At 39.9% G+C, this 142,671-nt stretch overlaps 7 protein-coding genes and 2 long non-coding RNA genes across 15 annotated transcripts; 5 read left to right on the plus strand and 4 right to left on the minus strand.

Moving 5' to 3' along the window:
• The first annotated feature begins 36,970 nt into the window (after positions 1 to 36,970).
• On the plus strand, positions 36,971 to 42,960 carry fgf7 (fibroblast growth factor 7). Its single transcript, XM_004543502.6, has 4 exons — positions 36,971 to 37,254; positions 37,545 to 38,145; positions 41,261 to 41,367; positions 41,495 to 42,960. Exons 2-4 carry the CDS (start codon positions 37,860 to 37,862, stop codon positions 41,702 to 41,704), a joined length of 603 nt encoding a protein of 200 aa, XP_004543559.1. The 5' UTR covers positions 36,971 to 37,254; positions 37,545 to 37,859; the 3' UTR covers positions 41,705 to 42,960.
• A 5,946-nt stretch (positions 42,961 to 48,906) lies between these two features.
• dtwd1 (DTW motif tRNA-uridine aminocarboxypropyltransferase 1) lies at positions 48,907 to 53,803 on the plus strand. 2 transcript variants are annotated; one of them, XM_004543506.5, is made up of 5 exons: positions 48,907 to 49,017; positions 50,708 to 51,009; positions 51,187 to 51,324; positions 52,892 to 53,168; positions 53,291 to 53,803. In XM_004543506.5, exons 2-5 carry the CDS (start codon positions 50,710 to 50,712, stop codon positions 53,518 to 53,520), a joined length of 945 nt encoding a protein of 314 aa, XP_004543563.1. In that variant the 5' UTR covers positions 48,907 to 49,017; positions 50,708 to 50,709; the 3' UTR covers positions 53,521 to 53,803. The 2 variants fall into 2 exon arrangements, with proteins under 2 accessions (XP_004543563.1, XP_076740524.1); XM_076884409.1 differs by lacking the exon at positions 48,907 to 49,017 and adding an exon at positions 49,114 to 49,567.
• nnt2 (nicotinamide nucleotide transhydrogenase 2) lies at positions 53,676 to 71,252 on the minus strand. Of its 2 annotated transcripts, none has more exons than XM_004543505.6 (22): positions 71,028 to 71,252; positions 70,187 to 70,353; positions 69,238 to 69,467; positions 68,716 to 68,915; positions 68,546 to 68,633; positions 68,315 to 68,403; positions 68,041 to 68,228; positions 67,349 to 67,482; positions 67,030 to 67,221; positions 66,369 to 66,519; positions 63,539 to 63,700; positions 63,337 to 63,447; positions 63,082 to 63,227; positions 60,534 to 60,729; positions 59,582 to 59,815; positions 58,896 to 59,056; positions 58,544 to 58,723; positions 58,306 to 58,465; positions 54,809 to 54,890; positions 54,551 to 54,669; positions 54,104 to 54,219; positions 53,676 to 54,003 (listed from the first exon to the last, which is right to left on the minus strand). In XM_004543505.6, exons 2-22 carry the CDS (start codon positions 70,314 to 70,316, stop codon positions 53,857 to 53,859), a joined length of 3,216 nt encoding a protein of 1,071 aa, XP_004543562.2. In that variant the 5' UTR covers positions 70,317 to 70,353; positions 71,028 to 71,252; the 3' UTR covers positions 53,676 to 53,856. The 2 variants fall into 2 exon arrangements, with proteins under 2 accessions (XP_004543562.2, XP_004543561.2); XM_004543504.6 differs by lacking the exon at positions 71,028 to 71,252 and adding an exon at positions 70,451 to 70,637.
• A 1,515-nt stretch (positions 71,253 to 72,767) lies between these two features.
• On the plus strand, positions 72,768 to 77,249 carry afg2b (AAA ATPase AFG2B). Of its 2 annotated transcripts, XM_004543508.5 has the most exons (11): positions 72,768 to 72,924; positions 73,113 to 73,713; positions 73,844 to 74,029; positions 74,150 to 74,434; positions 74,674 to 74,859; positions 75,130 to 75,288; positions 75,392 to 75,601; positions 75,700 to 75,927; positions 76,497 to 76,631; positions 76,786 to 76,911; positions 77,029 to 77,249. In XM_004543508.5, the coding sequence occupies exons 2-11, from the start codon at positions 73,120 to 73,122 to the stop codon at positions 77,164 to 77,166; spliced, it is 2,247 nt and encodes a 748-aa protein (XP_004543565.2). In that variant the 5' UTR covers positions 72,768 to 72,924; positions 73,113 to 73,119; the 3' UTR covers positions 77,167 to 77,249. The 2 variants fall into 2 exon arrangements, with proteins under 2 accessions (XP_004543565.2, XP_004543566.2); XM_004543509.6 differs by lacking the exon at positions 72,768 to 72,924 and having other exon boundaries at positions 73,032 to 73,713.
• Positions 77,250 to 77,490: 241 nt separating this feature from the next.
• On the plus strand, positions 77,491 to 78,941 carry coxfa4l3 (cytochrome c oxidase associated subunit FA4L3). Its single transcript, XM_004543507.4, has 4 exons — positions 77,491 to 77,710; positions 77,818 to 77,906; positions 78,061 to 78,121; positions 78,430 to 78,941. Exons 1-4 carry the CDS (start codon positions 77,672 to 77,674, stop codon positions 78,496 to 78,498), a joined length of 258 nt encoding a protein of 85 aa, XP_004543564.1. The 5' UTR covers positions 77,491 to 77,671; the 3' UTR covers positions 78,499 to 78,941.
• A 5,668-nt stretch (positions 78,942 to 84,609) lies between these two features.
• slc30a4 (solute carrier family 30 member 4) lies at positions 84,610 to 94,392 on the minus strand. 4 transcript variants are annotated; one of them, XM_004543514.2, is made up of 8 exons: positions 94,253 to 94,392; positions 92,984 to 93,493; positions 92,213 to 92,359; positions 90,188 to 90,341; positions 89,820 to 90,045; positions 89,291 to 89,396; positions 89,042 to 89,176; positions 84,610 to 85,821 (listed from the first exon to the last, which is right to left on the minus strand). In XM_004543514.2, exons 2-8 carry the CDS (start codon positions 93,375 to 93,377, stop codon positions 85,667 to 85,669), a joined length of 1,317 nt encoding a protein of 438 aa, XP_004543571.1. In that variant the 5' UTR covers positions 93,378 to 93,493; positions 94,253 to 94,392; the 3' UTR covers positions 84,610 to 85,666. The 4 variants fall into 4 exon arrangements, with proteins under 4 accessions (XP_004543571.1, XP_076740569.1, XP_004543568.1 ...); XM_076884454.1 differs by lacking the exon at positions 94,253 to 94,392 and adding an exon at positions 93,923 to 94,052; XM_004543511.6 differs by lacking the exon at positions 94,253 to 94,392 and adding an exon at positions 93,822 to 93,977.
• On the plus strand, positions 94,339 to 98,362 carry bloc1s6 (biogenesis of lysosomal organelles complex-1, subunit 6, pallidin). The gene is made up of 5 exons (XM_004543510.4): positions 94,339 to 94,431; positions 95,722 to 95,881; positions 96,610 to 96,697; positions 96,799 to 96,885; positions 96,989 to 98,362. Exons 1-5 carry the CDS (start codon positions 94,368 to 94,370, stop codon positions 97,106 to 97,108), a joined length of 519 nt encoding a protein of 172 aa, XP_004543567.1. The 5' UTR covers positions 94,339 to 94,367; the 3' UTR covers positions 97,109 to 98,362.
• A 23,973-nt stretch (positions 98,363 to 122,335) lies between these two features.
• On the minus strand, positions 122,336 to 124,447 carry LOC112433707 (uncharacterized). The gene is made up of 3 exons (XR_003023656.2): positions 123,916 to 124,447; positions 123,696 to 123,799; positions 122,336 to 123,591 (listed from the first exon to the last, which is right to left on the minus strand). It is a non-coding gene; the product is annotated as an uncharacterized LOC112433707 (long non-coding RNA).
• An 8,388-nt stretch (positions 124,448 to 132,835) lies between these two features.
• LOC112435226 (uncharacterized) lies at positions 132,836 to 135,095 on the minus strand. Its single transcript, XR_003024485.2, has 2 exons — positions 133,905 to 135,095; positions 132,836 to 133,476 (listed from the first exon to the last, which is right to left on the minus strand). It is a non-coding gene; the product is annotated as an uncharacterized LOC112435226 (long non-coding RNA).
• Between the last annotated feature and the right edge of the window lie 7,576 nt (positions 135,096 to 142,671).

Consider the following 142,671-nt stretch of genomic DNA (forward strand, 5'->3'; position numbering starts at 1 on the left):
GCATGAAGACAACAATCCTGCCAATGACATCTGTGAGTATCAAATGAAGGTTCACGTGTTTGGCAACAGCCCCTCACCATCCGTAGCTATATACGGCCTTCGATGTGCAGCAGCTCATGGTGAAGAGGAATTCGGATCAGATGCACGACGCTTCATTGAGAGGGAGTTCTACGTTGATGATGCGCTTATGTCAAGGCCCACAGCCAGTGAATCTATTGATCTAATGAAGAGAGCACAGGAAATGCTTGCCACATCTAACCTTCGCCTGCATAAAATAGCATCAAACAGCTCTGAGGTTCTTGATGCGTTTTCTCCAGATGACCGTGCAAAGGGGCTTAAAGAGCTAAATCTGGAGACTGATGTGACACCTACACAGCGAAGTCTTGGTCTGATATGGGACCTAAAGAAAGACGCCTTTACCTTTCGAGTAGCAGAGACAGTGAAGCCCTTTACAAAGAGAGGTGTCTTAGCTACAATCAGTGGTCTTTTTGATCCCTTAGGATTTGCTTCACCGGTTACAATCCAGGGAAAGATGCTGCTGAGAGAACTTTCAAGTGAGGCCCTAGACTGGGACACTCCACTGCCTAGAGAAAGGGAGGCCGAGTGGGATACATGGAAAGAATCTCTTGTCGATCTCAAGAATGTACATATTCCAAGGACCTACGCTTCTGCTACGATGTCAACAGCAATCAGAAAAGAGTTACACATCTTTTCAGATGCCTCCACTAAAGCCATTGCAGCAGTTGCTTTCCTAAAGACCACTGGCGAAAATCAGAACCATCAGGTGGGCTTCGTTCTAGGGAAAGCAAAATTGGCCCCACAATCTGCTCATACAATTCCAAGACTGGAATTGGGAGCTGCTGTTTTAGCTGCAGAGCTTGCTGAAGTCATCACAAGTGAGCTGGACCTAAATCTTGAGGCAGTTGAATTCTACACAGACAGTCGTGTGGTTTTAGGCTATATAAGCAACCAGACGAAGAGGTTCTATGTATATGTTGGCAACAGGGTGCAGCGAATCAGGAGGATTTCAGGACCAAAACAATGGCACTATGTCCCTACGAGCTCTAACCCTGCTGACATAGGCACACGCTCGGTGCCTGCCGCCATGCTTGGTGACAGTGCCTGGCTTAAAGGACCTGCCTTCTTGTTACAAGCTAGTGTTACAAGAGAAGCTGAAACCTATGACCTTGTGGACCCCGAGTTGGATGATGAAATACGCAGCTTTGTCACTCACACGAGTAATGATGGGTCTCTGCTTGGATCGCAAAGGTTCAGACGTTTTTCCTCTTTGAAGAAACTCCTCAAGGCCCTTAGTTTGCTCATTCATATTGCAAAGGTCTTCAAGAGCAAAGATGAAGGTCCCTCTTGCAGTTCATGGCATCATTGCAAACAGTCTCACACAGCAGAGGAACTGACAAAGGCTGAGATTGTCGTCATCAAAAGTGTGCAGAAGGAAATGTTTGAGGAGGAACTTGCCTGTATTGCTAATGGTAAAGACATACCAAAACACAGCTCTTTACAAAAACTCAGTCCCTACTGTGATGATCAAGGACTCTTGAGGATAGGTGGAAGGCTCAAACACGCCAACATCGACTACAAGGAGAAACATCCTCTCATTATTCCAGGTGGTAGCCATGTTGCCAAGTTGATAGTAGAACACCATCACCAGCGAGTAATGCATCAGGGACGGGTGTTCACAGAAGGTGCAGTCCGTACTGCTGGATATTGGATTACAGGAGCAAGGAGGCTAATCAAACAGATTATCCACAACTGTATCACCTGCAACAGACTTAGGAAGAAAGCAACTGAGCAAAGAATGGCAGATCTGCCTTCTGATCGTATCAGCACCGAACCTCCTTTCACCTTCGTGGGTTTGGATGTATTTGGCCCTTGGTCTGTGGTCACAAGGCGCACAAGAGGAGGCCAGGCAAATAGCAGAAGGTGGGCTGTTCTTTTTACGTGTCTTAGCACACGTGCTGTGCACATTGAACTGATTGAGTCGATGGACGCATCAAGTTTCATCAATTCCCTGCGTCGATTCTTCAGTTTGAGAGGGCCTGTTAAGCAGATTCGATCCGATTGTGGGACTAATTTCGTTGGTGCTTGCCGGGAGCTAGGTTTCACACTGACAGATCCCGACGTGTCAAGCATTAAAACATACCTGGGAGAAGAGGGATGCACCTGGATCTTTAATCCACCTCACTCTTCTCATATGGGAGGAAGCTGGGAACGTATGATAGGATTGTCCCGACGTATCCTGGATGCAATGCTTCTCCAAACCCCGCACTCTCACTTGACACATGAGGTGCTTTCTACTCTAATGGCAGAGGTAACAGCCATCATTAATGCTAGACCTTTGTCTCCTATCACAACAGATCCTGACACACCCTTCCTGTTGACACCTTCCATGCTTCTCACTCAGAAGGTGTGCACTCCTCTTCCCCCTCCGGGAAGTTTTATTGAGAAGGATCTCCATCGACAGCAGTGGAGGCAAGTTCAACACCTTGCAAACACATTTTGGACCAGATGGAAACGGGAGTACTTAGGGACACTGCAAAGCCGGAACAAGTGGCAACGTAACCATGCAAACCTCAAGGTGGGAGATTTGGTGCTCATCAAAGATGCACAAGCGAGGCGCAATGAATGGCCAATGGGACTTGTCAACCAGATCTTCCCGGATAAGGATGGCAGGGTCAGGAAGATTGAAGTGAGGGTCTCAAGAAATGGAACTATTAATACTTACCTGAGACCTGTGTCAGAGACAGTGTTATTGATGTTCCCAAAGGACTGAGAAGTATGTGTGTCATGATGGTAAACATTGTATTCAGATATAATCTGTAAAATCTTGCAGTTTATGATGTTTCAGTTGGTTCATAATGGTATTTTACAATACCAGACGGGGAGTGTTATGGCATGCATAGGTTCTTTCTCTTCAGCACCCTCTGCTGGTCATAGTGGAAATACTCACCAGCTTTTATTTTGGTGGGGTTTTTCTGTGTTCCTGTGGGTAGAGGAAACAGGAAGCTGGTCGCTTGTTAGCCTGCAGAATATGTTGTTGCTCTTTAAAACGTTTCTGCCTTGGAGAGTTATTGCTTGTGAGTATTAATGTACAACATGTTTACAAGTTTATTTGGTGCATTTCTATTACATAGATTTGTTTAGAAACCAGTTATTTCATGTGCTATGTTTATCTTTGAGGAAGCTAAACTCGCTAAGTTGTATTGTGATCAATACTGAGTCGCTGTTGATTACACATACTATATAACAGTATAGTTCATATCCTAGAAGTGTGTGTAAAGAGGAAAAGACATCTTGTGACATTTACTTTGTGTTTGTTTTTAGTTTTACGGGAAGAAAAGGATGTCAATCATTGAACTACTGACAAAGTAAAAAGCCTTAAACTTACTTCCGCCTCCAATGTTCATTGAAACCGTTAGCTGTCTGTCAAGTTGGACAAAGGGACGCACAATAAGGACAGAACATAGGTTCTAACGGTATTTATGTTTGGACAGTTCATATTTATGTTTGTGTACAGCTACTGCCTGTTAGTGCCTACTTGCTAGTTAGTACATTGTTGTTTTGATGTAAATAGTGTCAGCCGTGTTGCACAACCTCCCCAGAGATGGATGATCCACTATGATCTTCCATTTCCCAGACTTGATGAGATCACTGCTTACATAAGATAAGAACCAGCAGCAGAGGTGACACACATGGCTGTCAACACTGGAGCTGCTGCAGTGAATCAAGCAAATGTTAACTCAGAAATAATACCAGTCATCACAGACTACTGTTAATGGAGACATTTAACAGCAAGCAAAGCCACATCAAACTCTCATTTGTTTTTCTCTTATGCTTCTGTGAAGGCAGTGTGCATATAAGCTACCACAGATGACGGTGTGGTTAACAACAGCTAGGCAATCCAATAAGGTGGGAAATGATAAAGACAAATAGTAGTTCAGCATGGAGCCCTTTTCTTGGTGTGATACAAGCCCTGCTGACCCTGAAAAGCAGAGAAAAAGCCGAAAGTTTGCGCAAGGCTGGAGCTGTACTGAGTGTTAGGGGGTGGGCGTTAGGCTGGAGGTACTTTTTAGGATGTTATGGCCAGTGCTGCATCAGAGGATATTTTGCGTGCAGACATTTTTATGAACTTAGACTCAGTTGCCAAAATGTTTCATATTTATGAGAGCAAGATTCGTGCTAAGTACAATAAAACAAATGTCATTGTACATATCACGCTGTTTTATTGATTTAAATTGGGCATATGGCTCAGCTTTAGCCATGACTGGAGCAAAGGCTGGTCAGTGTTTCCCCTGATTGTAGACTCCGGTGCTTAACCTTACCCCAAGAGTAAACAGGTTTACTTGTGCATAGTATATAGCCCAATACAGTAAATCGATATCATTCACATAGTTGTCTACATGTAAACTGTCTATGTTAGGCTGAGGTCTGCTAACCACATATTTACACAGAAGCAACAGGCTATAGCAAAGCTATTGCTTTCAAACTATTATGGAAATGAATACATGTGACTGAACCTGTGAGGTTTCAGCCCGAGAAAGATAAATATGTTTCATTTCTTTGACTGTGTTTTCTTTTCTTTTCTTTTTCACTGTTAAGTTAAGTGACCCACTGAAAGAAGGGTCAAGAACCTCCGTGTGTAGCCTAATATAGAAATCCAGAGTTTTACAATCTGTAAAGAGTTAGGAGGCGGCGGAGAAGAGGGTTTACAAATGGTTCTGGGCACATTTCCTGCACAGGCGGGAATTCCATCCCACTTCACCAATCTGGAGATGTTTACTTGCAAAATGTGGAAGCATGATGCAGTGCTTATGTGTCAGTTTCAGAGTGTGAGTGTGCGTGCGCACAAGTGGGGGTGCGTGTGTGTGTGTGTGGTCAAAGGAGACCCTCAGCTCTCGTGACTCTGGCTGGGGGTAGAAGCAGGGGGTGGGGAAGATGCTATCAGGCCCTGATTTCTGTGGTTTTGATGACATCCAGATAATAGCAGAAACACACACATACACACACACACACACACAACAGATGCACAAGAACAAGCATCTCGTCTGCTTCGAACTTGCCACCACTGGCCTCTCACGCACACTTACGCACACACACAGAAACACAGACGCATACACCAAAGCTTGAAAATTACAGCTTAGCATGCAAGCGCTGAGCAGATGGGTTGCCTAATGACTATTGTGTATAGTGCAGAGGGAGTGTGCTGCTTTCCCATTACACGTCCCCCTTACAACCCCAAAGCATAGGTCTGGCTTTCATTTAGTTTATGTCTGAACTGGCACTAGCATGACACATGCAAGTTGCAGGTGGTCAGGCTATGAAGAAAAAAATGAAAACATATTCTCTGCACTTGCTTTTTGCTTTTATCACTTGTCAAAGTTTTTTTTTTAAATATATATGGCCAAAACAATATAGCACAGTATATTTTGTTTATTTTTATACCTGTTTGCTCTTTGCAGGATAATGTGATAAAAAATATAATAGTGACTTTATAAAACAACAAGCCTCTGTGAAGATGAGGCTTTAAATGACATCAGTATGTTAGCGTGAGAGTCAGAGGTAGACTGCTAAGGATCTGTCGTGATTGCTATCAAGGGTTGATTACTTTAAGATGATCTCATTTAATGATCTAATATTTTAAAAGATATCGCCCTACTCTCGTTATTATGAGGAGATTGTTTCTTCTAAAAATCAACCTGGTCTCATTTCTTTTTCCCCTGAGTATGCGCGAATATTATCAAAATGTTTTTCAGAGAAGATCAGAGAATTTTACCAACTGAAACTGGAAACATTGTGAAATAATCTATTATCAGGGCTAAAACAAAGCGACAACATGAAATTTGCAGTGATTATGTTGAACTCTAAGATTTCCTTTTTGATTACAGTCTTGTGTTATAATAACAGCCTTGTCCAAAAATATTCTGCTTTACTGTTTTTTCCATGTCTTAGATATAAAAAGAAATATTATCAGAGCTAAAAGCTGTGCTAATATGATCAATTTGTTTGGCTAATACATTTGGCCAGTCAAGGGTGCAGGATGTCACAATGGTGCCTTAGTGCTGTCACTTCACATGAAGAATACATATATATATATATATATATATATATATATATATATATATATATATATATATATATATATATATATATATATATATATATATACAGTGGGGCAAAAAAGTATTTAGTCAGCCACCGATTGTGCAAGTTCCCCCACTTAAAATGATGACAGAGGTCAGTAATTTGCACCAGAGGTACACTTCAACTGTGAGAGACAGAATGTGAAAAAAAAATCCATGAATCCACATGGTAGGATTTGTAAAGAATTTATTCGTAAATCAGGGTGGAAAATAAGTATTTGGTCAATAACAAAAATACAACTCAATACTTTGTAACATAGCCTTTGTTGGCAATAACAGAGGTCAAACGTTTACTATAGGTCTTTACCAGGTTTGCACACACAGTAGCTGGTATTTTGGCCCATTCCTCCATGCAGATCTTCTCGAGAGCAGTGATGTTTTGGGGCTGTCGCCGAGCAACACGGACTTACAACTCCCGCCACAGATTTTCTATGGGGTTGAGGTCTGGAGACTGGCTAGGCCACTCCAGGACTTTCAAATGCTTCTTACGGAGCCACTCCTTTGTTGCCCGGGCGGTGTGTTTTGGATCATTGTCATGTTGGAAGACCCAGCCTCGTTTCATCTTCAAAGTTCTCACTGATGGAAGGAGGTTTTGGCTCAAAATCTCACGATACATGGCCCCATTCATTCTGTCCTTAACACAGATCAGTCGTCCTGTCCCCTTGGCAGAAAAACAGCCCCATAGCATGATGTTTCCACCCCCATGCTTCACAGTAGGTATGGTGTTCTTGGGATGCAACTCAGTATTCTTCTTCCTCCAAACACGACGAGTTGAGTTTATACCAAAAAGTTCTACTTTGGTTTCATCTGACCACATGACATTCTCCCAATCCTCTGCTGTATCATCCATGTGCTCTCTGGCAAACTTCAGACGGGCCTGGACATGCACTGGCTTCAGCAGCGGAACACGTCTGGCACTGCGGGATTTGATTCCCTGCCGTTGTAGTGTGTTACTGATGGTGACCTTTGTTACTTTGGTCCCAGCTCTCTGCAGGTCATTCACCAGGTCCCCCCGTGTGGTTCTGGGATCTTTGCTCACCGTTCTCATGATCATTTTGACCCCACGGGATGAGATCTTGCGTGGAGCCCCAGATCGAGGGAGATTATCAGTGGTCTTGTATGTCTTCCATTTTCTGATGATTGCTCCCACAGTTGATTTTTTCACACCAAGCTGCTTGCCTATTGTAGATTCACTCTTCCCAGTCTGGTGCAGGTCTACAATACTTTTCCTGGTGTCCTTCGAAAGCTCTTTGGTCTTGGCCATGGTGGAGTTTGGAGTCTGACTGTTTGAGGCTGTGGACAGGTGTCTTTTATACAGATGATGAGTTCAAACAGGTGCCATTCATATAGGTAACGAGTGGGGAACAGAAAAGCTTCTTACAGAAGACGTTACAGGTCTGTGAGAGCCAGAGATTTTCCTTGTTTGAGGTGACCAAATACTTATTTTCCACCCTAATTTACGAATAAATTCTTTACAAATCCTACCATGTGGATTCATGGATTTTTTTTTCACATTCTGTCTCTCACAGTTGAAGTGTACCTCTGGTGCAAATTACTGACCTCTGTCATCATTTTAAGTGGGTGAACGTGCACAATCGGTGGCTGACTAAATACTTTTTTGCCCCACTGTACATACATACATATATATATATATTTACATATATATATGTATTAGGGGTGCAACGATATTCGTATCGATACTGAACCGTTCGATACAGTGCTTTCGGTTCGGTACGCATATGTATCGAACAATACAAAATTTGTAATTTATTTTATCAACTTTCCTTCTGACGATGGTGTCTGTGTTGAGCGCTCAGTGAATCTGCGTTCGACTACTCCGCCTAGGCTGCACTGTCGAGCGCAGGGCAAGCTAGCGAGACAGAAGTTAAGCTCTCCTTGCAACATGGACCTCCCCCACCCTCATTCAGATCTGGCGTTTGGAATTATTTTGGTTTTCATGTGACGTATGACCCTGAAGGTAAGCGAGTCATGGACTAAAGTAAAACAGTATGTTGGATGTGCCACGCAATGCTCAATTACATGGGTGGGAACTAGTGTGTTAGCGAAGTTAGCTCGTTAAAATGTTGGCCGTCTAGCCCCATGCACGGGGCGATCGGCGGTAGCTCGTTAACGGAGATTTGCCGTGTTGTGGCGTTAAGGTCATTTCAACGAGATTAACCTGAAAGCACTAGTGGGAACACAACGAATATGACTGCACATTTACTCCGACATCATCTTAGTGCAAAGACAAGTGGAAGCAGACAAAAACAACAAGCACGCATGCTACAAACTTTACCCGAGTCATTTAGACAGCACATGATTCTCCTTATGGGGACCTGATATGTTTAATATGCTGCTGAGAATATAGCCCAGAAGAAGCGTATAGTATAGCTTTTATTTTGGAAAGAGACATTTCTCTGTAATAAACTCTCTTTTCCAAAGATGAGTGATTCCTCAATCAGATACAGGGCTTGCAATATCGCTAGCCCGACGTCCCGGGGCTAGCGATTTTTCCAGTCGGGCTACCAAAATCTATCTCTGCCCTACCCGTCGGGCTATTGTAGGAAAATATATGTCAATGCTTTTGCATTCTTTCGGAAATGTAGCTGGGTAATTATGTCATTGGCATCGGTGAGCCACTGTCAATATGTGACATATTGAAATCGCGTTTGAATTTGCGCTTGTTTTTTGCTTTCACTTTGCTATCGCGCGAACTGTGTATAGAGAGCGACAGCACTGATTGGTGAGTGATGATAATTTGTGCACCAATTCCTCTGACATCGTCTTATTAATCGTTAGCTTAATATGCAAACATGACAAGTGAAATCTCCCGCAGCAAGCTTAAATATGTGAGAGGTTGATCGCGCAGAGAATCGCTGAGCTTATGTGAGTGCGTGTGTAAAAGCAGCAGGATATATATTTCAGTTCTGCTGAGCCAAATAAGACAGGTCAGGGTGAAGAAGTGACAGCCAAAGAAAAGCTTACCACAAAACGGAGAAGTTATGACAAATCAGACTATAAGGCAAAAAGAAAGTGCAGCTTTATGGTTTCATGGACAAAAGAATTTCTGTGGCTGCAATATGATGAGCTATATAACCGGGGCTGCACATAAGTGGTCCGCAGGTGCGCATTCGCTGTCAAAATAAAAAACACGCACAAGGGTTAGGGTTAAATTTAAAACTGTACTTTTGAGTTAAAATATATATTTATAATTTTAATAAATGGCAAATTAAAAAGGCATGAACATTTTTTTTGTATCGAAATTTTGTGTATCGCTGCACCCCTAATATGTATGTATGTATGTATGTATGTATGTATATATATATATATATATATATATATATATATATATATATATATATATATATATATATATATATATATATATATATGTTTGGAAGAGCTCAGTTTCAGTCCTATCTTTCAGGAGAGTTTATATTTGAATGGACAGATACTAGTGTTACAAGCGGGGCTGAGTGCAGCCCACCTAAATGGCCCTATTGCTTGCCCAAAGAAAAACATTTGTTTTTGTTAAAAATAATGTATAAACTTTCCCTCCAGATGTGAGTTAGGTGTTGCCTTTTTAATTTTTCCCATGTACTTTTATTGAAGGGCAAAAGTGACTGAAAAACCTACAACATCAGCACTTCTGAAAAACGCTTCTAGTGTCACATTTATTATAGAAATCACTCTTATACTCGATGATTGATTCCATCTACCTTTTAGTGCAGCTACTGTGATGGCACTGCACAAATTGGAGTATTTAGAGAGAGCCTATGTCTCTGCCAGTGTATTAACTGTGTGCTGTGTAACTCTTAAAACGAATAAACACATAGCACTTCAGTCTTGTGTTCAGCCTGTAGAAACCATCCTATAGCTACTACATTGCTGCCAAATAAATGAATCTCAGTTTGCTCAGGTTTTTATTTATTATATTTTTTCCTCAAACAGTAATAAACTAATAATCACCTGATCTAACCACCCAGCCCAACAGCAGGCCAGAACTAGCCTTGCTAATCCACACAGAAAATGTACTTCTCTAGGAAAATAGATTATATCTGTGACAACATGTTTTTTATCATGATCACACTTTAGGTAAAATGACTGGAACAGAGAAGTGATACTTTCTCAGAATGGATCTCTATAATTCATAATTATCATTTGTAACAACTGTGATCATTTTCATGTTATATTAAATTATAAAAAGCAAAGTGATTGAGCTGACTGACAAAGTTTCAGTGACACTGATCTCTTTGCCTCACACACCATTTATAATGCACATAAAAGGAGCAAACCAGACCTATATTTATGAATAGCACCTTTTAAAGGGCATCAGTCAGCAGCTTGCTCAGAGCTATATGACAGAGCGATTGATGCTGCCTTTATGTGCCCAAGTTTTCCTTATGCATGTTCAGTGGATGCGTGTGGAAGAGACAATGGGGGTGAAAGGTCTGTCTGCATCTTTGTCTATACCTAATCTCCTGTTGCACGCAAAAGGCGGTGTATAAGACAACCACGAAGTAACTTCAGATGGACAAACAGCCGCTCTGAATTACATCACTTGGGGAGGATGCCTTTGTTTCTGTGAAACCAAACACATCCTCGTGAATGACATGGCAAGGTGCCTGTACTTGAGATGTCTTTGCAGGGAGGCGTGCCGATCATCTATTAGTCTCAATTTCTCCCCTTCTCGCACGATAGCTCATCCATGATACCTCCCTTAATTTTCCTCTCTCCCACCTCCAGCCTCAGCACTCGGTTTCTCAGCGAGGCACAGCTCTGTGATATCCTATACAGTCTGCACTTTTGACCAACTGTCCTGGATAATGGTTTTCAGATTCTTCAAGGTGGCCTGAATTAGTGCCAGAGCTGAAATTGGAAAGCAAACACAAGTCCACCACCCTCTGTTCCTACTTAGCTCCAATGTAAGCTGATTATTCAGGTTCTGTCATGCTTTTCCATGTGAGTCTCACATCCCTCAGTGACTGCACAGACAGAGCGTGAGTTTGTTTTTTTGTTTTTTACTGTCCACCTTTATGTAATGCAATCAGATATCAAGGCACAGCGAATTAGATTCCTGCAAAGGGTCATGGCTCGAAAAACAAACATGCTTGTGAAACCTCAACATGTACAGTATGAGCCAGCTATGTACGATGAGCTGCTGCAGGTTGTCTGTGAGTCAGTACACGCAATGCTCTCCACAGTCTCACACACATTAAACAAGCCCTCCTAGCTTCCCACATGGCCTTGGTGTGTGGTTCCTCCTGACCACACAGCTATGTTTACTTTACCGGCCTCCCTTGTTCTAGTCTTACAATTGTTGTGGTTTTTTGATCTGCCCAACACTTCTTTAGCAATCCACAGTTTTGCCACAGTGTTACTACTGGACAACTACAAAAGTGAAATTAAATATTATAGTGTCGGGCTCGTATCTTTCATTGCTTTGGAATTTTCTATGTAAACTGGCAATGACTTAATAAGATCAATGACACATCGTTTCTGTGAGGTCCTGGTGGGCAGACAGTAGACGGATTATTTTCTATGAATTTATACTGTGTTTAATGTGTGATATGAAACTTTTATGGAATTACGGCCGATATGATATTAAAAAACAATCAGTGGGTGGCGATTGCATTTTTTTCTTTTGGTAATTTTTTATGTTTTTTGCTGTTGTAAACTGACTGCAGAGACTAACTGGTTGCCCAGTGGTTGAGAAAGCAACACTCTCAACTTCTGGTCAACCCATTTATGAATGCAACCAGACTGTTGTTGTCAACAAGTTGTTATCAATCTGATTCAGCCTTGCTGATTCTCACAAACACATTGCATGTAATTGCCAACTTGACCCTGCTGAATCGTAGATTGATATCAGACTTCCTCCGTCTTATTGCCATTTTATCGCTTTCTTCACACAACAGGGAACTGACTGTGAGTGGTCACAGACCTGGTCGCAAAAACGACCTTTTATTAAAAAGGAGCAAAATGAGATACATACGTCTTGGGACTGTGGGAGGAAATTATTAACACACCATACATCATGACTGAGCTGACAGTGGCACTTGTAGTCACCAGAGCACGGTGGCCCTGAAAGGCCAAATCAAGATATTCTAGGTAAGTGTGTTTTAATCTCATGATTAAATGGATGGATGGATTTTTAGCCTAACAGTTAGGCTAACAAACTCAACTCTTTTCTCAAAAAAGCAATAGATCCTCCACTTCTTTTAAGTGTCTCCAAGCACAAGTCTTAGCATATTTTGGTTCCTGCAACTGGTCCGTCAGGTTATTGTCTCCACAGAAACCCTACACTTGTGCTTTTTTTTCTATTTCTTTTTTCCTATTTCCGTTGTGTTTTGTGTGCTTTTACAGGGTTTTTCTTATTGCTGGTGTTTTCTTAAGTTGCAGTCTGTTTGGCCTCTTAGGGCCAGTGTACCAGAGAGTGGAGCGCTAATGCTAAAAGATAATGATAATATGGCACCATTAATTTAATACACTTTGTTCAGTGTGAGGATTTGGTGGTAAATGTTTGTTGCTGACACAATAAAGAGTCTCAGTTATTTTCCACCTGTCAAGGTGATTTTACACATCCCGTCAACGTACACCAGCATACTATACTACGTGCATTATTTTGCTCTTCAAGCTTCACTCTGCCCTTTTTAAAGAGGCCCTTTCAGAGCACTGTTTGCACTGTTTATGCAGATCACAACTGCACAACCACATACAGGGATATGGCAAGCCACACTGTCTGTTTCAAGCACACGCAAACCACTACAGTGAACTGGACTCAACAGCCAGCTTTCCTAAACCTTTGCAGATTGTTGAAACATCCCTGTAATCTTCTCTGCTGCGGCCCTTGAGCTACACTACTCTGTGGTACAGATGAGTGGTGTGACCACATATAAGTCACACAACAGAAACTATATTGATGACCTCTGAGACTCGTTTATGCATGCATTCCATGTTATGATAATGTATCGAGAGAGGAAACTGGGAAGTTTTCACTCCCCACAATGGGAAATAGTGTGTTAAATTGGTAAGTAAGGGGTTGGAGACAGAGTATGGGTCTGTTTGCTTGCACATAATTTGTTATTATGAAGTGTATTCTAACATAATCCTTATAAATATAATGTAAAAATCTGCAATTTTGTAAAAAACAAAACAAACAAAAACAGGAAAAAAGAGTGCACTGCATGGTTAACCAATATGCACTGCATGGTTAAGTAAGTGGATTCCCTCTCTGCTTGCTTGCCACCCGTGTAATGTCTTTGTTGCAAAAATAGTTTCTCGTGTGATCCCCCCCCACACACACCACATCGCCCCAAGCTCACTTCCCAACCACACAAACGCCACCCTGCACCTCAGCTTACCCCAGCTACATAGGTGTGAGATGTGTGTTATAGTGATGAGAGCAGGGCAGGCGCTCTTGCAATCTTAGGAGGTGATGAGGCCAGTAAATCTCCACTGAGGGGTGGTCTCTAAGGCTGCCCCAGCCTTGGCAGGACCCCTGGGTCCAAATTGAAAGCAGACATGTTTGGAGTTCATTCTCTGAGTTACTACTGTTCAATTGTGATTTACAAGAGTGTGTGAGATATGGAAATCTCTCACGCAACTCAAGATATGGGCTGAGTAAAAGCACATTGTGAAACAGGCTCCCCTCCACCCTGTGGGAAGGAGTAATCTGTAAACTCATGCTATCCCTCCATTTGGCCAAGACTGTTTATTCAGTTTTTTTCATCCTTTCAGCCAGTCATGTTCTCAAATTGGGACACAATCTCCTCTTTGGCTAATGGAAAAAGCATGCCAGCAAGAAGGGAAATTCAAGCTTTTCTAATAGGGGTGCAAGGTTGAAATCATTGTGGGGGGGTGGGTGGGGGATTCAGTGAAGGGGAGCAAAGCTAAACTACAGTACTCTGAAAAATCTTCTCTCGTAATCAATTCTTACACTAAGAAAACATTCAATCCAAGTCCAAGAGAGCATCTTGTGGATGTCTGCAGGCGACTGAAATGTTCTGGCCTGGACAGCGCAGAGTCTCACAGCAAGACCAAGAGGGCACTAATCAGGTTGGCAGAGGGCATGTTTGATGATGTGGAGAAAAGTGAGGAAGAAGATCAAGTAAAACAGTTTTATAAAGACATTGTTGTATACATCCAGAGACTAAGCAAAGGGGAGAGACAGTCAGAAAGGGAACCCCAAGGCATAGAGTCTATGCAAAAGAAAGATCTTGAGGACACCACATGTGCTACTCCAACACATATTGCAGATTACTCACCCAGAGCCCGACCAGAGGCGATGCGAACTCTTCAAGAGGTAACACTGAAGAGGGAGTTTAAAATCTGTGGGCAGATTGGAGAGCATGGGCAGAAGGATAAGCTATCCTATCTCAGCTTGATTCGCCAGATTGAGAATGGAAGTGAAAAAGGGCACTCGGAGACTGAAATAGTGGAAGCAGTAATTAGGGCCATTAGTCCAGGAACGCCCCTAAGAGACATGTTGGAGATTAAACGTAGGTTAACACTTAGCAAACTGCTCACCATATTAAAGGGACACTATAGGGTAGACAGCCCCACTGAGCTTTACCATCAGCTCCTCAGTATCTCCCAAGAGCCCAAAGAAACTGCCTTAAACTTTGTATTTCGTGCCATTGAACTTAAAGAGAAGTTGTTATGGAAAGCGGCAAATGAGGAGACAGATGAACTGTATAGCAGAGCCACCATTCAGCGCAAATTTCTCCGCTCCATTGCAACTGGGCTGCTCAGTCACTCTATCAAGTATCAGCTACTGTCCCACCTAAACAACATAACCATAACAGATGAAGAACTGATTGAGAAAGTCAATGAAGCTTCAAAGCTAGAGAATGAAACATTTGAGAAACAGAAAAGGTCCACTGCAGCCAAGGTTCCCAAGGTCCAAGAACTCCAAACAGGATACCAAACAGCCCTGACATCTGCTCAGAGCCCCTCAAAAACCAGAGAATCCCCCACTACAGTGCCCATGACAACAGTGAAAAATAAAGAGACTAAGGCAGACACGCAGCAGATTATAGAAGAACTACGTAAAGAGATGAAACAAATGTTTATGGCTCCTATGGAAACCAGTCATGGCACCAAAGCAACGAGAAAAAGGCTGTAAAAAGTGCAAAGAAGAGGGGAAAGGAGAGAACTGCCTGCAAGTGCTTCAAATGTGGGCGAGAGGGCCACTACTCCCGTGGATGCCGAGCACTGAGACTGTCATCGGGAAACGGGGAGGGACTACTGAGACGGGACCAGCAGTAGCCCAAAGCCCATGGTCCCATAATGACCAGCAAAGCCCACCAACATCCTCCAAAGAAACTGCAGCTAGTGTCCCATCAGTGGTAACTGAGGTTCACTATCTACCTCCTCAACAAAAGTCACGGTTAGTAAGCCTGGTGGGAAACAGATGTACTGTGAACTGTTTTATGGACAATCACCCAGCCAAGGTGTTATGGGATTCAGGGGCACAGTCCAGCATAGTAAATGAAAACTGGCGGCAAAACCACCTCGCCGACACAGTCGTCAGAACCAACAGAGACCAAAGTCATGGGACCCACCAGTGGATCTCCAGCATCTGGATGAAAATCAGCGAGCGGCTGCGAGGAAGATGTTGCGAGAGGAATGTGAGGCATTTGCATATGACAGTGACGATGTTGGCTGCTTACCATCCCTGAGGATGCATATAAGCCTCCATGACACAAATCCTGTGAAAAAGACTTACATGTCCATCCCAAAACCCCTGCACAATGAAGTGAAAGAGTATTTGCAAGACCTGCTTAACAAAGGCTGGATCACACCATCACGGTCCCCCTACTCATCACCTGTGGTGTGTGTCCGCAAGAAAGACGGCACCCTCCGCCTTTGTTGTGACTTTAGGGAGCTCTATTGCAAGTCAGTCCCAGACCACCATCCAATACCAAGGATCCAAGACATGTTGGATGCGCTGGGCAGGAGCTCCTGGTTTTCCGTGTTAGACCAGGGTAAGGCGTACCACCAGGATTTCTTGTATGAAGAAAGCCGTCCCTTAACCACCTTCATCACACCCTGGGGGCTCTGTCAGTGGGTACGCATTCCCTTTGGTCTGAGCTCCGCACCCGCTGAGTTCCAGAGGAGCATGGAACACTGCATGGCAGGCCTCAGAGATACTATCAGCCTCCCACACCTGGACGACAACCCTGTACACAGCAGCAGCTTTGATGAACACTTGGAACATATCCGCCTTGTCCTCCAGCGTTACAGAGAGCATGGTGTTAAGCTGGTGTTAAAGAAATGTGAACTATTCAGGCGAAGTGTCAAGTTTCTGGGAAAGCTGGTAACAGGTGAAGGCTACACAATGAACCCGGCAGAGATGGCTTTAAAGGAAAAGACACCTGCAACCGTCAGAGAGGTACGTGAAATGCTTGGTTTCCTCTCTTATTACAGGCCGTTCATCCCCAACTTCTCCCGTGTAGCCCTCCATCTTCTGAGAATTCTGCTCTAGTCTCAGCCGACAAGTCCAAAAAGGAGGTGAAGTAAAGTAAAGGGCACATACCATCACGGGCACCCATTGAGTGGACAACCTCTCACCAAGAGACATTGAACCAGCTTGTAGATGCACTTACAAGACCCCCCATTCTCGGGTACCCCGACTTCACAGAGCCTTTTGTGTTACATTGTGATGCATCACAGGTTGGGCTAGGTGCTGTTTTGTATCAGCGGCAGCAAGGCAAGATGAGAGTCATAACATATGGCTCCCGCACCCTGAGTCCAGCAGAGAAAAAGTACCACCTGCACTCTGGCAAATTAGAGCTTTTGGCTATGAAGTGGGCGATTTGTGAACGTCCGGGATTATCTGTACCATGCCCCATCATTCGTGGTGTACACTGATAATAACCCACTAACATATGTGCTCACTACTGCAAAGCTTAACGCCACAGGTCACAGATGGGTCGTGGAGCTGGCCAGCTACAACTTCACCATCCGCTAACATCCAGGCAAGACCAACGCAGATGCTGATGGGCTGTTGTGAATGCCGCTGGACATTGACAGCTACATGAAGAGCTGTACAGCTGAAGTTGGACAGGAAGCCATAAGCGCATCAATGGAGTCTGTAACGGTCGAGGAGAGAGACCCTTGCCAAGGCATTGGAGTTATCCAGGTGAGTGCTCTGAAGTTAATCAAAGATTCTGACACTACTCGGTCTTTTACACCAGACCAGATTCGCAGAGCCCAGGAAGCAGATGAAGTTCTGGCAAGAGTGCTCTGGTATAAGTCGCTGGGTAGAAGACTGAGTAGAACTGAGGTGAAGTCAGAGCATCCTGCAGTAGCTGCACTACTCAAGCAGTGGTTGAAGCTTCACGTCGACCAAAATGGTGTCTTGCGTCGCCAAACATCACGCCGAGAGCAGCTACTGGTCCCTAAAGCCTATCGTCCCCTGGTTTTTAAAGAACTCCACCAAGACATGGGCCACTTAGGGGTGGAAAGGACGCTCGACCTAGTTCGAGACAGGTTCTACTGGCTGCAGATGGCAAAGGAGGTTGAACACTTTGTTACAGAAGAATGTGAGTGTCTTAAGAAGAAGAAACCGAGTAAGCAGACCCGTGCACCTCTGTCCCCGATCCAGTCCACTTATCCATTCCAGCTGGTGTCCATAGACTTCCTTCACCTGGAAAAGTGTAAGCAGGGCTACGAGTATAAACTTGTTGTCATGGATCACTTCACGAGGTTTGCCCAAGCATATGCAACGAAGAACAAAGCAGCTAAAACAGTCGCTGGCAAGCGCTTCAATGACTTTGCACGCAAGTTCAGGCTTCCCGACCAGACTACACCACAACATGGGCAAGGAGTTTGAAAACAAACTCATGGCAAGATTGAAAGAACTCTCTGGTATCCAAGGCTCCCACACGACACCCTACCACCCGCAGGGTAACGGACAGGTGAAGAGATTCAACCGCACCCTGCTCTCCATGTTGCGGACCCTGGAGGACAAGGAGAAGGATAATTGGAAAGAGTCGCTAGCTAAAGTCGTCCACGTGTACAACTGTACGAAGAATGAGGCTACGCCCCATATTACCTCATCTTCAGACGTGCCCCACGACTTGCTCTTCGACCTGAAAAGGGATGAAGCTCATGTGGACTATGATGAATATGTTAGCTGCTGGAAAAAGAGAATGCAGGAGGCGTACACAGTGGCTTCTCAAACTGCTACCAAGGAAGCTGCTCGAGGCAAAGCATAGTACAACAAGAAAGTTAAAGGGAGAGATCTTCAGCCTGGGGATAGAGTGCTCCTCCGAAATCTCACTCCTCGAGGTGGACCCACAAAGATCCAGTCCTTTTGGGAGAACCAAGTCTACAAAGTGAAGGAGAGGAAAGCAGATGACAGTCCAGTGCATCTGATCCACCCTGAAAATGGCCAAGGCAGAGATAAAGTGGTGCACAGAAATCTCCTACTGCCCTGTGACTTCCTACCACTTGAGAAGCCATCAACACAGACTGTTCAGCCCATAAAAGGCTCTCCAACTGTGACAAGGAAAAAGTTCAGACCTTCGTGTAGACAGCTGCAGCCAGGGAATGGCAACACATCAGATGATGACGACAGTGGCACCTACCAGTGGTACCTTAGGCCGGTTCCAGGGAGACGACAGAGGCAGACTCCGCTTAACCCTTTGGCAGAGTCCTTCCAGCCTCATCTGAGACTCCACTGTCAAGAATAGGATGTGCCACTACAGAGCGAAGAGGATTTGCCACTACAAAGTGAAGAGACTGTGCCTGGGCAGATCCAAGGCCCTGACCCTGACATTGACAGGCCATTGAGTGGTGATGCTATGACTGACATTCTAGCTGCAACTGGTGGTGAGACTGACTCTGTGAGGCAACGACCTCAAAGACAAAGACAGCAACCAACTGTACTGAGCTATGACACTTTAGGTCAGCCAACTTTGGTTCAGAGAAACTGTACAGTGACTACTGCTCAAGTTATTGACTGTAATAGCTTCTGGAGACCATGGGCTGTGGGAGTGTGTTAAAGCTATGGTTGAATGGATGATGCACACAGAAATGTCAGGAGACATTTAATTTTGTGGGGGAGAGTGTGGCACTATGTTAAAGACAGAGACATGAAAATAGTAGTCCCCCATTTTATTTTATACTCAGAGACACTTTCTTTTAGTAAGGCCACTGCAATGTCAGTTTACAGAGGGCGCTCAGTCTCGTACGCATCGGTAGCTGACGCTACACTAGAAGAAGTAGTGTGAAGAGGCAGCCTACGGCCTGGGCCTACAGAGGCAGCCTACGAAGAGAACTGATTGTTATATTTTTATGTTTTTACAGGTAAGCTGGGTGGTTGATAATATAAAACAGAGGTTCTAAACGTGACAGACAGCAGTGGCGATTAATGATAAATGTCTTGTTTGTGCCGAATGTTAAGCTAGAGAGCTAATTTCCAAGTTGGTCCAGTTGTTAGCCTGTACCAATCCAAGTATTAGACTGTACCAAAACTCTGTGAGCTCGGTGCAGGTATTTTTGGGTTAAAGCCACAAGATATATATTTTGCACAATAAGAGAAAATGTGAATTGCTTTATGTTTAGTTCATGAAGAGTGAATGCTGTAGAAATATGTTAAGAAAAACATTTATTTGAAAGAGATCTAGTTTAATAAATACACTTAAGAAGACAGGTTCATAAATAGATTAAAACAGTAGTGAAAACAATATAAAACACTAATCAGAGTTCACTATGTTATTCATTATTTACGATTTACACCTACAGGCCAGTGGACACTCTTTCAAGGATGAGTATGTACACATCCTGGACAGGGAGGAACGCTGGTTTGAGCGCGGAGTCAAGGAGGCCATTTACGTGAAAAGGGAAAGTCCATCTCTGAATCGAGGAGGGGGCCTAAGGGTACATCTTTCGCCATCTTACAATGTTGTGATTGCAGCCATTCCCCAACTCTCTGTGAATGGTACTCATGGCCATTGATCAGTGGTCTTTGATCAGTGGGTTTTGGTCAGTGGTTGTTGATCAATGGTCATAAGAATTTGCATAATTAAGATTAAGGAACTGACCTCCCAGCCCATTGTTCCTTCAGTGGGCTGGTTTCAGTCATTATGCAAATGTACTGTTTATAAGATTGGGGAAAACTGCAGTCAGCTGAGACTGAAGAAGTCACTTAGTGACGAAACGTTTCTCCCACAAAACGCTACAGATGAACAGAACCAACTTTTGGAGATTTACTTTCCTGGATGATTGAGAATGCATCAAGATGTTTGTTTGTTTGGTTTTTTCCTGCTTTTTGGTTTTGACTTTCTTTTTGTTGTCTTTATTGTCTGTGTTCCTCTGTCCCGCTGTTAGTGAATGTGTAAAAAAATTTGAAACTTGCATAAATAAGTACTTTAAAAAACTTGACTTTATCTGAGTATTAGGTGCAGTTTGTATGAAAAATTGGAAGAAAGCAGCATCTGAAAAGTTCATTTGCTTTATTTTTTTTTAAAGTTTTGCTAAAAAACATTAATTGTTTTCAGTATGGATGCTTTGTTACTAAGCAGAATGGCGGCTTAGAAAATGTTTCAACTGCGTTTTTTACGACTGATTTCCTACAACAGATGTCACAAGTAAACAGAAACATATGTCACCCTTGTAGGTTTCTCAGTTTTGTTTTGTTCACACAGACAACAGCAACACACCTTTGGTTATACACCAGGCCACTTCAGAACATAACTGTTCACAAAAGTTATTTCCTCTGGCCGATTGCCTGGCCTTTTGCATGCGTGCAACCTCACATGGGTCTTTGTAGGGTACACAAACACACATCTACAAACACAACACGCACCAGGCTTTCTTCTCCTAGGCAACACCTGCTTTCCACACGAATAACTCATGTTGATCCAGCGCTCCTCCCCTCATGGCAAGTCTCAACTTCTCAGGTGATGGTGGACTTAAATGAAACACTAAGAAACACTGACCTCTAACCTTGCTAGAAAAAGTTCAGGCAATAACCATTAGCATTCATTGCAAGGTCAAAGTCAAAAAATAAAAAGAAGTAGATGTGAATATAAATAACAGGAAAAGCCAGTTCAGTGCCATAAAATGGTTTATCACCTAAACACGTAGCAAACCCAAGGCACGTCAGGCTTGAGGCAGACAGAGAAACTTCCTGGCAAGTTCACTCCATCAGGAATTCATAGGGCAATGTGTTTGTTCTACATCCAATATCAGCTCCTGTTCTCCAGCTCTGCTGTGCTTCTCACACCTCCAACATTAAAAAGACATCCATCCTCAGACAAAGAGGGAATGGAAGAGGCACTGTTATCATAAACCCACAGACAGCAGTGCTTTACTTGTCAAAAATGAAACCACATAGATACGTCACATGAAAATAGACAAGCCTCACACGCACAGACATGCACACACAGGTTCACTTGCATCACTCTGAACAGATGGTCTGGTTAGACAAATATCCACGATGGATGACTAGCTTGCAAACAAACGTGTCGATACCACAGAGGTTGTGTTTAGTGCTGAAAGCAATAGATGTAAACTCGATAAAAATATATTTGTTTCCCTCCATGTTTTGAGAAATTCTTGCATGTAAACTCCTAGTTGTGTGTTTGTGAGTGCGCATGTGTGCAAGCATTCGTGGATCCATGAACTTGTGAGCCTTTTGTAATGAGGGTTATGAAAATAAAACACAAAATACTGACTCTCATTAACTTCTGTCATAACACATGACACAGACATTCCTCTCAGAAGCCAATGAACAGTTGAGTGACTCAGTGTTTTGGTTATGGCCCCACTAAAGCCGGTAGCTATGAGAAGATTAAGGAGGACTTCAGATGGATCCAAAACAAGCTCTGCTACAGAAGGAATTTGATTTGGCCTTTCACTCAAGGGAGACTAATTCTGATCATAAGCCCTTTTTGTCTGCTTATTATTTTCACTAATTACCAAGGCTAATACAAAAGTGACAGAGAGTTGATTAGGGCCCGTGAGCCTTGATTGGTGCCTGTGAGTCTTGATTGTTGCCTGTGAGTCTTGATTGTTGCCTGTGAGTCTTGTGGGCAGCTGAAGGTGTCCTCATTTTACTGCCTGCCTTGCTGGCCTCTCCAGCTGTCTCCAAATCAAACTATAACTCATGTGCTCAACACATGTGATTCACTTGCTATTCTTATTTTTTTATTTAGAGGATTTGACTTTTCTCTTTTTTTAATGATTGCACACACTTACATTTAGTATTTTAATTAAAAAACAGTGAACACTGCATTGGCAGACGATGAACCAATTTATGTCACATTTTACAGTAACAACTCTGCAGTAAATATATTTAATTTACTGTAGAGTATAGTTAATGTTCTGCAGTAAAGCAAATCTGCAGTAAAGATGGGTTTTAATGATACTGTAGCTACAATCAAATATTTATACCCTACTTGTGGTAATGAGCTAACAACGGTCATTCTGTAGTTTTGTTTGGCATATAATCCATTACATACAACAGTATCATTTTCGCAACTACAACTACTGTCTGTGTAGGTTCTCACTCATCCAGGTCAAAGTACGTCTTTCATTTCTTCTCCTAGAACTTCTGCTAGAACTGAAGAAGCTTCTTTGATGAGAATTAAAACATCTTCAAACACTTAAAGAAGTCCATTCTTTTCAAGGTCTTGAAACAACATTTACTATTGTCTGTGAAGGTTTTCAGTCATCCAGGTCATTGTGGTCTAAGGAGCTTGGAAAGAAAACCGTCTGGACTTCTTTAAGACATTTCACCTCTCATCCGCAAAGCTTCTTCAGTTTTAAGAGCTACTGGTGGAGAGTCCCTATGGGAGTGTCCCCAAGAGGGTCATGGGCCCCCTATTGATCCTCTACCTAATCACAGGAGCCAAGGTGTGAAAATGGGTGTAGGTCACAGTCAGCCAAGGTTTCAGGTGAAGCTATTGTGAAACCTAGCCCCACCTATCATGTGATTTACTGAGGTCAAATGGCCCAGGATGTGAGTGGGCATTAAGGCGTTTGCGAGGGGTTTCAAAACTTGATTATAGATGGCTTATGACTGTCTGCCATCAAAGATGGCCATTCACAGTGGAGATAGATGGCTTCTTTCACTTCTCTTTCAAACCATCTGTCATCTCTGTCCTGTCCTAAACTATTTACTATTACTACTTGCCATCCATGCTCTCTATAGGTCTCTCTTCTTTGGCTGTTTTTCACTCCTTTTCAGTCCAGTCCAAAGAACTGTTAGCCAAAAACCTGGCATGTCTCAGCATGGTGTGAGAACAACATAACGTAAGTATTTTTTTTTATTTCACCCCTAGTCATAAACAGAAATATTTTTATTATGCTCAGTAAGTAGGGGTGAAAGAAAAGATATCACAGCAAGGCATGAGAGAGGGTTATTAAACAAATTAAAAAAGCCCCATGGTCAGGCTATGACTTGGTCTTTGAATATGTCATGGAATTTGCCCTTGAACATTTTAGAGTTTGTTTGTTTGCTTGTTTTAGTTGGTTTTTTTTCAATGAAGAATTTACTTAAGCAATAAAATTACAGTGCACTTTAAAATACATTTAAAGAAGATGAACCCCAGAAATTTGGCCAAAAATCATGCCAACATCTGACAGAGGACCTGAGAGTTGATCCAAGTCCTTTCAAGCTCATTAGAATAAGATAAGATAAGATAAGATAAAGCAAAGTAGACTGGGCAGGAATAAAGAAGAAATAAGGAATAAAGAAATAGATTCAGCATACCTAAGAAAAACAATAATATGCAAAAAATAGTATACACTATACAAACTAGAAGAAATATCATCTAGATAATTTAGATATAATTATATCTACATATATGTGTAAGCATGTGTGTGTATATATGATACAATAGTACAGAATGTTAGTACCAGCAGAATGGAATATTTCACAGTGCAGTGGTTGGATGTTAAGAGCAGCAGGTATTAAATATTGCAACCTAAACTATGTACAGACCCCAGTGTGCACACATGTGGTGTGTTTTCACATGTGTACATTACTGCTGTTGTACATTGTTGAGTCTGACAGCAGCTGAAATCGCTCCTTCTCACATTTTGGGTGCAGCAGCCTGTCACTGAAGGAGCTGCACAGTGCTGCAGGGTGACCTGCATGAGGTGAAAGGTGTTATCTAACAGTGATGACAGCTTATCCATCATTTTCCTGTCACTGACTAACTCCACTATGTTAAGAGGGCGTCCCAGAACAGAGCTGGCCTTCTTGATCAGCCTATTCAGCTTCTTCCTGTCCCCAGTGCAGATACTGTTTCGTATTGTTAGTCCAGTCCAGTTTATTGATCAGGTGAACACCCAGGTACTTAAATGAGTCCACTATCTCAATGTCCATTCCCTGGATGTTCACCGGTATAGGTGGAGGATGTTTCAAAGTCCACCACCAGCTCCTTGGTTTTCCCACTGTTGATCTGGAGGTGATTCTGCAGGCACCACCTGACGAAGTCCTCAGTCAGTTCTCTGACTAACCCTAACCCTGGCATCCCCATTGGCGATGAGGCCAACAATTGCTGAGTTGTCAGAGAACTTTGGAAGCAGTTAGCAGATTTACAGGAGAAATCTGTGGTGTTTATGGTGAATAGAAATGGAGCCCAGTCTGTTCCCTATGTGGGGCCTGTACTGCAGATGACCCGGTCAGACACACAGCTCTGGATCCTCATATACTGGGGGCAGTTGGTAAGATAGTCTAGGATCCATGTGGTGAGGTGATTGCCAACACCTGTGTACTCCAACTTGTCTCTCAGGATTGTGGGTATGAATTTCACAAGCTCGGTTTTTGCCTTTTTATGCTATATTTCTATACGTGTTTATACATGTTTCAAAAAAATCCCTTGCACATGTTTCCCATTTTACAGCAAAATGTAAGGAAATGAGGGTTGGCTCAAGTACTTTGTATAACTGTCCAGTAAAAATACTGATTAATATACAGGTAGAGATTAATGACAAGACCAGTATTGCGTGATTGTATGACACTGTCTATGGGCCAAGTCTCAGGAACACACTATCCAAATAACTTTGCCCTGTATTGCAAGTTAAATGTTAAAAACAGTTATCAGTCCACCTAATTCCAGTCAACCAAGAGGGGAAACACACACTGTATAGGTTACAGATAAGAGTCGGGCAAACCCTGGTGAACGAGCCCTATAAAAACAACACTGTAAGAGGTCTATCCCACCAAGGCACCAGTACACCAACCCTGATTCTTGCCAGGTCTATTACGTGCACTGTTTAAGGGAAGCTCTAAGCATGTGATTGTTTTCATAAAGTTAATATGTGTGGTGTATTTGAACCTAATAATAAACTGTTATTATCACTGCACCCTGCTGTTTGAAACCCCTCACATACATTTTATAATGAGGCTAACATATAAAGCACTTTACCTAAATCAGCCGTGGCATTTTATTATCACATTTATCCTGTTTTAAAAACAGGCTGTGTAAGGGTGTTAGCACTTTATTATTATTGTAAAGCAACCTACACAACCATCCAGATACATGGTAAAGAACCATGGTAATGGCCATGAGGTGAGGAAAAGAGGACAGCTAGAGTAAAGCAGAGGTTCTGATTAACAATGAAACATCATGTGGAAGCATTTTGTGTCAAAGAGGAAAGCAACTGTAGTTCTTAAAATGGTCGTGACAGCAATTTTCTAGAGTACACACAGTTATCTGACATCTTAATTCAGATAATTATTTAATTAGGGTGCTCCACTGATAACACATGACTGCTGGTAGTAATTATCATCATAATTTATTTGGACAGTCTCATTCTAATGCTACAGTTTCCATCAAGTCATGATATCTCTGAAATAAATCTACAAACTAAGACACAGCAATGGCTTATATGGTTCTTATATTGTGTTAAAGTCATATAAATTAAATATATAATCACATCTCAAGAGCATGAAGTTGTAAAAGAAGTGTTTAAATAAAACAGTTTTACTAACAGTGATTGTTAGTCAATTTTTCTCATTAAAAACTGTTTAAAAAAATCAAATCTCTTTATATAAAGGTTTAAATTTTCTAGTTAAGTTTACTATACAGTCCTGTGAAAAAACGAGTACACCCCATGATTTAATGTGTTTTAGCTTTTAGCTGAACCACTTTTAACAGCAATAACTTAAAGTAATAGTATTCTGTATGCCTAAATTAGTCTCCAACATCCTTGTGGAGGAATTTTGGTGCACGCTTCAGTATAATGTTGCTTTAGCTCATTGAGGTTTGCGCACATTTATTCATGCAAAGCTCTCTCAAGGCCCCAACACAACATTTTAATTAGGCTGATATGTGTACTTTGACTGGGTCATCGTAACACCTTGATTCTTTTCTTTTTCAGTTATTCTGTTTTAGATTTGCTGCTCCCTTCATTGTCCTGTTGTGCAGACTCAGTTTAGGCCAAGCTTTATCTGCTCAATTCTAGAATACTTGTATTCTGGTATATATGGTTGACTCAGTGACTACAAGGTGCTCAGGTCCTGTGTCTTTTTCTAATTTAATGAACTTTAAAATTTTACAACGCGAATTTAGGCCTGTAAACTCTGATGTGCAGCTCTTGCACTGCACGGTCCTTGAGCTTGCTGTGAATTTTGTGGAATGTCCACTCCTGGAATGATTATGGGATTTTATAATCATAACCGAATGCTCCAGATGAGCAGACTCCCAAAACGTCCACTTTTTGGGTCAGGTTAGTTAACCAAGATTAAGTTAGCATGGTCAGTTTCAAGTTTGTCACACTGTGAGACAAAAATGACCAACATTACCCGCATGACATTACCTTGGCCTAGGTGGCCAAAGAGAGAACAACATAATGCAGGTAGATTTTCTAAGTTCATTCCTAGTCATAAATTTTTTTTAAAAATATATATCAATAAGGGAAAAAAGAAAAGGAATCAAAAGAAAAGGAATCAAAGCAAGTCACAAGAGAGGGATATTGAAAGCTGAAAACAATCTAGTGGTCAGACTTTGACTTGTTCTTTGAAAATGGCATGGAATTTACCATTGAGCATTTTAGAGTTTGTTGTTTTTTCTCAGCATTTTTCCCCCATAAACAATTTACTTAAGCAACAACTGTACCGTGAATGTTACAAGCAATGTTACTTCATGACCACACAGCTATTTTACCTACCACGAATTGGCTGTGGTGAGAAAAAAAGCATCAAAAAGAAAAAAACACATGATCAAAGTATTGTTAAAAAAATTACCTTTTACCACCCATTGTGTTGTCAGAGAAACCTACTGTGTATACTGTAAAACGTTTCATCAATATGATACAATAACAGTTACTTTGTTATGCTTTGAGAGACATTTTGGTGCACTTGTCCCATCAGAGACTGCAAGTTTTATCCTATAATTTTAAAAAAAAGTCTAAAGGGTGGGCCATTTATATGGATACACCGTAATAACATGGGAATGGTTGGTGATATTAAAGTCCTGTTTGTGGCACATTAGTATATGTGAGGGGGCAAACTCCTCAAGATGGGTGATGACCATGGTGGCCATTTAGAAGTCAGCCATCTTGGATACAACTTTTGTTTTTTATATAGGAAGAGGGCCATGTGACACATCAAACTTATTGGTAATGTCACAAGAAAAACAATGGTGTGCTTGGTTTCAACGTAACTTTATTCTTTCATGAGTTATTTACAAGTTTCTGACCACTTATAAAATGTGTTCAATGTGCTGCCCATTGTGTTGGATTGTCAATGCAACCTTCTTCTCCAACTCTTCACACACTGATAGCAACACCGCAGGAGAAATGCCAGCACAGGCATCCAGTATCCGTAGTTTCAGGTGCTGCACATCTCGTATCTTCACACCATAGACAATTGCCTTCAGATGACCCCAAAGATAAAAGTCTAAGGGGGTCAGATCGGGAGACCTTGGGGGCCATTCAACTGGCCCCCGATGACCAATCCACTTTCCAGGAAACTGTTCATCTAGGAATGCTCAGACATATCACTCATGGGAAGGGTCGGCGCTATAAAAATGATGGTCTTGCCAAAAATAAACTATTTATTTTCAATGATCCCAAATAAGCCATCACAAGATTGGTTCAGATCTCTAGACTCGTATATTTCTAAATTCCTTTGGAAAGATAAACCCCCACGTATCAGCTTAAAAACACTACAAAGGGCCAAGGATAAAGGAGGATTAGATCTGCCTAACTTTAATCACTATTTTTTAGCCAACAGGCTTCAGTTCATCTCTAGATGGTTTAAACACACCCTCTTAGATGAACCTTGGATAGATGTAGAACAGGCACTATGTAATAACCTAGAAATTTCAGACCTACCATTTATCAGCTCAAACATCAAACGACATGAATGCTTTAAAAGCATCAATATTAGCTCTTCTCTGACAGCATGGTGGGAGTTTCTAAAAATGACAGTCTTCATTAATCCCATGCAAACGTACACCTATCTGGAACAATCCGGACATATTACAAAACAATAATATGATAAATTTTCCAGATTGGAGTTGCAAAGGAATTAAATACTTGGAACATATGTGGGAAGGAACAGACTTTATTTCGTTTGACAGACTAGTTACACAATATGGGATCAACAAGAAACGATTTTTGGAATATCAACAAATTAAATCCATAGTAAAAAAGAAATATAATCCCAGTGAAGCTGAATTACAAATACCACCAAGTGTGGTACAATTTTTTAGTCTAAAACCCCCCAAATTATTGTCTAAAATATACAGAACACTTTCTAAAATAGATGAATCAATATCCCTTCCTATTACAAAATGGGAAGCAGATTTATCAATCAACTTAGACCCAATCCTTTGGTCTCAGATATGCTTAAAAACCTTTCAATGGATCAGAAATCCCAGTTTGCAATTAATACAATACAAAATAATACACAGAGTGCACTATACTGGTCATAGGATGTTCAAGATGGGCTATACGCCTTCCAACAACTGCTCACACTGCACAGCAAATACACCGGACAATTACATCCACGCTCTTTGGTTCTGTCCACCAGTTCAGAAATTTTGGCGTGAGATATGTGAAGACTTATCAAAGTGTCTGAAATGTAACATTCCAGCCTCCCCTTTAGTATGCTTGCTGGGCAACTTGGATGAGGTCACTGCAGAAATAAAAACAGCCCACGTTGTTTTTACGGCCCTATGCATTGCCAAGAAAATGGTCCTCATTAACTGGAAAAAGTGCAGGGGACCTCTGGTGCATCGGCCCTACTAGGGGGCTCTCTAACTGGTGGGGAGGTTGTTATATCTTTGCAGGTGGTCTCCTCACTACAGGAGCTCACTCTGCAGGTGGGGGGAGAGATATGGGAGAGGTGGAGAATGAACTCAACCTGGGTGTCTATTGTCTTGTGTAGTTTGGAAGATGATTGGATGATGGGGTGGGTGCAGTTTTCTCTGGGGTGGAGTCGGGTGGGCTGCCCCGGACTCTGTGGGGCTGGGCGGTGCTGCTGCTGTGGGTCCCGGTCCAGATGGGCCTGGGCCCCCTTGCCCTGGTGGGTTCCAGAGTGTGGGGGTGCCTACTGGGGTCAGCAGGGGAGCTGGTCCCAGGGAGGGGCCGCTTGCCCCTCCCTTTCTTCCCTCCCCATCCTCAGCTGCCTCCCTATTCCTGCTCTACCACACCCACCGACACACGCAGGGCTTGGGGTGCAGGTATGTCACCAGGGTGCAGGGGAGGGACTCCCCCTCTGTCCCCTTCTGGCCACCTGTGCCTCAATTTTATTCTGCAACCTAGACATCCACATTACTCACACTCTCACATAACACATATAGGGCCTTGGGGGTGCGCACGTTTTACAGCATCCAGAGGATGGTCGGTGTAGTCCAACCCACCTCTGGCGCTGGTGCCCTACCCTCATTTTTAAATGCATTTAGACACTAAGGGTTTTCGGGAGGAGCCGTGCTGCTCCCTGAGAGGAAGCTAGTACCATGCTCTCCTGAGTTTTAAATGCACTTTAGAACAGCACACAGCAACACTACATATGAGCGGGCGTAGGGATGTTTGAGGTCTTCACTCACCCTGATTCTGTTAGCCGTCAGGGCTGGGGGGCTGGGAGGAGGTGCTGGCCGTCAGACTGGGGTCTGGGATGCGGGGCCTCCCTGCTACTGCAGATAAGGAGGTGGTCCGCTTGCCTCCACCCCAGAGAGAAGGGTTACATCTCCTGGGTCTAGGTGCGGCTTGCCCCTCTAAGGGCGGGGGTACCTGGACCTGGGATATGGGTATGTTTGGGGAGTGCGACTGTCTGTGCAGTGTCTATTTGTGTCTGTCTACACGTTGGGTGAGTGCCGAGTATTTGGTTGTGCATATGGGGTGGGAATGCACGTCTGTGTCCGCGTGTGCCTGTTCGTCTGTGTCTATATGTCAGGTTGGGTCTTAGACTCAACCTCTCTGGGTACATCTCAGGCCCTCTAAAGTACGGAGGCCTATCTCCCCTCACCACACTCCCTGCCGGTGGCTGATGCCCTCAGACGTTGGTGTGTTGGTGGTCCTTGTCGTCTGGGGCTGGGCACTCATGTATGTACCGGCTCACTCCTGGTGGCCTATTGGCGGGGCTGGGTGCCTGTGGCCCGGCTGGGCTCCTCCCGGGGGGTGGGATGCCCTCAGACCTCTGGCCTCTGGGCCTGAAGCTCGGTCCTCTCTGGCACAGCTGGCTGCCCCCCCCCCCCCCTTTGGTGGTCCTCCTCGGGTCCTTGTACTCTGGGGCCTCTGGATATCTGGGGCCTGGATCTCCTCCATACCTGCTTCATACCCTGGTGGACGGGGCTATGGCTCCCCACACTCCCTAGCAGATCGTTACATGGAGAAACCTTTGGAATACAAGCATGCTGATCCACACAGGTATGCACACAGGTGTACACACGGGTATTCACACGGGTGTTCACAGACGCGGACTACACCTTTCTTGGCTGCTGCCTCAAAGCACATTGTGCGCTGTCTATCTTGCCTGCTGCACAATATCGTTTATTATTTAGTATCTACTGATATCTACTGCTAGCTAGTTTATTGTGATGGTGCTGTTTTTTTTATTATGTTGCTCTTTGTTGTTTGCTTTCTCTTCTGTTTTTTTTTCTCCATACAGGTGATCCAGGTGTTTTGTTTGTTTTTCTTTTCTTTTTTTTTCTTTCTTCCATAAAGAGGGAAACACATCATCATGTAGCAATTTCAAATATCCAGTGGCCTTGAGGTTTCCATTGATGAAGAATGGACCCACTATCGTTGTATCCCATATACCACACCAAACCATCACTTTTGTTGTTCCAACAGTCTTGGAGGGATCCATCCAATGTGGGTTAGTGTCAGACCAATAGCGCTGGTTTTGTTTGTTAACTTCACCATTCACATAAAAGTTTGCCTCATCACTGAACAAAATCTTCTGGGTGAACTGAGGATCCTGTTCCAATTTTTGTTTTGCCTACTCTGCAAATTCTGTGCATCGATCTGGGTCATCCTCGCTGAGATGCTGCAGTAGCTGGAGTTTGTAAGGGTACCATTTGTTAGTAGCTAATATCTGCCGAAGGGATGTTCGACTAATGCCACTCTCCAGTGACATGCGGCGAGTACTACGCTGTGGGCTCTTGCTGAATGAAGCTAGGACAGCCACTAATGTTTCTTCATTAATGACAGTTTTCTTGCGTCCACATTTTGGCAAATCCAACACTGAACCAGTTTCACGAAACTTAGCAAGCAGTTGGAGCATGGGAGATGGGTGGTCTCGTAGGGTGTCTTGCATTGAAATCTGCTGCAATGACCCGGTTACTGCGTTCACCAGATATCAACACAATTTCGATCCGCTCCTCACATGTTAACCTCTTCGACATGTCAATGGCTATGAACCAAGAGAAACTTGTAAATAACTCATGAAAGAATAAAGTTACGTTGAAACCAAGCACACCATTGTTTTTCTTGTGACGTTACCAATAAGTTTGATGTGTCACATGGCCCTCTTCCTATATAAAAAACAAAAGTTGTATCCAAGATGGCCGACTTCTAAATGGCCACCATGGTCATCACCCATCTTGAGGAGTTTGCCCCCTCACATATACTAATGTGCCACAAACAGGACTTTAATATCACCAACCATTCCCATGTTATTATGGTGTATCCATATAAATGGCCCACCCTGTACATTAAAGGAAAATGGCGATGTCACCATCTTTAGGGAACAAGAGGTCACTGAACAGTAATGAAATTATATGAATCATCTACTATTGTTTTTTGCAAATCTCAGCTTAAATATTGGAAAATGTGGCTTGAGAGTGCTCTTTGCCACAAGTAGCAAAGCAGGAGATGAGAGTATGACATTGCATGAGAGATAACAGGGCTCATGTTCTCGTAAAATACATGGAAATTAGTAAACAGCTACTGAAAAAAATTACAAGGTCCAAAACTGACATATTTATAACACTAAAAACATCTGGTATCTTTTCTTCATGCATTCATGCTTCAAATTATAAATGTGAACTTAATTAGAGGTTATGTAAACTGTCCACTGTTTTGACTCAGGAACTAAAACCTGCTCGTTTTAAACCTCTTTCTCCTACAAAGCTACTAAGATAGGGCATATTTTTATAAGCAAAGCTCTGCTTTTTCTGATACATGAGCAGATATGGTGAGTAGTTAAGACTGTGATCCCTAACAGCTGTTCCTGCATTAGCTGGGATCAAAGTATTCCCCCGACAGCGAAGCACAACGCCAGTTCACATTCTGCAACAAAGCTGATTACACCACCACTAATGCATTGTAACTGCCTCCAAACCAAAGTATTTTTATATGAAAAACAAATATGCACTTTTTGTGTTTTACCACATCTTTACCACCTCAGCATACAGCCATTATGTACTGTTATTAAATCGATACTCATTCAGATTAATAACATAATCAAATGTGCACAATAGCAACAGTGCAATGTGTGACACTGTATATGCATGCTGAGCTTACTTTTCTCACACCTTAAATTGTTAGCAAAATTGCACACATTTGATTTGCTTGAAATAAATATACTATTACCAATATATCTACTGTAAAACATCTCTTATTTGGGTAAAATTGTGTCCGTGTACAAGTGTACACTGTGTGTTTCTAAGTTACAGTTATTTATAGTCAGAGCTAATGTTGTGAGGCTCCATCCCAAGAGATCCCCCAATTACCATGGAATTTAGAAAGCAAAAGCTAAACCAAACAGTCCAAAACAGCGCTAAGAATAGAGTGACCTTAGAGATCATCCAATCTTCCAACATAAATGTAGTTATATCATTGGAAGACAAGGGAAAGAGCACAGAGAGAGCGACAGAGATAGGCTCTTCTGTCTTGAGGAATGCTTTTAGAGTGTTGAGAGCAGATCGTGTGTGAAGGCAGATGTCTCTGCAATAATAGTGGAAACTATCATAAATTATGAACCTAACTTCATGTGCTAACACTCCAAGAGGTTCTTAAGAACCAAACAGGGATAAATTAGAGAGTAATATTCCTGTCCGAGGGAGTGGAAAAAAACTCATTGGAGCCACTAAGTCGTTTTATCTGGTAAAATTTTGATCAATACTTCCTAGAGTTGGCTCAAAATAATGCATAAATAAATAATGCACTGTACCTTAGGACGGATATTTTTTTAAAGCTAAACAAGACAAATCTGCCAAAGCAAGAGTATTTTCTTTAATTATCTTTGCATCTGCGAGATAAATGGTGCAAAGGTGTAGGTGAAAGTATAAAGTTGGTCTCATTTCTCTAAAAGCAATGAGACCAACTGACAATAGTGTCACTGTGAGTTCATGCTGGAGTGTCTAGCATGACACACATTGGGGTCTTGAAACTGGAGCTGCTGGTTGGTCTGGATTTGGAATGGGATTTGGGGTCATGGTGAGCTTGCATGATTGCGTGTTATGCTGCAATCATCTAAATCCTTCCAGAGTCCCTGCTGGTTTCAATAGCATTTAACATAGCAATGGGAATCAATTAAAAGGACTAGTAAGATTCCTAAACACAGACCTCTATTCGTCACAACAGCGTGTAACTCAGAAAAAGAGTGAAATAAAGTATTGAGGCAGACATACGGGAATGAAGGCTGCTTGTTTGTCTGCTTTACAGATACTGTACTTCATATGCTACTGTAAACCTCAAACAGTGCCTTTGATCCTTGAGGCAGCAATTCAGTCTATAAAGCCAAACTACCTGCAAACACACACTGTATCCAAGTGCACAGATGTCTGCACACATTGACACAAGATTTAAGTACATGTCCTTTATGATTACAGTAGAATATATCATGTCAACTAAAACATAGCTTGCAGTATCACCATAACAACCCATAATAACCTATTAAAGCATTTTTACATTAACATCCATAACAGTAGTTATACTCCCACTACTTATATGGTTAGAGCTCCAACTTTTATTTGATTGTTACACAAATTAATAGCTTACTCATGCTACTAAATAAACTTTGAATAAACTACTACCACTTTTAAAAAGAGAACGATGTCTCCAAATATGCTTTAAATAATAGTGAGTCTTTAGGCAACAACAGGGAGAACAGAGCACTTAAGTCATTGAAGTCACTGAAATAATTACAGCACTTGGGCAGTGATAATTCAGAAAAACAGTTTCTAAAAACTAATATATATTTATGACAAAGATTAAATGGAAACCCCCCACATAAGTGCTGAAAAATAAAGTGCATAAAAAAACAACATGTTACTGTGTGCCAAGACATTAACTTCCCCATCTCCCCCTTAACACATCACATAAGGTCAGCGACGCTGCAGTTGACCTGTGAATTTGGACTTTTGAAAAACTCTACAGTGGAGTACATTTAAATGGTGCTATGAACTGTAAATGAGGCATTCCAGGAGCATTGGAAGATTTACACAAACTTTTACATTTGTAGTCCCAGAGGCATCACCTCTGTGACACCACTCATACCGCCAAAAGTGAGAAAAGGCTTCACTGATTAAGCAAATGATAATCTAGAAATAGTGTCTATTCTTACAACATCTTCCTGTTCTTCCTACCTTAATACAAAAATTATGAAATGGTAAAACTGTGGTTGAAGGATAGTGGAATAAATCATTGTCCAAAAGGTTACCTACTGAAATAGCAAAATGTATGAATACTTGGTAGCAGAGGGTTCTATTATTCCTTCCATTTTCCAGTGCATGCAATTCCATATTAGATGTTAAATCTCCGTTTCTTGAGCCATGCGAAGCTCTTCTTAAGAGATTATCATGTCTTTCCAAGTCTGACTGGATAAGTTATCCTTGAAGGATGTTCTGGATATGAAACAGGGTCTGTGCTAAATTGGACACACCAATAATGCCTCCGCAGGGAGACATACTAATCCGATGGCTCACTCGCTTCAACTGGCTCCTTTTGGAAATGAAAGCAAAACAACTAAAATCTGAGCTCCTTTGGGTAAGTCAGGTCCATGATATTAATATATGCATCATTGTGATCTGCTTGCATTTCAGCTGAAGCTGATGAATACGTGTAGGTAAGTAGGGTGAGACTGTACACCAGTAAGTCGAGAGCTCAGTCAGCCTGATATGAACAGGGCCTAAAGAAAGAGCATGGCAATATCTTCACTTGGGGCAGAATTAACTGTACAATTGATCTTTTTGGTATTTTGTGGCTCACCAACTACATTTCTAAACTTCGTGTTAAAAATTCCAGGTAAGGTCATTTCTCTCTTTTGAAGGGATTTTTTTCATAGGAGTCTTGGGAACACCTTGTCTGGTTCCTCTCACGGACACACTCTGCCTCAGGGGGACGTACCAGGTGCTACCTGCCCAGACAACACAGATCCACCCACCATGAGAACCTTGGGATTTTATAGACACGGATCCTGTAAACTTCACAGTCTTCAGATGACCTGAAAAAATATATAGAATGTTGTGGAATTATATGTCTGTTCATGTTGATTTATATAGATTGGGCATTTAGCATTTATTTTAATGTCTGTTTTTCTGGTGTTTGTAACAGATTAAGTCATATTTTCTTGGCTCGTGTACTGAAAAAAAAAACACAACTCAAATTGTCTCTGAGGTGATAGAGGGGACAGATGAACAGGAAAGAATGAGGTCTTCACAACTGCCAGTTTAGAGATAAGAAGGAAACCTGCTGCGACCAGAGGTCCCACTCTCTCAAGCTGCAGGCCTGAGCTCCCCAGGGGAGCGCATCATTAGGGCCCATATAAACTTTTGAAGTTGTGTGTCCTGGAAAACACCAGGCATGCAAGGCAATAGTTTATGGCTTTAAATACAAACTTAAAAAGTGAAAGAGTGTATGACCCTTGACACTGAGACGACTGCTTCTGAGTTGTTACGTCTTCTGTTTTTCTTGCTTGGACGGATACCTGCCAGTCATAACCTTAGCCACTTTAAGACTCAAAAAGAAAGAAAACTAAAGGACTTCTTTGAAGTTTTTATTTTTTTAACTTCAATCAGTAAACCCCTTACCAGTGATCCAATGCAGCCGAGTAAAACCGCAAATTAATTATGACATTTAAATTGAATAGGAAAGAAATTCTTTTGAGGTTTGTCATTACAGCGAATATTGTAACCGTCAATAAAATAAATGTGAGTCAGTCTGAGATCTGTGGCACGCACAGTGCAAGTCTATTTAAGCACAAGATGTTTCTTGGACAAGACAGAAGGGTTGTAACAAGAGTGAGTCTGCAAGAGTGAGTGAGCATGCAAATGTTCTTAAAGTACTTGTGATTTCAGTCTTCCAAGAGTTTATAGCTCCCTCTCATGTCTGGTGGTTGAGTGACAGTGAGAGGCAGGCAGAGGGTGTTTCTTCATTGCATATCAGCCAGGGACAGCTGACTGGTTGGGATTTAATTGCTCTCAAGTGAGGTCAGCAGGAGGCATTTATCTAAGCAGAGTGCACAACGACAGTGGACGATGCACAGAGTCAGTCTGCCAGAATCCGAGAAACATCCATGGGAATTCACAGAAGCTCCCAGTTCGTGCTTAACTTTTCTGCATCACTGGGTCTGGTTTACCACTGAGACTGCAGCTTTAGATCTAAAGAGCCTTCAAATTAAAACTCTTGCTGAAAGGGAGCGCACCTCTGCCAACTCCTGTCACCACTCAGAGCACATGTAAGTCATTACAATACAGATTTGTTTGTTACAATTAAAGCTATATATTTTGCTTGTTTCAAATTATGTATGTATGTACAGGAATTATAGACAGCACCAGTGATGCAATATTTCATGCTCTGGATCCATGAGAGGGAGATGTATATCTGCATCACCCAAATTTTGATTTACTGCTTGGGAATGTACAAAACATACTTGTGTAAACACAGAAAACCAGAAGCTATTTTGAAAGTTGATTGAAAATGTAATCTTGTATGTAAGTATTAAAATGCACTGTTTCTTTATTACAGTGATATTCTGCATAATATTTCCTGAACTGGACTACAATGCCCCTTGAGGGACAAGAAGATGGAGCAGTAGATGTGCGCCGTCACTGAAGTTTAAAAGAGGGGCATAATCTCGTGATACAATCAGCCAACTTCTGCCAACCTGCTTCCTCTACAGCCACTCTGTCTCACCTCCCCGCCAGGAAGCAGTGCTGCAGTAACGAAAACCAGCAGGTCACAAGTGAGGGGTCAGAAGATCCCTGAGCTGAGGAACGACGCACAGATCTCTATCTTGTATTTCAGTATGTTGTTCACTGATCCCCACTGCATTGTATTATAATGCGCAAATGGATGCTGACATGGAACCTTCAAAATCTGTTCCCGGGACTGTACCTGCATGCAATCTTTCTGTTTGGCAGTGTGTGTGTAGTCTACAGTGACTGCACCCCAGAACAACTTGCCGCCATCATGAACTGCTCCAAACATGAGCGCCACACCAGGAATTATGACTATATGGAGGGAGGAGATGTGCGCATACGACAACTGTTCAGTGGCACGCAGTGGTTCCTAACTATTGATGACTCCGGCAATATCAATGGTACTCAAGACTCTACCAACTGCTACAGTAAGCATCGCTCTTTTTGTGTAGACCAAACGTTTATTATAGGTCCCACTATATATCTATAGGCATTTGCCAAAATGTATGTGAATCTGACTGCTATTACTCTGTTAATAAGTCATGTGTCTCTGTTAGAGCAGCCAAAGTGACAGGTAAAATGGAGCAGGTGGGAGATTTGATGGGTTAAATTACAGCACAGGCTGTAATGAAGTAAACTGAAGGGTCTTGGAGACTTATGACCTGAGACTCACACAGATTCACATTTGTTCTGCCTGATTTACTCTCAGTACTCAGAGCGCCAGAATGAGTTATCAGGGAAAAGAGTGGGAGAGAATATTAGCAATGGAAAAATCAAATTTTGTAATGGATCTGTGGTTGGCTGCTGAGATCAAACACAGAGACAGCAACCACACTGTGTCCAGCCCAAACTTATTCTTTTCTAAAATTAGAAGCCAAATATTTTAAAATAATGATTACCATCTAACTACTTAATGACACATTTTATTTGCTAACCGTGATAAGTGCTTTTTGACGCACCTACTTGTTTGAATTGTTGCTCAGGGGCCAACATTTTCTCAAAGGTTGTGAGATAGTACGAGGAGTCTCTGTGTCATGGTGAGGATGTTTTAAGTAGTTATCATTTCCTCCTATCTGACAGTGCCTCCGTGGCTGGAATGTTGGCTTGAAAGAGAGATGCCTCATGGAAAAGATGCTTGTGCAACAACTGGCAATGAAAGACTGAAAAACTGATACGCCCATATGCGGCTGACAGTCGCACGCTAAAAGCACACAAAGTTCTTTGATGAAAGCAGCATGGTGCAGATGTACATGGAATAAATCCGCGATTTATGTTTTTGATTGCAGCGAACAAGAAATCCTTAAAAGCTGATTGCAAAAAGTCTTTTATTACAAAGACAGAAAAGAAAAATAGGAGACCAAAATGAGAAACGTTTGCTTTGTACCTCTAACACAAATATCAGGTCACTTTTAGTAATCTTTGTTTTTATGATTTATTATATTACATTGTAGTGTTTTGTTTTTTGTTTTCAGTAAAAGATAAAAATCATATTTTTTTTTGTGGTTCAAGCAAAATGAGGCCATACTGATAAAAGGTATGTTAACCCTCACAGAAAGTCAGACAAACAACAAGCTGGAAATAAATAATTTCTAAACAGCAGGTGGAAAACAGGGACTTCTAGGAAAATAACCTAATAAAAGTAAAGACATATGTTTTGGCACAGTTCTCTGCTGAGTCAGAGCAATCGTAGCATAGTAGACTGGCTGCACCATACTCTACGGCCACCCAACTAAATTCATTGCAATTTAGAATTAGAATTAGAAATGCTTTCTTCCCAAAAGATGGAAAATCACTGTGTTACCGCAGCCAAAACATGACAAATACCTTAGGTCAGTAAACTCACGAGAAGAAAAGGCTCAATTTTGGGGATAAATAAAGCATTTCTAAATCGAATTTGATGAATGTCGAAGTAAAATACATATTACCTGATTAAATCCTGCAGTATTTTGCAGCAAAAATGAAAGCTAAATGGAATCAATTTGCTAAACTTGCACCTCTGTGAAACTACAAGGTGTTTAGTCTGAAGCTAACTCCACAGTTAACAATATTCCGTGAAAGTTATGTCTGGAGCACATTTCGCAATGAATGTAAACACTGAGGTCCAACAGTGCTCAGAAAGTAGACTTAGGGATTATCCACAAAGTAGTTTACTTAGCCAGTGGCAGCGAGTGATGGCAAATCTGTTTCAACTGAGGACAGCTTGTGAGGCTTTTGCATCAGAGCCAAAATGTTTACAATATGCGTGTAAAAATGTGATCCATCTTTCCACAGTACACCAAACGACTGGAGCTGTTGCACGTTACATTACGGGGATGATGCTCTCAGACGACAAGCATGCAGTTGCATCGATAAATCCCACCAATATATGTGGATTAAACAAACGTTTGGCTGACTCTGAGTCTGTAAACAGGTTTACAAACGAGGGTGTAGCTTTTATAGTGTTAAACTGAACTTTCGAGATTGCCTCTGAAATAAGTAGAAGCTGGGGGGGGACCTAAAAGCGGGGTTAAATAAATATGAGTAAACAGTTAAAGGTCAGTAGTATTAAGTCAGATATCAAGAGCAAGAAAAGCACAAACAACATTCCAAGATTGGGAGATCCCATCTGTTTGTGATCTAGCAAACACTCAAATGTGGCATGCTCAGTGTCAGCCTAAAGAGCTTTAATAGACCTCTTCCCCCTACTTTCCCCTCTGCCTATCAAATGAAAGAATTTCTAGAGTATGTAAAAAATCAACAAGGTTTTGAATTGCCTAAAAACACGAGCTCTGAACCAGATTGCCAGTCTGTAAAAAGCACATTTCTCTATTTATTTTAATTTTGCTGCCACTGCCACATCTCACCATTCGCTATTTTTAAACAGAAACATCATATGTTTACAGCATGCAAAGGATTTTTCATATATATGATGGCAATGTTTTTACCAAAGGTCAATGTTATGGATATTTGATTTATGAACTGATAATTGGTGCAGCCTGTTGACATGACATGATTTTTATTTTTTTTTAAGTTACATTTTCGGCTAAAGTCCTACAAGATAACTAAACATCTACTTCACTTTACCCAATAATGTAATCATTTCAAATATTCACGAAAGATCTCCTGTTTTGGAACTCTGGGCAAAGAAATTTGCTGTTTACATCATTTGATTTTCTGTGTTTAAATACTTTAAAAATTCCATCCTTTCAACATGGCACATTGGGAAGAATAAATGTGTTTACCCTCCCACAGATTTGAAAAGCAGGCTTTAAATGCCAGGTCTAAAGCACACGCAAGAAGGTAGTTTTCTCAGTCCCTGGGGAAGAGAGCCCTAATCTGTTTCCCATATGTGCTATGGCATAGGTTGTGGTTTGTGTAAAAGCCACCCAGGCCACTTAACAAAGCTTGGATAAAGTCAGAGAGACCACAGACTGATTAATCACAGGAACCTCCACCTCGTTTGCTAATGAAGATGTATGTGGAGCTGGAGCCAGAGTAAAAGCTGGATGATGACAGCGCCTTATCTCTCCTGTAACATGCCTCCTTTTTCTGACTGTCCGGCAGGTATCCTAGAAATCAGGACAGTGTCCGAGGGAGGCATACTGGCTATAAAAGGCGTAAAAAGCCAGTATTATATTTCTATGAACAAAGCTGGACAGCTGCAAGGAAAGGTAATATTTTTCCACAGGGAGGAAAGTCATATGCTGTTGTCAGCTAATTTAAATCATGCAGAAATAAAACAAACAGTTCAGAGCGTTTACTTAATCATATTAATGGCTTGATGTGTTTCCATTACAGAGGATCTACAACGACAACTGCAACTTTAAGGAGGTTTTCCTAGAAAACTACTTCAATGCTTACTCCTCGGCCAAGTGGACAAAAAAAGAAATGTTCATAGCCCTGTCACAAAAGGGAAAGCCCATGAGAGGGAAGAAGACCAGGAGGGAGCACACTGCATCTCATTTCATCCCTATGAAATGCAAGGCAGAGGAGAGGAGAGTAGACTGAAAAATCAAAGAACTTATCTGCAAAATATCTGTGGATTCAGTCATGCTATACGTGCTAACAGACACTTGAATACACTCCACTTTCACTCCAGTTGCAGATGAGCCAGGACCTGTTTTACAAAATGTTCTCATTTTTAAAACAGAAAACAGAAAGTTCAATTTGAGCACCAAAACAGTTTTTTTTACAGTTTTACTAAGTTGAAACAGGAATTCTGGAAATATCATGAAAGCTATTCTATATTATTGGTGTTTTGAATTGAATAACAATACTTCTTTATAAAAGTGTTTCTATATAATACAGTAAAACTATACAATACAATACAAATATAAATTATACGATGCAGTACAGTCCTGTGTTGTATCTTGTTCAGCGATGAGCTACATTCAGCCAGGTGAGGACAATCGTATGATCACCAGAATAGTCCACAATAAGCTTGACCATGATGTGCTGAAGCAAGCAGGACTTGTTTTTCTTTCTTTCTTTCTTTCTTTCTTTTCCCCTCATGGTGCTCAGACCACACAGGGCATCCATTTATCAACCATCCTGTGAAGCGAGCTGGAGGCATACATATTCATACTCACACCTAAAGCCAATTTAGAGTCACCTATTAACCTTACACTTGTTCCTGTTTGGTTCGTTTTTTTGTTTTTTTCTTGGGAATGTCAGACGAAAACCAATCCAACACATGCAAAGTCCACACAAAAAGGCTGCTACTGACTGGCAGGTTCCAACCATATGCACTGTAGATGCTCGCCAACTCCCTCTGCCTTAGGGTGTGACTTTGAAATGCTCAAATATTCTGCTGCTGATGCTGCTAAAAGATACCCAGATGAAAACACAAAGTGAACACCATAATAAATGCATGTGTTATGTAATCTTTTTCTATCAGAGTGAACAATCCTGTACACTAAAAGATTATGATATTTATTTTTACAGATGTTATCTTTAGGTTACGGATCATTCCCATTTTACTAAGCATGAAAAAGACAGAAATACACCAGGAGATGTATTTATTTTCACCACACTCGTCAAATAGTTGTAACTTTTAACTTCTAGGCCAGCTCTCTCTTCATGATATCACTGCAATATCTCAGTACTAACTATATCACTACAGTACCTTGTTATTTATGGGTGTAAGTTATTTGTTTTATTTACGTAAAATATATGTTGTATGTTAAGGTGTCCCGTTTTCTTTCAATGTAACCCACTTGGATCTTTTACTGTGCAACAGTGGAAATAAAGTATTGCACACTGTATTCAGGTTTTGTTTGTTTTGTTTTGTTTTTGTCCACCAGGGGGTATAAATGGTCAAATAAATTCAGGAAGTAAACTTTGGAGAGAGAGAAAAAAAGAGAGAGAAAAAAAGCAATGACCTACTTACATGGGTGGCTGTAGCTCAGGTGGTAGAGCAGGTCATCTACTGATCGGAAGGTTGGTGGTTCGATTCCCGGCTTCCCCTAGTCTGCATGCCAAATATCCTTGGGCAAGATACTAACCCGAAATTGCTCTCCGATGCATTCATCGGAGTATGAATGTGTGTGAATGTCAGTTGTGCTTGTGCGAATGGGTGTGAATGGGTGAATGCACAAGTTGTGTAAAGCGCTTTGAGTGCTCAGAAGAGTGGAAAAGCGCTATATAAGAACTAGTCCATTTACCATATTCAGAATAGAAACAGAGATACTTTACAGAAAGTTATCTTGCCTAATATTCTGTCTTTTGTCAGCACACCTTCATTACATGTCATATCTATCTATTTATACTCCTGTGCAAAAGTCCCGACCCACCCTCATTTCTTTATATCCTGCTAGGAAAATTGGAAACAGGTTCAGGTATTTTTCGAAGCGCATGCAAACATATATATAAATACAGTATATAAGATGAAAAAGGTTTGTACAATTCTACGGAGCATGAATGTCAATATTTGGTATGACCACCTGTATTCTTCAAACACACCCTGAACTCTCTTGGGCCTACTTTTCTGTCCTTTCTTTAAGTAGTCTTCAGTAATAGTTAGTTAGGAATAGGAAGCTCTTCTTTGATGTTGGCTGCCTTTTGTTCTGTTCTCTGTCAAGATGATCCCACATTGCTTCAATAATGTTGAGGTTCGGGCTCTGGGGAGGTCAATTCATGACTGATAGTGCTCCATTGTGTCTTTTTCTATCCAGGTGCTTTTACTGCAAGGGCAATGTGTTATTGATCACTGTCATGATGAAAAATAATGACAATCAAGCACTGTCCAGGTGGTTTTACATGGTGGGTCAAAATTTGACAGCATTTTTCTGCATTTGTAGTTTCATTAGTTGTGACAAGACCCCCAACACCATGACAGAGCCTCCACTGTGTTTTACAGATGGCTGTAGACATATTAATGATCACTCTATCAGACCTGATGCCACTGATTTTGTGTCCAGTTCTTGTGTAATTTGGCAAAACTCAGCCTTTTCTCCCTGTTTCCCTTGCTTCTATTTTGTCCAACACCTTTTTTCTTAAATTTATTTGAGTTAACCCTAACTTTGCCATTTTATTTTACTGGACTAACCCACACTCTTTTATTCACTTTACTGTGATACATTTTGAAAATTAACCATCTAAGGCACACCATACCAAGATACGGCATGTTCTCAACTAATAGCTCTTTGGGAACCACATTGTTACTACAAAAAATTATGTTTCATGTATGACAGACTGCTCATAACAAAGAACCTAAAGATATAAAAGATAAAGATTAAAACAGGTTCTTTACTAAGTTTTCTAATAAATGTTGACATAATACTGGTTTTACCTTTGGGTTACAAGTATTACATGCATTTTTAAGCTTGAATGATTCTCAGGGAAACATTAAGTGACTTAAAAGAAAGAAATGAGGACTGAGTCAGAAAGCACATATATATGCTTTCAGGCACAACTCTTAAATATGTGTTACTCAGGCCTTGTTTTAATTACTGATAAAACTGTAGAAAATGCATTTTGCTGTGAGTTTGAGCTTAAATGTCTTTGGGGATTGTTCTAGTCTGTTCTTACTGAAAACAGCACAATCCTGAAAGGACACATTGCACAAGAAGCACTCAGTTTCAGACTCTAATATTTCTATAGTACCCTGGGGATATTAAGTAGCATAATAAAATATGTTGATATCTTTAAGTAGATTAAAGACAAACACACTGCAAGGGAACATTTTGAATGTCCTTGGACAATCCTTGATACACAATATAACATCAGTTAACCTGATAAGGGAGGTTAAGATATAACAGAACTATTAATATACAATAGCAGATTTTTTTAAAAATACATTAATGTTGTCAGATTGTTTAGGTAATTGCCTCTGGTTTTCTGCTGTATTATGAAAAGGTGAATTCTTCCCAGTTGAGAAAAATATTGCGGACATGTTGGCAAGGTGCCTACACCACACGTTCATGCATACACTCATATGAGCACATGTGTGCAGGCCCACAGACAGACATCAGCATAGTGAGTTTTAACTTTTTCCTGGGTTCACATCTGGCTTGGAAAACCCTTGTCAGATAAAGACAGTCAAAATGAGAGTGCAACCCTGTAAAAAAACGTTTGACCCAAACAACATCTGAGCAAGGTGAAGGCTTCTGCCAAGTCACGCAAAGTTAGTCTTAGCAGATAATTTGTAACATACTCAAAATGTAAACACATTTCAGACTCAAGGCTGCGTATTCCCAGCAGGATGAGGAGAAGCCAAAGCCAACGAGAAAGAGAGAAGATTGTCACAGACGTGAAGCTGCAGACGTCCAAGAAAAAAGATGCAACACAGGCACATCGGACATAAATTCTTACAGCTTACACAGTGTTCCAAGACTCTTTATTTCTGAAATCAAAAATCACTGAAATCCTTACTTGCAAAACTCTTGCAAGTAAGGAACATAAGGACAAAGTCACTTCCCATTAAAAAAAAACAGTGCCCTGTAATATTATTACCATCACTATTAATACAAATATAAATATCATGTGTGCAAATAAATTGACATTCAGCCGAATATGTTGTCCATCAGTATTGTTCAATCATCCCCAGTCGTGATAATTTACAGTCAAATTAAAAACTTAAATCTGAAATCAAAGTTCTATATTACCAGATAATAACAGTAGTTCTGAAACAGAGAACGGGTAACTAACTAGCTGTAATTACTGTTGTTCAAGTCAGCAGCATCATTGTGAAAGTGAATGCACAGAAAGCAACATGTGCACCACATTACAAGCACCATATGCAGACAATTGCAGTGTCTGACACTCGCTTTGAACAGTGCAATAGGGAAAAGAAGAATAGGGGGAAAGTTACTAATTTGAGTGAAGAGTAACAGGGAGAGACATTAGAGAGTCTCGTACAAAGTGAAGCAGTGGACTTGGGGCTGCGGGAGAAAGGGGAGGCCCTGAAGGAGGGGGAGAGGGAACACTCAGTTGAACTTGATACATCTCAGGGCTGTAAAACTTTGTTTCCCTGGAGGAAATCTGTTGTTATGCAACCTGGGGAATTCTGTATTTGCAGCTCTTTGCACGGAATCCCCAGACCACCAGATTATTATGAAACAAGATCAGGACCTCCAGCAACTCGCTGCAGCATCACACTTTTACTGAGAAGTAAATTAAATCGGTGCCAAATGAGACCACACAGTGATTACAATATAAATTAGTATTTGACATACCAAGGAGTAATTCACTGGGTTAGTACCATGTAACTGAAGTAAAAAGCGCCACTGGTTTTCAAACTATTGTGCCCTACAACAACACCACCAAACAAAACAAACTACTAAAATGCAAAAATCATCACTGTGCTGGGAAATATTTCTAATTAATCCCCTAAATAAATGTGCAGTCCTAAGTTTACATCCACTCATCATAAGCATGAAGGTAATTCTGTCTATCAATCTTTCAGTCGATCTATCTAGGAAAGACAGATGATGTGGTATGCTTTGGATCATGAGCTATTTCCCTCCCTCTCCATTCTTTTTTCATCCCATCATGATGATAACTAATAAAAGTTCATCTTGGTTTCATCTGTCCAAAGATTTTTCCCAGAACTGCGCCGGCTCTTTTAGATGTTGCGGTCATGGTAGAGGGAGCGAGACAGAGCGAAAGACAAAGAGAGAGCGAAGGACAGAGATCGAACTTGACATTCATAAACAGACTTCATCGACTACACACTGGGGACACTGGGAAGGACACACAGAGGTGAGACTAAGACAGACACGAAAGAGAATGAAATTAAACAAGAACCAAAAACTAGACATACAAGTAACAAAACTCAGAGACTATCAAAACTGAATATTAAAATCTCAATATTCCCAAAGAAAGAACAGCAAGCCTAAACAAACTCAAAAACCTGGGTCAAAGACTCAGGACCATGACAGTCTTCTTGCAAAATCGAATCTGGCCTTCATGTCCTTGAGGTTAATTAGTGGTTTGCACCTAGTTGTAAATCATCTGTATTTACATTAATGAAAACCTGTCTTATCTGTAGGCCTATACACCTAGAAACACCTAGCTCCCCAAGTAGTCTTCATTCAGTTAGATGTTGTGACAGAGTTTTTCTTAACCAAGGAAAGAATTCTGCATTCTTTGGTGCATTTCTTCTTTTTAAGAATGCACCAGATTGTTGATTTGGCCACTCCTAAACTTTGCTTTTTTAGATATTTAGCCACCATCGCTTTCATAAACATTAATTTGACGTCATATTGAGAGTTCCAGTTAAAAACTACTAAAAGCAACTTCAATCCCAAACTGCCATGAAAGGGCAGTTTGGGCAGTCTGTGTAAACTGCCATGAAAGGAGGAGGGATGCGGCTTCTAAACAGCTTATCATTCTGCTGTCCAAACTTTTGAGACTGTGAAAATGGAGAGTAGGTGGTGTATAAAAAGTCTGTAATTTTTACAGTTAATACAAAGGTTTTAGTCAAACCCCTTGAACTGAAGCTGGCAGCCTGCACAATCACAGCTTGATTATTTGGTTTTAAAGGGTGGTGTACAGGGGCAAAACTTGTGCAATTCCTTATATCATAATTCATCAGTTATTTATTAAGCTTCTGTGTTAACATCAACAACTATAATAAATTATTGTTGTTGCTATTTTTGTTACACAGAATATGTACACTATGCAAGGGTCAGGCGGCTGTAGTTGTAGTTCAGGATGTCAGGCAGGTCATCTAATTATCAGAAGGTTGGTGGTTCAATTCCTGCCTTCTCCAGTTTGCATGCCAAATACCCTTGGGTGTGATACTAACTCCAAGTTCATCTCTGATGAAATAATCTCAGTATGAGCATGTGTAAATATTAGATAGAAACCGCATATGTATACAAATAGTACTTGTATGAAAGGGTGAATGAGGCAAGCTGGATAAAGTCCTTTGAGTGCTCAGATAGAGCTGAAAAGTGCTACAAAGATCCAATCCATTTACCAAAATATTACCATATTATTGTGTGTTTACAAATAGAGATATACAGATATATACTAAAAGCCAAATATCTTTTTCTATATCAGGAAAATCTCTACCTTTATTTCTGTTTTTGAATTGCTTCCACACTCAACCTGTTCCAGATTTTGACTCGTAAACACTAAAACATTTTCTGGTAGTACACACATTAATATAGTTTTGAAGTTGCTAAAACCCCTTAAATTACAGCTATGTTCTCTACAGAAAACATACTTTGAATATTTCCTGGTAGCAAATTACTTTTTGCTCCAAGCAAAATGTGTGCTTTCTGGAATTTGTAATTATTGCCACGGACCAGATTCATATGAATAAGCAGAGTCTCTAAGGATTTTTCTTTAAGGTTATTTTTAATATATTATTTTAAATATTTTTGAGAACTATGCACAACTCTTTTTAAATTGCCTAAAATGTTGTATTTTTAAATGCAACAAAAAGCATCACAATACACTGTGTGTCTAATATTAAACTTGTAATTTAACTTGTACATTTAAAATCTAGAGGTTTACATGATCATAAACTGTGTTTTATTTTAAGAAAAAAAAAATTTTTCTTTCTAACGTTTACCGAAATACATAAGAGCGAGAGTTGACGTTCATTGGCTGCTAGTATGAGTAACTTAAATCTAACTTCGTAATTTTATTTTACTGGATTAAAGCACACTCATTTATTCACTTTACTTTGATACATTTTGAAAATTAACCATCTATAAATATATATTTATAAATCGCCTGCCATAACACCCCCAAAGGGCACCGAGTAGCACATTCGTTGCTTAGCGACAGGTAACTACCCAGCATTTCCTTCACACGGAGCTGTGCTTCCGGCGTAGAAGAAGACGCTCATGCCGTTGTGCACTTCATTGGTAGGCACTTTTATAATGGGACTTCTTTTTGTAGCTAAGCTAGTGAACCCAGTTGAGCTAACAGTGCACAACAGTGCATCCGTCTTCATTTGATCTTCGCTCCTCTTAACTAGACTTTTTGACTTGTGTCTGTTAACGCTAGCAGCGGGGGCTGAGGAAACGTGACGCTTGCTAACAGAAGCTAGCTCCACTATGTTGAAGCATGGGCAGTGTAAAATACTGACTCTTTTATACTGTCTGTGGTTTCAAAGAAAAGTAACTGCAAGCTGCAGGTGTACGGTTTCTGCTCTATCACATCTCACTGCGCTAGAGAGAGGTTAAAGAGAGCAACGTTTCATGTTGTTTATCCATGTGCTAATTACTAATCTGTATTTAGCAAACGCGCTACACTCGGACACCAGCGTTTCCCCATTAGCTGATGCTTACGATCCCCCATGTTTATCAGAAATTCAACAGTATGTACATACAATCACTGGCCCCTTGATTAGGCACACCCTGCTAGTTTAATCTTCAGAGGTGCGTTAATTCTACGTGTCATCGATTCATCAAGGTGATGTAAACTTTTGATTCACAGTCGCTACAGATTAGCCAGTTTGCCAAGAATATCTTCCCCACACCATTACACCAATACCAGTACTGTTAATACAATGCATGATGGATCCATGCTCTCATGCTGTTTTTGCCAAATTGTGATCCTACCATTTGAAAATTGAGACTCAGACCATGCAACATTTTTCCAGTCTTCAATTTTACCAGTTGTTGCCTCAGTCTCCTGTTCTTAGCAGACAGGAGCAGCACCTGATGTGGTCCTTTGCTACTGTAGTCATCAACATGTTTCTTCAGAGATGCTCTCTGCATTCCTTGGTTGTAACGAGTGGTTAATGAATTACTCTTGCCTTGCGATCAGATTGATGCAATCTGGCCATTCTCCTCTCACCTCTGGCAGCAACAAGACATTTTCACCTACAGAACTGACACTTTTCTTCCTATTGTCTTTAAACCCCAGTAGCTCAGATTAGCCCATCTGGCATCAACAGCCATGGGTTTCTCCTTCTTTCTGATGCTTGCTTTGAACTTCATCTCATCTTCTCTTCATGTCCTCTGGAACCATGTCTACTATCCTAAATGGATTATGTTACTGCTATGTGATTGACTAATTAGATATTTCCATTAACAAGATTTATGGTTTTCTGTTTTCTAAGAACTTCTATCTCAGTGACTGTGCTCACAATGTGATGTTTGGGAATTTGACGTGTTCATATTTGAACCAGAAATGGGTAATGTCATATAATGTGATCTTATTCAGTTACCAGAACTGCAGAACTAACATGATGATCTTGCCACTCGTATTAATTTATACTAGCTTCTAATCTGGCCAATGTAAAATCATAAGACGCTACAATAAAATAGTTAAATGAAACATTATTTTTAAAAGATTTACTCATTCCAAGAGTTACAATGCTCTGTTTTATGAAATTTTTTAGATGAAAAGCATTCAAGCTGCACCGTACTATCACAGCAACAAATTTTCCAATCTAATCATTACCAGTCACGCACAATTTTAATGAACTCTTAGCTCTATAACTAGCTTTTTCCATGTTATTGTGTCCTTTGAGTTTAAGTCTTTGTAAATGTTAGATTATTTATGTCTGCTAATATTGGCATTATTTGCTCTGTTATTCTTCATCAGCTATGAGTGTACTTGTGCTCCAAGACAAGTCTGTCAACAGAGCAAAAATGAGCGGCCTGGATCAGGACCAGCGTCATCATCCCAGTTGCCGGGAAAAAACACTGGCCTCTGATTCATCCGACTCCCGTGAGCTTCCCAGTCAGCAGCTCCAGGGGCTCAAATTGGCATCACATGCAGTGCTAGAGGAAGCACAGCAAAGGGGCAGGTTAAAGTGCTCTAAATGTGGAGGCTCGAGGATGTTCTTCTGCTACACATGCTGCTCCTTAGTGGGCATGAGCCTGCAAGATGTCCCCACAGTGAAGGTTTGTAGGAGGTTAGGACTCACCTGCTTTGTCTTTTAACAGAGGCCTTCACCATTGTCTTAATTGGTTGCAAAATGCCTTTTTTTAAAATTATTTAACGTTAAATATTTTGGCATGATGTTGCTGAAATCCAACTCTCCCCTCGACCTGACTTTACACACTGTGTGTTACACTCAGCTTCCTGTGAAGATAGACATCATCAAGCATCCCAACGAGACAGATGGCAAGAGCACTGCCATCCACGCCAAGATTCTCGCACCCAGTGACATCACAATATATACTTACCCCTGCATACCTGAATACCAAAAAGACAAGGTTAGTTCTTTTTTATCCTTGTAGTTGTGTTTTTTATCCTAAAAGAAAGAATGGAGTTTATTTAACTGTAAAACATGCTGTCTGCCTTGTACCTTATGTGGCTTCAGCTAACAATTACGTTTATGATTGATTCATCTGGAAATTACTTCCCAGAAAACTTTTTTGTATCTTCACTTGTCTTGTTTTCACTACTCAGTCAAATAGCATATTCAGTTTTCTATGACACAACACAGAAAAGCATGTGGCATGTTTTGTTTGGAAACAGAGGTTAAATTGATCATCAAAAGTGATTTTCTCTCATCTACTAATCCATGAGTGTCAAACATATGGCCTACAGGCCAGAACAGCGCTTCAAAAGATCCCATCAGGCCTGCTGGATGGCTTGTTGGAGTGTATAATATAAAGAGCGGGGCGGCATATGTAGTTTTTGGACTTTTCTGTGTATTTAGTACCAAAAAGACTTAAAAGCTTCGAGAACTAAAAGGGATCGTGCGAACTGTTATTTTCATCCGATCCAGTGGTCGGAATCATTGTAAGTTTAAAAACTTTCTCAGTGACAAAAACATTACACAAGCACACCATAGCAAACTGAGGAAAGGTGATTGCGCAAAGGAGCTGCGCCCGTGTGTTTCACTGAGCTCACTATACAACAGTCTTGAGTCACTCACCATTTTTTCTTCCAAGACGAAAGCAATTTTTTTGTTATTGAGCAATAGTTCTTCAGGCTTTCTGAAGGTCTATCAAAGTTTGTCTTTGGATTTTGGCTGCTTTTTCACTCATTGTTTTTAGTCCAGTCTTTATACCTGACCATTTTATTAAGAGGAATGTTTGTTTTGTTTTTTTGGTTTGTTAAGCCACTCCCCTTTTGTAAACTGATGGTTCCCTTTCAGAATTTACTTTACACTAAAACCAATGGAAGTAGTTGAGTATTTATTATGCAGCGGCTTTTGCTAGTTTTGAACCAATGTCTGATATCACTGACTTAGCATTTTCTTTGGCATCTATTAGTCTTTTTCTTTATATTGTTGCTTACAATAATTCTCGATACTATGTTGAATTAACTGTATTCATTTTAGTGCAGAAATCTAATTTAAGCGTATGTTCTGAAACTGTTGCTCTCCACTAAAGTCAAATTGTAAATGCTTATCTTTTGCATTTTGTACCGTTGTTTATTTTCAGCATAAAAATCTTAGATTTTTACCCAGTCTGCAAACAACCAGTGAAACATTTCTAAAAGATTTAGATTTATTTGCTGCAGCTCCATTCTTCAGTTCAAAGCTCACAGCACTTATGCAATCAGATTGTTATTTCAGCTGAATGAGTTTAGTCCACAAGCCATACATTTGTATTGTTTTTCTTGTCTTCTCATTTATTTAAATCAATTGATTTAGTGTTTTCACTTCTTCAACTTTATCCCTCACCTGTCAAACAGTTTACATCCTGTTCTCTGCTTCCTAAATTTAGCCTTTTATAAACCACCCCACTGTAAAAACACGTGTTCGAGACACATTTTATGCCCCAGCACAGTTTGCATGATGGCGTTCCTCTCCGTCTTCGCTCGCTCCAGGTGGTGTTGGTATTCCCTGGTCCGAGGGCCGTCTCAGTTCAAGACATGATGAAGTGTTTACATGACAGGTCACACGACTCCGCTGATGAACCGTGCAGAAAGAGGTTAAAAACTGAGCAAGTTCAAGGTTCCACACGCACGTCTGAGAGCTCAGAGTCGGGGACGCCAGATGAAGCAAAAAGCTCAGTGTCAAAGGTGGATCCCCTACACAGGGTGGTCTTCATTGACAGCACATGGAACCAGACCAATAAGATCAGCACAGACGAGAGACTGCAAGGTAATCATGAAAGATTGCATTTGAGTGGGTTTCCAAAGAACTCGAGACTGCTGGTGATTATTCACTCACAATTGAATTTACCATGATCTCACGATGTTGTGACTGACGTGTTTCTCCCCCAGATTTGCTCCAGGTAGAGTTGAAGATGAGAAAAACGTGTTTCTGGCGTCATCAAAAGGGCAAGCCGGACACTTATCTAGCTACTATCGAAGCCATATATTATTTTCTCATGGACTTCCACGAGCATTGCCTCGACGAGGAGTACAGCGGAGAATACGACAACCTTCTCTTCTTCTACTCCTACCTGCACTCAATTGTTAACAAAGCCAAAACCTCTGCTGGAAAATGCTGAAGAGGACAGACTAAAAGACATCAAACACTGTAGCTGAAGCGTTTTATGTTAATAGATTCTGATTATGCAGAAAAATAATTTTTAGTTTTTGAACTCGAATGACATTTTCTTATGCATGAATGGACAGTGTGACCGTAGTAGTACAAAGAAAGGAATTTCTGATACATTTAAACATTTTAATTTACAAATTAGTGCACAATGATGTTTGTGTTCTGCTGTAATCACATTTGTTGCAGACCCAATAAACTTGTTTTTGTAAAATAGGTATCTCACATGCCAAAAATTTTAATAACTTTTAAGTTCTTAACAATTGTACACGGCAGTAATGAGTTGTAATTAGTAGAAGGTCTCTCGGATCTTTGCTTGCAGACTGTCACAAGTTTTCTTGGCATCTCCCAGCAACATAGATGTGTTGGGCTTGTAGAAAATGGGGTTATCTACTGCAGCGTAGCCCACACCCAAAGTACGCTTCATCACTATCACCTGGTGGTAATAGTAAGAAAAGAAGGTGGTATATGATTAGATTTTTCTTATTTTGGTACTATATCCTCAAACACATTTCATCTAATAAAGGCAGACCAACCTGTTTGGACTTCCACACCTCCAGGACCGGCATGCCAGCAATTATAGAGTTGGGATCTTCTTGCGCCGCCGAATTCACCGTGTCATTGGCACCGATGACCAGCGTCAAGTCTGTCTCTGTGGGTCATAAACATTTACACGTTTACGCACAAGGCGGATGAACTCAAACTCCGGCGCTGCACTAATCTCCCTCCACCATAAACAGAACCATGTGTGTCAGCCTGCGTGCCTGGTTGCTAAGAAAACAATGAGTGTTGTCCTAATAACTTGGCACATCCAAGTATCCAGACATAACATGTGGCCACTTCAAGAGCAGATGAAAAGGAACGGATGCGTTTATTAAAAATCACCAATCGAGTAATTTAATCCAACACCTCCCTGCCAAAGTGACGTGTAACGGTAAATATAACAGATCTTTCTAGAATTTATTTTTAAAAACGGAGCTTGCCTGGGAAGTCGTCATTGATCTCATCCATCTCCAGGACCACGTCATAGGGAACGCCAGCCTCGGCCAAGAGTACGTTCAGCTGGCCGGGCATACGACCGGCCACTGGGTGGATGCCAAACCTGTTGGAGATGTTACAGCACATCACTGATTTTTCACTGAAAACTTGTCACACACACACACACACACACACACACACACACTGATAAAAGAATGTCCTGCCTTGTGTGTGTATATACACACACGTGTGTACAAACTAACCTCACAGTCTTGCCTTGTTCCTTCAGCATCTTCACCATATCTGCAATAGGATACTGGGCTTTGGCCGCACACAGACCCCAACCTAACAACATAAATATAGAAACTTGCAATAGCTGAGCAAATTGGCCTTAGTAGGAATATAATGGTTATATCTTATCTACATACTCCATAATCCCTTTAGGTTGCTTGAGTCTCCTGTCAAACAGCTTTTCTTTTATTGGATGGGTGCCTGGTCATAGATAAGCATTTCACAGCTATTGTTCATTTCTAAATGACAGGCACAGCAGTCCTGCAGGACAACAGTAAAGCCACATATTCATCACCCTTCATTCCTTCTTTTGTCCTCCACCACCACAAGACTCCTCTCTGTGTTAAATCATAGCAGCCAAAAGTCTGAGAGACATTTTTCTAAGGAAAACTTTTGCATGTGTGGTGTGCATTGGGGTCCCCTGCGTGCAAAGAGCTAGTTACCCTCTGTCTGCATAACCCCTGCTTAACCCTGGTGGTCAGGTACCTTCTAGAGTTCAGCATTACCCCTAATCGAGTTTTTCCAAGCCAGTGACTTGTATCCTGTATCTTCTATAATTCCCCAAACAGCCGGAGCCTTCTGTTTCCTCACTGCCGTGCTTTGTTGTTGACAGCACATGGAGAGTCTGGACCGAATAGCCCTTATGATTTTTCACTGTTTCTCTAATCAAACCAGCATGTTCGACCACACAGCTGTCTCTGCACCAATTCGGAGCCATTGGAAAAAAAACAGCAATCCTGGTATCCAAGCTACACGGAGTGGTTCCTCTCGCACAGGCCGTTCAACAGCTACTCATTTGTCAGACAAGTCTGGCTTTTCTGCTTAATAAATCATGATGTGGGCATTATCTCACACTCTGAAATCCAAACCACCATTATTTAGGCCCCGTGGACAGTTTGTGAACAAACTACTCCCTCTTGTGGTCACTACAGTTCAGCATTCTGAGTTTAATGAAAACGCTACCATCAGATGCCTGACCATTTCCAAGTACTCTGCAAAACATTTGGGCTTTCCCAGAGCTGTTTTTGATCTCACAGAGCAACTTTTTTTGCTTGGTTTTTTTGGTCAGGTGAAAGCAGTTATGTGGGAGATAGATGATGGTACTGATCTAAACTAATGATCTGAAAAATGACATTTGGACTCCACGCCATCTACTGACAGGAGCACCAATATAAATCTCTTATGTTAGTCCAAGTTTCTTTCTACACCTGTCTACACCCGTCTCTAAAGGGCTCCATCTGTTTCCAGCACCGTCTCCACCCACAACTGGGGGAAAAAAAGTTTTTCTACTTATGTAGAAGATTTAAAGCTTCCACCAAAATTTGCTTACAGACAAAGTGGCAAATGACAAAAGTAGCGGACCTTTGAAGAAAAATATAAATCATGGTGGAGCATTCTTCCAATGCACTGATTGCAAGCTGGCTTTAGCCCAAATTCTAACAGTTTATATCAGTTTACATAATTTTTTGTGCAGCACTAAAAAAAAAAAAAAAAATTCCCCAGATGAAACAACTTATAGCTAAGGACTTCAAAAATGAGGAAACTTTGGATGAAGCACAGTGTTATCTAACTTGCTACCTGCTCTTCATGTCTGCTTAAGACTTAATTAACAACTGATAACACAACACACCTGAAACCAATGTTGGAGTGCCAAAAACAGTTTCTTAAATGGCCATTTGAAGCTAACACAAAGAAATAGACATACCAAAACACTTTGTCTCCATTTTAACTCATCTTTTTAAATTCAATCTTTGAGCTTAAAGACATGGCTTCATTAACACATAGATGCCATTACAGGTGGCTATATATCTGTCTGCTGGCCTTCACCTCAGCTAATTCATTTTGCTGGAAACCCTTCAAACGTGAGACCCAGGGAGCCAGAACTGGCCAGCCAAAGAATCCAAGCTAGCCCACCGAATCAGCTATGGAAAAGACTTACAGCTTTTCCTACTAATAAAGACCTTCCACATCGATTATACCAAAGTAAATTAATAGATAAGCAGATCACAGAAACTTCCCGTTTTTATGCTTTACAATCTTTTTTTAAAAGGACATTATCAGTCTCTTAAATAAACAAAGGGGATTTCGACCAGTCCAGCCCACTTAAGGTCAAAGTAGGCTGTACGTGGCACAATGTAAAATGAGTTTGACATCCTTCCTTTAGCCCTGCATTTGTAATGCTTATCTGATAAATAATATGGCACGCTCTGAGACAGCCAATTAAAAAAAATTAAATAAAATCCAAGATCCAGTTCAGTGAGTAAGATTGCATTATTTTACCTGCATGTTACATAGTATACACAGTAGACGTTTATTATGCATTTTCTTAGTGCATTATGCTCAAGTTGTTCTCCATATTGGACATGGCCCAATGACTCGTCATTTTAAAAAAAAATTAAAAGAAATGATGTATCTTCATTCGCTGCAACCTGGAATCCCTCCCCAATCAAACAGGGTGTTACACCAAAAACCTCCTTAGAATAGCTTTGGTCACTAGATTGCTGTGGTCAACCATATTTTGCCACCATTAAATATAAGAGCAGCGCAAGGTTATCACCAGCAGGTTGGGGGGAAACAAACAAAAATAAAACAGCACATTTTCCCTATCAGCCTGTAGATGCCAGAAAGTCACTGTCTAACCTCTAGGCTTTTATGAATAGGGTCTTCATTCACTTGATCCAACATGACGACACAGGATTCTTCTTCTCTCGCTCTCGCTCTCCCTCTCTCTTCTCCTTTCGGCGTCTCCCTTTAGTGGTCGCCACAGCAATTCATCTGCCTCTATCTCACCCCTCCCCAGCATCCTTGTCTGTCACACCCACCCTCTGCATGTCCTTCACTACATCCATGAATCTTCTCTGTGGTCTTTCTCTTTTCCTCTTGCCCGGTAGCTCCATCTTCAACATCCTTTGTCCAATATATCCACCATTCCTCTTTTGCCCATCTCTGAACTATATCAGCTTTGCGTCTCCAACTTTGTTTCCAAGCTGATCAGCCTGCTCTGTTCCTCTGATGTACCCAAATGAAAATCTTAGCATCTTCAGCTCTGCCAACTCCATTTACGCTTCCTATTTCCTAGTCTCCAAACCATACATTACAGCAGGTCCCTCTACCATCTTGTAAACCTTTCCTTTCACTCCTGCTGCTATCTTTCTGTCAAAAATCATCTCAGTCTTTCCACTATCCTAAATCTCCACCTGCTCCACCCTGCCTGAACCCTTTTCTTCACCTCTCTTGTGCACTGTCCATTGCTTTTGGATGGTCGGATACACTGCTAATCAAACTAGATAGTGCAACCTAATAACTAAATACAGTCACTTACAAGTGGGGTACTATTGTGGTAATATAGGTACCTACATTAAACGAAACAAACTGATAAAAGATCAGTTTCACAGATTGGTTGGTTAGAAAAAGTTACCAATGACAAAGCTGAAAATTACATTCGAGACATCTGTAAAACAGTGTGTACCTGGAGTAATGATGATGTTGTTGGCTTCTTTGATTATGTCAATGGTTTGGTCCACATTGACCTCGGTGTGAGTGCCAACAATCTCCATGGGCTTACCACCCAATGTTGAGGTGGTGCCGTACCCGCCCAGGATCACGTTTGGCAGGGAGCGGTTCATAGCCTTGAGGAAGAAGCAGCCCAGTGACACATTTGTATCCTTTTACTTCATGCATAATGCTGGAAATGTGCATCTACTCACCACACACATGATGTAGGAGAGGATTGCACCAGAGGAGCCAATCAGCGCTCCAACAATTGTCATGAGATTGTTGTCAAGCAAGAAGCCTTCGGCACATAGTGCCCATCCTGAGTAGCTGTTCAGCACAGTAATGACCACGGGCATGTCAGCACCTCCGATGGCTGCTGTTAGCGTTACACCCTATGACAGGTTGAATCAGAAAAACAAACAAGTATTTTAACATATTCCAAGTTAGCTAAAACAATTGTTACATTAAAAATCAACTGCTGAAATGTAAATTCACTGAAAGAGATGTTGCCAATCCCCCCCACCCCCTGCCTGTTGGCAGCTTTAATAATGGTCACAAACTCACCATGACAGTGGAAAGCCCAGACACTCCCAGCAGGCACCCCATGCCAGTACCATAACTGGAACTAAGCATAAAGGGCACCATGCCTCCAACAGATGCTGCCATCAGACTGGCATTCAGCATGTGCCGTCCAGGTAGCAGCAGGGGGGCAGAGCTCAAAAGACCTACAACCAAAAAACACATTTTTCAGAGAGGGAAGAGAAACTGTTCTCACACTTTTGTAGGGTTTAAAAGGAACAAGACAAAACAAGTGAGCGTGCTTTTCTTTAACCAGTGTCAGGTGTCTTTGAACCCTCAGACTTATCTGCGAAAGCCTCTAATCAGCTGTCTGAGCATCTGTCTCATCCACAAATCAGCCAGCAACCCTCTACCAACCACAGCCATCCAGTCACTGGCCTGCCCTTCCCATGGCAAATTACCAGAGAGCTTCTCATGTGTTCCTCTTGATTGGTCGGCCTAAAGCGCAAATTAGAGAGTGCTGACACTTACACAGAAACTCCTGGATTTAAGAGGGGATCTTTGGCTTTCAGTAGATGAAAGGAACAATCAGCAGCCGGCCAGACAACCTGATGTGTTTTCATAGAGATTTGTGTGTAATAAGAAGAGCTATGGTCAGATCTGACAGGGACTGACCTCGTCAGATATGGACTGACAATGTGCAAATGAGAGATTAGTGTCAGATCGATTACCTTGAAGCTTGCCATAGGCCACCAGTGATCCACTGAATGTGACGCCTCCGATGTAAGTGCCCAGGTAAGCCACAGTCTTGAGCACACCTGCAGCTGGGTGAGTATCCAGGTGAGGGTACTCAATCATATACTCGGCAATGCATGTGAGAACAGCCGCCAGGCCCACAAGGCTGTGGAAAGCTGCCACAAGCTGGGGCAAGTCTGAGATTTCAATACGCTTGGCAATGGTCAGACCTGTAGTTGAGATATGAAGAAAGTTTAAAAAAAAAAAAAAAATTTAAAAAAGCAGCCAAAAAAAAAGTTAAACACCAGAACTACACTTCGCATGCACATTGGCAGAGTCTGACTGCTAGAAACATTTAGGGCATTGAAAAAAAAACATGAAATTAAAAAAAGAAGAAAGAAAAAAGGGGAAAAAATGGTTAAAAGGCAGACACCTGCTTCTAGTTATGGGGCCTGTTCTTCAAAAGGTAATCCCAGGAGTTCAAAGTTGAGGATTTAATTGCGTTTTCTTGAAAACTAAGCGGCTCTTAATGCTGTGTGTATGCGCTCATTCTTAGGATGATTACACTGCCATTCATCTTCCTGCTTCTTAAATTACGATTAACATGTACAACAGAGTGATTGATGCATGTTATGAATTAGCTAGGAGGAGCTAATAACGAAACAAACCGCTAGACTTCAGAAGAGTCATGCCGAAACTTGATCAATTTGTTTTTTATTGAAAACTGAAACCTTGAGGTGCTACGTTATTTGCAAGTCTCCTTCACATGACCCAATGAAACAGCAGGGCATACCGCTTGAGTTGTTATAAGATGAAATTAGAAGCGCTGTGAAGCTACAGTGGGCATTTTGCAGCACAAGAGGTTTTTTTGGGGGGGCAGTTTAAGTAAAGAAATATCAGTGAACACAATATCATATCCATTTTAGTTGAATGCATGGAGCCACCTACCCAGGGTTCCCCCACCGGCCATAGCCAGAGACATCTGAGACAGCAGCTCCGGTGAGGGTTTGAGGGCACCAAGGGTGGCAGCAAGGCCCCCTGCCACTCCCATCATGCCGAGGGCGTTCCCCAAGCGACTGCTGCTCTGGGCAGACAGGCCGGCCAGCGCCCCGACACAGCACAAACCTGAGCCTAAGTACATCATCTGAGGAGAAAAAGTGAGAATCAGCATTTTATCATAGCTACATGTTGAGAATGGATCAATAAGTCATCAAAGAATCGAGAAGCAGGATGAAAATTAGTTTAAAGATGAGAGGTAATCCCAATTAAATGAAAGCTTCTGATCTAGACCTGACATCAAAGTGGACCCAGTCTGTTAATCTACAGGGTTTGTTTTTTTTGTTTTTGTTTTTTAAATAGTCTTACATTCTACTTATCATCTTTGTATGGCTCACACTTAAAGAAAATCCCTATATAGCCTCTACCAGGCCTTGATACAGCCCCACAGTGAACTCCCTCAAAGAAAAGATTTGAATAGCAGGTGGGTTGGTTTCTGTGCTCAAGCCAGAACTGTGTACCTGACATGACCATAATGAGAGTTTCCCCATCTCACTGACTCATGCAGAGCCAAGAGTAGAAAGGGAAAAAAACATGTTTAAAACGCATCCACTACTGCAGTAACAGAATCTATGTGAGAGAAAAAAATATATATAAAAAGCTTAATAGGTTCTCTAGGGCGCATCGTTCCAAAACCAGCTGAGAGATCCTCCCAGTACAGCATGCCCAAACACTTCACCTTGGAGGTCTCTAACCAGATGCATCTCAGAAAATTCAAATATTTAAAAGAAGTTCAGTATTTCCCATCAGTTAGTTACAACAAGTGAAAATTTTATATATTGTAGACTCAAAAAAATATGTCATTAGAAGAACAGTATAAATACCTGTAAATGATTCAGCCTACTTAATACACACAACCACAATCATGGAGAAGACTGCTGACTGGACACTTGTATAGATGATTATCACTGAGTCTCTTCTCAAGCAGGATCATTGACTCTTTTCATAGAAGGTCATTAATATAGCACATCAAAACACGTTAATGGAAAGTTGACTGAAATGGAAAAGTGTGGTAGTAACAAGAAAAGTGTCCACAGGTAATAGGGACGCCTGCAGCCTTGAGAGGTTTGTTAAAAAAGAAGTTGATTCAAGAGCTTTGGAGAACGAGTGGACTGAGGCTGGGGTTTGATCTTCCTAAGATCAAACAAAGATCAGAGACAAAGTCAAAAGCATCTTACCTGGGTCAATCTAAAAAATGACTGGACTATTGTGCAGTGGTCCGAAGCCTTTCTTTGCAGATGAAAGTAAATTTCACTTTTTATTTCTAAATCAAGGTCCAAGAGTCTGGAGGGAGCGCAAAGAGGCACACAAGCCGAGGTGTTTGAAATCCAGAGTGAATTTCCTGCAGTCTGATGGTTTGAGATGCCACATCATCTGCCAGTGTTGCTGATGTTTGGCCCACTGTGTTTTATCAACTCCAGAGTCAGTGCAGCTGTCTGCAAGGAGGCTTTAGAGAGCTTCAAGTTTCCATCTGCTGACAAGCTTTATGAAGATGTTGATTTTCTTTTCCCAGCAGGACACGTCACTTTCACACCGTGCCAAAACTAGTACCAAATGGCCTGCTGACCATGTTATTACTGTGCAAGACGGGCCAGACAACTTGACCTGATGAGAAACACCTGATCCAATACAGACAAGCTATCAAAGTAGCATGGGCTTCAGAAACAACTCAACAGATCCACAAGCGGATTGCCTCCATGGCAACCTGATGCAGTAATTCATGCAACAATCCAGTACTGAGAGCAAGAACAAACACACTCTTCAGAAGTTGGACATTTCTGTATTTGAAATCCTTTTTTGATCGCGCTTAACTTTTCTATTAAACTGACATAACTGCATTTATGTTCATATATGGTAAGCCATATTTAAAGTTAACATAATATTTCAGTTTCAGTCTAATAAATATAAAAATTAAATTATGCATTCATTTCATGGTATCTTCATTTTGTAAGATACAAATTTATACATGAAATTAGATGCACTTAGCAAGCAGAGGTCACCACACTAAAGTACCAGACAGAGTACCATCTACTCTACAACAGCGGTCCCCAATCCCCGGGCCACGGACTGGTACCGGTCTATGAGTCGTTGGGTACAGGTCCGCGAGAGTTATGGCTCGGGTGTGAAATTTATGGTTTTCAGGGTTTTTATCATTAACTCGGTTTCCCTCAGTCTTTTCCAGTGTCTTATGAATAAAACTTTTTTGCTACCAGTACAGGTTTTATTTTGTTGATTAGTACAACAAATCCAAGACATCTTAAAGGCCAGTCGGTGAAAATATTGTCAGACATAAACTGGTCTGTGGCACAAAAAAGGTTGGGGACCGCTGCTCTACAAACAATTAATTTCACTGTCACGCTACTTAATGCACATTACATTAAGTAGGGGATTGTCAGTGGAAACAAATCTGAGTGAGATGACATGATGTGCATCGTCTCACCTGCTCGATGCTGTACCCAGCAGCCACAGAGGCTCCATATCCTCCAACAAATGTAGCCCCAGGCAGCAAATACAGGTAATTGTACTCAGGAGGGTCGGTGGGCCGTTTAAACATGTCCAGCATCCTCTGGGTGATCAGAAAACCACCTGCACAGGTGCAGAAATAAATGAATGAATTAGCCGTTTTCATTTGTTTGGGTGGGAAATTATTTATGTTCACTGAAGCCATTTTTGTGTCCAGTGTTGAATGTCACACCAGCAATGTTGATGGAGGAAACGAAGGCAGCAGCCAGAGCAAGACTCTCGGGCAGGGAAGAAGGTGTGAGACCTCCACCCATCAGCACCAGGCCTCCCACCGCAGTCAGACCTGACAGAAAAGAATTTGTTAACAAATAAAAAGGAATCACTCAAATATCACCACATCTATACAGATTTTCATGACTTTAATGAGTTCTGACCTGAGATGGCATTGGTGACGGACATGAGAGGTGAGTGCAGAGCGGGGGTCACACCCCACACAGTGTGGTATCCCACTATCCCACCCAAACCAAAGGTGGTGACCATCTGAGTGAAAGCAGCATTGGGCGAGATGATGCCTAGAGCCAGACAGGTAGACAGGCCTAGAGAGAGACAGAGCAAGGCAGTGTTGCTGTTGCCATGTTTGTGCTTTCCCTGCTGCTGTAGTTTCAAGTTTGGTTTCCAGTCCCTTCTTAACCATTGAAGGAATGGAATAACTGAATAAGACAAATAAACATGTCGTTTTATTACCAGCTATTATGATTCATAGTTTCTCTGAAAGAAGTGAAGCGAAATGTTTGAATATACTGAAAAATATATTCATCGCTGTGCTCAGTTACAGGGGGGCTTCCAAAGGTCACAGTAAGATCTGTTACAATGACTTGATTTAAAAATGGAAAAATTACAAAGTCAGACTGGAAAGTAAAGGATTTTTCCCCTCATGAATCTTACAATGAAATCCCAAAGAGACATGCTTAAATTGCAAATTGCTTTTCTTGTCCACATACAAAGGTTTCCAGCACATATCCATTATGTAGAAAAGCAGTCCCACTTTACATTTCTTAGTTTTTGGCATACTTGCCATACCCAAATGTTTCAGATCAAACAGATTTTAATATTGGATAACCTGAGTAAACAGGTTTTTAAGGGGGAAAAAGCCACCCCAACCTACCTGAAACTTCTATGTGAAAAACCACCTCCCCCCTAAATGTAATAACTGGTTGAGCCACCCTTGGCAGCAAGAACTGCAATCAAGCATGTGCAAAAACTGGAAATGGGTCTCTCGTGACTGTGGAGGAATTTTGGCCCACTCTTCTTTGCAGAATTGTCATTCAGCCACATTGGAGGATTTGAGCACGAATAACCTGTTTAACCTCCTAAGACCCAAACTTCATGGTATGCATTTGTAATTTCGCTTTGCCATTTGGGCTGATTGGGAGCTGATGAATGTAACAACAAAGAGTTATGCAATTTATTTTTTTTTAACTGATTTTTGTTTCTGAGAAAAATGAGAGCCACATATGAGGACATTCACATTAAATTTCGATTGAACAGTGGCAGCATGATGTCCTCGTAAGTGGATATCAGGCCCTTGTAGAGCAAAGTTTAGTATTTTGGTCTAGACAACCCAAAATGTGATGTCCACATATGTGGATGCCAGGTCCTAGGAGGTTAAGGTCAAGCATCTAAATCTGATTCAAGTCCACAATTTGATTAGACAACTCCAAAACCTTCATTTTGTTTTTTTAAGACATCAACAGATGGACTTTCTGGTGTGTTTTCAGATCACTGTCCTTCTGCATAACCCAAGTGTGCTTGAGCTTTGGGCTATAAACTCATGGCCAGACATTCTCCTTCAGGATTTTCTGGTAGAGACCAGAATTCATTGTTCCATCAGTTATGGCGAGTTGTACAGGTCTTGAAACAGCAAAGCAACCCCTGACCATTACATTACCACCACCATGTTTGATTGCTGGTATGATGTTCTTTTCATTAAAGGCTGTGTATGCCAGATGTAACTGGACTCAGATCTTCCAAAGATTGTTTTAACTTTTACCTGAAAGGCCAGGTAGGTTTGGGTAGCTTTTTTCCTTAATAAATGAAATAATCATTTAAAAACTTCTGCATTTACTTAAGTTATCTTTGTCTAATATTAATGTCACACTAACACAAGCCATTTAAACTAGGGGTGTCCAACTTGAGTCCTCGAGAGCTACTGTCCTGCTGCTTTTAGATCAGGGGTAGGCAACTTCAGGCCTCGAGTGCCAGTGTCCTGCAGGTTTTAGATGTGTCCTTGATCCAACGCAGCTGATTCAAATGGCTAAATTTCCTCCTAACAAACGGCGGATGAGGGCTGCCCGAAGAGTAAACTAAAGTACTGAATATCATGTCACTTATTTATGTGCAAATGTTTAATAACGAAGAACATTAAAACATTACTGCTGGCCACATGTCGGCAAAGTTATGTGACATTAGTGACGTTTGTACTAACTTGGTTTTAAAGCCTTTACTTTAAAATATACGCCGTTCAATAGCTGACCTTAATCTTACAGAGAATGATCAAAGCTCATGTAGAAACAAACAAAGAAATGAACAAAAGATTTTCTCCTTCATTTCTGTCAAACAAAGCTGTATGATTTAGTATCATGGTTGCTAGGCAACCTGGGCAGCGCAACGGAGGCTAGACCGTCCCATTTCACAAGCCTCGCACTTCCGGCCTTAGCGGTCTTTAAGTACGCGGCCCTTGAGGATCGTTGAGGCTGCGTACTTTAAGGCTGCAGACCCTGAATTGGGATACAGCCCATGTTCTCCAGAGGTCTGGGAATGAACTAATCATTTGATTCAGATGTGCTGACCCAGGGTGATATCTAAAACCTGCAGGACACTGGCACTCGAGGCCTGGAGTTGTCTACCCCTGTTTTAGATGCGTCCCTACTCTAACACAGCTGAATCAGATTGTTGGATTACCTCTTTTCAGCATGCCATCCATTTTGGCAAAGGTCTGATAACAAGCCAGTATTTGATTCAGGTGTGTTGGAACAAGGATGCGCTTAAAAGCTGCAGGACGGTAGCTCTCGAGGACTGGAGTTGGACACCCCTGATTTAAACCAAAAGATAGTGAAAATTGATATTTTACTTTAATTGGATTATTTGCATGCTTTAATTTCAGTACAAATTAATGTTTTACACAGAACAAATCCTCTCAGTGAAGCCAAATAAAGCAGTGCTAAATGTCCCAGAAGTCTGAATACTTCTGTGTTTGTGTTTAACCTGCAGTGTAGACACCAGCAGAGGTCATGGTGCGGTTGAAGGGCGAAACGGACGCCACTTTCTCGGCCTCCAACTCTGCAACCGTTTTCTGTTTCACCGGCGATGGCGGGACTGTTTTTGGAAGGGGTGATGGGAACATGTTCTTGCCTTCCTGAATGCACCAGAAAACACACAAGAAGACCAGAGTGAGGAGAGAGGAGTCCACAAAAGATTTGCGTGAGAAACAGACATCAAGACTTTCACACAGTGGGTGAGCTCTTGAACACGAACTCGTGGACGGCACAGGGGATTACGCTAAACAAAAAAGCAATCACAAACCAGTTAGCAGTGGTTTTGAAAGATAAATTCTCTTTTAAGGGGCTGAATAATGCTGAGTGTAACAAGAGGTAAGCTGATATGTCCTATTGAGGTTGCGTGCTTATTCTGCCATAAACAATGTGTCAAAGCTAAATTCCTGGAAAAGTGTATTTTGAAACGTTCATAACATTCTTGCTGGGATCCAACTTGAGCTATTCCCAGCTGGGACTCTGTTTTGGTACTCAATTGGCGCTCTAGTCAAGCATGACAGGATCTGACAGCGCATGCTGAGAGGGAAGGAGGGATGCCAGTGGGGATGGAAGCTGACAGGAGACAGTCACACGAAAAAAAAAAAAAACTCCACCTTCATAACAAGAGTCCCACGGATGACGTGGTCAATTGTTCCATAATCAAATTCTTCTTTGGGCTCATAGTGGAAGTATTCCTTGTCTGGACTAATGGCCTTCAGAAGCTTCAGTATGTTGTTTGAATATAGACTGCTGGCTTGGGTGGCCATGCGGCTGGGCAGGTCTGAGTAGCCGATGTGTGTTACTCCCTAGTTAACAAAAAAGTACATTATTCATACATAAATAAATCATATATATCCCAAATCAGAAATACATCTTTTGCATTCCTTAAAATTATCCAGTTTATCCAAATGTGCAAGCTAGGCCAAAACGTACCCTGTAAACATGCAGCTGTCCGGGCTTTGTGGTCTCGATGTTGCCCCCTGCCTCTGCAGCTAGATCCACCACTACAGAGCCATCCTTCATAGACTCTACAAACTCCTTTTTGATCAGTATGGGTGCACGCTTCCCTGAGTGAGCATAGGACCACAGGTAGAAAGGAATGAGATGCATCAAACAGCATCATGCTGTCTAACAAAGAGGATAGTCAATCCGTATTAAAGATGTAGTGACCCTCATGAAAGCGACATTATGGGGTTGATGGGGCTTAAGCCATAGACAGTATAGAAAAATTGGACGAGGCCACTGTGCCATCATACGTTGGTTAGTTAGATCTAGTTGCAAAGTCCAAAGCGGAGGCTTTTCGCCATCGCCACCTCTTTTGAAAGTGATGAGTGAGGGGCAGACTAGCAGACAATTTACTCAAGTGTCAACAGATAAAATTATACGTTGCTTATGTTTAGGACCAACTCCCACGAAGCCTACTGAGTCCTTAGCTGCTAGATTAAATAAAATAAGCCAACAGCGAGTGAAATTCTCAGCACACTTGCAGAGCAATATTTCATATGTTTATCTCTAATTGACGTTCAGTGTTGCTGTGGAAAAGATGAAATAAAAGCAAATAGTGATGAAACTTTTGATGCCAAACGATAAAGGCAAAAGTGGCTTAAAGTACCGATGTGACTCACCGGGAATCAGGGCAGTGCTGACAATAATGTCGACCTCTTTACACTGCTTGGCAAAAAGAGCCATCTCAGCCTCGATGAACTCCTTTGACATCTCCTTGGCATAACCGCCAACACCCTCGCCAGACTCTTTGAGGTCTACTTCTAAAGGCTCAGCCCCAAACGACTTGAACTGCTCCAGAGCAGCTGGCCTGAAAGTCAAGAAGCAGCCAGCCTATCAGCAAAATTCTGTCCATCATTAATAAGCCTGCAGTTTGAGGCGTTGCCAACCTTATACCTGGTATCAAACCCTCTGACTATGGCTCCCATTGACTTAGCTGCCCCGGCTGCTGCCAAACCAGCCACTCCACCTCCAATAACCAGGACCTGTTTACAACAGAAACATCCAAATGTACCAAGATTTCACTTCACACTTCATTTTTTATTTTAAGTATACTGAAAGGAAAGAAAACGCTGTACTGACTGTCGAAATAGATCATGCTTGGTTGAGTAAAACATAGACTATTACCTTAGCTGGAGGCACTTTTCCTGCAGCTGTAATCTGACCAGTAAAGAACCTGCCAAAGTGGTTGGCAGCCAGAACCACAGCCTTGTACCTACATAACAAAAACTCAAGTCACATTTACATTAACTAAACAAACAGATGAAATCTGGACTTAAAAATACATTTTTGTTTACCCAGCAATGTTAGCCATGGAACTGAGTGCATCGTAGCCTTGTGCAATGGTAACTCTGGGCACCTGATCCATGGCCAGCACAGTGCTCTGCCTCTGTGACAGCTTATTCATCAGCTCCTGGTTCTGTGCTGGATAGATGAAGCTCACCAGGGTGGATTTGGGTTTCAGGAGATCTACCTCACTCAAACTGGGGGCTCGAACCTAAAAAGAAAAAAAAAAAATCTATTTTCCACTCACAGTTAAATATAACTGACAGATATGTGGATCTAGTTTGCTTATGTAGCAGCAAATCAAAACATCAGTGCTCATTTTCACAAAGTATACAGATTACTCAAACCAGAGGAGAGTGGTTACTTTGACTGGAACATATCAGGAAGCTCAAAGTGATCATTGGTGTCAGATGCTGCACTGAGATGAGTCTATAGTATGAGGCCTTAAGAAGATTGTTGGTGATTACGGTCTCTGAGCTGTGAAGCTGCAAAGAAGAGTCTGATCTGCGGCCCAAAGCATGCCGGGTACGAACCTTAAGGACCAAGTCTGAGCCGAGGGCTCCCTTAACATCAGTAATGGTGGCTCCAGCATCTCTGTACTGCTGATCGGAGAATTTTGATTCGTCCCCGGCGCCGCTTTCCACCTGCACCCTGAAGCCCTGTTTGACCAGCGCCTGCACCCCAGCCGGAGACAGCGCCACGCGACGCTCATTCTGTAACGTCTCCTTAGGAACTCCAACCACCAGGTCCTTGTAGAGCACACCTGAGGTCAAAAAAACAAAACAAAAAGAAAAAGGGGGAAATAAAACAATGCAGCCGAGAGTGAAGAACTTGGAACTTGTCACACACAAAAAAAATATGCACAAGACATAAGTTTATCTTCTTTTACGCAACAACGCAGCAGGCATGCGCGTACAGCTGAGATTTGCGTTGCTGGAAACAGTGTCAGGTTACACATTTCTCTCCCTACATGGTGTAGTGACCTCGCCACCATGGAGACATTATTAGCAGGTGATTGGCACCAGGCCAGCACACACACAGAGGCCCTGCAGTCCTATGCAGACACACTCCAAAGTCAAACTTAAAAGATTTCAGCAACTCAAAACTTTGACGAGCACTCTGTGCCGTGTGCCTCGCACACAGCACAGGCTCCATACACAAAAGGCTGTCATCAGAATCAGCCGCACTGCTGTCAAGTTTTTACAGGTCACCTTTAACTGACCTCTCGTCCGCTCTCACATGTTAGCAGCTCTCACGAGCAAAGCCGCCGTCTGCTTTATAGCAGCTTTCCCTATTTTGAGAACATCTCTAGCAACCTGCTGCAAACAGTTTGTGATCTGCAGTGGAAGTTTTCCACTCCTTTGGCCGGCCGGAGCTTGTCCTTGAGTGAACCGTTACGCTCTCATTCCTCAAGTCAGACACGAGAAAGCACGCAAGCCCAGCCTGTCCTCTGTGAAGCAGAGAGATTTGTAAATTTCCTACCTCTGGAGGCCTTTTGGTCCCATAACACAGGGAAAGTCCTGAAATGCCTCCTTCCAGGGAACTTCAGATGGACCCCTCGCTGGGACAGAATGACAGAGGAGCTACAGATGCAGCGGAGAAGGGTCGACATGGCTGCTGAGCGTCCGCCCTGAGGCTCCTTCTAAGCTCTTGATTACGAACACAAACAAGGAGAAGCAGAGGTTGGCGATAAGGCGACACTACATCTACAGTCAAATAAAAAAGAACATAATTTTTTAAAAATACCCTCAAAGCAAGTCCCGGGCCCCCCTTTCCCCAAGTCACACACTCAGACTATGCGTGCTGCGAGGCCTACAAACAGCAGAGTGACATTTCAGCCGCACACACACATGCAGAGCACAGGGTTGATTACACACTCCAGGCTTCTCTTCGCGAGAACTGGAATTATGACGGCACAGGGGGGAAAGTGTGCCAAGTGTGGCCTGGTTGTTGTGAGCCGGAGAAGAGCAACCAGTGTGCAGATAACAAAGGGGGGGCTGGAGGGGGGACAGCTCAGATACAGTCAAGACTGGAAAAAATGTGGTGTTTACAAATGTTGGTCTGTCTTATATAAAGACAAATAATGCCACAACCAGAAAGACAAAACAAAACACATGACTGTGGAAACTTGTCATACTTTGGTTGATGTTTTGATTTCTGAGTCACAACAACGTTTTGCTGTTTACCTTCCCTCCCATTCATTCATTCATTCATTCATTCATTCATTTTACTGAATCACACTCAAATCACTGCTCCTCATTCTCCAGTAATCTAGTCACACACTCAAAGACCGGCTGATGGACTTGCTTGTTCTCACACTTGCCTTTCAGGTTTCCAGAAAGAGCGGGTTTCACAGCAGTGTCACCTGCGAGGTTCCTATACCCCCAAAATCCTTCCCGTCTGCTTGCAAGGAGAGACAGACGACCTTCCACAGTTTCCTTATCACTGCCGGACTATTTGAGTATAAATAGTAAGCCCACGTGACTTCAGTCATCACCACCTCTGAAGCAGCTAAACTCCTTCAGGCCCTGCGCAGGCTGATACACTGCCACACTCCCACAGAATTAAGGGCTGGATTAAGACGCCCGGGAAGGAAGACACTGGCTGGTCATTTTATTTGAGAGCGGATGAACCGACCGGCTATGGTCCTTACTGTGCAATAAAGTAGCTGTTAAAACAGTATCAGTAAGAACAAACACTTTCAGTCTATCTTGGGCACAAGTAATTGGGGACTACCTGGTGTCGGTGTTGTTAATTAGGCCAGTGAGCATTTTCGTTTCTGCACACAAGGTGACGCCAGAGAGTCAGAGAACGCTGTCCCACCTGTAAATGGTTGGACGGCAAAAACTATTACTGCTCCCTCTCTTTGTTAGTCCCTGTCACGTGATAATGCAATCTTATCGGTTTATAAATTTGTATTTACATTTATATTTACATAAAATCCCATTATTGCATTATAGATAGATAGATAGATAGATAGATAGATAGATAGATAGATAGATAGATAGATAGATAGATAGATAGATAGATAGGAACAATTAATAATAATGGTAATTACGGGAATAAAATCATTATTATATTATATTATATTATATTATATTATATTATATTATTCTTTTTTAATGTTTACTTGATATTTGAGGAATAAACTCAGTACAAAACATGTAGCCAAACATTTATTCACACAATAATAGGTCATTTTTAGCAGGTAGGGTTTTTAAAGTATCTTATCCATAGTTTTCTAATGATTGTTGTTTATGGCAAATTCTTTTTCACTTATTTTCATTCCAATCCTTAAACCTGACCATTTTCAGAGAAGTGTTTTTTGTTAAGCTAACCTAACTCTGACTTATGAATCATTCAAACATAAAAAGGCAAAAAAAGAAAAGAAAAAGCATAAAAAGGCACCTTACTCAAGAGATGAACCAGCGTTGTGCCTACACATTACAGACAATTTAGCAAAGAACCGATTTCAAATCTTTTCTTTGGAGAGTTTAGACCAGCAGCCTGTCACAAAACACATCATTTGTTCTCATTTGTTCGGTTGAATTTATGAATTAAAGCCAAAGATAACAAGTTTGACAGGCATAAAATTAGATCGACAAGTGGAGAACAACAGAAGAAGTGACAGGCCTAAAAAGAACAAAAAAACAAATGCAGCAGACAAATTATATCTAAAAAATAATGTCCTTAAGAAACGGGGGGAAACAGCAAAGGCCTCACACAGGACGTGAGAGTTTCATGTGACCATTCAGTTGCTTGGACCTCTAAATTATTGAAGCAGTGTGCAGAACAAAAGGCAGCCAACATCCAAAGAAGAGCTTTGAATGTCTGTCTAGAAGCCTGGGGAACTATTCCTGAAGACTACGTAAAGAAATCACAAGAAAACCTGACTAAGATAGTTCAGACTGTGTTGAAGAATAAAGATTCCTAAACATTCCAAATATTGACTTTTATGTTCACGAAAATTTTAAAAACTGTCTTTGTCTTATATACTGTATTTCCTAGCAGAAGACTTTTACATAGTAAAGTATAGACGCGGAAGATTAGCGTCACCTCACGCAGGAGGCTGTTTTGGTTGGCCCTGTTATTTTAATGCCACATGGATTTTGTAAACAGTAAAGTAGGAGTTGATATGTTCTGTGTAGTATATAGTTGGTATTATCACCCATTTTATTTCTGATTGTTTGGCTGCTGTCGGCTGGTTTCAGCCGTTTCCGGTACTTAAACCTCTTTGGCTTAGACCCATCTTAATCAGAGTTTTGTCCATTTAGCGCCGCTAAAAGAAGCTCTAACGGCTAGCATGTAGCATGTAGCCTCGGTGAAGTTTTATGCTGCCTCTGAGTTTCTGCTTCGTCTCTCTGCTTCACTAACGTTACGTGCGTGTCTGTCTCTATTTCCCCATCAGGTGGAGTATGGAGCCTCTGAGGCTGCTTTCCGTGGATCCATCAGACCGGGGCTCTCAGAGATGCAGGCTTGGTCCGGGCATGATGTCGGCGCTGGGTGTGCACCTGGGCTCCCCTCTGCTGGTGTCTGTCTCCGGAGGAAGCTGCCTGTGCACTGCCTGGCCCCGGGCTGACTTGGCAGAGGGCTTCCTGCAGATGGACCTGAAATGTTTCTCCCCCAGTCTTCTCTCTGAGCTCCCCTCGCACCTGAGCCTGGACCCCGCTCAGCTCACACCTGTGGTCTGCTCCAAACTGAAAGGCGTCAGGATAACCGTGATAGTCCAGAGTGTCGATTTCAGGAAACGCACACCGCATCGCCTTGTTCATGAGCTCGTAAAAGACACGCTGAAAGGTGTTTGTGTCCATGATGGGTTTTTAATAAACCTGGAGGATTTCGACACAGAGATCAAATATGTTGTTATTGAAAGCATAAGTCCAGAGTCGGATAGTGCTGGATTCATCACCTCGAAGACTGCTGTTGAGATTGCTGGCGTCCAGACACTCCGACATTACAGGAGTCAGCTGCAGGAGCGGCACACGGTGCAGCTGGGGGGGCTGGAGGAGGTGAATCAATTTAAATGACACCTTACAGCATTTTCTTTCCCACTGTACAGCACCTAATGTGTGTGGGCTTTTTGATTGTTTGTTTGGTTTGTTTGTTTGTTTGTTTGTTTGTTTTTTTACAACATTTTAGGTGTCTGCATCACTTAGAGAGATGCTGAAGCTGCCACTTCTCTATCCAAGCACACTGAGCTCTCTCGGTGTATCCTGTCCCAGAGGGGTGCTTCTGGTGGGGCCTCCAGGTGTAGGCAAAACCTTGCTGGTCCGCCAAGTGGTGGGTGAGGTGGGAGCCAGCTTGGTGGTGGTCAGAGGGCCAGAGGTAAAAAAGACGATACTAATCACACCTCATCATAATGTTGATGCCGTCTAATGTTCCTCGTAATACACGAAGCATTTTGCATGTAAATGCATTACCAGTAATTCTGAACAATAATTTCAGGTGGTGGGGGCTCGGCCGGGTGAGAGCGAGGAGACGCTGCGGGCCGTGTTCGAGCGTGCTCGATCGGCAGCAGATGAGGGTCCCTGTGTGCTGTTCTTAGACGAGCTGGACTCTCTGTGTCCGAGGAGAACCAGCTCGTCGGCACCGGAGAACCGGCTGGTTGCTCAGCTTCTCACACTCATGGACGGGATGAATCAGTCTGACCGCTTCCTCATCGTCGGAGCCACCAACCGGCCCGACAGCTTAGACCCAGCACTGCGCCGGCCAGGAAGATTTGACAGAGAGGTGCGTGTCCGCTCACTGTCACGGATCCAGTGTTTTTAATTTTTCTTGAGAAAGATGACATTTGATGACGTTTGTAATTCTTCAATTGGTTTCAGCTGGGTTTTTTTTGTTTGTTTTTTCTGATTATAAGGCAAGATGTACCTTTTTTACTTTTATATAAAATAAATGTCCAGGTCGGTGAGTTGGTGCAGATATGTGTACGTGAGTCGTTAGTCTCTGAGTGTTCGCCTTTCCCACAGATTATAATCGGAGCTCCAACCTTGCAGCAGAGAAAGGCCATCTTGTCTGTCCTGTGTGAGAGGATGCCTGTGTGTCCCAGTGTGAACCTGACAGCGCTTGCACAAACAACTACAGGCTACGTGGGAGCAGACCTCAGTGCCCTGTGCCGGGAGGCCGCCATGCACGCTATACGGGAAGACTCCAAAGTAACCACAGCGACCTGTCACAGCGAAACAAAACACTAGTTTTTGCTTTTTTGCTACAGGAACGACTCACTTTATTGCAAATTGTGCAGCTGTGTTGTAATTGTAAAGTCAAAGTTGAAGCCTGAATAAGAATCACATTTAGAAATTCATCTCAAAAGGCTCACGGTGAATGTGTTCTTTAGATGTGTGAAAGATTACATAGGAAATAATAGGGAGACTGAGTGGATGACAGCTGTAAAAACCTGTTGCTGTTTCTGTCACTGTCTGCAGTGTTCAGGGGAGCAGCTGGTGAGTATGAAGCACTTTCATGAGGCTTTGAAGTCGGTGCGTCCCTCTTGCCTTAGGAGCAGCATGGGCAGGACGGAGCTCTCTCCGGTGACCTGGGAGCAAATTGGAGGCCTGGATGACGTCAAACTCAAACTAAGACAGGTAGCTAATTGAGTGGCTTTGCTCAAAAATGCACATTTATGTATTCGGAGAAAAAAACCTTATTACTGGAGGTTTGTTTTCCCTCATTGTCTCCACGTCAAAGAGCATCGAGTGGCCGATGGCGCACCCTGAAGCCTTTGTTCGTCTAGGTCTGTGTCAACCTCGAGGTGTGCTGCTGTACGGGCCTCCGGGATGCGCAAAGACGACGCTTGTCAAAGCTGCCGCTACTTCCTCCAACTGTGCCTTCCTGTCTGTCAGTGGCGCTGACCTCTACTCTCCCTACGTCGGAGATTCAGAGAAGGCTTTAGCTCAGGTTCTTCCTTTTTATAATCTCGAACAGATGAGCATTAATGATTGTGTCCTCCCTTGTGTTTCGTCCACTAAGCCCTGCGTCTGTCTGTCCCCATGCAGCTGTTTCATCAGGCCCGGGCCTGCGCTCCAAGCATCCTGTTCCTCGATGAGATTGACTCACTGATTGGCTCGCGGTCACACAGTCAAACACCAAACAGCGTACAGACTCGTCTTCTCTCTGTGCTCCTCAATGAGATGGATGGGATCGGCCTGAAGACTCATGAGAGGAGAGGGACGGAGAAGATCTTCCAGGCAGAGGGAGTCGAGGAGAGTCTCACACCTGAGCAGGTCAGCTTCTGGTTCTTCTCTTGAATTTCCAATTTGTTTTGTTTCATTTTGCTTTCGTGGCACACAGGTGAATGTAAAAATAGCACAGATTTTTTCAGGGGTAGACTTCAGATGTTTGGGGTTGACATCTATTGATCTTTGGCTTTACCCTTTTCCTATCGCCCCCAAAATTTCCACATTTGCTTGTAACAGCTGAATTTTTAAAAGTTTATTTTTTTTTTTTTAACCCTATTTTGAGGCAAACTCGTAAAGCTGATTCTGTATAAATGGTTTTTGCTGTTACAGCTTTCCAAAGTAACTGCCCTGAAGATCAGTCAACACTATCAGTCGGTTTCTTAATGAGTGAGGTAGATGTGTGGCGGTCATAATAAGAGCTTTTTGAATTCAGATACTAAAGGAAGTAACAAAGATGCGCTAAACGCTCCTTTATTACAGCTTTTAGCGGAGGACACACTGGAGCATCCTTTATGAAAGAGGACATAATACCATCCTGCAGTTCATTGTGACACACCATCCATCCATCTGTTCATAATTTAATCAACACTTTATGTGCTTTAACTGTTTGACAGTTGGACTGCCAGGAAGTGTGCAACAAAGATGTAATGGTTGTAGCCGCCACAAACAGACCTGACTGTTTAGACAGCGCCCTCCTCAGGCCCGGCAGACTTGATCACATCATTTATGTCCCACCACCAGACCATGAGGTAAAGGACTTCTCAAAACAGGACAAAATATATTACATATACCAGCAATGTTGTAAGAAAGACTTACAACATGAAGAGGTCATTTAAAATAAAGTAACCGCGCCTCTCCTGTCAGCGTATCTGTGTTTAATGACCCTCACTTTCTAATATTTAGGCTCGACTTGCTGTCCTGAAGGTGTGCACAAAGCGTATGCCTGTGGGTGCCGATGTGCGGCTGGAGGATCTCGCAGCAAAGACCGAGCTTTTCTCTGGAGCTGACCTGGAAAATCTTTGCAAAGAGGTGACATAAACTTATGAAATGAATTCTTAGACTTGTAAAATGTAAAATCCTTTCTTGGCGGATAGATTTGAAATAACTGAAAATATCTGTTTGTTTTGCTTTTGTTTTTTTCCTCAGGCTGCTCTTTTGGCATTGCTGGACGGGAACATGGAAGCCTCAGACATCAAACACACGCATTTCCTGCGATCCCTCAGCAAAATGAGCTCCTCTCTGACTGCACAGCAGATCCACAAATATGAAACTCCTCCCCGATGACACACATAATGTTTGACTGATCTTAAAATTGTATCATTACTCAAATATTGTTTTAAAATAAAATAAAAAATTCTAAAATTTGACACACTCTCTCCCTTTTAGTCATTTCAAATAACATCCTTTTTGAGATCGGCTCGAAACCCAACCACCAGTTACTGACCTTCACTTTTACAACATGGCCATGGGAGGGTGCTGCAGACTTAGAAAATATATTGATCATCATCTATAGATGGGTTAACCTCCAGTGGTGCATTTCAGTACAGGAAACTCTCTCTGTGTACGTGCTTATCACCTCGTACAACCTCTTGTCCCGCCTCCATCTCATGAGCTCACACCGTGTCGCACTTAAAAGGAGTTCCCAGCAGCAGGTAAACTGTCACAACATAGCTGCGTGTGAGACTGCTCCTCTTCAGTTTTGCAAGTGGATGCTTGAAGCCTTAGAATAACCACAGTTGAGTGGAAATACACTTAACTCCTCTTTGAGTGCTTAAAACCAATCAGAAAGATGTCTGGATTTTTCCAAATGTTGAGAAAAAGGAAGGAGGTAAGATCATCATCATCATTATTATTATTACTCTGTTGCGTTGAGTTATATCCTGTGTGGGGGGGCATTGTGTGTTTTAATTTGTTGGATTGTTTTTTGTGCTGTAGCTCATCCCTCTGATAGGGTTTATGGCTTTTGCTGCAACAGGAGCCACCTCTGCATCGATCTACTTTCTGCTCACTAAACCTGACGTTATGTGAGTGTTACAAAGCTCTTTCTCCTTTATTAAAATAATGCATTTGTCTTATGTTTTTTTTTAGATTCATTTGCACTTCTATCTTACTTTCACAGCTGCTTAAACTCTGTTGTGTACAAATACTTAAGAATGCATTTAAATTTACTGTTTATAGTTTGAATAAGACCAGCAACCCAGAGCCATGGGAGAGGCTGGACCCGTCAAAGCCCCAGAAGGTAATGTAATAACATTGCAGAGCACTTAATAATGTTTATATTCTGGCTAATAAGCCTTCCGGTTCTTATCAGCACCAAAACATAAGCAGACTCTCCTCCTGCAGCTTCAATCTGCTGAGTCATTGAAGAAAGAATTTTATCATTAACGCCGGTCATTAATGTCATCGAGAGAAAATAAATTACCACAAGTAATGGCACAGCCCCGGTGCGGCCACATCATTAAGTCTGTTCAGTGTAACACTTATAAATAGGTCAGACGAAGCCTCGTCATGTTTTTTTTCTTTTAAATTTCTGGCATTTCATTGCAGCTCATCACCATCAATCAGCAGTGGAAGCCCGTGGAGGAGCTGGAGATCGTGAAGAGCCTCACAAAGTGAAAGAGCCCGGGTTTCTCCCGAGAGTCTGACGACACGCCTCCGCTCCCTCCCCCCCCATTAGTCTAACAGAATCGTTTCTGCACAAACTAGGATGCTTTGACACTCAGTGTGCGGAAATGCTTCTGCTCAACTGGTGGGGTTCACCCTGCTCTGTACTGACCTTTCTCAAGGACATCCATCACATCACACCACAATAGGCAAATATGGTAACTGACGACCGTGCAGCCTTTGAGTCCGAGGATGATAATGTTATCTTTCTCTGGGTCTCTGTCAGTATATATTATTACAGAAGTATATATCATTGAATTTATTTTACCAAGGTTGGTGGTCCACGTGTTCTTGCTGTAGATGTGAATGTACGATAGTGTTTTAATGGAAAAGACACAGAATGTTGATTTATTTTGTAATGTACTGTACAGTGATAATAAATTATTTTAAAAATTTTCTGTCCCAGTGCTGCTTTTGTGCTTTATTCAAACTAACGTATTTAAATGTGCTGTCTGCTATAAAACTATAAGCATCATTTAATTCTGAGAGTATGTTTGACCTAGAAATCCATTATGAAGTTAAATGTAGCCAAAAGAGATGCCACACATGGTTAGTTTTAAGCTCTTGTGCATTTTTCTTATAACAGCAGCTTCATGACATCAACGCTGCTGTTTTTCACACCAAACATGCCAACTCATCAAAACAGGAAGGGTGCAGGTGTTACTAATAAGCTTAACTAGCAATACGAGAACCCCGGGGCTAAAAGGCAGCTGAATGGAATTCAGTCTCATTATTCTAATGTGTTTGCACCTGATGTCCACATGCTATCTGTGACACGTCCTGTAAAATATCTCATTAAAAAGGCAGAACACCAAAAACGGTTCAAAACTCACCTTTACACTTTTTCAAGTGAACATAGGAAATTTAGGGCAATCAAAATAAAGGAAGTTCCCTCTTAACTGATGAGGGACATTTTCCAAAATAAACACACTGCTAAAAATAAACCTATTAGCTAATTTATAAAATTAGAGATGCAAGCAAATGGGTCACGGGAGCAGATCTGCACAGGCAGCAAGAAATTAGCCGGACAGCCAGGCTGGACCACAAAATCCACTGTTGGATTTTTAAAAGCTTTACTAAGATACTACGAATCGCTGTTGCACACAGCCTCTTTCACATAAGCTGGTTATCTTTTTCCAGCACACTGGTTATATAAGGAACATTCATTTGGGGGGTTTAAAGCTCCTCTTAGGCCTGTGTGTAATGAATTAAGAACAGAAAAAAAGGATGGCAACAGAGTCCCAATGGTGATGTATGCAATTTTCCATCCTCCCCCCTTCCCATTCCATCCCCACCGTTAACCTTGCAGCTCCATTCCAATGCTTCCCAGGTGTCACATGACCATTATACACAAAATCCAACAATGCTCAAGCAGAAAAGTAAATAGAGATAGAGGCTAATAATCTCAATATCTATGAAAATAATAACAAATAACAAATAAACAATGATAGAGATATATATATATATATATATATATATATATATATATATATATATATATATATATATATATATATATATATTACAGTATAATATTATAAAAAATAAATATAATATTATATATTATATCTTGTTGCTTTTAAGATAATTTGAATGTGGGTAATTTCATCTTATTTCAAAAGTTTTGCCAAATTCCAACAAGCACAGAGCCAGGTGCATGCTGATGGAGCATGTAGAGGTGACCAGCATCATGGTACCATTCTTTTAGCAGCTGTTGGTCAAACAAACAAGCCCCTATGGTAGTGCTTTGTGAGCACGGGGCAGGAAGACATGTCTGTATTTATTTTAAGCTAAGCTAAAGATATGATAGCCGAAGCTTCAAAGTGTGCAGGCGTGAAATAATACTCTGTTTAAAAAAAAAAAAAAACATTTACGTGCTGGAATATTTTGACTAAGAATTGTTGATTTGGGGTTTTTTTTCTCTGTATGGTGAAAATAATGCTGTGATGCTGACTAAGAGCAATGTACAGGTCTTCTTATTATCACACAGCTACATGAGCCCCTTCCTCTGTTTGGATGAGTGAATCCTTCCTGAAAGGATAGCCTTAAGAATATGTCATAAAAAAAATACTCCCCCACAAATAGTTGGATATGAAAGGAACAGGTGTAACTAGTAACAGTCAGTGGCTCTGTATTCAAGCATAACTGAAAAACATGCCAGCTTGGTACAATAGCAGCTTTTTGGGACATGGCGTGGTGCCATTATGGGCGTTATTAGACCCACCTGTCGTTTTGCAGCAGTGACACGGAAGATTCCCTCAATTTCCTCAAGCAGCCACTGTCTAGGTTTTGATCATATTACATGATTTCATAACTAAACTGTTTGCCAAGCTTTGCCAAAGCTTGCATGCAATTGTATAGGTGTGTGTTTGGGTTTTTAAGCATTTGTCATCTGAGCAATTTTAATCCACAGCAACTGAGTAAACAATCTGCTGCACAAGACGCTCAGACTTAAAGTTCAGCATTAGACGGCTGTTTAGAATTGTTTAGGATGAACTTTTAGGATTCCATTTTGTTTTTTTCACCATCTAATCTCCACTCATCTGCTCCTTTTATGACCGAGTGGGCATTCAGTGCTCCCATTGTGTTTCAGCATAACAGACAATCCTCTTAACACCCATACTGCATCTCATAAAAGAGCGATAACACCAGAAAGTGTCCGTCCTTTCAAGGCACCACGTGCCCTTCCACAGCCTGCTGAAACAGTGATGGTCCTTAAGGATGAGTCTTATGACTTATTAACCACTAAACAAAGAGAAAGTAAGCAGACGAGTAGTGGGTTTTGTTTCCTGGTCTGTCTGGGCTGCGCTTATTTTTCAGGAAGTTCATTTTCTGCTTGGTTTCAGTTACATGTTGAATTATTAACGCACATGTCGCACATCTTAAAAAACATTTCCTTCCTCTGTTTCTCTGATGCTACATGTGCCGTGAGAGGTGTATATATATATATACTACACATACTGTGGACAAGCGCCAACTTGCACTGAGGCTGCCGGCTACAAGTGCTCTCATGTCAAATATAGGCTACTACAGGGGCAGAGGTCACACACAACAGTCACAACATGCTTCTTTTATCAGGTAAGGGGAGCGCAGCTGAAAGCCTATTTAGGGGAACAATGACAGAAGAGGAAGGATATTTTGTGTCTCTGTGTGTTTGTGTGCGCGCTCGTACGTGGTGTTGGAATTTGTGTACGTGACTATGAAACACATCACGACACCACAAATCATGTGACGTCCAAGCAAAGCAGGTATTGTTTGCAGGGCACGTTAAAAAAAATAAGAGATGGAATTTCCTCCTCAGCTAACAGGGGTACAACTTTAAGACTTAAAAAGTTACCTTCTGCCACTTGTTGTCTCTGAATTAGTATTTTTTTAAAATGCATGTGTGTGAGCTTGAGTGTGATATGCTGCGACTGTAGTAGTTGGTTGTAACAGGAGAGAGATAACAGCAGCGTTTTATGGCCCCCTAAAGTAAGGTAAGGCAGACAGGTACATGCTGTAAACAGTTCTTCCTTTGCCAGACTGCCTTTGGTTCACTGCTTCAGGGGTTTTTGATAAAGAAGCTGTTGCCTGGAAACTGGGGCACTCCTAGATTTTTTTGATATTGTCAGTACTTAACCTCTGATATGTCTACATTTTAAACATTAACTTTGCTCTGTGTATAAAAGCCTCTAACAATGACTCTTTTGATGCTCCATTGCATAATTATGAGTAATCTGGAGTATGTTTGTCTATTTAAAGCTAGATATTCACAAGCACACACTGTGTGTCAACATATTATAGGGTCCATTCAATAATACTTATTTATATTCTAGTTTTTCAGTTTCATTCTGTGAAGACAATAATGGCTCCGTGTAACAACAAGGCATTCATTCAACACCACTCTGCACTGTCATGCTGGTAAAGGAAGTTTTGCTGTATAAACAATAGATTCACCGTCCACCCATCCACCTATCTGCTCATCCATCCAATTAAGGGTTGTGGGAGGGGGGTGTGGGGGTGGGCTGGAGCCTATCCCAGATGTCACTGTGAAAGAGGTGTGGCACAATGCGGACGGGTTTCTAGTCCATCACAGGGCTGTTCACCACAAGGAAACATATCCTTTCGTTGTTTTTAGAAGTGCACCACCTAGCGTTGAACAGTGAGTGTACACTTACTGGCCACTTTATTAGGTACACCTTGCTACTTGTTGTGTCAAAAAGTAATCGTCTGAAAAATTAATTTTTGAATTGCTGTGTGGGGTTTTTTAAATGTCTAATATCTTTATTTATATTGGTAAATAAATAAAGTATAATATTATACTGTAATAAACAGGATTCATGAAGAATGTATATAAAAAGAAAATTTTGCAAGTATCTTCACAACTCTGCGTTCTTGTAAATTATCAATCACTTAAGTTATCTTTATAAAACTTTTTGTTGTTATATGTGTTATATATTCTGCCCTCTTGGCCAGATCTCTCTTGAAAAAGACATTTTTTATGTCAATGAGACTTTTTACCTGGATAAGTAAATAAAATGAAAGAGTCACTTTGTCAGAAACTGATTGCAGCTTCTACCCATGATAGGAATGTTCTTTCTGGTTCAACATGACTTAATATTATCATGAGAGTTATGTTTAGCATATTGTTTTTTTCACAGATTTTAGGCCATTTATTCATAGTCATTTATTACAGTTTCAATTCTCAAATCCCTTTTTTGGAACAACATCCAGGATGAACCTTCAGAGCAGCCTTAATTCTTCATGGCATAGTTTTAACAAGGTGCCCAAGTTATTCCTCAACGAGTTTGGTACATAGTAGCATGACAGCACCACACAGTTGCTTCACACTTCCATGATAAGAACCTACCTGTTCCAACACATCTCAAAGGCACTCTATTGGCTTGAGATCTGGTGCTTGTGAAGCCATTGCTATGATCAAGAAACCAACTGGAGATGACTTGAGCATGGTGGAAGCAGCCAACAGAAGATGGGCACACTGTGGTCATAAACGGCTTGATAACAAAAAGATTGAGGTAAGCTGTGGTGCTTAAATGGTCCAAAGTGTACCAAAGAAATATCTCCCACACCACCAGTAGCCTAAACGATTAATCCAAGGCAGGATGAATCCATTGTTATATGTAATTTATCCTAATTCTGACCCTGGCATCCAGTTGTATCAGCAGAAATCTCATCAGACCAGACATTTTTTTACGATTTTCTGTTGTCCAGTTTTGGTGAGCCTGTATGGAATTTGTATGTTATCCTCGTGCCAGCAGGTGTTCCCTGTTAACTGGTGACTCTAAAGTGGTCATGGATGTGAGACTGATGAAGTTTTGATGAACTGTGCTGTACAAATGCATTCAAATGTAACATTTTTTACTGTGAAGCACTTTGGTGTACCCCCCTGGTCATAAACGTGCTATATAAATAAAATTGTATTGTATTATATTGTACCTACTCTAAATGGCTAAATCTAAACTAAATCTAAAGATTGAGTTGTGAAAAAAGTCACTTTTTCATATTTTAAATGTTATTCTTTATAAGTTAGTTACTTTCGTGTAGTATGAATGGCAACAGGTTAGATCTTAATGAATAGGAAAACTTTTTAAAAGTTTTTAAAATACAGTTAAAAGTCCAAAATCAATCCTCTCAGTCAAATTTTACAAAGCTGTACAGTGGGCCAATTCTTGCCCCTGGGCCTTATGTTTGACACCCACAGTCTTGACTATGGCTACATGCCCAGAGTTGCTGACATGTGATTGGCCAATTAGCTAGTATTAGCAACCAGCAGTTGAATAGATGTACTTAATGAAGTCAGTGTACACCTAAATGAGGTCTGTATTGAGCTACAATGTTTCTAACAAAGATTTGCAACTTCTATATTCAGGCTTCTTAAATTTCCAGTTCTCTCTCTTTTTTGTATGAGTAATATCATTCAGAATAAAATATTACAATTTCACAATTAGCAACAGAAAAGAGATAAAGAAAAGTTAACATTTGCCTCTGCTCACTGCAGTTCTAACTATTATTATGCTGCCTTGTGAGCTCGGTTTGTCAAGAAAATCATGGCAGAAACACAAAAAAATTAAAACATTTTATTACAAACAAAAACAGTGATACCGTTCCTGAATTTCCTTGGTGATTAATATCAGAGACATGGAAAGGTTTACGCACAACCCCCCCACAGCCTCTTAACAAGTGAAAGAAAGAACATTTTAAAGATCATGACTGGCAAATCGCAACCTCCTCCATCAAAACAACACAACTCTGAAATACTGGGCATACACCTGTCTGTGTTAAAATACTGTCAGTTGATGATATGGAAAAGAAAGTGGAGTATATAGGATGGATGATACCATGCTGAAGCTATCCGTTTTAGCACGTCCCCTTAGTTAAAGTCATGATTTGATTGTCAGTGGCCTTCTCATCACAATTGAGAAAATGTCAGTATCAAAAAAAGCCAATTAACTTTAAGTGATGGTAATTTTAGTAATTTAAGAATTTCTAAGGTTATTTATTCTCTTAAAGTCTGCCTTTTTACAGACATCAGCTAAATAACATGAAAGCTCCAAAGCACATAATGAGCTATACTGTCTCCTGAAGGGATGCAGTGGTGCAGGTTTTGCTCACTTATTCCACTTGTAAAGAGTACAGTGCCTCACTCTGACCAAATATCTTGTTAGACATGAGGTATGTCAGCTGACATGCTTTGTACGGTAATAAAAATCATAATGTGCAGTTCTAACAAACGGTAAGATTTACATCTTATAACAAAGCATCAGTGGTGACAAATCAATCTATAAAACAAAAAATAAAAAGGTTACATGGTTTAGAAGAGGCCTTGATGGTGAATTAAGGGCAAGTTTTTGTCATTTGACTCAGGTAAAACATTCAACTCCCACTTCAAAAGCTTTGCAAGCGTGAAGACGTGAGGCCCCCAGAGGCTGTAGATCTCTCTTAATTAGATCTGTTGTTATTCCTCTGCCTGTCCTTTGGCACCCCTCTTTTTCCAGTTACATCAGTGTGCTGTGGATCCTGCTGTGGCATTGAGCTGCAGCAGCGCTGTTACATTCAGGGCTCTCTATATATTGCGTTCTCTGCCATCCGTCACTGTGTGATGAACTGCTGACCTCCCTCTTTAGGCGCTAGCCTCCTGGCAGTTTGTGCAACTGCGTGCCACCCTCTGCCTGTGTGTCTGGATCTGCACTGTGCACCTGGTGAGGCCGTAGGTGTGAAGCAGCATGTGACGCGCCTTTGCCTGGACCTCCTCCCAGTTGTTAGCACTGGAGGGCGCTGTGCACACAAAGAGACCTTTAAATATATTATATATATATATATACACACACATATACAAACAACAACAACAACAACAACTTGCAACTAACAAACAAACAGCTTATGATAATTAGGGCTGGTGACGCCAACAGACTGGCTCTGTGATTGGCTGCACACTGGACACCGTTTAAACTTTGGTGGAGAAATTATGCATCACGGATAATCCTGTCCACCGTCTGTACCACTTACTGGACAGGAGGCGTTTTCTCCTCTCAGATTCATTCAGCTGTGCTGCCGTGAGGACAGATGCAGGAAATCTCGCAGTAAGTCTAGACATTGCAACACATCTGTCTGAGCAGTATACCAACATGACCAGGCTTTTGATCGACAAACTTAAAAACCTCAGTCAGAGGTGAGGGGTGTGACAACAGCAGTTAGCAGCTTTCTTTGTTACTCCAGGCTTTCTGCTTCTGGCTCTGGGCATGCTTACGTCACATTAAATTCATCTGATCACAAACACATGCAGAAGAATAAATGTAATAGTATATTTACACTAATGTGTTCTTTTTAACCTGCATGCACTTAAACATTAATGGTTACTCGGCGCATTCAGCTCTGACACTATCCCATAGCCTAATAAAGAAGAGAACTCGATTTGTTGTGTCACCATATCAAAGTGAAATTAATTTTTGATGATGAATAACCTAAAACTGTAACAGATCAGTTTTCTAATGTGTGCTGCAGTAGCTGCAATTCCAACAGCAGAGGGAAAAAAATAAAAGAGCCATCATCGAAGTTAATGTAAATTAAAGTGACAATGTGATGCTCTGTTTGTGTTGCCACAGCTGGGTCACATTTTGGCTGTGTTGACCTCTACAAGATGCATCTATATGTATTCCTGCAGCAGAGAATCCATTCTGAAGAGGATACCGTGAATAAAAGAATCAGTGAAAATGTGGCACTTCCAGTTTCAGTTTACTTCCAGGTGATTTTAACCTGAAACTCTGAACACAATCTGCTCCTGACCATGTTATGTGCTATGGTAATTTAATTCAGTTTAATTCAGAACCTACAACAATACAGAGAAATCCCCCAAAATCAAACAACTCCCTATGAGCAACCACTTAAAGAAAGTGGGGAGGAAAAACTCCCTTTTAACAGGAAGAAACCTCTAACAGAACCAGGCTCAGGGAGGGGCAGCCATCTAGGAAGTGTTAGCCGACACACTGTGGAGGAGAGTGAGAGGTTAATAATAATGAATGAATGCGGAGTGGTGTATAAACACACAGAGTGAAAAGAGGTGAGTGAAGAAGAAATACCCAGAAGCCTACAGCTATTGAAGCACCGTGACTCTTAACACTTTATTAGTTAATGGAGGGTTCATGGTCACCTGATCCAGCCCCAACTATGAACTTTATATTAAATTAAAAAAAGAAAAGAAAAAAGGAAAGAAAGAAAGAAAAGAAAGTTTCAAGCCTAGTCTTAAAAGTAGAGAGGGTGTCTGTCTTTCGAATCTGACCTAGTCAAGTAAAAAGATTTCCAACCTGCACCGTTACAACACTACAACACATAACACACACAGACACTAAACTGCTTTACTGCACTGAACTGTATTCTGTTTTTACTTTGTTAAATCGGACAATTTTACACATTGTATTCTATTGAAGTGAAGTGGAACTCTATTGTAATGCTTTACATATTTGCATAAGAAGCCAAAGACCCCAGGAGGGGACACGAATCCCTCTGGGGTTGTGTCAGGATGGTGTAAAACCTCTGCCAAATCAAACATGCAGAGCTACCCACTATTGTGACCCTTTCCTAAAGGTCAAATGGAGCAGATGAAAGTCGCTCTTTATACTATTGTACTGAGTTGCATAACCATTAAAGATAGTTGTTGTATGTTTGTTATAATTACATTTTTGGCTGCTTTAACACAGGCATGTCCAAGCTTCGGAATACATAAAGTTTATATTATCTTAAGGTAGACAGGGCCATTGTGAGTTTGGCATTCTGGTCATTGCTAAAGAAATCAAGAAATCATATTTTTATCATATTTAATTTTAGGCTGATATCTGCAACTATTGTTGAACTGACTTTTCTGTAGGCAGTGAAAATTCACGCTCCAACTCCAACAATGACTGAACAGCTCCCTCTTGTGTACAATCTACAGCTTAGCGCATGAGTGGACTGTTCTGTGTGCCACATTTCAATACAGTTAAGTGGGTCAGAGTTAAACAGTGAAAGCCAGTTTTATACACTACTTTGTTGCATTGGCTTTATAAACACTTATTTCTAATTTTAAAGCAAAAGCTTGAATTAAGAAAAGTCTATAGTTGTCTAACAATGATAAATAAATAAATGAAGAACTGGCACTTTACTTTTAAAATGGTGGAAAAAACATTTGTGTGGCCCAAACTTTTCAAACATACTCTAGCACGCTACATTTCGCAGCAACCAGTATGAGCACTTTTCCTGCAAATCTTCCCTGCTGTCAAGTCCGATGGGGCCAGAATTATGAAAACAAACAAGTCTGAAAACAAAGAAATTCCAGAGAAGGCTGTGATACAGATGGACAAAGACTCTACACAGACCCTTCGCTTCTGACATTTAAAGCACAGACAAATCAGTACAGGAAATGGCACAAATAAGAGAAGCTTGCTAAACCACAGCCCAGATGTGCTTCCTCAGCAGAAAGTTCATGACGTCACTAACTCTATCTTGCACAAAAGAAGTCACTGCCAACAGATTTTTAAAATATATTTAAACTAGACTTAAAGGAATTCTTAATGTAAATTTTACTTTTTTGGTCAATTCTGACTACATGGTTATCATTGTATAAGCTCACTGAATAATTCTTGTTATTGATAATTGTTCTGCTCGTCCTGATGGAAAAATTTAATCCAATTTGGTACTGGCAAAGTATACCTAATGAAGTGGCCAGTGAGTGTATTACATCCATTGTAAAGTACACGACTAAAGAAAAAGTGTTCATCATCTGTGTGCAAACAATGACAACTGTTTTTTGTGTGAAAAGAAGTTCTGTTTTTCAGTGTTTCAGTAGTTTCTAGGTAACATTCAAGAAGATGTTTCGTCAATCCCAAATTGAACAGGGTTTTTCCTGCATACAGAAATCCCCCCAAAAGCTTTAGCCAGATGAAAAATCACCTGCTCTGCACTGTCGTGAAATTGTGGTTTTTATTTTCAATCACATTACACATTTCTTATTGCAGCTACTCACTCAGCTGGAGATGCACCAGTGCTGCAGTCTTGTCTGCCGTCAGCGCCCAGACGTTCAGCTCATCGACTGATTGGACATCCTCCAGCTTAAGGAGGTCCTCTCTGATTCGCTGAGTGTCCAGGTGCCTGGGAACACCTGACACAGCAAGAGAAAACGTCAGCAAACAAATTAGTGTGCCCATCCCGCTCTATACTGTTTAAAGTAAACAGAATGCCCTGATGGGATTCTGCAACAGGAGATGGGACTTACCCTCCAAAACGATGACTCCTGTGTCTCGTAAGATGCGTAATGTGGTAAAAAGAACCAGAATGGAGAAGATGTACGTGCAGATGGGGTCTGCCAACTTTAACTCTGGCTGTGAAATCACAAAGCTACATCAAACCTCCTGAATCTTCTCAATTAATCTTCTTTTTATATTTTATTAAATACAATTTATCATACATCAGACCTACACTGTTGTAAAGCTCCATAACTACTACTTCCAAAAGGCAAAATTCCCATGTTTAGCAACTTCAGTGACATTTCCATTTTAGTTAGTTTAATTGGTTCTAAATGCAGGTTTGATAAGGACAAAGGGACATCAACACTTCTTTTTAACTTGTCACTGAGGAAGATAATAAAACAAAACTTTTTCACTTTATGCTGTGGAATAACATTCAAGATCATTTTCAATCAGTTAAGTGTGTCTCAAATGAAATTTATGCAAAGCAAATACACCTGCAGTATTAAAAATAAATATAAGCTGTTAAAAAAAAAAAAAAAGCAAACAAACACATACCTTGAACCGGACAATGTAAGCAGCTATGAGCACTCCGACACTCTGGAGGAGATCTCCCAAAGCATGGATGAATGCAGCTCTTACGGCGAGGCTGCCATGTGGCCTCTGCTGCTGAGCCGACTGTGAACTTGAAGCACCAGCAGGGGCGGGAGACTGACCGTGGCTGTGGCCGTGGCCGTGGCTATGTGAGTGCAGGTGACCATCTTGGTTTAACAAGAAGCCCATTCTATCATAGCCAGGGCAGCAAACAAGAAGTAATTGAGTCATTTTGTATATTTTTTTCCCTGCTACCACCAGGGGTTTAAAGACTTGCAGTCACAAGCTGTGGTTAAACATTACACACTGAAGATGTGTGTAATATTACTTACATAATGTTAACAGCCACCCCCACAGCTGCAGTGATGAGCATGACATCGCCGTCTATGCTGAAGTCCTGTTTTATTGTCCTCTGAACTGCCTCATAGAGCAGTATGCCAGTCAGTATATAGATGAGCAGCACACTGAGGACTGCTGCTACCACCTCTAGAAAGGAAGAAACAACCAGTTTATCTTTATCTACCAGTCTAGGAAATTAAGGGTTTTTTTTTTTTTAGACCATCCAATCTAATCTCGCATTTCTATTCAATGTTACTAAGTATTATCAGGCAACTTAGAATAAGACACTATCATGATATAACGCTTCTATGACACTACCCCCCAAAAAGCAGAAATGATCTTATTCTTACTCAGTTACTATAACTCAGTTCATTCGCTCTGCCCACTGTGGACCATTTTCTTCCTGTCAGGTTCAATTTTTACTGAAAGTTAAACAGAGTTTACTGCACCTTCACCCCCTGATCTAACATTTGTTTTCCAAGTTATATGCTGTTCCTGATCAAATATAATTTCTATTTATGGCTCAAACACAAGTCTAGTGTGAACCTTAATTTTAATTTAAGTGGACACCACCATGTGGGGTTTTCCCGGCTCAGAGAGACTTTTTCTTCTATGTAGGAAAAACCCTTCTATTTGTCTACTGACAAATTGTTCCTCCCCAATACCCTGTGTTAGTTTTTTCCCTGTTTTAGTTTATTTCTAGTCCACCTTAAGCTCATGTTTTGCTTTGTATTATTTCACCATGTCTTATCTGAGCCAATGAGTATGCTGTTTAAGAAGACATAAATCTTGGGAGAATGAAGAAATTTGTAGTGTTAAAAATCTGCTCTGTCATATTTATAAGTGTTGAACTGATAAAATGTAGCAGACCAAAGCAATCACGTGTCAAAGAGGTGCGTATTAATTAATTAATGTATTAAAGAAAGCAAAAAGAAAAAAACAAAAGAAAAAACAGAACTATCCTGGTTTACATTACATTTAAATACAAAAAGAAAGAAAACTGTAAGTCAGGTTCCCTGCTGGGTCTTTTATTATCCCAGAGATTCCTCAGAGATGTCTTCCAATAACCACAGATTTCCACATTTCACAAATGGAACCAGCTAGGATGAACTTTTGGCGTTTCTGACTTTTGGTCAAACAAAACAGCGCAAATTGAATGTGTTAACTAGGCCTTTCCTAGTAAACTAAACAAACTCTAAGATAAACTGATAATAAAAATTATGACGGACTGCAACTTTACAACACTTCTGCTGGAATAATATTAGCTGAAGTCACAAAGCATTAGCTGAATGTAAACTAAAACACTCTAATATCAAACTATTTTCAGACACATTCCCTCCCATAGCTGATATTCTACTTCAAAGGTCTAACACAGTTTCAGCTAGAGAAGAAGAAAAGGGCAGTCAACACAAACAAATAATCTAGGATTCGGGGGCCTTTAGATCCAAACAGAGTGACCACACTAACTGCTGTATAAGGACTCCAAAACTTAGAAAACAATGCGTCCTGTAGTTCAAGTAGTTGCCATCTACATGAATGATTGCACTTCAACAAGAGTTTTGTAATAAATCCAGAGACACATGAAGACATTTATATATTTACTTTAACTCTACCGCCATAAAATAGAAACAGTGGTTTATAACCAAAGGATAAACATTCATAGCAGATAACATTCATAGAGTCAACATGACATTTATCAGTTTCTGGCAGAACTTTTACAATTATGCATCTCTAATGCTGTAAGGCAGAGATGTCAAACTGATTTTACACCATGGGGCACATACTGCCCAAGTTTATCTTAAGTGGGCCGGACCAGTTAAAGTCCCCTTTCCATCAGTGTAAAGAAGTTTAACTACACATCTAATCCCTGAGATATCTTAATAAAAGAAATAAAAGGTGCAATTTCTCAGCACGTCTCTTTGGGTTTAAACTGTAAGAAATAAACCTTTAAAACAGAAAAAGTTCTGGGAGTTAGTCGGCCAGGCAGACCTGGAATTATAACAAAAATGAGAACATACCTAGACGATGGAGTCCAAAAGTGAATCTCTTGGTTGGTGGTTTAGTCGTAAGAAAGAGGGCCAGCATAGAAAACAGAATACCCACAACATCGGCTAAGATGTGCAACGCATCGGTCATGATGGCTAAACTGTTGGACACATAACCACCTGAAAGCAAAACATAATAATAATCACAAAATATATTCAAACAACTTGTGTGTAACTAATACACTATTAAAAAGTACTGTTTTACTAGAGACAACTGAGACATAAAGAAGACGAGCAGTCCAGTTCATGTGGGTTCAAAACAAGAACGGCAGATAAAACCTTGATTAAACATGACTTGTAGTTTGTGTTTTTCTACCATCTTTTTTTCTTTCTGGAATAATCATTTTTAACCGGGGCTAAGTAAACTCACTAATCTATGAGATGGCTGGCGTCAAGAAATAAACAGGAGAGGTTTTAACCCATGCCTGAAATTAATGTTTGACGTGTATAATCAGTCATAGGATCTGCAGGCTGCCTGCAATCCTGACATGCAGCTTACGCAGAACACCAATGAAGAAAATGCTGCCACTTTCTGACTCTCAAACTTTGAGACATGTGAATGAAATCTACTGGCTCACACTTACCTAATCTTCATGCTTTATGGTGTTTTTGTTTTAAGAAAGCTGGCCTTACATGGAAGCCTTTTATTGCTACTGACATCTCATTCGCCTCTTATCATTCATAGATCTGTTATTAAGTTTCCTCTTGTGAGCAACCACACAGCGACAAAGGTCCATCTCTTACCTATAATTTCACCCGTCATAAAGAGCAAATACAGCAAAGCTGCAATGCCAAGCCTCTTCATCACCCTCCTGTGTTTGATGGCCTCCCGCTTTCTAGTGCAGCTGTCACAAGGATCCATGTTTAGCCCCGGGCTGCCCAGGCTGGAAGACGAGTCCAGCAGGGAGTCATCATCATCTGCCACCAGCGTGTTCACGGCCACACCGTTGGACGAAGCTCCGGCGGAATAGTCCGACATCTCTCCAGACACCACGACCTTCAGCTTGTTGAATCTGGGCGCCTCATCGTCCGCCAGCTCGTCCGAAAAATCGAAAGGTGCCGTGTCGCTCAGGTCCCAGTCGCTTCGCTCCCTCCTGAAGGCGGACCGCACCTTGCCGAACAGGCTCCCACCTGACATCTTTGATACCGATAAGGGTGAGCTCTGTCTGTAGGCTGCTGTTCTCTGGGGTAATCATTCACGCTTTTCTAGCGGGTGCTCGACGGTGGGATTGTACGTCTACTCCATCTCAGCAACTGCAGGACAAAAAAAAAGTGATATCAAAAACACACAGAAAGCATCCCTTCACGTTCGCACAGCTCACCGATTTCTACAGCGGGGTCTCAAAGAGCCATTTACACGACTGACAAAACGCTGAACTTACGTTTCAAATATAAGACCTCAAGTCGCTCACTTTTCCACGTGAGCCGATGAACTTTGAGTTCAACAGTCCCCCTAAAAACAGTATTGGCTAAACAGTAGCAAGCTAGCTAGTAAACGTTAGCTACCCTGTGGTGTTGGCTTGTGACTCTCACACAGTCACCAAAGCGCGGAAGACTGTGAGGAAACATGAGCGGGACTTACCACTAACTGTTCCCTCAGACTGTTCAAACGTATTTCGTTCCCACGTTAAAAACGGTCATGTCAAATGTGGTTGAACCGTCAGAGTCGAGGAAAAGAACTACCTCTGTACTGCTGTTGACACGTTCCCAGCAGCAAGTTTGGTTTCACAGGCACAGTCACGTGATTACACAGATCACATGACGGGTCTTTTTTTTCCCTTTTAAGACGCAGTGACAAATCCAAAATATTTCCGCTCTGTTTTCTTCTTTTTTTGTTGCTAACATAGCCGTACTAATCACGGCTACAGTTACTGATACATGCCGATTAAACCAGGTAAGGTGCTGACTGCTGTTTACAGACTGCCGAGCCGCTGCTCTGCCTCTCGTGGATCACGCTGTGCTCATTATGGAGCAGCTGAGCAAGCTAGCTAGTTCTTCACAACCTTTACATACCTGATGCTCGATCAGCTGATATTTGCCTCTAGATAAAACAGTAAAAGCCGACTGTCTGCCTTTTCTGTGCCTCTTTGTAGGGTAGAAAAGCACTGGGTCAGTAGAATCGTCACATATGGAGGTAGAAGGAATGGAAGATGAAGGATCTTCGTCCCAAAGTGAACTTCCTCACAGTGAAGGTGTGTGTTTAAACCTCTGCTGCCTAAACTTGAATTTGCGGTTGGCTTTAACTGCAAGCCCTGACATGGCAGCTCAGGCATCCTCAAGTAGTTGTAAAAGGTTTTTAATCTACAGCTGAAAGAACTGTTTGTGGAGTTACCAGTATTTCTGCATTTTTTTACGCATAACGTAGTCAAGGTTTATATAGGTCCCAACTATAGATCCACACAGCATGACAAATACATTCACACGACCTCAGCAGTGTTATAGAAATGTGAGAAGTTTCACAAAGCCACTCCACCAAAACAGAAACTGTCTACAAGTGGGAACTTTGGGAACTTTCATACACATATTGCACCAAGAGCACAATGTGGAATTATGGTTTCAAAGGGTTGACAGACTTTGTGTGTGTATATATATATGAGCGTAATATTTGTATTAAAAATTAATGTGTAATATATTCCCCTTAACTGAAAACACAGAGGTGCCTAAAAGCAGGCTAACGCTTTTTTCTCACATTAGCCAAAGTGTGTTGTTCTTCACAGTAAATTTTCCATTTTAATGTAACCCCTACACAACCAGCTCTGCAACTATACAAACAGTTGTAGTTCAGAAACCTTTCTGATGTTTTCTCTAACCTGATGTTAGGATAATCCCAATGACAACATCTTTATCATACTTTAGAAAGCTCCTCCAGAGAGACACACATTTACACAGCGTAGTGCCATTTTAACATTCACAATGAGAATAAAAACTATTTTATTAAAACAAAAATAGAATAATGGAGGCTTTAACTGGACAGTTGTGAAAAGCTGTTATTCATATTATCCATAAAATCAAAATAAAGTATGGATGATGTGATTTTCAGGTGAATTTCATTTAGCTTTTATTAAGGCCACACCAAAAGGCTGAACTCCATTCTGCTTAATGGTAACTTTATGTCTTTAGAAGCTTGTTGGTACAGCCGTCCACAGCATTCACGGTTTCTCGTGTGGCACCTTGGGGAAATCAACTGGGCACTTCTGGTCTTGAGGTTCAAAGAGTAAAGAACATGCATACAATTTTGATAATTAAATTAAACTGTCATTCTGTGGATGGTCCAACAATTAGCTGAAATGCACATGTTTATAGAATGAGAACAGTAAAGCTTTCAGCTTGTATTTATGACATTGAAACATCAGCTAATCCAGATCACACTCACAACAAAGAAAGCCAACATCTCAGTAATTAGAATAAATGAAGTAAAAGGTAGCCCGTTACATTTAAAGGATATTCTTTTTCTTTCATAAATATTCATAAATATTTCACAGATCTACAGTCGGTCCAGCAAGAATCATTGCATCTGGATGGCTCAGCCCCGGTGGAAAACGTGTATGTGGATAAGAAAGCAGTGGACAAACTCACAGAGGGATTCCTCACTCACTACCTACCAGATCTGCAGAACTCTAAGAGAGCCCTCCAGGAGCTCACGTGAGTATTGACGTGTGTCATTGTTTCAGGACGCACTCTTGGGCTTGACATCATGTTAGGGTTCACACATTTGCCTAAAAAATCATAATCAATTACCAAATCAAGCATTCGGAGGTACTTGCTTTGGCAACCCCTTGTGAATAAGAGAGAAGCAGAAAGTAGCTTCAGTCAGCAGCAGGTTCCCTCCATTTCGCTCCGTTTACTGCAGTTTCTCCAGTTTTCGGCATGTTCTTGTCCAGCCTGCTTCAGTGGGGGAACTGTAAATACACAAGAGCATTCCAGATCAGGATCTGGTAATCAAATAACATGTCAGGGCAAGTCTGTGCCAAAGGCTGCAATCAAGGATGAGATTACTCCTGCTGTTGCAATTGTTCTAAGTCCAGTCAGGTAAATGCACACATTGGTGGATCTGAATAAGGCCCAAGAGTTTTTTGCTTGTCAGTAATCACTGAACTATTTGCATTAATAAGAAGCACCCATGAACCTGGAGTAGAGACTAAAAAGCTGTTTAGAGAATCTGGTTTTTGTAATTTCGAGTTGCCTTTTGCACAGACAACTCCCTAAAACACACAGGCGCTAACTACAGTAAACACACTACAGTTGGTTTGACCAGTTCCTCTGATGCTGCCAGTGAGATCATGTGTCATGAAAAACAAACACAAGCTTGTGGACACTTTTAAAAGGGATGTTTTTCATCTATATAATCACTTTATTTTCTTGTTTTTCAGACAAAATCAGCTTGTGCTGTTGGACACACTGGACCAAGAAGTCACAAAGTTCAGAGAATGTAATGCCTTATTGGACCTCAATTCCCTGGTATGTGTGAACTGAATTCTAATCTAATTTGTTGTTGTTGTTGTTTGTGCACTCTACATCAGCCTACAGGAGTGATTTGTAAGCAAGGCCCTTTTCCTTAGTTTACAGAGGCGAAGGTGTACCACAATAAACTGGTGAACATAAGGAAAGAGATGATTATGCTCCATGAAAAGACAACTAAACTAAAGGTACTATTATCTTAGACGGCACTGGAGGCCGTGCTCTTAAGAGGAGGGCAAAATACTGAATGGAGGCAAATTAATCAAAGTCCTGCATGTTGTGTCCTCTCAGAAAAGAGCTTTGAAGCTGCAGCAACAAAAGCAGAAGGAGGCGCTGGAGAAGGAGCAGCAGCGGGAGAAGGAACTGGAGAGAGAAAGGCAGCTCAACGCCAAACCTGCTAAAAGAATGTAGGATCCCCAAGTGCGTCTGCTGTATTAAAAGACAATATGGGGCAAGGGGGCGGAGGTTTGCATGTTTTAGTCTATTTATTACATTTCTTATTCATTATAAAGCACGTTACTGCTAGCCATTTTCCAAAGTGCACAACTTTAAAATTATAAGATCAAATGAAATGGGGAAATATTATATGAACATCAACTTGAAACGTGCTTGATACATGTAATCCATGACAGTTAATATCAAATTCTACTTTAAATTATTGTTAAATGTTAATGCAGAGCTCACTGATATAAATTTTCTTTGAAATATTAACTGCGTTTGAAGCATGATTGTTTTAAACGTACGTTGTTCCTGTTGCAGGCAGGTTTGTGTGGCACAGACAGAGTTTACCACCTGTTATCTTAATGGCTGTTTCTGCAGTCGTTATACGCTGAGAATGGCTTCAAAGACGTTTTTGGTTTCTAGGAGTAACGGGAATGGCTGTAAACTGACTAGAATAACTGGAACTTGCTTGAGTTTTGGAGTTGCGACTCTCTGGGACTTGTTTCTTCATTTCTATGGCAGCACCCACCATCTTTAGATCCATTTCATAAGGAAACAAATTTGGAACAAGATGTAATTTTTCTATGTGACTAATATGAATTGAAAGAAGTGGAAAAAAAACGTAAAGAAAAAAATCTGTTTAACCGTCTTGAAACCGAAAGATGCTTTGGAAAATGTTTCTCTTCTTAAGTAATTCTTAGTACATGGACTAAAACTTGCAAAACCTCTGGTTTGATTGACCCCAGATTACATTGCCAAGAAGACCACAAACCAAAGACATTAACTAAATCATCAAATGCTGGTACTTCCCACTATCAGTGTCTGATGGCACACCAATTTGTGCACTTCTTCAAACAGAATTGTTGAAAATTACTCACGTAGCCATCAGACCACAGCCTGGGATAATCACTGCGCTTGGTGTCATTTGTTGAAGTATTAATATGTTGTTCCTGGACCCTCTTAGTGTTGAATGTTATAAAACAAGACATGCTGTTTAAAGCCACATAGGTCTGCACTAAATTTGCCTGACTGCATTTCTGCCGTTCAGATGATGTATAGCTAATTTATGATGGTGGATGAATAAAAATGTATCAAACTTTGCCATCACAATGATCAGTGTCTGTAAATTTGTTTAGTTGACCTTTTGAGAGGCTTCTATGCACTAGTTGTTCCTGAAACCTCAGTATTTGTACTATTAATAAAAAAACAGACTGGTTTATAGTATACGGTCTTATTGCTGTGTTCTTTTGTATTCTTTACTTCTCAGCTGTCTATGTGTGGAAAAATTTAGGGTGAACAGGTCGAAGCAAACTAAAAGTGCAAAGACAGTGTTTGTGTGGGGCACTGTGGGTCATGCTCCTGATGCTGCGAGATGGTTTGAAACTCTACTGAAGTTTAAAAAGTGCGCTTATGCCGCAAGCTTCTTGGATTTGAGCAAAGTAGGAATCTTCTGCTTATAGATTTTTAATCTTAAGAATGTTTTCTGTCTGGTAAATATCTGGGCAGGTTACATTTTGGGCTGCACAGATACACTCACCGGCCACTTTATTAGATACACCCTTTTGCCGTTTAATTCTTCATGGCACAGATTCAAGAAGGTGCGGGAAACGTTCCTCAGAGGTTTTGGTCAGAATATGATAGCAAAACAAATATTTGTCAGGTACACATCCATGATGTCAATCTCACATTCCACTACATCCCAAAGGTGCTCTATTGGACTGAGATCTGGTGACTGTGGAGGCCATCTGAGTAGAGTGAACTCATCGTCATGTTTGACAAAGCAGTCTGAGATGATCTGAGTTATGTGACATGGTGCGTTATCCTGCTGGAGGCAGTCATGCGAAGACCGGTAGGCAGTTAATACACAGCAGGATGCTCAATCATCCGGGGACAAAGCAGGATAGATCCGTGCTTTCATGTTGTTTACATCGTCTCTGACCTTACCGATGGTTGCAGCAGAAAGGCAATCTCAATGGACCAGGCAATGTTTGCCTGGTGTGATCTTCTGCTGCTGCTACCCATCTGCTTTAGTCTGTCCATTCAGACATGCTCTTCTCCATACTTTGTTGTAATGAATTTCTTTTGCCTTCCTATTAGCTCAAAGCAGTCTGGCTATTATCCTCTCCACTCTGCAATCAAGACATTTTTGCCAAGAGAACTGCCGCTCACTGAATACTTTTCGAAGCGTTCCCTGTAAACCCTAGAGATGCTCGTTTGGGAAAATCCCAGAATATCACCAGTTTCTGAAATACAGATCACCCTGTACGGCACCCACAACCACGCCACATTCAAAGTCACTTAAATCACTTTTCTTCCAAATTCTGATGCTCACTTTGAACTTCATCAACTTTGTCATCTTAACGATATCTGCACAGATATCGTTAAGATGAGTTGCTATCTGATTGGCTGATTAAATATTTGCACTAATGAGTGGTTGTTCATGTGTACCTGACAAAGTGTCTGGTAAGTGTGTTGTGCAATTTTCCCAGCTTCTTATATCCATAAATAGAAGACAACATTTATTTTTCTTCTCACACATTTCTATATTTGGGACATTTCACTGACAAAAGAACAATTAGTGACCTTATATGAGTTGTACTAAGCATCTAAGTCCACCAGGTGTCAGCAGAGTGACAGTTAATTTACCCGGATCTGGCTCTGTGACGATGGGGCACATGTGGGACACACCCCTGCAAAGTGACTGATCCATGAATGCTTCTCTCCTTTTTTTGGATGTCTGCATATTCTGTGGTTTAAATGAAAACTCACAACTGAAAATTTTAATCTGTTAATGTATATTTTAAAAACCTCATCCTGTGCTGGGTTTTATCGTGCTGGCAGGTGACAATTTCTTATGGAGGACCACAAGAGCCACGCGCATTGAAATAAAGAATTCTGTACTTAAATAATGAATTGTAGAATAAATTCTGCATTTGTAAATTCATTTTTGAATTCCAATTTAATAAACTGCATCTCAATGGGACATTCCTGGTTAAATAAAGGTTAAATAAAATAAAAAAAAATCCTTTTCCCAATTGCTCTTTAATAAACTGCATTTCAAAATCCTTTTCCCACTTGCACTTTAATAAACTGCATTTCAAAATCCTTTTTCCATTTTCTCTTTAATAAACTGCATTTCAAAATCATTTTTGCATTTGCACTTTAATAAACTGCATTTCAAAATCCATTTCCCTTTCCTGTTCGCTCCGGATTAGCTCTTGGATTAATTTCCTTGCGGCTATTCAAACTAGAAAGTGCATTTTCTGAAGAAACTGCAGTGTGAATGCTTGAATCTGAATGTATGCACTGAAATGAATTAATTGCTGAATTTTGAGTTAAAAATATTGAATGAGATTAAAAAAAAAACAAAAAAACCCGAATTTAACCTGAAAACAAAGGTGCTGAACTGCTAAAAGCTGAAGGTTACACAGAAGAAGGAGTTGGAAAAAAACTGAAAATGTTTTAAATGTAAATTAGAAAACCCTAAGAAATGACAAAAGAACATTTAGAGTCAGAAAACATCTGAATGAATATTAAAAGGTCATATTCTTTGAATCACTGAATGACTCATGTGATCCCTCCACTTTGATCCACACAGTTTAAAAAGTTTAAATGCCTGAGCTTTGAAAGACACGGTGTTGGAAAGAGAACAATAATGGCGACAATTTGAGGGTAAAATGATGGCTGTAACACTGTGGACACAGCAGCAGTTGAAAGAGAAGTGCTTAAGATGAATCTTGGCAGAGTGGCAGGCAGAGCTCATTAAGCAGGCAGGTGTGAGCCTGGTTGCTATAGTGACCGCACCCAATGGCTCCATACACACGTACACAGACATGCGCCTCACTTTTGCTGCTTAAAATGAACAGAAAAGTCAGGCCCAAACAAATTCTTCCCAAATGAAAAGTACATGTCGTATTGACAAAATTCTTTCACCGTGAGCGACAGCCATGTCTAGTCTACCTAATTCTCAGTTTTCATGCCTGTGGAGTTTATTATATGGACGTGGTGACAGTGTAAAGACACCATGCTCTTCTGATTTTCAAACGAACCTTCTGAGCCATTTTAACATTAGAGTCTATGGAAGAGTTGGAGGGAGGAGGCTGTGCATTGGTGACATTTATGAAAGAACCATAACACCTAGTACAATAGTAAACACATTGGATGAAAGAGGACAGCCATGGCTACGTTTTGAGGGTAAAATCATACCTGTAGAGCAAACGCTGTGGACACAGCAGCAGTTTTAAAAAAGATTTTAAGATTAATTTTTTTGCTCCTCTCACTCTAGCAGTTGAGCTGTCTCACTCTAGCCCCAACATTCCGTCCCATACACACCCATTATAAACTCTGAAACGGGTGAAAAAACATCATGAAACTTAAACTGGAACTGAAGAAAAAGTATAATAGATATTGAAAAGATATATACAAGTTGAATAGTTGAATGTCTTGTCTTCGTTTTAAAGTTTGAATGGTGGCTCTATGTCAATGTATGTGGAAGTAGTAAGAGTTTAAAAATGAGTAAGTTGAATGAGGATTTGAAGGGTCTCCCCATTGAAATACATTATAAATTTTTGTTGAATAAAGTTGAATAAAATTAAAAATATAAATGTTAAAAATATGAAAAATAGAAGCAGTGTTGTCCAAAAGAATAGTAATCTAACGGTGTTTGAATGGTTTTTCTAAGTTGAACGGTTTTGAAGTTATAGGATTACAAAAAACGTACGGAATACAGAATAAAATATAACTAGAAAAATTTGCATTTCCTGCGAAAATGCAGTGTGGATGCTTAAAGCTGAAGCTGTATGCAAAAAGTAGCTGAAAAAGCTGAAAAGTTGCAGAAATTGTAAAAACTTTGCAGAAGCAAAAGAAGTTTGCTAAAATGGAATAACTTAGCAGAACTGCAATATCTTAGAGGAAACATAATACTTGGCAGAAATACAATAGCATAGCAGAATTTAGCAGAAATATTGTAACTTACCAGAAACATGATAACTTCTCAAAAATACAAGAATTTAGGAGAAATAGTATAAGATAACAGAAAGAATATATTTAGCCAAAAATACTTAAACATTACAGAAACACTATGATTTAGAAAAATAGTACAACAGAGCAGAAATATTGTGATTTACCAGAGACACTGTGATGAACTATGAATATTGTAATTTTAAATTGAGACTATGTTTTAGCACAAATATTATAATTTGGCAGAAATACTATAATTTAGCAGAAATACTATATTAAGCACAAATCCTATAAAAAGCAAAAATAGTATGATTAAGCATAAATACTACATTTAGCAGAAATACTATATTAAGCACAAATCCTATAAAAGCAGAAATAGTATATTAAGCACAAATCTTATAAAATAGCAGAAATAGTATGATTTAGCACAATAGTAATAAGTTAAACAGAAAAATTGGAAAAGCAAAATGGACAGCTGAAAAAATGCTGAACATGCTGAGGGTCCCTCAAATATACTTGTTAAATGACAAAAATCTGCAAAAAAATTTATTACAGCCACACAATCACAAATATGTACACATGAGGAAACACACATGCACAGAGAGACCCACACACAAGATCCAATTCAGTCAACCAGTCTAAATATATTGAATTTAAATCTTAGAATGAGATCATCCCATTAAAAGCCTTTCTCTCTCTCTCTCTCTCTCTCTCTCTCTCTCTCTGTCACACACACACACACACACACACACACACACACACACACACACACACACACACACACACACACAGGGAGAGAGAAGTAAGTTTCTAGGTCAGCCTGGGAGCTGGTGAATTTGAATCCACCAATCAGAGAGGCTGTGCACTTTTCCCCACCAAAACAGGTGCATCTGTTTACACACGCAGCAGCACAGAGGGACACAGGATTATTGCAGCCTATTTCTCATAGTGAGGACTCCCCTCAAACAAATGACCGTAATTTCCTAACCGTAGGGGATAGAACGGTCATTCTTACACCGTTTTGTTCAGAAGAGATGGGGGAATCTTCAAGTGTTGACAATTTAATATTAAAATATGAATTTTTAGAGATATATGACATGGATGACTTGTTGACTTAGAAGCCACGAATTCCCCAATATGCAAATTTGAATGCCTGAGACCACATATGTGATTGGCCCCTGGGAAGCCGTGCAGGCCCTGATTTGTGGATTTGAATTCCTCAGCCCTCAGATATGATTGGCTGGCTTAGAAGCCATGAAGGCCCCAATATGCAAATTTGAATGCCTCAGGACACTTATTTGATTGGCTGGGAAACTGTGCAGGCCCTGATTTGAAAATTTGAATGTCTCAGTCCTCACAGAGGATTGGCTGCCTGGGGACCTGGCAGAAATATATAGAAATACTATTATTAAGCATAAATACTACATTTAGTAGAAATACTATGTTTTAGCACAAATATTATAAAAAGAAGAAAAACTATAATTTAGCAGAAATACTATATTAAGCACAAATCCTATAAAAAGCAGAAATACTATAATTTAGAACAAATAGTATAAAAAGCAGAAATACTATAATTTAGCAGAAATACTATGTTAAGCACAAATCCTATAAAAAGCAGAAATACTATAATTTAGCAGAAATACTATGTTAGGCACAAATCCTATAAAAAGCAGAAATACTATAATTTAGCAGAAATACTATATTAGGCATAAATCCTATGAAAAGCAGAAATAGTATGATTTAGCAGAAATACTGTATTTAGTACAAGTACCGAAAAGTACCAGAAATACTATGATTTAGCAGAATAGTAATAACTTATTGAAACACAAATGCACAGAGGGACACACAAACACAGGCTCTAATCCAGTCAACCAGTCTAACTATGTTCAATTTAAATCCTACAATGACATGCTGTCAAATAAGGGCAGGGTCCTCTCTCTCCCACTAAACACACACACACACACACACACACACACAGGGAGAGAGGACTAAGTTTCTAGGTCAGCCTGGGAGCTGCTGAATTTGAATCCACCAATCAGAGAGGCTGTTTACGTTTTCCCGCCAAAACAGGTGCATCTTTTTACACACGCAGCACAGAGACATAGACCTGCTTCTTTCAGTTTATTTCACATAGTGAGGATTCCCCTCAAACAAATGACCATAATTTCCTAACCATAGGGGCTAGAGCGGTCATTCTTACACCGTTTTGTTCAGAAGAGATGGGGGAATCTTCAAGTGTTGACAATTTATCATTAAAATATGAATTTTTAGAGATATATGACATGGATGACTTGTTGACTTAGAAGCCACGAATTCCCCAATATGCAAATTTGAATACCTGGAGCCCACATACATGATTGGCTGGCTGGGAAGCTGTGCAGGCCCTGATTTGTGGATTTGAATTCCTCAGCCCTCAGATATGATTGGCTGGCTTAGAAGCCATGAAGGCCCCAATATGCAAATTTGAATGCCTCAGGACACAAATATGATTGGCTGGGAAGCCGTGCAGGCCCTGATTTGAAAATTTGAATTTCTCAGTCCTCACAGAGGATTGGCTGCCTGGGGACCTGGCAGAAATATATAGAAATACTATGATTAAGCATAAATACTACATTTAGTAGAAATACTATGTTTTAGCACAAATACTATAAAAAGCAGAAATACTATAATTTAGCAGAAATACTATATTAAGCACAAATCCTATAAAAAGCAGAAATAGGATGATTAAGCATAAACACTACATTTAGTAGAAATACTATGTTTGAGCAAAAATCCTATAAAAAGCAGAAATACTATATTAGGCACAAATCCCATAAAAAGCAGAAATAGTATGATTAAGCATAAATACTACATTTAGTAGAAATACTATGTTTTAGCACAAATAGTATAAAAAGCAGAAATATTGTAATTTAGCAGAAATACTATATTAGGCACAAATCTTATAAAATAGCAGAAATAGTATTATTTAGCACAATAGTAATAAGTTAAACAGAAAAATTGGAAAAGCAAAATGGACAGCTGAAAAAATGCTGAACATGCTGAGGGTCCCTCAAATATACTTGTTAAATGAAAAAATCAGCAAAAAAATGCACAGGGAGAGAGAAGTAAGTTTCTAGGTCAGCCTGGGAGCTGCTGAATTTGAATCCACCAATCAGAGAGCCTGTGTACTTTTTCCCGCCAAAACATGTGCCTCTTTTTACACACGCAGCACAGAGAGGCACAGGATTATTGCAGCCTATTTCTCATAGTGAGGACTCCCCTCAAACAAATGACCATAATTTCCAAACCGTAGGGGCTAGAGCGGTTATTCTTACACCGTTTTGTTCAGAAGAGATGGGGGAATCTTCCAGTGTTTACAATTTATCATTAAAATATGAATTATTAAAGATATTTGACTTGTAATGCACCATAACTGAGTAGAGCGAAGCAAAAACTGCCTTGACTTGCCCTCAAACAACGCTTTGTAACTCGAAATCTATTTGGAGTATCGATATCATTCTTTCACCGTAAGAGACAGCAGGCTTTGGTGAACAATCATGGAAATTTTCAGGTCTCTGTGGAAATCCAACAAAAAGTTATGACGAGAGAAAAAAGTGGTTCATTTCCACAGTTTGAAATCTGAAGAAATCTGAGCGAAGGACGAATTTCCTACCCTCAAACAAGTCCAACTCATTTCAGAACGGTAATAGGTGAGAAAGAAATTCTTGAATTGTGAGCGTCAGGGGTGTCTGAAGATATTCGGGGACAAGCCTCATGTCTTAACTTTGCTTCGTTAAGGAGATATGACGATTCGAATATGCCTCTCATTACAGAAATCCAGCGGTGATTTTGAACAAGCTCTCCATTCACTTTAAATGGAGAGTTTTCTGACCTTGTGTTAGTCTGAGGAGATTTGCAAAAATTCTATAAATCCCACAACAATGATAGTGACATTTTCTGAAAGCCAGCAAAAATACCTACGTTTTGATGTATAATTTGTGGAAGTTGAGTGAAAATTGAGCAAGTAGCAGGAAGTTGTTCGGACATGAAGTGAAAATTGCAAAACCTTCAGTGGCACACTGGAAGCCAAGAGCATAGCAACCATAACAACGCATGTATTTTGTGAAAAATCACAATTTTGCAACTCAAAACTTTAAGAGGCATAAAAGTAAAACAGTAGAAGATTTGAAAAAGCTGAATCATACCTGAATAGCCAAATAATTTGTGAACATTTTAAAATTTGAATGGTTGTTCTAGGTGAAAATATGAGGAAGTAGTTAAGTTTCAAAAACAAGCAAAATTTAGCAGAATTGCAGAAGTTTCCCATTCATTTCAATGGGACAAATTAAAGGAAAAAAGCTTAATATTTTAAAAAGTATAATAGTTAAAAATAGCAAAAATCGTAGCAGGAATTAGCAAAAATAGCTGAATAGTTTAAAGTTTGAACGGTGAAAATAGCACAAAAATTGTGGAAGTAGTTAAACGGCGAAAAGTGTACGGAAGCAACTAGAATAATAATAAAGAATAAAGAGAAACAGGAACTCAATAGTGTGGATGCTTAAAGCATCCACACAATAACTAGAAAGTGCATTTTCTGAAGAAACTGCAGTGTGAATGCTTGAATCTGAATGTATGCACTGAAATGAATTAATTGCTGAATTTTGAGTTAAAAATTTTGAATGAGATAAAAAAACAAAAAAAACAACCTGAATTTAACCTGAAAACAACAGTGCTGAACTGCTAAAAGCTGAAGGTTACACAGAAGAAGAAGTTGGAAAAAAGCTGAAAATGTTTTAATTGTAAATTAGAAAAACCTAAGAAATGAGAAAAGAACATTTAGAGTCAGAAAACATCTGAAAGAATATTAAAAGGTCATATTCTTTGAATCACTGAATGACTAAAATGTGATCCCTCCACTTGGATCCACACAGTTTAAAAAGTTTAATCTCTGAGCTTTGAAAGACAAGATGTTGGAAAGAGAACAACGATGGCGACGTTTTGAGGGTAAAATGATGGCTGTAGAGCAAACTCTGTGGACACAGCAGCAGTTGAAAGAGAAGTGTTTAAGATGAATCTTGGCAGAGTGTCAGGCAGAGCTCGTTAAGCAGGCAGGTGTGAGCCTGGTTGCTATAGTGACCGCACCCAAGGGCTCCATACACACGGACACAGACATGCACCTCACTTTTGCTGCTTAAAATGAACAGAAAAGTCAGGCCGAAACAAATCGCTCCCAAATGAAAAGTAAAAGTCGTATTGACAAAATTCTTTCACCGTGAGCGACAACAATGTCTAGTCTACCTAATTCTCAGTTTTCATGCCTGTGGAGCTTATTATATGGACATGGTGACAGTGGAAAGACACCATGCTCTTCTGATTTTCAAACGAACCTTCTGAGCCATTTTAACATTAGAGTCTATGGAAGAGTTGGAGGGAGGAGGCTGTGCATTGGTGGCATTTATGAAAGAACCATAACACCTAGTACAATAGTAAACACATTGGATGAAAGAGGACAGCCATGGCTATGTTTTGAGGGTAAAATCATACCTGTAGAGCAAACGCTGTGGACACAGCAGCAGTTTTAAAAAAGATTTTAAGATTAATTTTTTTGCTCCTCTCACTCTAGCAGTTGAGCTGTCTCACTCTAGCCCCAACATTCCGTCCCATACACACCCATTATAAACTCTGAAACGGGTGAAAAAACATCATGAAACTTAAACTGGAACTGAAGAAAAAGTATAATAGATATTGAAAAGATAAATACAAGTTGAATAGTTGAATGTCTTGTCTTCGTTTTAAAGTTTGAATGGTGGCTCTATGTCAATGTATGTGGAAGTAGTAAGAGTTTAAAAATGAGTAAGTCGAATGAGGATTTGAAGGGTCTCCCCATTGAAATACATGGGAAATTTTGGGAAATTTTTGTTGAATAAAGTTGAATAAAATTAAAAATATAAATGTTAAAAATGAGAAAAATAGAAGCAGTCATGTCCAAAAGAAGAGGAATCTAATGGTGTTTGAATGGTTTTTCTAAGTTGAACGGTTTTGAAGGAGTAGGAGTACAAAAAACGTACGGAATACAGAATAAAATAGAATAAAGATTAGAAGAACAATACTGTGAATGCTTTTCAAGCATTCACACTAACTAGAAAGTGCATTTTCTGAAGAAACTGCAGTGTGAATGCTTGAATCTGAATGTATGGACTGAAATGAATTAATTGCTGAATTTTGAGTTAAAAATTTTGAATGAGATAAAAAAAAAAAAAAACAACCTGAATTTAACCTGAAAACAACAGTGCTGAACTGCTAAAAGCTGAAGGTTACACAGAAGAAGAAGTTGGAAAAAAGCTGAAAATGTTTTAATTGTAAATTAGAAAAACCTAAGAAATGAGAAAAGAACATTTAGAGTCAGAAAACATCTGAATGAATATTAAAAGGTCATATTCTTTGAATCACTGAATGACTAAAATGTGATCCCTCCACTTGGACCCACACAGTTTAAAAAGTTTACATCTCTGAGCTTTGAAAGACAAGATGTTGGAAAAAGAACAATAATGGCGACGTTTTGAGGGTAAAATGATGGCTTTAACACTGTGGACACAGCAGCAGTTGAAAGAGAAGTGTTTAAGATGAATTTTGGCAGAGTGGCAGGCAGAGCTCGTTAAGCAGGCAGGTGTGAGCCTGGTTGCTATAGTGACCGCACCCAATGGCTCCATACACACGCACACAGACATGCACCTCACTTTTGCTGCTTAAAATGAACAGAAAAGTCAGGCCGAAACAAATCGTTCCCAAATGAAAAGTAAAAGTCGTATTGACAAAATTCTTTCACCGTGAGCGACAGCAGCTTCTAGTCTACCTAATTCTCAGTTTTCATGCCTGTGGAGCTTATTATATGGACGTGGTGACAGTGGAAAGACACCATGCTCTTCTGATTTTCAAACGAACCTTCTGAGCCATTTTAACATTAGAGTCTATGGAAGAGTTGGAAGGAGGAGGCTGTGCATTGGTGACATTTATGAAAGAACCGTAACACCTAGGACAATAGTAAACACATTGGATGAAAGAGGACAGCGATGGCTACGTTTTGAGGGTAAAATGATGGCTGTAGAGCAAACGCTGTGGACACAGCAGCAGTTTTAAAAAAGATTTTAAGATTAATTTTTTTGCTCCTCTCACTCTAGCAGTTGAGCTGTCTCACTCTAGCCCCAACATTCCGTCCCATACACACCCATTATAAACTCTGAAACGGCTGAAAAAACATCATGAAACTTAAACTGGAACTGAAGAAAAAGTATAATAGATATTGAAAAGATAAATACAAGTTGAATAGTTGAATGTCTTGTCTTCGTTTTAAAGTTTGAATGGTGGCTCTATGTCAATGTATGTGGAAGTAGTAAGAGTTTAAAAATGAGTAAGTTGAATGAGAATTTGAAGGGTCTCCCCATTGAAATACATTATAAATTTTTGTTGAATAAAGTTGAATAAAATTAAAAATATAAATGTTAAAAATGAGAAAAATAGAAGCAATGTTGTCCAAAAGAATAGGAATCTAACGATGTTTGAATGGTTTTTCTAAGTTGAACGGTTTTGAAGGAGTAGGCTTTCAAAAAACGTACGGAAAAATAAAATATAATAATAACTAGAAAGTGCATTTTCTGAAGAAACTGCAGTGTGAATGCTTGAATCTGAATGTATGCACTGAAATGAATTAATTGCTGAATTTAAGTTAAAAATCTTGAATGAGATAAAAAAAAAAGTCCGAATTTATCCTGAAAACAAAAGTGCTGAACTGCTAAAAGCTGAAGGTTAGACAGAAGAAGAAGTTGGAAAAAAGCTGAAAATGTTTTAATTGTAAATTAGAAAACCCTAAGAAATGAGAAAAGAACATTTAGAGTCAGAAAACATCTGAAAGAATATTAAAAGTTCATATTCTTTGAATCACTGAATGACTAAAATGTGATCCCTCCACTTGGATCCACACAGTTTAAAAAGTTTACATCTCTGAGCTTTGAAAGACAAGATGTTGGAAAGAGAACAACGTTTTGAGGGTAAAATGATGGCTTTAACACTGTGGACACAGCAGCAGTTGAAAGAGAAGTGCTTAAGATGAATCTTGGCAGAGTGGCAGAGAGAGCTCGTTAAGCAGGCAGGTGTGAGCCTGGTTGCTATAGTGACCGCACCCAATGGCTCCATACACACGGACACAGACATGCACCTCACTTTTGCTGCTTAAAATGAACAGAAAAGTCAGGCCGAAACAAATCGTTCCCAAATGAAAAGTAAAAGTCGTATTGACAAAATTCTTTCACTGTGAGCGACAGCAATGTCTAGTCTACCAAATTCTCAGTTTTCATGTCTGTGGAGTTTATTATATGGACGTGGTGACAGTGGAAAGACACCATGCTCTTCTGATTTTCAAACGAACCTTCTGAGCCATTTTAACATTAGAGTCTATGGAAGAGTTGGAGGGAGGAGGCTGTGCATTGGTGACATTTATGAAAGAACCATAACACCTAGTACAATAGTAAACACATTGGATGAAAGAGGACAGCCATGGCTACGTTTTGAGGGTAAAATGGTGGCTGTAGAGCAAACGCTGTGGACACAGCAGCAGTTTTAAAAAATATTTTAAGATTAATTTTTTTGCTCCTCTCACTCTAGCAGTTGAGCTCTCTCACTCTAGCCCCAACATTCCGTCCCATAGACACCCATTATAAACTCTGAAACGGGTGAAAAAACATCATGAAACTTAAACTGGAACTGAAGAAAAAGTATAATAGATATTGAAAAGATAAATACAAGTTGAATAGTTGAATGTCTTGTCTTCGTTTTAAAGTTTGAATGGTGGCTCTATGTCAATGTATGTGGAAGTAGTAAGAGTTTAAAAATGAGTAAGTTGAATGAGGATTTGAAGGGTCTCCCCATTGAAATACATTATAAATTTTTGTTGAATAAAGTTGAATAAAATTAAAAATATAAATGTTAAAAATATGAAAAATAGAAGCAGTGTTGTCCAAAAGAATAGGAATCTAACGGTGTTTGAATGGTTTTTCTAAGTTGAACGGTTTTGAAGGAGTAGGCTTTCAAAAAACGTACGGAAAAATAATAAAATATAATAATAAAGATTAGAAGAACAATACTGTGAATGCTTTTCAAGCATTCACACTAATAATAAAGATTAGAAGAACAATACTGTGAATGCTTTTCAAGCATTCACACTAATAACTAGAAAGTGCATTTTCTGAAGAAACTGCAGTGTGAATGCTTGAATCTGAATGTATGCACTGAAATGAATTAATTGCTGAATTTTGAGTTAAAAATATTGAATGAGATTAAAAAAAAACCCAAAAAAACCCGAATTTAACCTGAAAACAAAGGTGCTGAACTGCTAAAAGCTGAACGTTACACAGAAGAAGAAGTTGGAAAAAAGCTGAAAATGTTTTAATTGTAAATTAGAAAACCCTAAGAATTTAGAAGAGAACATTTAGAGTCAGAAAACATCTGAATGAATATTAAAAGTTCATATTCTTTGAATCACTGAATGACTAAAATGTGATCCCTCTGCTTGGATCCACACAGTTTAAAAAATTTAAAAGTCTGAGCTTTGAAAGACACGGTGTTGGAAAGAGAACAATAATGGCGACAATTTGAGGGTAAAATGATGGCTGTAACACTGTGGACACAGCAGCAGTTGAAAGAGAAGTGCTTAAGATGAATCTTGGCACAGTGGCAGGCAGAGCTCGTTAAGCAGGCAGGTGTGAGCCTGGTTGCTATAGTGACTGCACCCAATGGCTCCATACACACGTACACAGACATGCGCCTCACTTTTGCTGCTTAAAATGAACAGAAAAGTCAGGCCGAAACAAATCGCTCCCAAATGAAAAGTAAAAGTCGTATTGACAAAATTCTTTCACCGTGAGCGACAGCAATGTCTAGTCTACCTAATTCTCAGTTTTCATGCCTGTGGAGCTTATTATATGGACGTGGTGACAGTGGAAAGACACCATGCTCTTCTGATTTTCAAACGAACCTTCTGAGCCATTTTAACATTAGAGTCTATGGAAGAGTTGGAGGGAGGAGGCTGTGCATTGGTGACATTTATGAAAGAACCGTAACACCTAGGACAATAGTAAACACATTGGATGAAAGAGGACAGCCATGGCTACGTTTTGAGGGTAAAATCATACCTGTAGAGCAAACGCTGCGGACACAGCAGCAGTTTTAAAAAAGATTTTAAGATAAATTTTTTTGCTCCTCTCACTCTAGCAGTTGAGCTGTCTCACTCTAGCCCCAACATTCCGTCCCATACACACCCATTATAAACTTTGAAACGGGTGAAAAAACATCATGAAACTTAAACTGGAACTGAAGAAAAAGTATAATAGATATTGAAAAGATAAATATAAGTTGAATAGTTGAATGTCTTGTCTTCGTTTTAAAGTTTGAATGGTGGCTCTATGTCAATGTATGTGGAAGTAGATACAGTTTAAAGAGGAGGAAGTTGAATGAGAATTTGAAGGGTCTCCCCATTGAAATACATTATAAATTTTTGTTGAAAAAAGTTGAATAAAATTAAAAATATAAATGTTAAAAATGAGAAAAATAGAAGCAATGTTGTCCAAAAGAATAGGAATCTAACGGTGTTTGAATGGTTTTTCTAAGTTGAACGGTTTTGAAGGAGTAGGCTTTCAAAAAACGTACGGAAAAATAAAATATAATAATAACTAGAAAGTGCATTTTCTGAAGAAACTGCAGTGTGAATGCTTGAATCTGAATGTATGCACTGAAATGAATTAATTGCTGAATTTTAAGTTAAAAATGTTGAACGAGATGAAAAATACAGAAATTTGCACATGAAAACAAAAAAGCTGAACTGCTAAAAGCTGACAATCACACAGAGAAGAATTTGGAAAAAAGCTGAAAATGTTTAAAATGTAAATTAGAAAAAGATGAGTAATGAGAAAAGAAAATTTAGAGTCAGAAAACATCTGAATGAATATTAAAAGATCATATTCTTTGAATCACTGAATGACTAAAATGTGATCCCTCCACTTTGATCCACACAGTTTAAAAATTTTAAATGTCTGAGATTTTAAAGACACAGTGTTAGAAAGAGAACAACGATGGCGACGTTTTGAGGGTAAAATGATGGCTGTAACACTGTGGACACAGCAGCAGTTGAAAGAGAAGTGTTTAAGATGAATCTTGGCAGAGTGAGAGAGAGAGCTCGTTAAGCAGGCAGGTGTGAGCCTGGTTGCTATAGTGACTGCACCCAATGGCTCCATACACACGACACAGACATGCACCTCACTTTTGCTGCTTAAAATGAACAGAAAAGTCAGGCCGAAACAAATCGTTCCCATATGAAAAGTACAAGTCGTATTGACGAAATTCTTTCACCGTGAGCGACAGCAATGTCTAGTCTACTGAATTCTCAGTTTTCATGCCTGTGGAGTTTATTATATGGACGTGGTGACAGTGGAAAGACACCATGCTCTTCTGATTTTCAAAAGAACCTTCTGAGCCATTTTAACATTAGAGTCTATGGAAGAGTTGGAGGGAGGAGGCTGTGCATTGGTGACATTTATGAAAGAACCATAACACCTAGGACAATAGTAAACACATTGGATGAAAGAGGACAGCGATGGCTACGTTTTGAGGGTAAAATGGTGGCTGTAGAGCAAACGCTGTGGACACAGCAGCAGTTTTAAAAAATATTTTAAGATTAATTTTTTTGCTCCTCTCACTCTAGCAGTTGAGCTCTCTCACTCTAGCCCCAACATTCCGTCCCATACACACCCATTATAAACTCTGAAACGGGTGAAAAAACATCATGAAACTTAAACTGGAACTGAAGAAAAAGTATAATAGATATTGAAAAGATAAATACAAGTTGAATAGTTGAATGTCTTGTCTTCGTTTTAAAGTTTGAATGGTGGCTCTATGTCAATGTATGTGGAAGTAGTAAGAGTTTAAAAATGAGTAAGTTGAATGAGGATTTGAAGGGTCTCCCCATTGAAATACATTATAAATTTTTGTTGAATAAAGTTGAATAAAATTAAAAATATAAATGTTAAAAATATGAAAAATAGAAGCAGTGTTGTCCAAAAGAATAGGAATCTAACGGTGTTTGAATGGTTTTTCTAAGTTGAACGGTTTTGAAGGAGTAGGATTACAAAAAACGTACGGAATAGATAAAATATAATAATAATAATAAAGATTAGAAGAACAATACTGTGAATGCTTTTCAAGCATTCACACTAATAAAGATTAGAATAACAATACTGTGAATGCTTTTCAAGCATTCACACTAACTAGAAAGTGCATTTTCTGAAGAAACTGCAGTGTGAATGCTTGAATCTGAATGTATGCACTGAAATGAATTAATTGCTGAATTTTGAGTTAAAAATATTGAATGAGATAAAAAAAAAAAACAAAAAAAAAAACGAATTTAACCTGAAAACAAAGGTGCTGAACTGCTAAAAGCTGAAGGTTACACAGAAGAAGGAGTTGGAAAAAAACTGAAAATGTTTTAAATGTAAATTAGAAAACCCTAAGAAATGAGAAAAGAACATTTAGAGTCAGAAAACATCTGAATGAATATTAAAAGGTCATATTCTTTGAATCACTGAATGACTCAAATGTGATCCCTCCACTTTGATCCACACAGTTTAAAAAGTTTAAATGCCTGAGCTTTGAAAGATACGGTGTTGGAAAGAGAACAATAATGGCGACAATTTGAGGGTAAAATGATGGCTGTGACACTGTGGACACAGCAGCAGTTGAAAGAGAAGTGCTTAAGATGAATCTTGGTACAGTGGCAGGCAGAGCTCGTTAAGCAGGCAGGTGTGAGCCTGGTTGCTATAGTGACCGCACCCAATGGCTCCATACACACGTACACAGACATGCGCCTCACTTTTGCTGCTTAAAATGAACAGAAAAGTCAGGCCGAAACAAATCGTTCCCAAATGAAAAGTAAAAGTCGTATTGACAAAATTCTTTCACCGTGAGCGACAGCAGCTTCTAGTCTACTGAATTCTCAGTTTTCATGCCTGTGGAGTTTATTATATGGACGTGGTGACAGTGGAAAGACACCATGCTCTTCTGATTTTCAAACGAACCTTCTGAGCCATTTTAACATTAGAGTCTATGGAAGAGTTGGAGGGAGGAGGCTGTGCATTGGTGACATTTACGAAAGAACCATAACACCTAGTACAATAGTAAACACATTGGATGAAAGAGGACAGCCATGGCTACGTTTTGAGGGTAAAATCATACCTGTAGAGCAAACGCTGCGGACACAGCAGCAGTTTTAAAAAAGATTTTAAGATTAATTTTTTTGCTCCTCTCACTCTAGCAGTTGAGCTGCCTCACTCTAGCCCCAACATTCCGTCCCATACACACCCATTATAAACTCTGAAACGGGTGAAAAAACATCATGAAACTTAAACTGGAACTGAAGAAAAAGTATAATAGATATTGAAAAGATAAATACAAGTTGAATAGTTGAATGTCTTGTCTTCGTTTTAAAGTTTGAATGGTGGCTCTATGTGAACGTATGTTGAAGTAGTAAGAGTTTAAAAATGAGTAAGTTGAATGAGAATTTGAAGGGTCTCCCCATTGAAATACATGGGAAATTTTTGTTGAATAAAGTTGAATAAAATTAAAAATATAAATGTTAAAAATGAGAAAAATAGAAGCAATGTTGTCCAAAATAATAGGAATCTAACGATGTTTGAATGGTTTTTCTAAGTTGAACGGTTTTGAAGGAGTAGGCTTTCAAAAAACGTACGGAAAAATAAAATATAACTAGAAAGTGCATTTTCTGAAGAAACTGCAGTGTGAATGCTTGAATCTGAATGTATGCACTGAAATGAATTAATTGCTGAATTTTGAGTTAAAAATATTGAATGAGATAAAAAAAACAAAAAAAAACAAAACGAATTTAACCTGAAAACAAAGGTGCTGAACTGCTAAAAGCTGAAGGTTACACAGAAGAAGGAGTTGGAAAAAAACTGAAAATGTTTTAAATGTAAATTAGAAAACCCTAAGAAATGAGAAAAGAACATTTAGAGTCAGAAAACATCTGAAAGAATATTAAAAGGTCATATTCTTTGAATCACTGAATGACTCAAATGTGATCCCTCCACTTTGATCCACACAGTTTAAAAAGTTTAAATGCCTGAGCTTTGAAAGATACGGTGTTGGAAAGAGAACAATAATGGCGACAATTTGAGGGTAAAATGATGGCTGTAACACTGTGGACACAGCAGCAGTTGAAAGAGAAGTGCTTAAGATGAATCTTGGTACAGTGGCAGGCAGAGCTCGTTAAGCAGGCAGGTGTGAGCCTGGTTGCTATAGTGACCGCACCCAATGGCTCCATACACACGTACACAGACATGCGCCTCACTTTTGCTGCTTAAAATGAACAGAAAAGTCAGGCCGAAACAAATCGTTCCCAAATGAAAAGTAAAAGTCGTACTGACAAAATTCTTTCACCGTGAGCGACAGCCATGTCTAGTCTACCTAATTCTCAGTTTTCATGCCTGTGGAGCTTATTATATGGACGTGGTGACAGTGTAAAGACACCATGCTCTTCTGATTTTCAAACGAACCTTCTGAGCCATTTTAACATTAGAGTTTATGGAAGAGTTGGAGGGAGGAGGCTGTGCATTGGTGACATTTATGAAAGAACCATAACACCTAGGACAATAGTAAACACATTGGATGAAAGAGGACAGCCATGGCTACGTTTTGAGGGTAAAATCATACCTGTAGAGCAAACGCTGCGGACACAGCAGCAGTTTTAAAAAAGATTTTAAGATTAATTTTTTTGCTCCTCTCACTCTAGCAGTTGAGCTGCCTCACTCTAGCCCGAACATTCCGTCCCATACACACCCATTATAAACTCTGAAACGGGTGAAAAAACATCATGAAACTTAAACTGGAACTGAAGAAAAAGTATAATAGATATTGAAAAGATAAATACAAGTTGAATAGTTGAATGTCTTGTCTTCGTTTTAAAGTTTGAATGGTGGCTCTATGTCAATGTATGTGGAAGTAGTAAGAGTTTAAAAATGAGTAAGTTGAATGAGAATTTGAAGGGTCTCCCCATTGAAATACATTATAAATTTTTGTTGAATAAAGTTGAATAAAATTAAAAATATAAATGTTAAAAATGAGAAAAATAGAAGCAATGTTGTCCAAAAGAATAGGAATCTAACGATGTTTGAATGGTTTTTCTAAGTTGAACGGTTTTGAAGGAGTAGGCTTTCAAAAAACGTACGGAAAAATAAAATATAATAATAACTAGAAAGTGCATTTTCTGAAGAAACTGCAGTGTGAATGCTTGAATCTGAATGTATGCACTGAAATGAATTAATTGCTGAATTTAAGTTAAAAATCTTGAATGAGATAAAAAAAAAAGTCCGAATTTATCCTGAAAACAAAAGTGCTGAACTGCTAAAAGCTGAAGGTTAGACAGAAGAAGAAGTTGGAAAAAAGCTGAAAATGTTTTAATTGTAAATTAGAAAACCCTAAGAAATGAGAAAAGAACATTTAGAGTCAGAAAACATCTGAAAGAATATTAAAAGTTCATATTCTTTGAATCACTGAATGACTAAAATGTGATCCCTCCACTTGGATCCACACAGTTTAAAAAGTTTACATCTCTGAGCTTTGAAAGACAAGATGTTGGAAAGAGAACAACGTTTTGAGGGTAAAATGATGGCTTTAACACTGTGGACACAGCAGCAGTTGAAAGAGAAGTGCTTAAGATGAATCTTGGCAGAGTGGCAGAGAGAGCTCGTTAAGCAGGCAGGTGTGAGCCTGGTTGCTATAGTGACCGCACCCAATGGCTCCATACACACGGACACAGACATGCACCTCACTTTTGCTGCTTAAAATGAACAGAAAAGTCAGGCCGAAACAAATCGTTCCCAAATGAAAAGTAAAAGTCGTATTGACAAAATTCTTTCACTGTGAGCGACAGCAATGTCTAGTCTACCAAATTCTCAGTTTTCATGTCTGTGGAGTTTATTATATGGACGTGGTGACAGTGGAAAGACACCATGCTCTTCTGATTTTCAAACGAACCTTCTGAGCCATTTTAACATTAGAGTCTATGGAAGAGTTGGAGGGAGGAGGCTGTGCATTGGTGACATTTATGAAAGAACCATAACACCTAGTACAATAGTAAACACATTGGATGAAAGAGGACAGCCATGGCTACGTTTTGAGGGTAAAATGGTGGCTGTAGAGCAAACGCTGTGGACACAGCAGCAGTTTTAAAAAATATTTTAAGATTAATTTTTTTGCTCCTCTCACTCTAGCAGTTGAGCTCTCTCACTCTAGCCCCAACATTCCGTCCCATACACACCCATTATAAACTCTGAAACGGGTGAAAAAACATCATGAAACTTAAACTGGAACTGAAGAAAAAGTATAATAGATATTGAAAAGATAAATACAAGTTGAATAGTTGAATGTCTTGTCTTCGTTTTAAAGTTTGAATGGTGGCTCTATGTCAATGTATGTGGAAGTAGTAAGAGTTTAAAAATGAGTAAGTTGAATGAGGATTTGAAGGGTCTCCCCATTGAAATACATTATAAATTTTTGTTGAATAAAGTTGAATAAAATTAAAAATATAAATGTTAAAAATATGAAAAATAGAAGCAGTGTTGTCCAAAAGAATAGGAATCTAACGGTGTTTGAATGGTTTTTCTAAGTTGAACGGTTTTGAAGGAGTAGGCTTTCAAAAAACGTACGGAAAAATAATAAAATATAACTAGAAAGTGCATTTTCTGAAGAAACTGCAGTGTGAATGCTTGAATCTGAATGTATGCACTGAAATGAATTAATTGCTGAATTTTGAGTTAAAAATATTGAATGAAATTAAAAAAAACAACAACAAAAAAACAACCAAATTTAACCTGAAAACAAAAGTGCTGAACTGCTAAAAGCTGAAGGTTACACAGAAGAAGAAGTTGGAAAAAAGCTGAAAATGTTTTAATTGTAAATTAGAAAAACCTAAGAAATGAGAAAAGAACATTTAGAGTCAGAAAACATCTGAAAGAATATTAAAAGGTCATATTCTTTGAATCACTGAATGACTAAAATGTGATCCCTCCACTTGGATCCACACAGTTTAAAAAGTTTAAATGTCTGAGCTTTGAAAGACAAGATGTTGGAAAGAGAACAACGATGGCGACGTTTTGAGGGTAAAATGATGGCTGTAACACTGTGGACACAGCAGCAGTTAAAAGAGAAGTGTTTAAGATGAATCTTGGCAGAGTGGCAGGCAGAGCTCGTTAAGCAGGCAGGTGTGAGCCTGGTTGCTATAGTGACCGCACCCAATGGCTCCATACACACGACACAGACATGCACCTCACTTTTGCTGCTTAAAATGAACAGAAAAGTCAGGCCGAAACAAATCGTTCCCAAATGAAAAGTACATATCGTACTGACAAAATTCTTTCACCGTGAGCGACAGCCATGTCTAGTCTACCTAATTCTCAGTTTTCATGCCTGTGGAGCTTATTATATGGACGTGGTGACAGTGTAAAGACACCATGCTCTTCTGATTTTCAAACGAACCTTCTGAGCCATTTTAACATTAGAGTCTATGGAAGAGTTGGAGGGAGGAGGCTGTGCATTGGTGACATTTATGAAAGAACCATAACACCTAGTACAATAGTAAACACATTGGATGAAAGAGGACAGCGATGGCTACGTTTTGAGGGTAAAATCATACCTGTAGAGCAAACGCTGCGGACACAGCAGCAGTTTTAAAAAAGATTTTAAGATTAATTTTTTTGCTCCTCTCACTCTAGCAGTTGAGCTGTCTCACTCTAGCCCCAACATTCCGTCCCATACACACCCATTATAAATTTTGAAACGGGTGAAAAAACATCATGAAACTTAAACTGGAACTGAAGAAAAAGTATAATAGATATTGAAAAGATAAATACAAGTTGAATAGTTGAATGTCTTGTCTTCGTTTTAAAGTTTGAATGGTGGCTCTATGTCAATGTATGTGGAAGTAGTAAGAGTTTAAAAATGAGTAAGTTGAATGAGAATTTGAAGGGTCTCCCCATTGAAATACATGGGAAATTTTTGTTGAATAAAGTTGAATAAAATTAAAAATATAAATGTTAAAAATGAGAAAAATAGAAGCAGTCATGTCCAAAATAATAGGAATCTAACGATGTTTGAATGGTTTTTCTAAGTTGAACGGTTTTGAAGGAGTAGGCTTTCAAAAAACGTACGGAAAAATAATAAAATATAATAATAAAGATTAGAAGAACAATACTGTGAATGCTTTTCAAGCATTCACACTAACTAGAAAGTGCATTTTCTGAAGAAACTGCAGTGTGAATGCTTGAATCTGAATGTATGCACTGAAATGAATTAATTGCTGAATTTTGAGTTAAAAATATTGAATGAGATTAAAAAAAAAACGAATTTAACCTGAAAACAAAGGTGCTGAACTGCTAAAAGCTGAAGGTTACACAGAAGAAGGAGTTGGAAAAAAACTGAAAATGTTTTAAATGTAAATTAGAAAACCCTAAGAAATGAGAAAAGAACATTTAGAGTCAGAAAACATCTGAATGAATATTAAAAGGTCATATTCTTTGAATCACTGAATGAAGAAAATGTGATCCCTCCACTTTGATCCACACAGTTTAAAAAGTTTAAATGCCTGAGCTTTGAAAGACACGGTGTTGGAAAGAGAACAATAATGGCGACAATTTGAGGGTAAAATGATGGCTGTGACACTGTGGACACAGCAGCAGTTGAAAGAGAAGTGCTTAAGATGAATCTTGGTACAGTGGCAGGCAGAGCTCGTTAAGCAGGCAGGTGTGAGCCTGGTTGCTATAGTGACCGCACCCAATGGCTCCATACACACGTACACAGACATGCACCTCACTTTTGCTGCTTAAAATGAACAGAAAAGTCAGGCCGAAACAAATCGTTCCCATATGAAAAGTACAAGTCGTATTGACGAAATTCTTTCACCGTGAGCGACAGCAATGTCTAGTCTACCTAATTCTCAGTTTTCATGCCTGTGGAGCTTATTATATGGACGTGGTGACAGTGTAAAGACACCATGCTCTTCTGATTTTCAAACGAACCTTCTGAGCCATTTTAACATTAGAGTCTATGGAAGAGTTGGAGGGAGGAGGCTGTGCATTGGTGACATTTATGAAAGAACCATAACACCTAGTACAATAGTAAACACATTGGATGAAAGAGGACAGCCATGGCTACGTTTTGAGGGTAAAATCATACCTGTAGAGCAAACGCTGTGGACACAGCAGCAGTTTTAAAAAAGATTTTAAGATTAATTTTTTTGCTCCTCTCACTCTAGCAGTTGAGCTGTCTCACTCTAGCCCCAACATTCCGTCCCATACACACCCATTATAAACTCTGAAACGGGTGAAAAAACATCATGAAACTTAAACTGGAACTGAAGAAAAAGTATAATAGATATTGAAAAGATAAATACAAGTTGAATAGTTGAATGTCTTGTCTTCGTTTTAAAGTTTGAATGGTGGCTCTATGTCAATGTATGTGGAAGTAGTAAGAGTTTAAAAATGAGTAAGTTGAATGAGGATTTGAAGGGTCTCCCCATTGAAATACATTATAAATTTTTGTTGAATAAAGTTGAATAAAATTAAAAATATAAATGTTAAAAATATGAAAAATAGAAGCAGTGTTGTCCAAAAGAATAGGAATCTAACGGTGTTTGAATGGTTTTTCTAAGTTGAACGGTTTTGAAGTTATAGGATTACAAAAAACGTACGGAATAGATAAAATATAATAATAATAATAATAATAAAGATTACAACAACAATACTGTGAATGCTTTTCAAGCATTCACACTAACTAGAAAGTGCATTTTCTGAAGAAACTGCAGTGTGAATGCTTGAATCTGAATGTATGCACTGAAATGAATTAATTGCTGAATGTTAAGTTAAAAATCTGAATGAGCTGGAAAATACAGAATTTTTAACCTGAAAATAAAAGTGCAGAACTTTTGAAAGCTGATGTTCACACAGAAGAAGTTGGAAAAAGCTAAGCATGTTTAAAATGTAAATAATAAAAAGATGAGTAATGACAAAAGAAAATTTAGAGTCAGAAAACCTCTGAATGAATATTAAAAGTTCATATTCTTCTAATTGAAATGAACTTAAAAGATGAACAAACATTCTGCAGAAAATACAAACTTTAATATACAGCATGATGTTTTTCAGACATATACACATGTGTATATCATGTTTAATAGTATTACATACATCAATTTGTTTTGTATGTCATAGAAAATAACATAAAAATCTTAAGTCATATTTTACAGCTTCTTTCTGAAAAGGACTGGTAGAATAAAGAAAAATAACTAAATTAAATAACTAAATAAAAAATAATGAGCAACATATGAAATACATGAAAATTCAACTTTTAAAACCACAATCCTGAACCTTTAAATTGTGTTGGTTTCTTAGAACATGGCTGAACAGCTGTTTCTATCGGTCTACTTAATCTTCTGATCTGTCTACACATCTTTTTATTACTCATTCTTTTTTATGTTTTAATGTAAACAGAGTCCACACAGTGGTAAAAGAGAACTGTATAGAGATTTGTGAGTAAACTCAAATGAAAGCCTAAGGTGGTGACACAGTTTAACACATGCAAATAATCAAATAAACACATTAGTCCTTTTTGTGAACATGGATAAATAAGTATCAATACAGCATTGTTCAGCCATGCCACTAAATGCTTTTTTACACATTGTTTTAACCTGGGCTCAGACACAAAGTCCCAAATTTAGTTAGTCCCTGACTTTGAGTTGTGGTTATGACTAATTATTATACACAAGGCTTTATCTATCTAAACTCTAAGGACACAAATATGAAAAAACCTATACTTACCAGCTGATACCCCACACTACACACTAGGTGTGCCATGTGACCTGAAACTTTGGTACAAAATCATCATAATCATTCTGTTAACACTGTTTTTTAACACTGTTTGTGTTGCTGTTCAGCAGTTTAAAATGTTTTAGATTGGATTACATGGAATGAATTTGAATTTTCTTGGGGGTTTTTGTATGTGTTTCGTTCTCAGCAGATTTTTTCTTCCATACTGTTGAATTCCAGTTACCACATTTCTGGTCATATGACATCCCAAGTGCCCACTTAAAAAAATCCCCACAGTTAATTCAACATTAAAACAAAATAAAAAAAATGTTAAATAAATAAAGGTTTGCTCTGTGATGAAATATTAAATAAGCATACATTGTACAGAGCACTAACAATGAAAACAATCCTTTAGCCTGTTGATCAGAGAGAGGCAGTCATTATGTCCATTTAAAACCTGTAATCACAGAGCACAATGTTTCTGTGAAACTATGAAGTCCCATATGATCCTCATCACGTCCAGTGACTTCAGAGTGGATCCTCCCTGTCATCCGGCCAGTGTTTGATGTGTGGCAAGCAGCACAGAAGCAGGATAGCTGAGGACTTTAAAAGAAGAGCAGAAAACGGGAACATATGTAGTTGTAAATGTAAATATCAGTGATACTTGTCTTGTCAAAGGGAATAAAATAATGAAAATGTTAACTTACACACTCATTTAGAGAGGATCTTGACACTGCACAGAGGAGGCACAGTCAGTCTGACAATGATGGTGATCTCCAGGGATGTTTTCCTGCAGCAACATTCCTGCCAACTGGCCATATGATCCAGAGTAGTTGGTTTGTAATGAACAGAAAGGTGTATATGTTAGGTAGTGTGCACTCAGAGCTGGTCCTAAGAAACAAACACATCCTGTAATAAACTGAATACCTGTAGTAGTGCTGCTGCAAATATGAAGCCCTTCTATCATGAGTGGTTTCAAAGAAGGTGTTTTGGAGGCTCGGTCACAGAAACTGTGCAGTCTGTTCAGTCCTGAGTGTCTCAGCTCTGATGGGGATGGATCACAGAGGGAAACACCTGAGTACAGACATTACAATACACTCTAACACTCCTAAGGTCAAGTGAAAACACAATTTAAACACTTCACAAAGAATGAATACATGTTTTCATGGAAATAATGTCATTAACCCTTTTTGTTGTGAGTAAATCTCACCGACTGCTTGTGGGACAAGCTAGAAGGAGGACTTATCACAGAATGTCTCCTGTGCTCCAGATGTGAAGTCTCACGCTCTGATCGTACGGCGATGAAGATGGTGATGATGAAGCCTCTCTGATCTGTGGCATTACAGTTTCTAGCTGCTATGTGCTTCACACTGTTGGATCTTACATGTGAAGCTTGGAGAAGACACAGGAGGACTGTGTCTCTCTTAAAAAAGAAAAAGAAAAAAGGAAACCTAACACCCCCCCCCTCAGCTCCCACCGTAAACCCCCCCCCCCCCCCCCCCCCCCCCCCCACTCAACTCCCCAACCTCACACCATCCAATGTCTATACAAATGTAGGGTATCAGCTGGTAACAGAAAGCAAGTGTTACATATGTACTACTTATGTAACACTGCTGAAACATTTCTGGCCAGAAATGTGCAGTTATCAACCCAGACCCACCCTGATGATTGCACTGGCCGAAACATGATAAAAGCTCATAAAAATTTATGTTTCATAGAAAAATTTGTCCAAAAATATAATTGTGTACTTTTGAAAAAGTTTAAAGTTTATAACAAACCAAAATAATAATATTTTTGTAAATAGTATTTCAAAATAGAGGCACACATAAAGTGGCTTAACTGTCATTATTGCTGTAATTAGGTTTGTTTGTTTGTTTGTTTGTTTGTTTGTTTGTTTGTTTGTTTGTTTAAAAAGCAACCTTTAGTCATTGTTGTTCTCTCAGAAACAATGAAGAAGCTGTTGAACATTTATGTGTTGTGTAGGCAATCCTCTGGTCCACCCTCCCTCCCTCCCAGCCACAGTGAGACTGGGGCAGCCTGGCAGGATGTTGAAGCCTGGCTGCAGAGAGGATATGCCTACACTATTCATTTTAAACTGCTATATTTGATTTTTCTGACATTTATAGGTTACTGTTAGTGAATTTTAGATTTTCTGTGATAAATAAAATTGTCATCTTTTACTGATATCATTACTTAATTCATGTAATTGTATTTTATGTAAACAATTCAACCATTATACTGCAATGCAGAGCGTCAACTTTTAAATATCGCTCTACTTTCTTAAGTCATTCAAAAATATAGAAATTACTTACTGTATTCAAAGATCTAGATCATGAATCATCACAGGACAATACACAGTATACTGGGTCATGGTAACTATGGTAGGTCTTCATGACTCCAGAATGGAGACATCGATCTGACTGAGAAATGAAAATTAGGTCAAGCAGTGTGTTCTTCTCTGTGGTAGGGGCAGTGATGACCTGTGCGTATCCCCTAGACTCAAACAGCTCCAGGATTGGTTTGTTTGCACTGGATAAAACATTCTCATTAAAATCACCACAAACTATGATGGGATGACAGTCCATGATCTCCAATGAGTCTAATAGGCTTACCAGGTTTTTCAGGAATGGCCTCAGAGTGTAGTCTGGAGGTCTGTATACAACTGCAATCAGAGCACTGACTGGTGCTTCAACCTTTAAAGCCAGAAATTCAAGGTCAGTTACATTATGGATGTACTGTTTTTCATGCACTTGAATGTCACTTTTCACATAAACAGCAACTCCACCACCACTTCTGTTTGCCATCTGGGGAAAGTTTGTGTAGGACAGGTGTCTGTTGCGTTTGAACAAATTGTAATTTTCCAAGTGGAGACTCTCTGCGACAAAAGAGCCCCGCAGGTGTGTTTCTGTTAGGCACAAAACATCTGCTAGACACAATTCATGGTGACTTTTGATGTCATTAATGTGAGCTGGCAGTCCCTCTGTATTATGATGAACAATGGTGAAAACCTCTGACCTGCTCAGTGTTTGCCTCACGTGTAGAAGAGGCATCATGTCATCAAGGTTGGCTTGTCTCATGTTCTCAAGCGCTGCAGTGATTTCTGGGTTGGTGAATATTTTTTTCTCCTCCATATCAAGAAGATACAGTCCACTGAGAGACGTCACTCTACTGACAGCTACGTAGGCCATGCCGGGCTCAAAAATGCTCTTAAGAGAGACAACAGCTGATGTAGTTGTCATACCCTGTACCTTATGTATTGTACATGCAAAGGCCAGCTTCACTGGGAACTGTCTTCGTACCACTCCTTTCTGCTTCAGATTCTCCTCTGCTCTCTCAATGTACACCATATCGTCTGCTGGTGTGCGGTTATTCTTTCCAGATGTCTCATTATCCATTTTAAGTCCAAGCTTGATGATGTGTTGGTCGTTTTCAGAGTGAACTACTCTAAGTAGTATTCCAAAAGCTCCATTAACCAAACCATTTTGTATGTCAATGTTTCTGGTGAGCATGACACGAGCTCCTTCTGCAACTTTCAGTGTGTCTGGTAACTCGTTTTTACCTCCTTTCAATGGTCTGTCTTGAAGTGCCATTCTGCCAGTTCTAGGATCTTTTCTATAATCATCTGCATGGATGTCAATGATATGAGTGTGGAGCAGAGCCAGTGTTGCAGAGTTGTGTGCATCCACTTCTTTATTAGTTGCAAAAATGTGCAACGCATCAGTTGGACAATGGGCTGGTTCAGTTATGGCCTGTAACAACAAATCTCTATCTGCTTCGCAAAGCTCATCCAACTTTCCTTTCACACGAATTCTGTTCAGCATCTCTGCAAAGACAACATCATCTTTCTGACGCATAATCTCAGTCAGAGTGATCATCTGAAAATGCTCCCGCCACAGGTCGATCTCAGACGGGTCGTGCACACAGAGAGGTTTAGACTGTCGCACTGGGGGTAGCTGATAGAAGTCTCCGACAGCAATGACTGACATGCCTCCAAAGGGTCTCCGAGTCCCTTTGATCTGTTTGAGTCTTGCATCTACATATGCAAACAGATGTCTTGACACCATAGACACTTCGTCAATGACGATTATTTCAGCATTCAAAAGTTCTGATCTGACTTCATCCAGCTGATTGCCAAGTCCCTGAATGGGAGGTTTTAAGCTTCTAGGCAGCTTGAGAAGAGAATGCAGTGTTGTTCCAGAAATGTTAAAAGCTGCAGTCCCAGTGAAAGCAGTTAACAGGACAGTGGGTTTTGATATGTCAACGTCGTCTGCATATCTGGGCACTTTGCTCAGTATCTTAGATGCTTCTGAGTAGATGCATTTGATAAGATGTGATTTTCCTGTTCCAGCACCACCATTAATATAAAAGAAAAACTGCTCTGGATTTAGAGCACAGACTCTTTTAATGCACCAGTCTCTAACTGCATAAAATATGCAGGCTTGCTTCTTGTTCAGATTCTGAAACATCTGACGTAACAATGTGGGATCAATAGCAGGGGGTTCCCTGATGGCTCTGACTTCTGTTGAAGCATCAGCCTGACGGCTGTAGTCGGGCACATCTTCCTGTTCATTTTCATTGTCTCGCTCTCTTTCTTGTTCGACAAGTGGCAACCTTACGAGATCTGATTCAGGTGCCAGATTACACCATTCGTCAGTCACACCTCTGTTCTGCTCATATTCCTCAACAGCGCTCTCGATCTCCTCACTGTTTTTCTCATATTTTTCTCTGTTTCTTTTGACAATGTGTTGCACGTACTCAAGATGGTCAGTACCTGGTAGCTGTACACAGCCAGCACCATAGAAAGCCTGATAGGTTGGCAACGATGGTGTTTTCAGTTCGTGGTCTGAACGATGAGGAAGGTACAGTTTAAGCAGTCTTCCGTAATATTGCTCTGGATGTTTTTCTTGTGAGCAGCGGTGAAATCTGATGATAGCAGGCTTATTGTTTTTGCGCCTTTGCACAAACCCCATCTCATTGAGAAGGGGCAAAACATCTTTACCTTTTTTCTGTTGGCCATAGACAATCCTGCAAGTAGCAGCAAAGTCTGCCATGCACATCTCCTCATACTCTGGTGTTTCAGGTCTGGCTTTGTATTTGTCATTCAAAGATGTCATCCAAACATTGGAAGACTCAGGTGTTGTGTTGTCCAGAACTGACAGGGGACGACTCATTTTCACAGGATTATCATCAGTTGGAATGAATATTACAGCACGTGAGCATTGCTTCATGTGAAGACCACATGCACGAGCAACACACTCCTGTGCACTGATCTCTCGCTTCTTTGAATATGCCTGCATGACGGCTCTCATTTCATCGCACTCATTTACACTGTCCTTATGGGAGTTCTCAATGACAGTTTTCAGGTACTCAGATAGCCCGCCCTCTTTTTTTGATATATATTTCATTAAATAATTTGCAGCACCAAAAGCATCTAAAACAAAGCTTATGTCGATATTACTGTTCCAGGCTTCAAGCAGATGTGGATTATAGCCGTTTATCCAAGAGTCTTTTGGATCACGCTTTAGTATGATCGTACTCCTCATGTTCATTTTATTCAGGTATCTCTCATATTCTGCATGTGTCAACTTGCATCTTTCCAAGAGCTGCTCTAAACTCATGGAAGCAGTTTCAGGTTCATTCAGCAGCTGGTTCAGTGGTCTGAGCTTGTTCTTTGCCGTTTCTACTTCCAGTGCATCATCCTCACTGGGTCTTGTGATCATTGTCTCATTGCAGGGTGGTTTGGGAAAACCAAAACGGCACCCGGAGCTTAAACTCCTAAAGCACGTCTTTGTGTGGTTCTTACTGTGTTTTTGCACTTCTGTTACTTTTTTGTACAGTTCAGGTTGTTTATGTGGATCAGGCAGCTGAGCTGTGATGTATTTGTTTATAAAATCAAGAACAGTTTGCTCATCATCCTCCTCAAACACAGGAGCACCTTCTACCCACAGGAGGCAGTGTATGTGTGGGCTTCCTCTGTGCTGAAACTCAACTCTGTAAAAGTAGTCAATGACTTTGCCAAGTGGCTCTGCGGGAGATAAGAGTAAATCTCTGAATAATGCTTCAACTCTCTTGTCAAACATGCGCATTGTTGTGACAGGATTGCTTCTCAGGATGTCACACTTTGCTGACCAGTCGAGTCCTTCAAAATTCACTTGTTCACCTTGCTGCCTTGTTATTGCCTCGATCACTTCAGGCCAGCGCATTTCAGCAGCTGAAAATGTGCAAAAGAACGTGGGAGTTCCCAACTGTCTGATCATGGCAAAAAGATCTCTTGTTGTTTTCTCCCAATAGGCTGGGGTTCCTCTCAGAGGCTGCATGAATCTCACTGCATCTTTATTTCGCACCAGTTTCTCCACCTCATGTTTATCTTGTAACATGCCTGAGGTTATTTTTCTACCATCTCTGGTCAGAGGCTTTGCCTTCCTTAACTGTACTGTCATGCTGGATGTAGCCAAGTGTATTTCAGTCACAAACTGTGCAAAGAATAAATAGTTTGTGTCTTTGGCAAAACGATCATCAATGCAGAAAAGTCTTGATTTGAAATACCCACTGGGGGATACTTTGATCAGCCTTCTTTCATCAAGTGTGTTTTGGCCTGTAGGAAACTGCACAGGGAAGGCCATGGCCTCCAGTTTAGGTGTTTTGAAAAAACTTATTGGATTGTTTCTCTCTGCAGGAGCAACAGAGTAGATTCCTTCACTGAAACATAATATCTCCTCAGCCACATCAGGGGGCTGCAAACAGGACTCGAGTGCAAAACCACCATTAGTCAGTCCATCTGCTTGCTCTGAATCATCTCTCATCTGTTCATGTGATTGTTCACCATCACAGGGTAACATGTCAATGTCCTGTTCATTTATATTTTGTGCTTCACTCAGTGCATTTTTCTCACAGCTGTCAATTTCCATTAAATCAGCCTCATCATAATCGTCCTCATTCATGTTTTCATCATCATCATCATCTTCATCAGGAAGTGTTGGATCACACAGCTCAGCATCATCTCTGATGCTCACATCCTTATACTGTGGATGAATCTGCTTGAGTTTATGCAGTGCTTGCACAAGTTTAGACCAGCTTACAGTCTGAAACAGCTGATGACCTTTGTAAGACAAGCGTCTCTTCAATTTTATTCTCATTACCTGAGAATTAATTCTTAATCGAGGCAATGCTTCAACAGTTTCCTGTACCTCTGATGGGACACAGACCACATTTCCTCTAATTGCTCTTTGTCTGCCTTTGGGAAGAGGAATGATCTTGGCAAATGGTATGCACTTGGCTATGAGATGTCTCTCCAGTATGTTGAGATCAGACAGTTCAGGTGGAGTATCAGCAAGATCCAGTTTATTGGCAACAGCAAGCGCTGGCATGGATCCATTTTTAAGATGATCGTGGCAGGTGTGACAAATCCACTCTCTCTTTCTCTCATCGGGAACATTGCACTGCTCATTTCTGCAGTTTTCATCACAAACATGAACAAATCTTCCAGTCAAACATGTTGCAACCACATGTGGGTTTTTGACATACTTTGACCTTGTGCAGGGTCGCACTTGGTTTGGAAATGAAGCCTTGAAGCATACAGTACATGGGTATGATGGTCCAGCTTTGATTTGTGATTTGAACACAGATATGGCCTCGTTGATCACACTGTTGTCACTCTCTTGGGTTTGTCTGTTCACCCATCTGTATTTCCTTTTTATTTTCATTGCACATCTCATGTTGTGCATAATCCTGAATGCAAGATTACTTTGATACCTGTCTCGCATTAGTTGTTTCATTAGTTGTCTGTGTCTTACTCTGAATGCGTTATCACGTGCATAACGCTGAGTCACTCGAGATCTCTGTCTCTCTCTGAATTCAGGGTTTTCTTGATACCTTTTAGTGATATAGTTTTTTTGTTTTTGTCTAAATTCAGCATTGTCACAGTAGCGTCTTTTAATATATTGTTGTTGTTTCTTTCTGAATTCATCGTTCTCACAGTAGCGTCTTTTAATATATTGTTGTTGTTTCTTTCTAACTGTAGCATTCTCAGAAAAACGTTTTTTAACATATTGTTTTTGTTTCTTTCTGAATTCATCATTTTCACAGTAACGTCTTTTCATATACTGTTGTTGTTTTTGTCTAACTTCAGGATTGTTTTTATATGTCTCGCTTGTGCAAGATTTTTTCTTTTCTTTGTAATCTTTATTTGAAGCGTACTTTTGTTGTTCTTTCCTTTTTTGGTTTTCTTTTCTCTGGTTTCTGGGTTTCTCTGATGCCATTAATCTTCTTTTCATTTTGTGCCTTTGTTGTTTATTAACTTTTTTCAGTTTTTGTAAAACTATATCAGAAAGGTCACAGGCAGCAACATTTGTTATGGCAGCATTTGATTGACATGAAAAAGCATCACTTGATGGAAGGAAACTTAATTCACTGCATAGTTCTTCAGTTGGTATATTAGGAGGTTCATTCTGATCTTCATATGATGTGAACTGAGTCACGTGGACTTCTTTTTGTTTCACCAGTGGCGTACAAATGGACATTTGACAAAAGATATTTTCAGTCGGATCAGTGGTTGTGTTTCTCCTTGGAGTAGAGGAGTTTGCTTCATCAACAGTTGTATCAGAGTGAGTAGGTGCCACAGCAGTGGCAGCTGTTGGTCTGCAGACTGTGTCTGTGATAGTATCACTCAGGTTGACTGTGCTCATACTGTAGAACTGCACAGGCTTCAGTTCATAGTTACAAGAGGGTGATATCTCCATCATTTCATAAGAATCTTGGAGCCTCTTAATCATGTCACTGAGGAGTGTGAATTTCAGCATCACAGCTGTACCACGATTACGTGACTGTAGTAGTAGAGGAAGACCACTGGGTGTTCTGGAGTGTGGGTCAAAGAAACCATATTTGCCTGATGTGGATCTGAACACTGCGATACACAATCCACTCATAATCAGTAAGGCATACTGCACATCTGACAACAGGCAGCTCAGTCCTGCTTCTAAGCTGAGAAAGGTATCTACTGCCTCCTCTGGAGGTTCTTCAAATGTCCCATACCGGGAAGGCTGTGTCATGTCGACATCATACATAGACCTGCGAGCATCAACTTTGTCTGGCAGCTCATCGGTTGCCAAATGAATATTTTTAGGAAATCTTTTCTTGGCCTCTTTGTACATCACATCACCTTTATCCAAGACCAGATTTAGGTCAGCTGTAGTCATGTTTTCATTCTCATGAAGGAAAGCAAGAAATGTGAGTGAGTTACATGTGCACTGCTTGTTTCTGGAGTCTCCATATTTAGGATGAGCCTGGCTGCGAGATGCACAGACATGTATAACAGAGGGCTGGTTTTCAAGGTTCAGTCTTTCTGCATGAGATGGTCCTGCCACATCACTGTGACAGCCTCTTTTCAAAAAATCAGCATAACCCACCTGTGGGTCACATAACACCTCATGTTGTTCATTAAATTCATGCTGCAGTCCACTCTTTACAGCATCAGCATAAGATACCTGTTGTACATGTGCAGGAACATGTTGACCTGCCTGTTTGACACTGTCAGAATTGGTCTTTGTAGACACACTGTCTTCTGCAGAGCTCTGAGGAAAATCAAACTCAGCTTGTTCACATGTTGGTACACTGTGAAACTCATGAAACTTTTTCCAGCGTTGTTTTGCAGCTTGTGACTTTTTCTGCTTCCTTGGCATTTTCACACACCTGCAAGTGTTTCTTAGTCTTTAGAAAAATTGTTCACAAGATAAGAGTGGCACACACCAGGAGATGTTGTCTTTGTTTTTATATTTCAGTTTTTATTTGTCTTAAACAGTTGTCTTTCGTTTGACAGTTTGTTCTTCAGTTGAGAGAATATTATGCACTCTCTTTATTGGCTTGGCATTTTTCAGCAGCAAGCCAAGAGTGAAAAACAGGTAGAGAGAAAATTTAGAAGAGAGAACAGGCAGAGCAGGAGAGACACGGCTGGGAAATCACAATCAAACCGTGAATTAGTTTTCTTTGTTTGTTCAGTTTGTTCTCAGGTAGAGGCAATATATGCACTCTTTATTGCTTTAATGGCTTGGCGTTTTTCAGCAGCAAGCCAAGAGTGAAAAACAGGTAGAGAGAAAATTTAGCAGTGAGAACAGACAGAGCAGGAGAGACACGGCTTTAAATCAAACCGCAGATTTTTCTTTGTTTGTTCAGTTTGTTCATAGGTTGAGGCAAAATATGCACTCTTTATTGCTTTGTTGGCTTGGCGTTTTTCAGCAGCAAGCCAAGAGTGAAAAACAGGTAGAGAGAAAATTTAGCAGAGAGAACAGACAGAGCAGGAGAGACACGGCTTTAAATCAAACCGCAAAAGGATTGTTGGTTTGGCAAAATTTCTCACAAACCACAGAGTGAAATACAGATGGAAAGAAGGCAGAGACAATAGGTGGAGCAGGACAGAGGATAGAGGGGTTGGGGGGTTGGGATGTGAGAGAGAAGACTGGAGATCTGGTCCTTGTTCTTCTTCTTCTACACACTCTGAACAAAAAACAAGAAAAAATAATAATTTTATTAAAATTATATCACATGGTAATTGTATGAACTAAATGTGACTACTGCAAAAGGACAAAACAAATATTCAAGCTAAACTGTTGTCGGCTGCCATGTGCAAAAAGTTGCATAATTGGGCACTTTTTAAAATAATAAATATTTAATTAAATTCAGCAATAATATTTTTAAATACAAATATGATTGAGTGAATCATTAATTAATCACATGTAGTATGACTACAAAAATGTACGAAAAAAATATTTTAGCCCAATTGTTAAGCTGCACTTATGTGTATTTATTATAAAATTGTGTTTAAAAGGTCTAGCACAAAGTTTGAACCCATCACTTTACAGCTTATATTAGTCATATTATTTTTTTATTTTGGTCTACTTCTCTTACAGTATGTGCACACCTACCAGGCAAAGCACAGTGTCAGTCAGGTTCCTGAAAGAAACGAGAAATAATACGTTAGTTGTCTGTACAGTGTTATCAGACTAACAGAAATACAAAGCCCACACGACATGATACACTGAACTTCTAGTCAGCAGGGTAATTATAGAGTAATATAGCACACCAACTGATACAGCAGTCATTTTACAATTCAAACTAATTAACTGAAGTATTGCCACTTATGTAAGGCTACTGTTAGACTGTTACTAGCCTTAGCATTGCTGCTAGCGCTAGCATTCCGGCTAGCATTAGCACTTCAGTTAGTGTTAGCATTGCAGCTAGCGTTAGCATTGCAGCTAGCGTTAGCATTGCAGCTAGCATTAGCATTGCAGCTAGCGTTAGCATTGCAGCTAGCGTTAGCAATGCTGCTAGCGCTAGCACTCTTACTGTTAAAACTGAGCCACAATGGCAATAATAAAGCTAATTTCTTACTTTTGTCTCACTGACCGGCAAGAAATATCACAGGAATATTATTTTTGTCAGTTAACAACTGCTAAGGCTAGTGTTAGCACTATAGCTAGCGTTAGCATTGTTGCTAGCATTAGCATTGAAGCTAGCGTTAGCACTGCTGCTAACAGCAAAACGTAATAAACGTATATAAATGATAGCGAAGGTTATTCTTTTTTCTTTCTTTCTTCTTTGAATTGTTTTTAACTCTGTTGGACTTGATATGTGAGTTTAAATGTCAAACATGTATTTTTTCCATCATAAAAATAAAACACTGCAGTACTGAGTGTACTGTACTTACCACAGCAGAGAGCAAAGCGGAATGACGACAGTTGGTCCAGTGATAGGTTAAAAACAGATGAGGCGTTCAGGTGGTGCTTGGAAATTTGATCATCAGTTTGAACAGCAATAATGAGCATATACATGTCTGTGTGTTGGTCTCTGTGTGTGACAGACATAGAGAGATAGAGGGAAAAAATACACTATACTAGTGTAAAAATTGGTCCTTTTTGCCCAAGTATAAGCGAATGAGTGACATACAGAAAAACAGGGCAACTGGCATTAAATGAGCAAATAAAAAGTATTAAATCTTGAACTGTTTTGTGGGTTTTATTTTAAGACTACTTTGAGTGTATTCGTGGGGAGATAAACTATACAGACTATAAACAGAGACATTAAATGAGATTAGGTTAGTTAAACGTTAGTTAAAAGGTGGGAAAATTAACTACAGACCGATAGATGCTGAGAGCTTTAATTATCCAGTCAGTTGATGATTTTGAAATCATCAACTGACTCCAACTGCCCAGATCTGAAAAACCTTTGTGCCAATCACAATGCTCTACTTAGTTGGCATATACTAACTAGTGACAAACTATTAATCTGTGGCAAAACCCTGTCAAATCTGTCTTATTGTACTTTTGAAAAAGTTAATCTTACTACAATCTAACATTTTTAGGTTTAACCTTGGCAGAGTGAGAGAGAGCTCGTTAAGCAGGCAGGTGTGAGCCTGGTTGCTATAGTGACAATGGCTCCATACACACGACACAGACATGCACCTCACTTTTGCTGCTTAAAATGAACAGAAAAGTCAGGCCGAAACAAATCGTTCCCAAATGAAAAGTAAAAGTCGTATTGACAAAATTCTTTCACCGTGAGCGACAGCAGCTTCTAGTCTACTGAATTCTCAGTTTTCATGCCTGTGGAGTTTATTATATGGACGTGGTGACAGTGGAAAGACACCATACTCTTCTGATTTTCAAACGAACCTTCTGAGCCCTTTTAACATTAGAGTCTATGGAAGAGTTGGAGGGAGGAGGCTGCGCATTGGTGACATTTATGAAAGAACCATAACACCTAGTACAATAGTAAACACATTGGATGAAAGAGGACAGCGATGGCTACGTTTTGAGGGTAAAATCATACCTGTAGAGCAAACGCTGTGGACACAGCAGCAGTTTTAAAAAAGATTTTAAGATTAATTTTTTTGCTCCTCTCACTCTAGCAGTTGAGCTGTCTCACTCTAGCCCCAACATTCCGTCCCATACACACCCATTATAAACTCTGAAACGGGTGAAAAAACATCATGAAACTTAAACTGGAACTGAAGAAAAAGTATAATAGATATTGAAAAGATAAATACAAGTTGAATAGTTGAATGTCTTGTCTTCGTTTTAAAGTTTGAATGGTGGCTCTATGTCAATGTATGTGGAAGTAGTAAGAGTTTAAAAATGAGTAAATTGAATGAGAATTTGAAGGGTCTCCCCATTGAAATACATGGGAAATTTTTGTTGAATAAAGTTGAATAAAATTAAAAATATAAATGTTAAAAATGAGAAAAATAGAAGCAGTGTTGTCCAAAAGAATAGGAATCTAACGGTGTTTGAATGGTTTTTCTAAGTTGAACGGTTTTGAAGGAGTAGGATTACAAAAAACGTACGGAATAGATAAAATATAATAACTAGAAAGTGCATTTTCTGAAGAAACTGCAGTGTGAATGCTTGAATCTGAATGTATGCACTGAAATGAATTAATTGCTGAATTTTGAGTTAAAACTATTGAATGAGATTAAAAAAAAACAAAAAAAAAAAACGAATTTAACCTGAAAACAAAGGTGCTGAACTGCTAAAAGCTGAAGGTTACACAGAAGCAGAAGTTGGAAAAAAGCTGAAAATGTTTTAAATGTAAATTAGAAAAATCTAAGAAATGAGAAAAGAAATTTAGACTAAGAAAAACAAAAAACAAAACATCTGAAAGAATATTAAAAGTTCATATTCTTTGAATCACTAAATGACTCAAATGTGATCCCTCCACTTTGATCCACACAGTTTAAAAACTTTAAAAGTCTGAGCTTTGAAAGGCACGGTGTTGGAAAGACAACAACGATGGCGACGTTTTGAGGGTAAAATGATGGCTTTAACACTGTGGACACAGCAGCAGTTGAAAGAGAAGTGTTTAAGATGAATTTTGGCAGAGTGGCAGGCAGAGCTCGTTAAGCAGGCAGGTGTGAGCCTGGTTGCTATAGTGACCGCACCCAATGGCTCCATACACACGGACACAGACATGCACTTCACTTTTGCTGCTTAAAATGAACAGAAAAGTCAGGCCGAAACAAATCGCTCCCAAATGAAAAGTAAAAGTCGTATTGACAAAATTCTTTCACCGTGAGCGACAGCAATGTCTAGTCTACCTAATTCTCAGTTTTCATGCCTGTGGAGCTTATTATATGGACGTGGTGACAGTAGAAAGACACCATGCTCTTCTGATTTTCAAACGAACCTTCTGAGCCATTTTAACATTAGAGTCTATGGAAGAGTTGGAGGGAGGAGGCTGTGCATTGGTGACATTTATGAAAGAACCATAACACCTAGTACAATAGTAAACACATTGGATGAAAGAGGACAGCCATGGCTACGTTTTGAGGGTAAAATCATACCTGTAGAGCAAACGCTGCGGACACAGCAGCAGTTTTAAAAAAGATTTTAAGATTAATTTTTTTGCTCCTCTCACTCTAGCAGTTGAGCTGCCTCTCTCTAGCCCCAACATTCCGTCCCATACACACCCATTATAAACTCTGAAACGGGTGAAAAAACATCATGAAACTTAAACTGGAACTGAAGAAAAAGTATAATAGATATTGAAAAGATAAATACAAGTTGAATAGTTGAATGTCTTGTCTTCGTTTTAAAGTTTGAATGGTGGCTCTATGTCAACGTATGTGGAAGTAGTAGGAGTTTAAAAATGAGTAAGTTGAATGAGAATTTGAAGGGTCTCCCCATTGAAATACATGGGAAATTTTTGTTGAATAAAGTTGAATAAAATTAAAAATATAAATGTTAAAAATGAGAAAAGTAGAAGCAGTCATGTCCAAAAGAATAGGAATCTAATGGTGTTTGAATGGTTTTTCTAAGTTGAACGGTTTTGAAGGAGTAGGAGTACAAAAAACGTACGGAATAGATAAAATATAATAACTAGAAAGTGCATTTTCTGAAGAAACTGCAGTGTGAATGCTTGAATCTGAATGTATGCACTGAAATGAATTAATTGCTGAATTTTGAGTTAAAAATATTGAATGAGATTAAAAAAAAACAAAAAAAAAACGAATTTAACCTGAAAACAAAGGTGCTGAACTGCTAAAAGCTGAAGGTTACACAGAAGAAGGAGTTGGAAAAAAACTGAAAATGTTTTAAATGTAAATTAGAAAACCCTAAGAAATGAGAAAAGAACATTCAGAGTCAGAAAACATCTGAATGAATATTAAAAGGTCATATTCTTTGAATCACTGTATGACTCAAATGTGATCCCTCCACTTTGATCCACACAGTTTAAAAAGTTTAAATGCCTGAGCTTTGAAAGATACGGTGTTGGAAAGAGAACAATAATGGCGACAATTTGAGGGTAAAATGATGGCTGTAACACTGTGGACACAGCAGCAGTTGAAAGAGAAGTGCTTAAGATGAATCTTGGTACAGTGGCAGGCATAGCTCGTTAAGCAGGCAGGTGTGAGCCTGGTTTCTATAGTGACCACACCCAATGGCTCCATACACACGTACACAGACATGCGCCTCACTTTTGCTGCTTAAAATGAACAGAAAAGTCAGGCCGAAACAAATCGTTCCCAAATGAAAAGTAAAAGTCGTATTGACAAAATTCTTTCACCGTGAGCGACAGCAGCTTCTAGTCTACTGAATTCTCAGTTTTCATGCCTGTGGAGTTTATTATATGGACGTGGTGACAGTGGAAAGACACCATGCTCTTCTGATTTTCAAACCAACCTTCTGAGCCGTTTTAACATTAGAGTCTATGGAAGAGTTGGAGGGAGGAGGCTGTGCATTGGTGACATTTACGAAAGAACCATAACACCTAGTACAATAGTAAACACATTGGATGAAAGAGGACAGCGATGGCTGCGTTTTGAGGGTAAAATCATACCTGTAGAGCAAACGCTGCGGACACAGCAGCAGTTTTAAAAAAGATTTTAAGATTAATTTTTTTGCTCCTCTCACTCTAGCAGTTGAGCTGCCTCACTCTAGCCCCAACATTCCGTCCCATACACACCCATTATAAACTCTGAAACGGGTGAAAAAACATCATGAAACTTAAACTGGAACTGAAGAAAAAGTATAATAGATATTGAAAAGATAAATACAAGTTGAATAGTTGAATGTCTTGTCTTCGTTTTAAAGTTTGAATGGTGGCTCTATGTCAATGTATGTGGAAGTAGTAAGAGTTTAAAAATGAGTAAGTTGAATGAGGATTTGAAGGGTATCCCCATTGAAATACATTATAAATTTTTGTTGAATAAAGTTGAATAAAATTAAAAATATAAATGTTAAAAATATGAAAAATAGAAGCAGTGTTGTCCAAAAGAATAGGAATCTAACGGTGTTTGAATGGTTTTTCTAAGTTGAACGGTTTTGAAGGAGTAGGATTACAAAAAACGTACGGAATAGATAAAATATAATAATAATAATAATAATAAAGATTCGAATAACAATACTGTGAATGCTTTTCAAGCATTCACACTAATAACTAGAAAGTGCATTTTCTGAAGAAACTGCAGTGTGAATGCTTGAATCTGAATGTATGCATTGAAATGAAATAATTACTGAATTTAAGTTAAAAATTTTGAATGAGATAAAAAAAAACAAAACCCGAATTTAACCTGAAAACAAAAGTGCTGAACTGCTAAAAGCTGAAGGTTACACAGAAGAAGAAGTTGGAAAAAAGCTGAAAATGTTTTAATTGTAAATTAGAAAAACCTAAGAAATGAGAAAAGAACATTTAGAGTCAGAAAACATCTGAAAGAATATTAAAAGGTCATATTCTTTGAATCACTGAATGACTAAAATGTGATCCCTCCACTTGGACCCACACAGTTTAAAAAGTTTACATCTCTGAGCTTTGAAAGACAAGATGTTGGAAAAAGAACAACGATGGCGACGTTTTGAGGGTAAAATGATGGCTTTAACACTGTGGACACAGCAGCAGTTGAAAGAGAAGTGTTTAAGATGAATTTTGGCAGAGTGGCAGAGAGAGCTCGTTAAGCAGGCAGGTGTGAGCCTGGTTGCTATAGTGACCGCACCCAATGGCTCCATACACACACACACAGACATGCACCTCACTTTTGCTGCTTAAAATGAACAGAAAAGTCAGGCCGAAACAAATCGTTCCCAAATGAAAAGTAAAAGTCGTATTGACAAAATTCTTTCACTGTGAGCGACAGCAATGTCTAGTCTACCTAATTCTCAGTTTTCATGCCTGTGGAGCTTATTATATGGACGTGGTGACAGTGGAAAGACACCATGCTCTTCTGATTTTCAAACGAACCTTCTGAGCCATTTTAACATTAGAGTCTATGGAAGAGTTGGAGGGAGGAGGCTGTGCATTGGTGACATTTATGAAAGAACCATAACACCTAGTACAATAGTAAACACATTGGATGAAAGAGGACAGCCATGGCTACGTTTTGAGGGTAAAATCATACCTGTAGAGCAAACGCTGTGGACACAGCAGCAGTTTTAAAAAAGATTTTAAGATTAATTTTTTTGCTCCTCTCACTCTAGCAGTTGAGCTGCCTCACTCTAGCCCCAACATTCCGTCCCATACACACCCATTATAAACTCTGAAACGGGTGAAAAAACATCATGAAACTTAAACTGGAACTGAAGAAAAAGTATAATAGATATTGAAAAGATAAATACAAGTTGAATAGTTGAATGTCTTGTCTTCGTTTTAAAGTTTGAATGGTGGCTCTATGTCAATGTATGTGGAAGTAGATACAGTTTAAAGAGGAGGAAGTTGAATGAGAATTTGAAGGGTCTCCCCATTGAAATACATGGGAAATTTTTGTTGAAAAAAGTTGAATAAAATTAAAAATATAAATGTTAAAAATGAGAAAAATAGAAGCAGTCATGTCCAAAAGAATAGGAATCTAATGGTGTTTGAATGGTTTTTCTAAGTTGAACGGTTTTGAAGGAGATAGATTACAAAAAACGTACGGAATCCATAATAATAAAATATAATAAAATAGAATAAAGATTAGAAGAACAATACTGTGAATGCTTTTCAAGCATTCACACTAATAAAGATTAGAAGAACAATACTGTGAATGCTTTTCAAGCATTCACACTAATAATAAAGATTAGAAGAACAATACTGTGAATGCTTTTCAAGCATTCACACTAACTAGAAAGTGCATTTTCTGAAGAAACTGCAGTGTGAATGCTTGAATCTGAATGTATGCACTGAAATGAATTAATTGCTGAATTTTGAGTTAAAAATATTGAATGAGATAAAAAAAAAAACAAAAAAAAAAAACAAATTTAACCTGAAAACAAAGGTGCTGAACTGCTAAAAGCTGAAGGTTACACAGAAGAAGAAGTTGGAAAAAAACTGAAAATGTTTTAAATGTAAATTAGAAAACCCTAAGAAATGAGAAAAGAACATTTAGAGTCAGAAAACATCTGAATGAATATTAAAAGGTCATATTCTTTGAATCACTGAATGACTAAAATGTGATCCCTCCACTTTGATCCACACAGTTTAAAAAGTTTAAATGCCTGAGCTTTGAAAGATACGGTGTTGGAAAGAGAACAATAATGGCGACAATTTGAGGGTAAAATGATGGCTGTAACACTGTGGACACAGCAGCAGTTGAAAGAGAAGTGCTTAAGATGAATCTTGGTACAGTGGCAGGCAGAGCTCGTTAAGCAGGCAGGTGTGAGCCTGGTTGCTATAGTGACCGCACCCAATGGCTCCATACACACGTACACAGACATGCGCCTCACTTTTGCTGCTTAAAATGAACAGAAAAGTCAGGCCGAAACAAATCGCTCCCAAATGAAAAGTAAAAGTCGTATTGACAAAATTCTTTCACCGTGAGCGACAGCAATGTCTAGTCTACCTAATTCTCAGTTTTCATGCCTGTGGAGCTTATTATATGGACGTGGTGACAGTGTAAAGACACCATGCTCTTCTGATTTTCAAACGAACCTTCTGAGCCATTTTAACATTAGAGTCTATGGAAGAGTTGGAGGGAGGAGGCTGTGCATTGGTGACATTTATGAAAGAACCATAACACCTAGTACAATAGTAAACACATTGGATGAAAGAGGACAGCCATGGCTACGTTTTGAGGGTAAAATCATACCTGTAGAGCAAACGCTGTGGACACAGCAGCAGTTTTAAAAAATATTTTAAGATTAATTTTTTTGCTCCTCTCACTCTAGCAGTTGAGCTGCCTCACTCTAGCCCCAACATTCCGTCCCATACACACCCATTATAAACTCTGAAACGGGTGAAAAAACATCATGAAACTTAAACTGGAACTGAAGAAAAAGTATAATAGATATTGAAAAGATAAATACAAGTTGAATAGTTGAATGTCTTGTCTTCGTTTTAAAGTTTGAATGGTGGCTCTATGTCAATGTATGTGGAAGTAGTAAGAGTTTAAAAATGAGTAAGTTGAATGAGGATTTGAAGGGTCTCCCCATTGAAATACATTATAAATTTTTGTTGAATAAAGTTGAATAAAATTAGAAATATAAATGTTAAAAATATGAAAAATAGAAGCAGTGTTGTCCAAAAGAATAGGAATCTAACGGTGTTTGAATGGTTTTTCTAAGTTGAACGGTTTTGAAGTTATAGGATTACAAAAAACGTACGGAATACAGAATAAAATATAACTAGAAAAATTTGCATTTCCTGCGAAAATGCAGTGTGGATGCTTAAAGCTGAAGCTGTATGCAAAAAGTAGCTGAAAAAGCTGAAAAGTTGCAGAAATTGTAA

Source organism: Maylandia zebra, linkage group LG1 (assembly GCF_041146795.1).
Source record: "Maylandia zebra isolate NMK-2024a linkage group LG1, Mzebra_GT3a, whole genome shotgun sequence".
In the NCBI taxonomy this organism is placed as follows: Eukaryota; Metazoa; Chordata; class Actinopteri; order Cichliformes; family Cichlidae; genus Maylandia; species Maylandia zebra.

Excerpts from the sequence above, each read along its gene's own strand:
- fgf7 (XM_004543502.6), top strand. The coding sequence starts at position 37,860 with ATGCGCAAATGGATGCTGACATGGAACCTTCAAAATCTGTTCCCGGGA. Across the intron at positions 38,146-41,260 it reads AGACTCTACCAACTGCTACA|GTATCCTAGAAATCAGGACA; the intron begins GTAAGCATCGCT and ends ACTGTCCGGCAG. Across the intron at positions 41,368-41,494 it reads CTGGACAGCTGCAAGGAAAG|AGGATCTACAACGACAACTG; the intron begins GTAATATTTTTC and ends TTTCCATTACAG.
- dtwd1 (XM_004543506.5), top strand. The coding sequence starts at position 50,710 with ATGAGTGTACTTGTGCTCCAAGACAAGTCTGTCAACAGAGCAAAAATG. Across the intron at positions 51,010-51,186 it reads AAGATGTCCCCACAGTGAAG|CTTCCTGTGAAGATAGACAT; the intron begins GTTTGTAGGAGG and ends TGTTACACTCAG. Across the intron at positions 53,169-53,290 it reads CACAGACGAGAGACTGCAAG|ATTTGCTCCAGGTAGAGTTG; the intron begins GTAATCATGAAA and ends TTTCTCCCCCAG.
- nnt2 (XM_004543505.6), bottom strand. The coding sequence starts at position 70,316 with ATGTCGACCCTTCTCCGCTGCATCTGTAGCTCCTCTGTCATTCTGTCC. Across the intron at positions 68,404-68,545 it reads GAAAAGTGCCTCCAGCTAAG|GTCCTGGTTATTGGAGGTGG; the intron begins GTAATAGTCTAT and ends TGTTGTAAACAG. Across the intron at positions 54,670-54,808 it reads GAACAAGGCAAGACTGTGAG|GTTTGGCATCCACCCAGTGG; the intron begins GTTAGTTTGTAC and ends CATCTCCAACAG.
- afg2b (XM_004543508.5), top strand. The coding sequence starts at position 73,120 with ATGGAGCCTCTGAGGCTGCTTTCCGTGGATCCATCAGACCGGGGCTCT. Across the intron at positions 75,928-76,496 it reads AGAGTCTCACACCTGAGCAG|TTGGACTGCCAGGAAGTGTG; the intron begins GTCAGCTTCTGG and ends ACTGTTTGACAG. Across the intron at positions 76,632-76,785 it reads TCCCACCACCAGACCATGAG|GCTCGACTTGCTGTCCTGAA; the intron begins GTAAAGGACTTC and ends TCTAATATTTAG.
- coxfa4l3 (XM_004543507.4), top strand. The coding sequence starts at position 77,672 with ATGTCTGGATTTTTCCAAATGTTGAGAAAAAGGAAGGAG. Across the intron at positions 77,907-78,060 it reads CTCACTAAACCTGACGTTAT|TTTGAATAAGACCAGCAACC; the intron begins GTGAGTGTTACA and ends TACTGTTTATAG. Across the intron at positions 78,122-78,429 it reads ACCCGTCAAAGCCCCAGAAG|CTCATCACCATCAATCAGCA; the intron begins GTAATGTAATAA and ends ATTTCATTGCAG.
- slc30a4 (XM_004543514.2), bottom strand. The coding sequence starts at position 93,377 with ATGTCAGGTGGGAGCCTGTTCGGCAAGGTGCGGTCCGCCTTCAGGAGG. Across the intron at positions 92,360-92,983 it reads TATGACGGGTGAAATTATAG|GTGGTTATGTGTCCAACAGT; the intron begins GTAAGAGATGGA and ends TTTTGCTTTCAG. Across the intron at positions 90,046-90,187 it reads GGGGTGGCTGTTAACATTAT|AATGGGCTTCTTGTTAAACC; the intron begins GTAAGTAATATT and ends TGGCTATGATAG.
- bloc1s6 (XM_004543510.4), top strand. The coding sequence starts at position 94,368 with ATGGAGGTAGAAGGAATGGAAGATGAAGGATCTTCGTCCCAAAGTGAA. Across the intron at positions 95,882-96,609 it reads AGAGCCCTCCAGGAGCTCAC|ACAAAATCAGCTTGTGCTGT; the intron begins GTGAGTATTGAC and ends CTTGTTTTTCAG. Across the intron at positions 96,698-96,798 it reads TATTGGACCTCAATTCCCTG|TTTACAGAGGCGAAGGTGTA; the intron begins GTATGTGTGAAC and ends CCTTTTCCTTAG.